Genomic DNA, 144,179 nt, shown 5'->3' with positions numbered 1-144,179 from the left:
ACACGCCCTGCGTTCGGTCAGCCATGCCTGAGTATTTCCGAACACTCCCTGAAAACGGTCATTTGACACCCAGAAACGCCCTCTTCCTGTCAATCACTCTGCGGCTGCCTGTGTGACTGAAAAGCATCGCTAGACCCTGTGTAAAACTACATCGTTCGTTGTAATAGTACGTTGCACGTGCACATTGCGCTGCATACGCATGCGCATAAGTGCCGAGTTTTTGACTGATCGCTGCACAGGGAACGAATGCAGCTAGCGATCAATTCGGAATGACTCCCATAGAACGCTGCAGGAAAAGGATGTTTCCCCCCTATCTACAGCGCAGAGACTTGCTGCAGATGCAGTGACATACCCACCAGCTGCACCTTTTTGGCAGGTACAGTCCCTTTTTTTTATGGTCTGTGCCATTTTTTGACTCTCCAGGCTTCCATTGAAAGTATAGGAAAAGGGGCGTGGCCACGTCACTGTACCCGTGGCCACGCCCCCTTTTCGAATGTGTATTAATGTTTATGTGTAAAGTGTTGGAGGGTATGATGCTGCAGATGCAGTGGGACTATTTTGGGGTGTGGGGCTGGAGCTGCAGCTCCATCGGTCTCATTGCTAATACTGCTCTGTGAAAACACAGCAGGCAAAGGGCAGAGCCTCCCATTGGATGTAACCTGTGTGGAAGGGCGTTTCTCGCCCAATCAGCTGTGGACTAGGTGTGATAGACCTGCCACTAACCCAATGAGAGCTTCTAGCCACGCCCAGCGTTAGAAACCCAGGCACAGAATCACAGGGCTATTATATAGGAGATTATTAAAGTAATGCAAAAAAATCCAGAATGAATACGATATGCCTAATATAAAAAGGTGTATCTAGTGCTTCACACAATAAGGGCGGAAGTGACGTTGCATCTTCGGACTCACAAGTATGGGCAAAACCGGTGTTAAAAACCAGAAGGATGAAGGGATCGATCATCCTGACGAAGCCTGATCACACAGGCGAAACGCGTCGATTGTGGAGCAACGGATTGGAAAAGCCTGCAAGCCGGACAGCCGTTGCGAACAGCTGATCTGTCTGCCGGCAGACACCAACATCCTCTGGACGATCTGAGACACAAGTCTCCAGCACGGGAAGACATCAATAAGGTTAGTGGGGAAGGAAGATTTCCTGCAATATACCCCACGGAGAACCTTCACATATCAGTCTATTTTCCCTTCATTAAAGGGACGTCCCCTTCCGCATAAGTACTATTTGATCATCTTTTACAAAGACTTGTATAAACGCACGGATTGGTATGCTAGTACAACAGAGGCATACAAACGGTGCACTTTGGGACATAAGCACAATAGGAATATAGACAGAGTAAAACGCTGAAGCGTATCTGCCTAAAGAATCATCAATTTATTCTATTTTCTTACTATCTTGTATTGTCATATATGTTTGTCGTGTATACCGGTATTAGGTTTTCTCTATATATATGAAAATTTTTATACATATGAATTTTTTATATATATACGAATTTAAAGTTTCAATTTTTTATCTTGAAAGCTCTATGAACCATTTTCGATAAATTAAAATATTTTTACAAAGTTATGTGTGCCTGAACTTTATATAGAGTAAGCGCGGGGGATCCTTCTTTTTCATACATTATTCACATATGGGGGGGGGGGCGGCACGGGCCGAGTGACCTCCCCCCCCCCCCCGATCCGCCTATGCTCATGCTGCTTATTTCACCAAAAAGTTTTTTCCTGTACATGTCAATATATTCATATTTATTTAATCTGTACCAATCCTGCTTCATGTGTCTCTATATATATATAAAATAAATAGGGCAAATTTTGGGGGTTTCTAGATATACACTGTAGGCAGCAGAGGTGTGACTATAGGGGTCATTCCGAGTTGATCGCATGCTGCCGATTTTCGCAGCGCTGCGATCAGGTAAAAAAATGGCAAAACTGCGCATATGTATGCACCGCAATGCGCACGCGCGTCGTACGGGTACAAACAGGATCGTTGCTGTGTAATGCTTCTGGCAACGATTCCATTCGCACAGTCGTTCGCATGGAGATTGACAGGAAGAGAGCGTTTATGAGTGTCAACTGACCGTTTTCTGGGAGTGGTAGGGAAAACGCAGGCGTGTCCAAGCGTTTGCAGGGCGGGTGTCTGCTGTCAATTCCGGCCAAGAACAGGCTGAAGTGATCGCAAGGGCTGAGTAAGTTCAGACCTATCTCAGAAACTGCAAAAAACTTTTTCGCCCTGCTCGGCTGCACATGCGATCGCACACTTGCAAAGCGAAAATACACTCCTCCGTGGGCAGCGACTATACGTTTGCAAGGCTGCACAAAGTAGCTAGCGAGCGATCAACTCGGAATGAGGGCCTATAGCTATTGTAGTGGGTGTGATGGCAACATACTTTGTTCTCTCCTCACGGTTCTGCACATAAGCTGTGAAACCATTGTTTGGGCATTTAGGAAGGGAGCAAGAGCCTACGGAGAGGATGGAGAAGATTTGCTGGCGCTCCCTAACCCTGAATGTTCTGTATGCCTGGTGATTGCAGATTACCCCACTGAGAGTTAATGTCACACATTACATAATCATATCAGTCAGTAATTATTTGAGTATTGTTATCTCTTTTCAGCAGCATTATATTTCTAGCAGTTCATCCAGTTACATATTGTGGAGATTAAAACAAAAATTAGGGTGCCGTATCGTGGGAATAATAAAAACATAGACAGCTAAACCCTCCTGCTTTACTGACACAAGTAATAAATGTGATAGCATTTTATAGATCAAGTAAAAGGAGTACTGGATATAAAATATTAATGCTTGCTGTGCAAAGGTTCTGCCTTTCCGTAAAAAAAAAAATCCATTTTGACTTTGCAGCGTGGTGTCAGTTGTCTTGTCATCTTCATACTGCACATACCATAACCCGCACACATAACGTGTCAGGTCCCATCACTGCAGCCTCAGGGCCGGGACTGCTCTGGAGCTGGGATACAAACACTGGTGTTTATCAAATATCATTAGTTAGGATAGCCATACACTGATAAAACTCCCCATCAGACAGACAGACAGACAGACAGACAGACCATTATCTGACATTGCCACACACTGGTGGTCATTCCGAGTTGTTCGCTCTGTAATTTTCTTCGCATCGCAGCGATTTTCCGCTAATTGCGCATGCGCAATGTTCGCACTGCGACTGCACCAAGTAAATTTGCTATGCAGTTAGGAATTTTACTCACGGCATTACGAGGTTTTTTCTTCGTTCTGGTGTTCGTAATGTGATTGACAGGAAGTGGGTGTTTCTGGGCGGAAACTGGCCATTTTATGGGAGTGTGTGAAAAAAACGCTACCGTTTCTGGGAAAAACGCGGGAGTGGCTGGAGAAACGGAGGAGTGTCTGGGCGAACGCTGGGTGTGTTTGTGACGTCAAACCAGGGCCCTCATTCCGAGTTGTTCGCTCGCAAGCTGATTTTAGCAGCATTGCACACGCTAAGCCGCCGCATACTGGGAGTGAATCTTAGCTTATCAAAATTGCGAACGAAAGATTCGCAATATTGCGAAAAGACTTCTCTGTGCAGTTTCTGAGTAGCTCGAGACTTACTCTTCCAGTGCGATCAGTTCAGTTCCTGGTTTAACGTCACAAACACACCCAGCGTTCGCCCAGACACTCCTCCGTTTCTCCAGCCACTCCCGCGTTTTTCCCAGATACGGCAGCGTTTTTTCACACACACCCATAAAACGGCCAGTTTCCGCCCAGAAACACCCACTTCCTGTCAATCACATTACGATCACCAGAACGGAGAAAAAAACCTCGTAATGCCGTGAGTAAAATACCTAACTGCATAGCAACTTTACTTGGCGCAGTCGCAGTGCGAACATTTCGCATGCGCAAATAGCGGAAAATCGCTGCGATGCGAAGAAAGTTACCGAGCGAACAACTCGGAATGAGGGCCTGGAAGAGTAAGTCTCGAGCTACTCAGAAACTGCACAGAGAAGTCTTTTCGCAATATTGCGAATCTTTCGTTCGCAATTTTGATAAGCTAAGATTCACTCCCAGTAGGCGGCGGCTTAGCGTGTGCAATGCTGCTAAAAGCAGCTTGCGAGCGAACAACTCGGAATGAGGGCCACTGATCACCAATTATTACATCAGTTGGGCATGCTGAAAGATTTCTCATACCTGACATAGAGAAAATTGGTGCTCGGTCACAGCTATACACTGTGCAACTATCGGCCTGATCAGCTGACCATTAGCTGATTGGACCTATAATGGCGCAGTGTATGTCCGCCTTTAGAGCTTGATGTTCAGTGTTTCCCCATTGATGGCGAACCAGGATTTGTAGAGGGAGGTCCAAATGCAATCTGCAAATATCCCACTCTGCGGAACATGGAATACAGTATAGATGACCTATAGCAGTGGCGTATCTATAATGGGTGCAGTGTGTGCAGTGCATACGGGCCCCTGGGTCCAAAGGGGGCCCACACCGCACACACTGCACCCATTTCTTCTATACTCACCTTTCTGATGTCTGGGCGTGGGCCCCCTCTTCTCCTATCCCGTCCCATAGCCGGCAGCAGCGCTGTTAGCGCTCTATCTGAGCACTAGAGACTCTGGCACAGTGTCAGAGTCTACAGCGTATGCGCAGGTCTCCGAAAAAAATGGCCGCCGTGCCATTTTTTCGGAGACTTGCGCATGTGCTGTAGACTCTGGCATGGTGCCAGAGTCTCTAGTGCTCAGACAGGGTGCTAACAGTACTGCTGCCGGCTACTGGATGGGAGAGGAGGGGGCCCACACCCGGAGACTGCACACGGGTCCCCTCCTCTCTAGATATGCCCCTGACCTATAGTTTAGGCTGTATCAAACATATTTAAATAATATAGTACTGCACTTTCTAAGCACACATTCTCCCACCTCATGGTAAGGCTCCTGTCTCTTCTTTCTGGTAGCTACTCTTTAGTCCAGTGCACTGAATGAGGGTACAGAACCACACACATAGGAAACTTGAAAGAAAAAGCTGCTACCACTGGGCATGCGCAGCTCTAGTAATCATATTATATACCAGGGGTGGCCAGACTTTTAGAGTCGGTGATCTACTCTGAAAGCTGAAAAGCTTTTGTGATCTACCTAGGGGGGATAATAGTGCGCGCCAAAAAAAGTGGGCGTGGCATAACAAAAAGTGGGTGTGGCGTAACAAAAAAAGGGACGTAGCCTTGCTGCACAGGGTGTAATGACTGTCTCGCACGAAATAACACATTGGCCCCCACAGGTAAAAACCTCAAACACATATGTCCCCACAGTGCCAGATACACATATGCCCCACAGTGCCAGATATGCCCCCACAGTGCCAGTTATGCCCCCCCAGTGCCAAGTGCCCACAGTGCTAGATATGCCCCCACAGTGTCACATATGACCCCACAGTGCCAGATACAGATATGCCCCCACAGTGCCATGTGCCCACAGTGCTAGATATGCCCCCACAGTGCCACATATGACCCCACAGTGCCAGATACAGATATGCCCCCACAGTGCTAGATATGCCCCCACAGTGCCACATATGACCCCACAGTGCCAGATACAGATATGCCCCCACAGTGCTAGATATGCCCCCACAGTGCCACATATGACCCCACAGTGCCAGATACAGATATGCCCCCACAGTGCTAGATATGCCCACAACAGTGCCACATATGAACCCACAGTGCCAGATATAGATATGCCCCCACAGTGCCAGATATGCCCCCACAGTGCCATGTGCCCACAGTGCCAGATATGCCCCCATAGTGCTGCTCACCGTTTTGCTGCTGTGTGAAGAGCGCAGCATGCGCCTCTCCTGCCTGCCGCCCTGCCCCTCAGTCTGGTCTCCGGTGGTGACGGCAGCGTATATATCTCAAATCAGGCGCCGGTCCGCAAGCTCTGATTGGCTAACAAATCGGCACCTGATTTGAGCTATACACTCCGCCGTCACTGCCGGAGACCAGACTGAGGGGCAGGGCGGCAGGCAGGAGAGGCGCGCGCTGCGCTCTCCTCGCCTCGTGTGGAGTACAGCGGCGGGTCGCGATTGACTGGTCGCATGTCCACGATCGATTGACTGTTTGGCCACCCCTGTTATATATTGGCATTGTTGTCATAATTTGCCACTTGCCAAGAGGAGGAGGGTTTCTGGGCAACCGGAAACCCCCCTGCATTTGCCTATGTGAAAGGATGGTGGTTTCCCAACCTTGATGTTAGTTCTCAGCCTCATACAATACAGCCAGCAACAGATACTGGAGGATGAACAAATAAAAGGGGAAAAACTTCACAGTGCTGTCAAGAAACCAAAGATCTCCATGTCATACAGTCCTCTGCTCCTGGTTTCCTTGATGTATTTATCCCAAAAACATGGAAGTTTTGCTACAGTATCAAAAATGTTATGTATATTTTTAAAGAATTCATAAAAGACACCGATGTATTCAGTAACAAACATTGGTGCTCCAAGGCCAAAATATCAATATTTTGCAACTGATGGTTTCCTGTCATTGACTGTAAAATGAATGATAACATAGATGTCAGGGCTTCAATGTTCCATCCCTAGAATGCACTCCTCCCTGTCAAGGTTGAGTGTGCAATTTGAGGAAAAACCAGTGCAGGCGGGGAGTGGTGTAACTACGCGGACTGCATGCATAGGTGTGCGTAGGGGGAGTGCAGGCTTGCACAACCCAGAGGCAGCTGCCATCTGTCAGTACAGACCATACTTGCCTACTTTTGAAAAAGCATTTCAGGGAGATTGTGAAGGTAACACCTATCAGTGCGGACGTGTACAGCTACATCTGAGAGGCGTGTCATAAACATGACTTACATCCAAATGTAAATGAGCCCCAAAGTTAGTAAGATCTACTTGTTGAAGAAAAGACTCTTATATTTTGCAGGATTTTTTTGTGTATTGTGTTTTACAAGAGGTTCCATATACTGTAAGTGGCCACAAGAAACCTTTAAAATGCATATAGCCATAGGGATCATTGTGCCTTATAACCAATACTGGGAAATGGCACTAATGTTCCCATTAGAATGTATGTATCTCTGATTTCTCTTTTTTTCAGGGAGATTGAGGGACTATTCAGGGAGTCAGGGAGATTGCTACTATTTCAGGGAGTCTCCTGCAGAATGAGGGAGGGTAGGCAACTATGGTACAGACCCAGCACTGACTGATATCACCATGTGCCTCATGGAGGGGCAGTTCAGCAGTGACATCGAAAGGCTCTCCAATACAGTGACTCCACATGATTGGCCAGCCCGAAAGAAGAGAGAGGTGAGCCATGTGGGGGCGTGGCTATGTCATGCACAACCCTCACAAACTCCCTGCGCATGCTTATGACTACAAGGAAACTACTGATCCATGCTGTCATTTTTTTTTACCTCATCCATAATCTGACTTAGCTGGGGCTGTGGACTGGCCGACTTTCCCATTTTCCCCACTATAATCGCTGGCCACTATAGTATAATCATCAGGAAAATACCCCTTTTCCTGGGTGCACACATCTCCCATTCCACCTAGCTACAACCTATTTTAACTGTAAAAAAAATGACTGTAGACATTCATGTATAATGATGAAAATGAAAAGTTGCTTCTATGTAATAATAATAATAAAAAAATAATCTACCTAGGGCCCTCATTCCGAGTTGTTCGCTCGTTCTTTTCCTTCGCATCGGTGCGATTTTCCGCTAACTGCGCATGCGCAATGTTCGCACTGCAGCTGCGCCAAGTAAATTTGCTAAGAAGTTTGGTATTTTACTCACGGCATTACAAGGTTTTTTCTTCGTTCTGCTGATCGTAGTGTGATTGACAGGAAGTGGGTATTTCTGGGCGGAAACTGGCCGTTTTATGGGAGTGTGTGAAAAAACGCTACCGTTTCTGGGAAAAACGCGGGAGTGGCTGGAGAAACGGGGGAGTGTCTGGGCAAACGCTGGGTGTGTTTGTGACGTCAAACCAGGAACGACAAGCACTGAACTGATCGCACTGGAAGAGTAAGTCTCGAGCTACTCAGAAACTGCAAAGTAAAATCTTTTCGCAATATTGCGAATACTTCGTTCGCAATTCTGCTAAGCTAAGATTCACTCCCAGAGGGCAGCGGCTTAGCGTGTGCATTGCTGCGAAAAGCGGCTAGCGAGCGAACAACTCGGAATGAGGGCCTATGTTCATAAAGTATGACTGTGCTGCCTGCATGCTGTGCGTGAAGTGACCGTATATGTTATTGTTGTTGACGTACAATGCAATCCGTCATCTTACTCATTTATCTGTTGTCAGGATGATTCATATTGGCGAACCATACAGGGATGTGCTAGTTAAGTTACCAATTCTCATTTTCAAACACAGCTGCAGATACATCTCAGAAATTAGAAGCTTGGTGGCTAGAACAGATTCATAGGTGGTAAATGCAGGAGCACCCTCCTGCCTGATTTCTATACTAAGCTGGCGGGTCTGAACATATACAGTATGCACCAGCATATACGAGTATATTAGAGATGTGCACAGGACACTTTTTCGGGTTTTGTGTTTTGGTTTTGGAACTGACTCTCCTTTCGTGTTTTGGATCTGGATTGGTTTTGCCAAAACCACCCTTTGAGGTTTTGATTTTGGATCTGTATTTTTTAAAACAAAAACATAAAAACTAGAGATAAGTATGTTCGGTTCTCAGAGAACCGAACCCTACTGGACTTCACGTCACGAGCCTGGATCCAAGTCAGACTCGAAAACCAGAATGAGGCAAAACGTCATCATCCCGCTGTCGGATTCTCGCGGGGTTTGGATTCCATATAAGGACCCGCGCGTCGCCGCCATTATCACTCCAGTCTTGGACAGTGTAGTGAGAGGACGTGTCTTTGTCAGTGTCTGTGTGGGCGAGAAGTGGGGGGTGATTCCAGTGCTGTCTTGTGCTGCTCAGTCCAGTGACCAGTCACAGTGGTGGTGTCCTCTGCTGCCATATATCCAGTATTACGGCCATATAATTCCCGTGATACTGGCATATAATTCCTGTGATACTGGTGTACAATTCCTGTGATACTGGCATATAATTCCTGTGATACTGGTGTACAATTCCTGTGATATTGCCGTATAATTCCAGTGATATTGCCGTAAAATTCCATGTGATACTGGAGTATAATTCCTGTGATACTGGAGTATAATTCCTGTGATACTGGTGTATAATTCCAGTGATATTGCCGTATAATTCCTGTGATACTGGCGTATAATTCCCGTGATACTGGCGTATAATTCCTGTGATACTAGCGTATATTTCCAGTGATATTGCCGTATAATTCCTGTGATACTTGCGTATAATTCCAGTGATATTGCCGTATAATTCCTGTGATACTTGCGTATAATTCCCGTGATACTGCTGTATAATTCCAGTGATATTGATTTATTATTCCAGTGGTACTGGCGTATAAATCCACTGTCCACTTAACCACGGACATGTGGACAAGTGGAACAGGGCAGACTAAGGACTATATGACTGTAACAGCCCACTGGGTAGATGTATGACCTCCCGCAGCAACAACATCAGTAGCAGCATCTCGTAAATGCCAACTCGTTCCTAGGCAGGCTACGCTATGTATCACCGCTTTCCGTAAGAGGCAGACCGCTGACAACCTCTTACAGAAACTGAGGGACATCATTGCACAATGGCTTACCCCAATTAGACTCTCCTGGGGATTAGTGATATCGGACAACGCCACCAATATTGTGCGTGCATTACATCTGGGCAAATTCCAGCACGTCCCATCAAACACTCCTGAACCTGCCCTGCCATCATCTGAGGCAAGAGGTGGTAACGAGGTGGAATTCAACACTCTATATACTTCAGAGGATGGAGGAGCAGCAAAAGGCCATTCAAGCTTATACATCCACCTACGATATAGGCAAAGGAGGGGGAATGCACCTGACTCAAGCGCAGTGGAGAATGATTTCCGTCTTGTGCAAGATTCTCCAACCCTTCGAACTTGCCACACATGAAGTCAGTTCAGACACTGCCAGCCTGAGTCAGGTCATTCCCCTCATCAGGCATTTGCAGAAGCAGCTGGAGAAATTGAAGGAGGAGCTAAGACGGAATGATTCCGCAAAGTATGTGGGACATGTGGATGGAGCCCTTCATTCGCTTTGCCAGTATTCAAGGGTGGTCAATCTGTTGAAATCAGATCACTACATTTTGGCCACCATGCTCGATCCTAGGTTTAAAGCCTGCGTTGTACTTCTCTTTCCGGCAGACACAAGTCTGCAGAGGTTCAAAGACCTGCTGGTGAGAAAATTGTCAACTCAAGCGGAACAACAGCTCCTCCTTCACTTTCTCCCGCAACTGGGGCTGCGAGGAAAAGGATAAGATTTCCAAGCCCACCCGCTGGCGGTGATGCAGGGCAGTCAGGAGCGAGTGCTGACATGTCTACTGTCACTGCATATGATTCTGTCACCATTGAAAGAATGGTGGAGGATTATATGAGTGACCGCATCCAGCTAGGCACGTCAGACAGTCCGTACGTATACTGGCAAGAAAAAGAGGCAATTTGGAGGCCCTTGCACAAACTGGCTTTATTTTACCCAAGTTGCCCCCCCCCCACCTCCAGTGTGTACTCCGAAAGAGTGTTTAGTGCAGCCGGTAACCTTGTCAGCGATCGGCGTTGGAGGTTACTTCCACAAAATGTGGAGAAGATAATGTTCATCAAAATGAATTATAAATTCCTCCGGGAGGACATTTACCAGCAATTGCCTCTAGTAAGTACACAGGGACCTGTGATGATGGATTCCAGTGGGGACGAATTAATACTCAGTGAGGAGGAGGATGTACACAGTGAAAGGGGTGAGGAATCGGAGGATGAGGATTGGGTCGACATCTTGACTCTGTAGTGTCACGATCCGGGTAACTGGTCACCATTATTTGCCCTTTAGGTGTTTCCTGAGACTGGCTCAGCGTTCTAAAGTGGGATCCCATTTGCATTGCCAGCATATGGTACACTGATCTCCCTACTTCATATGATCCCCCTGTCATTCTACAGCGCTGTCACAACAGCTTCACAAGTGGTAACATTAAGCATGGCGTCTCCTGTCCTCCGCCGCCATTAACATTGCTTCCTAAGTGTACTGTTTAAGAATGGCGCTTCTGGCCCTCCACGGCCTCTGCCGCCATTACCGTTACCTTCTATGTGGGAAATTCAGCCTGGCGTCTCCGGCCCTCTGCGGCCTCTGCCGCCATTACCGTTACCTCCTATGTGTGATGTTCAGCCTGGTGTCTCCGGCTCTCCGCGGCCTCTGCCGCCATTGCTGTGGGTTCTCATGTGGCATACTTAAAGATAGCCTCCGTTGTTCTCTGCGGCCCCCGCCGCCATTCCTGGGTCCGCATGAGGAAATACAAACATACTTTCTCTCCAAAGGCTAGCATGGGCGCAGCCATGTTTTTCAGTCACATGTGGTTGCCTCATCCTATCCGCTGCGCTCTCTGGACCCTGCTTAATCAGCCAGCCAATCCCTGCTTCCCAGCAGGTATAAGTATCCTGTTCCTGGGCTGGTAAGATGTCAGTGCTTTGGTTGTCAAACTCTGTGTTACATGTCTCCTCTGTTGTGGTTATTCAGCTATCATTCCAGGTATTCCAGCTCCTGAGTTCAGTTCCACTAGAGACTCGCACCAGCTACCATCTGGCGGTGCAGCCTGACTCTACAATTTACCAGCATTGGTTTCAGCAACTGGCACAATCCAGTACCGGCTTCCAGCTTCCAGTGGGGTTACGTCTTGCCAGTCACTATCAGTGTTCGATCACTGTATCGAAGTCACCATCGGTGTTCTATCATCGAACTCAAGCTACTATCGGTGTTCTATCACCGTATCCAAGTCTCCATCGGTGTTCTATCACCGTATCCAAGTCACCATCGGTGCCCTATCATCGAACTCAAGCTACTGTCAGTGTTCTATCACCATATCCAAGTTATCATCGGAGTCCTATCATCGAACTCAAGCTACCATCGGTGTTCTATCACCGTATCCAACTTACCATCAGTGTCTACCATCGATCTCAAGCCACCATTGTGTCAGATCATTAATTCCAAATCATCTATCATCAATCTCCAGTTTCACCAGTACTTTTGCAATTGACTTTCCTTTATACTGGTGTTAATCATTATTCAACAGTTCATGAGTATTCATCCAGTATGGCATTGCACCAGCATCTACAAGTGTATATTGTATCATTATCCAACACTGCTGAGCATCGTTGTCTATTGAACTGTGCTTAATAAATTCTCTTAACCTTTCACGAAGTTGTCTTGGTCACACCTTCGGGCATTTGTTCCAGTGGTTAACTGCATGTCTAAGAACCTAATACAGCCTGCTAAGTTCTTCCACACCTCAGCCCCTACAACTGAGGCTTCCTCCAGTCAGCCTCAGCCCTCAGTTGTGACATGTAGAGCCAGTTTGTGCAAGGAGAGATCGATTGTTTTTTTGGTGGGGGTCCAAACAAACCAGTAATTTCAGCCACAGTCGTGTGACAGACCCTGTCGCTGAAATGATTGGTTTGTTAAAGTGTGCATGTCCTGTTTATACAACATAAGGGTGGATGGGAGGGCCCAAGGACAATTCCATCTTGCACCTCTTTTTCTTCTTTGCATCGTGTGCAGAGGCGTATCTAGGGTGGGGCGAGCAGGGCACTTGCCCTGGGCTCCGTTACAGGTCAGTCAGAAGGGGGCGCAGCCGGCCAGGGGAGTGTACCCTGTGGAGTGTCCGTGCTGGACATGCCACCTGATTTCTGAAACAAGAGCTCGCCTCCACTGCTCTGCCACATCTCCGATCTGTTCCGTACAGGGGTGGGCGGGGAGTGGGGGACTGGGAAGCCACAACCGCAATGTCTTTGCTTGGCCAATAGGAGAAGGTAAGGGCGGGGATGGGAAGGTAGCCACCAGAGCCAGCAACAGTTGGTGGGCGGGATGTCCGCAGGCTCTGCACCGTTCTACTTTACCAGCAGTTCGCGCTGCCGCCGTCGCGGGACCCGGCTGGAGGGGGGGGGGAAGCAGTGGTCTTGTGGAGGTGATATCTCCAAGTGTGTGTGTGTGTGTGTGTGTGTGTGAGTGAGTCCGTGGCAGCGCTGACTGCAGGCCGGGGATCTTTGCTGATTGGATGTGCAGCAGCAGCTGACAGGTCACACCTCCCAGCACACGGCCCTTTCCTTTCGTCTCCTCATTGTTGGCTCCAGAAGTATACTGCCGCGGATCCCGACTCCCGCTCCTCCTCCACAGTGCCCACCATGCACGCCTGCACTGACTGGGAGACTTCTGCAAGCAGCGGAAAGCTAAATTCGGTAATGTTACATGCTGTCTCTCTGACCCTGCTGTCTCTCTCTCTCTCTGTTCCTTCTGTCTCCCTCTCTGTCCCTGCTTTCTCTCGCTGTCCCTGCTGTCTCTCTCTTTGTTCCTGCTGTCTCTCTATCTCTGTCCCTGCTGTCTCTTTCTCTCTGTCCCTGCTTTCTCTTTCTCTCTATCCCTGCTGTCTCTCTCTCTCTCTCTGTCTCTGCTGTGTCTCGCTGTCTCTCTCTCTCTCTGTCCCTGCTGTCTCTCTCTCTTCTTGCTGTCTCTCTCTCTTCTTGCTGTCTCTCACTTTCTGTCCCCGCTCTCTCTCTCTCTCTCACTCTGTCCCCGCTCTCTCTCTCTCACTCTGTCCCCGCTCTCTGTCTCTCTATCTCCCTGTTGTCTCTCTATCTCCCTGCTGTCTCTCTCTCTCTCCCTGCTGTCTCTCTCTCTCTCTCTCTCTCTTTGTCCCAGGGGCGGATCTAGACTTCTCCTATAGGGGGGGCGGTTTTAAAATTAATCCGGACTCCTCCCCCTTCCAGTCCACTAGGCCTTACCCTACATTTCCGCAGCCTAACACTAACCCCCACCACTGCAGCCTAACACTAACCTCCCCTATACTGCATAAACCTAGCACCCTCTAGCCCCTAGCAATCTTAAATGCTAATGTAATCATAAATTGGGGATTGCAACTAAAGCGCCTTATATGTGTTGTACCTGATGTAGTCAGAGTTACAGGGAGGAAATTTGTAAGAATTTTCTATACTATCAATTATTAATAGTATAGGATTGTTATATTGATATAGGATATTATTAAAAAAAATGTCTGTCTATGGGGGGTATTCAATTAGCTGCAGGGTTTACGCAAACAATTTCTGGCAAAAATCCCTGGAAAGGCTATTCAATTGAAAAGCCTTTTTCCTGCAACGAAAAATCAGGATTCACGCGTGGAAACCTATTGATTCTGCATAAACAATGTGTTTTTTTCCTCTGCGCAAACCCGATTTTGTGTTTTTTCCACTGACTTTACCTCGCAGCTCATAGTTTAGTCTGACTGCGTTGGCTCATGCACGGGGTGTTACCTGCTAATTGAATACCTCCATCGTGGTAATTAATCGCAGGATAAACTCTGTGGCTAATTACATTTCTCCTATAACTTTAATTAGTAGAAGGGTCAGGTCTATGATACATGATCAGACTTATGAGTGAGAGTGTGAGTGTAGAAGGACCAGGTTGCCGTGGCGGTGGCCATGATTGCTACAGTAGGCTAGTAGACAGGGAAAGAGAGACAATGGTGGGAGAGAGAAAGAGAGATGGGGGCGAAAGATATATAGGGGGGAGAGAGAGACACGTGGGGGTGAGTGAGAGAGCGAGACACGTGTGGGTGAGAGCGAGACACGTGTGGGTGAGAGAGCGAGACACGTGGGGGTGAGAGAGCAGGACACGTGGGGGTGAGAGAGCGAGACACGTGTGGGTGAGAGAGCGAGACACGTGTGGGTGAGAGAGCAGGACACGTGGGGGTGAGAGAGCAGGACACGTGGGGGTGAGAGAGCGAGACACAGAAATATATATCACATTAACAAAAACACAGTTTTAACTATATTTAAAAATTTTTAAAAAAAAACACATTGCAGAATATAACTAAGCAGAAGCTCTCTCTATATGAATAAGAAACTCTATGACATAAATTAACACCAGCTATGATAGTCTAAGGGACCATAGGATGAAGCCTATAGCATGTAGCACTGCATATACAAAGAAGCACAGCACAACCTGCAACCAGAGTAGTTTATGTAGAATAATATTAAGCAAAATCTGCACTTCACTGAACCACTGAACAGAGCCCTCATTGTGTTTTGACAGAAGTCACAGACCTTAGCTCCGCATCAGTTTAGGAGGTGATATGTCCGAATCAAGCAGTTTTAGTATACACTGTTGAGGCAGTGAAAGAACAGCCTGGACCACACAGTCCCATCCACCCAGCCCTCCTCTTCCTCCATCTGCCGGGACGGGTCCCCTGTCTCTCCTGCCCTGGCTCTCCCCAACACAGGCACAGCACACCCACCGCTCTCTCATCACCAGCCACTCATCTCCACGTCCATCACCTGTCAGGCCCTAGGTATGGAGTCGGCATCCGATCCATGCAGTTCCCGGTCTGGGGCTGTGCTCCGGGGTAGTCAGGCATGGCGACCAGGCGGCAGCAGCTCCTCCGCGGCGCACAGAGTGGTTGGGTGGTCCCAAACAGTGCCGCCTCCATCTCAGTTGCACTGCATGAATGTTGCCAGCGCGGCCACATCCCGGCCTCCGCACGCAGCTCCCCCAACCGGCTCTGCTGCCCGCAGGAACAACATATGTGTGGGGCTGGGTCGGCGTGTTACGGGGGGTGATCGCCCTCATCGCCCCCTGCTGGATCCGCCACTGCATTGTCCCTGCTGTCTGTCTCTCTTTCCCTGCTGTCTCTCTTTATCTCTGTCCCTGCTGTCTCTTTCACTCTATCCCCACTGTGTGTGTGTGTGTGTCCGCTGTCTCTCTCTCTCTGTCCCTGCTGTCTCTCTCTCTCTGCCCCCGTTGTCTCTCTGTTTATTATTATTATTATCCTTTATTTATATGGCGCCACAAGGGTTAAGCAGCACCCAATTACAGAGTACATAAACAAATAATCAAACAGGAAAACAGCAACTTACAGTTGATGACAGTATAGGACAAGTACAGTGTAAATAAACATAGTTACATCAGCAGATGACACTGGAATAAGTATCAGGTGGCAGAAGACTGATGGATTTGGTGCAGTTGAAGATTATTAAATTAAGAAAGGATAAGCACATGAGGGAAGAGGGCCCTGCTCGTGAGAGCTTACATTCTAAAGGGGAGGGGTAGACAGACAGGGGTGACACAGATGGGGTACATAGAGAGCGTAGAACAGAGGGTTAGGATGAGATTTGGCTGGGTTTGGTGAAGAAGTGGGTGTTTAGAGTCCCTCTGAAGTTTTGTAGAGAGGTGGAGAGTCTAAGGGGAAGAGGTAGGGAATTCCAGAGAAGTGGTGCAGCACGTGAAAAATCTTGGAGGTAGGAGTGGGAGAAAGTAATCCGTAGGCAGGAGAGTCGGCGTGCATTAGCAGAGCGAAGAGGACGGGTGGGAGTGTAAAGGGAGATAAGGTCAGAGATGTAGATGGGAGAGGAGTGGGTGAGGGCTTTGTAAGCGAGTGTGAGAAGCTTGAAATGGATTCTGAAAGGGAAGGGGAGCCAGTGAAGGTCTAGTAAGAGAGGAGAGGTTGACGTAGTGCGTTTGGTAAGGAAGATGAGCCGGGCAGCAGCATTGAGGATAGATTGGAGTGGAGAGAGGTATCTGTCAGGAATGCCAATCAGGAGCAGATTACAGTAGTCCAGTCTGGAGATGACCAGTGAGTGGATAAGAGTCTTAGTAGCATCCTTGGTCAGAAAGGGTCTGATCCTGGAAATATTTTTTAGATGAAAATGGCAGGTTTGTGAGAGGTTCTGAATGTGTGGTTTGAAGGAGAGGGAGGAGTCAAGGATTACTCCAAGACAGCGCACTTGGGGGCTAGAGGAGATAGTAGTGCTTTCAATAGATAATGAGATTGTAGAAGGTGAGGTTATGCGGGAGGGAGGGAAGATGATCAGCTCGGTCTTAGACATATTAAGTTTAAGAAAGCGCTGGGACATCCAGGAAGAGATAGCAGAGAGACAATTGGAGATACGAGTGAGGAGAGCAGGGGAGAGGTCTGGAGAGGAAAGATAGATTTGGGTGTCATCAGCATAGAGATGATATTGGAAACAGAGGCGTATCTAGGGTAGGGCGAGTGGGGCACGTGCCCTGGGCGCCTTGGCAGGCCCAGGAGAGGGGGGCGCCGCCGGCGTCCAGGGCATTATGCCCCACTCGCCCCTGTCAACCCTAAATGTGAGGGGAGGAGAGCGCAGCGTCTCTCCCTCACCGCCGCTGCCAGCACTAGCAGCGCTGCCAGTAGCGCTGCTGTGTCCGGTCTCCGGCGCTAGCCAATCAGAGCTTGCGGACCGGCTCCTGATTGGCTGCCGGTCCACGAGCTCTGATTGGCTAGCGAACCGGCGCCAGACAGCCGCCGGAGACCTGGAGCGGCGAGGGGAAGGAGAGGCGCTGCGCTGCACTCTCCTCCCCTCACATAGCAACAAGAAGCCACCGGCCGGTAAGTGACGGCGGTGGGGGGGTCCGGCGGCACGGGGGGCGGTCCGGCGGCACGGGGTGGCATGTATCTGGCACCAAGTGGGGCCTGGCACTGTGGGGCATGTATCTGGCACTGTCTGTGGGGCAATGTAACTGGCACTGTGGGGCATGTATCTGGCACTGTCTGTGGGGCAATGTAACTGGCACTGTGGGGCATGTAACTGGCACTGTGGGGCAATGTATCTGGCACTGTGGGGCATGTAACTGGCACCAAATGGGGCATGTAACTGGCACTGAGTGGGGCCTGGCACTGTGGGGCATATATCTGGCACTGTGGGGCAATGTATCTGGCACTGTGGGGCAAAGGCGTATCTAGGGTAGGGCGAGTGGGGCACGTGCCCTGGGCGCCTTGGCAGGCCCAGGAGAGGGGGGCGCCGCCGGCGTCCAGGGCATCATGCCCCACTCGCCCCTGTCAACCCTAAATGTGAGGGGAGGAGAGCGCAGCTTCTCTCCCTCCCCTCACCGCCGCTGCCAGCACTATCCCCTGTCTCCGGCGCTAGCCAATCAGAGCTTGCGGACCGGCTCCTGATTGGCTGCCAGTCCGCGAGCTCTGATTGGCTAGCGAACCGGCGCCAGACAGCCGCCGGAGACCTGGAGCGGCGAGGGGAAGGAGAGGCGCTGCGCTGCACTCTCCTCCCCTCACATAGCAACAAGAAGCCACCGGCCGGTAAGTGACGGCGGTGGGGGGGTCCGGCGGCACGGGGGGCGGTCCGGCGGCACGGGGTGGCATGTATCTGGCACCAAGTGGGGCCTGGCACTGTGGGGCATGTATCTGGCACTGTCTGTGGGGCAATGTAACTGGCACTGTGGGGCATGTATCTGGCACTGTCTGTGGGGCAATGTAACTGGCACTGTGGGGCATGTAACTGGCACTGTGGGGCAATGTATCTGGCACTGTGGGGCATGTAACTGGCACCAAATGGGGCATGTAACTGGCACTGAGTGGGGCCTGGCACTGTGGGGCATATACCTGGCACTGTTGGGCAATGTATCTGGCACTGGGGGGCATGTAACTGGCACAAAATGGGGCATGTAACTGGCACTGAGTGGGGCCTGGCACTGGCACTGTGGGCAATGTAACTGGCACTGTGGGGCAATGTAACTGGCACTGTGGGCCATTTTCAGTGGCCACACCCCTTCTGGTGTGTGGCCACGCCCATTTTTTTCCGCCACGCGCGCACATGATTCTTTTTGTATGTTTTTTTTTCGGGGGGGGGGGGGGGGGGCGCCATTTTCCATCTTGCCCTGGGCTCCGAAAACCCTAGTTACGCCTCTGATTGGAAACCAAAAGAACTAATGAGTTTACCTAGTGAGGACGTATAGAGAGAGAAGAGAAGAGGACCAAGGACAGAACCTTGGGGTACCCCTACAGTTAGTGGAAGTGAGGGGGAGTCATGAGAGGAGACAGAGACAGAACGGTCAGAAAGGCAGGAGGACACCCAAGAGAGGGCAGTGTCACGCAGACCAATGGAGTGAAGAATTTGCAGTAGTAGAGGATGGTCCACAGTGTCAAAAGAAGCAGAGAGATCAAGTAGAATTATAGAGTAGTGTCCCTTAGATTTAGCAGCATGGAGGTCATTGCATACTTTTGTAAGGGCAGTTTCAGTGGAGTGTTTCTATCCCTGCTCTCTCTCACTCTGTCCCCGCTCTCTCTCTCTCACTCTGTCCCCATTCTCTGTCTCACTCTGTCCCCGCTCTCTCTCTCACTCTGTCCCCGCTCTCTCTCTTTCACTCTGTCCCCGCTCTCTCTCTGTCCGTGCTGTCTGTCTGTCCCTCTCTCTCTGTCCCTGCTGTCTCTTTCTCTTTGTCCCTGCTGTCTTTCTCTCTGTCCCTGCTATCTCTCTTTCTCTCTGTCCCTGCTGTATCTCTCTCTCTCTCTCTCTGTGTCCCTGCTGTCTCTCTCTCTCTGTCTCCGCTGTCTCTCTCTCACTCTGTCCCCGCTTTCTCTCTCACTCTGTCCCTGCTCTCTCTCTCACTCTGTCCCCGCGCTCTCTCTGTCCCTGCTGTCTCTCTCTCTCTCTCTCTCTGTCCCTGCTGTCTCTCTCTCTCTCTGTCCCTGTTGTCTCTTTCTCTGTGTCTATTGAACTTTTCTTAATAAATTCTCTTAACCTTTTACGAAGTTGTCTTGGTCACGCCTTCGGGCATTTGTTCCAGTGGTTAACTGCATGTCTAAGAACCTAATACAGCCTGGTAAGTTCTTCCACACCTCAGCCCCTACAACTGAGGCTTCGTCCAGTCAACCTCAGCCCTCAGTTGTGACATGTAGAGCCAGTTTGTGCAAGGAGAGATCGATTGCTTCTTTTTTGGTGGGGGCCCAAACAAACCAGTCATTTCAGCCACAGTCGTGTGACAGACCCTGTCGCTGAAATGACTGGTTTGTTAAAGTGTGCATGTCCTGTTTATACAACACAAGGGTGGATGGGAGGGCCCAAGGACAATTCCATCTTGCACCTCTTTTTCTTCTTTGCATCGTGTGCAGAGGCGTATCTAGGGCGGGGCGAGCAGGGAACTTGCCCTGGGCTCCGTGACAGGTCAGTCAGAAGGGGGCGCAGCCGGCCAGGGGAGTGTACCCTGTGGAGTGTCCACGCTGGACATGCCACTGGATTTCTGAATGAAGAGCTCGCCTCCACTGCTCTGCCACATCTCCGATCTGTGCCGTACAGGGGTGGGCGGGGAGTGGGGGACTGGGAAGCCACAACAGCAATGTCTTTGCTTGGCCAATAGGAGAAGGAAAGGGCGGGGATGGGAAGGTAGCCACCAGAGCCAGCAACAGTTGGTGGGCGGGATGTCCGCAGGCTCTGCACCGTTCTACTTTACCAGCAGTTCGCGCTGCCGCCGCCGCGGGACCAGGCTGGAGGAGGGGGGAAGGCAGTGGTCTTGTGGGGGTGATATCTCCAAGTGTGTGTGTGTGAGTGAGTCCGTGGCAGCGCTGACTGCAGGCCGGGGATCTTTGCTGATTGGACGTGCAGCAGCAGCTGACAGGTCACACCTCCCAGCACACGGCCCTTTCCTTTCGTCTCCTCATTGTTGGCTCCAGAAGTATACTGCCGCAGATCCCGACTCCCGCTCCTCCTCCGCAGTGCCCTCCATGCACGCCTGCACTGACTGGGAGACTTCTGCAAGCAGCGGAACCCTAAATTCGGTAATGTTACATGCTGTCTCTCTGACCCTGCTGTCTCTTTCTCTCTGTTCCTTCTGTCTCCCTCTCTGTCCCTGCTTTCTCTCGCTGTCCCTGCTGTCTCTCTCTTTGTTCCTGCTGTCTCTCTATCTCTGTCCCTGCTGTCTATTTCTCTGTGTCCCTGCTGTCTTTTTCTCTCTATCCCCACTGTCTCTCTCTCTGTTTCCGCTGTCTCTCTCTCTCTCTCTGCTGTCTCTCTCTCTTCTTGCTGTCTCTCTCTCTCTGTCCCTGCTGTCTCTCTCTCCCTGCAGTCTCCCTCTCTCTCTCTCTTTGTCCCTGCTGTCTGTCTCTCTTTCCCTGCTGTCTCTCTTTATCTCTGTCCCTGCTGTCTCTTTCTCTCTATCCCCACTGTCTCTCTATGTGTGTCCCCGCTGTCTCTCTCTCCCTCTGTCCCTGCTGTTTCTCTCTCTCTGCCCCGCTGTCTCTTTGTTTCTGTCCCTGCTCTCTCTCACTCTGTTCCCGCTCTCTCTCTCTCTGTCCCCGCTCTCTCTCTGTCCGTGCTGTCTCTGTCTGTCCCTACTGTCTCTCTCTCTCTCTGTTCCTGCTGTCTCTTTCTCTCTCTCTTTGTCCCTGCTGTCTTTCCCTCTGTCCCTGCTGTTTCTCTTTCTCTCTGTCCCTGCTGTATCTCTCTCTGTGTCCCCACTGTCTCTCTCTGTGTGTCCCTGCTGTCTCTCTCTCTGTCCCTGCTGTCTCTCTCTCACTCTGTCCCCGCTCTCTCTCTCACTCTGTCCCCACTCTCTCTCTCTCACTCTGTCCCCACTCTCTCTCTGTCCCCTGCTGTCTCTCTCTCTGTCCCTGCTGTCTCTCTCTCTGTCCCTGCTGTCTCTCTCTCTTTGTCTCTGCTGTAGCTCTCTCTGTCCCTGCTGTCTCTCTCTCTGTCCCTGCTGTGTCTCTCTCTCTCTCTCTGCCCCTGCTGTCTCTCTCTCTGTCCCTGCTGTCTGTCTCTCTCTCTCTCTATCCCTGCTGTCTCTCTCTCTGTCCCTGCTGTCTCTCTCTCTCTTTGTCCCTGCTGTAGCTCTCTCTGTCCCTGCTCTCTCTCTCTCTCTGTCCCTGCTGTCTGTGTCTCTCTCTCTCTCTCTGTCCCTGCTGTCTCTCTCTATCTCTCTCTCTCTGTCCCTGCTGTCTGTCTCTCTCTCTCTCTCTGCCCCTGCTGTCTCTCTCTCTCTGTCCCTGCTGTCTCTCTCTCTCTCTCTCTCTGTCCCTGCTGTCTCTTACCCATCACCCATGCATGCCCTGCAGTGTCAGGGGAAGAACCTCGGTGGAGCTGCGGACCCACGCCGGAGAACAGAGGTCACCACACAGTCAGAGGGACTGCTGACAGCTGCCTGTTCCTGGCAGAGGAGAGTGATCCAGTCACAGAAGACTTACATTTCAGGGGAGTATATTTTTCATCCTGCTTTTTCAATGTATTTTTTCTCTGCTCTTTGCTCTGCTCCAGGTCACCCCACAGCCTGTCACCCCACTATCACTGACCCCACCTCACATCTGCTACTTACAGCCTGTCACCCCACAGCCGCTACTCCCCCTTCTCACAGCCTGTCACCACACTACCCCCCTTCTCACTCACAGCCTGTCGCCCCACACCCGCTATCGCCCTTCTCAATCACAGCCTGTCACCCCACTCCCGCTACACCTTCTCACTTACAGCCTGTCACCCCACACCCATTGTCACCACTAAACAGCCTGTCACCCCACACCTGCTACCCCCACTCACAGCTTGTCAACCCACACCAGTGACGTAGCTATAGAAGGTGCAAGGGATGCAAATGCTATGGCAGTGGCACTGTTGGGCAATGTGTATCTGGTAGTGGCATTGTGGGGCAATGTGTATCTGGCAGTGGCACTGTGGGGCAATGTGTATCTGGCAGTGGCATTGTGGGGCAATGTGTATCTGGCAGTGGCACTGTGGGGCAATGTGTATCTGGCAGTGGCACTGTGGGGCAATATGTATCTGGCAGTCGCACTGTGGGGCAATGTGTATCTGGCAATGTGTATCTGGCACTGTGGGGCAATGTGCATCTGGCACTGTGGGGCATCTGGCACTGTGGGGCAATGTGCATCTGGCACTGTGGGGCAATGTGCATCTGGCACTGTGGGGCAATGTGCATCTGGCACTGTGGGGCAATGTGCATCTGGCACTGTGGGGCAATGTGTAAAAAGGGGACTCTGCCTGCATACTGTGTAAAAAGGGGACTCTGCCTGCGTACTGTGTAAATAGGGGACTCTGCCTGCGTACTGTGTAAATAGGGGACTCTGCCTGCGTACTGTGTAAAAAAAAGGGGGACTCTGCCTGCGTACTGTGTAAATAGGGCACTCTGCCTGCGTACTGTGTAAAAATGGGACTCTGCTTGCGTACTGTGTAACTAAAAAGGGGAGTCTGCCTGTGTAGTGTAAAAAGGGGACTCTGCCTGCATACTGTGTAAATAGGGGACTCTACTGCCGTAATGTGCAAAAATTGAATGAAGGTGTGCTGAGAGACGACACAAGGGGTAGATGATAGTGTGCTGAGAGACGAGACAATGGGTAGGTGATAGTGTGCTGAGAGACGACACAAGAGAGAGGTGATCGTGTGCTGAGAGACGACACAAGGGGGAGGAGATAGTGTGCTGAGAGGCGACACAGCGGGTAGGTGATAGTCATGTTGGCACGCCCCATTTTCAGTGGTCACGTCCCTTCTGGTATGTGACCATTCCCGTTCTGGTGCGTGGCCACGCCCATTTTTCGGAGTGCGCCTTAGGCGCGCGCACATACTTTATTGTAGATTTTTTTTTTAAAATGTCATTTTTTTTTATTTTTTTTTGGGGGGGGGGGTGCCCTGGGCTCTGAATATTCTGGTTACGCCTTTGATCGTGTGCTGTTTGGGGCCTAGCTTTTTTACGTGCCATCCCGTCTGCCACTGCAGTGCCACTCCTAGATGGGCCAGGTGTTTGTGCCGCACATTTGTGTCGCTTAGCTTAGTCATACAGCCACCTCGGTGCAACCTTTTGACCTAAAAAACAGGATTTTAATACCTACCAGTAAATCCTTTTCTCCTAGTTCGTAGAGGATGCTGGGGTCCACTTCAGCACCATGGGGTATAGACTGTTCCGCAGGAGCCATGGGCACTTTAAGACTTTTCTAGAGTGTGAACTGGCTCCTCCCTCTATGCCCCTCCTCCAGACCTCAGTATAAGAACTGTGCCCAGGGAGACAGACATTTCGAGGAAAGGATTTACTTTAAAGTTAACGGTGAGATTTACACCAGCTCACACTTCAACCATGCCGCACAACATGGTATTCAACCAAATACATGCCAACAGCATGAACATTACAGCAAACGTGCTGAAAACATTTTCAACAAAATAACAACTGCAGGTAAAGTACGTACTGGGTTGGGTTCCCAGCATCCTCTACGGACTAGGAGAAAAGGATTTACCGGTAGGTATTAAAATCCTGTTTTCTCATACGTCCTAGAGGATGCTGGGGTCCACTTCAGTACCATGGGCTTATACCAAAGCTCCAGTACAGGCGGGAGAGTGTGGATGACCCTGCAGCACCGATTGACCAAACTGTAGGTCCTCATCGGCCAAGGTGTCAAACTTGTAAAACTTAGCAAACGTGTTTGCCCCTGACCAAGTAACTGCTCGGCAAAGTTGCAATGCCGAGACCCCCCCAGGCAGCCGCCCAGGATGGGCCCACCTTTCTATTAGAATGGGCATTCACCGAATTCGGTACCGGCAATCCTGCCGTGGAATGAACGTGCTGAATCGTACCACTGATCCAGCGTGCAATAGTCTGCTTAGAAGCAGGACACCCAATCTTGTTGGAAGCATACAGGACAAACAGAGTCTCTGTTTTCCGTATCCGAGCTGTTCTCGCGACATAAATTCTCAAAGCCCTGACCACATTCAGAAACTTTGAAGCAGCGAAAGTGCCATTAGCCACTGACACCAATAGGTTGGTCTATATGGAAAGAAGGAACCACCCTTGGAAGAAATTTCTGACGAGTTCTTAACTCTGCCCTATCTTCATGGAAAATCAAGTAAGGGTTCTTGTGAGACTGTCAGAGTCGGTTTAGTTTGTGTCCCCGGAGGGGGCGCTAGTGGGTCAGTGGAGGTAGGTGGAATGAAGTGAGGAGGCAGTATTGGGTTTCTGCGCATGTGCACAATGTAGATTTATTAATAACAGAAAGTCCAGATAATAATGCAGCAGAAAGTAAAACAAACGAATGCAATGGAAATGACAATGGTAACGGCAATGGTAATGGCAATGATATAATATGGTTTGAAACTGAAAGTCTATGGCAGAGTTTGTAATGCAGAAATGGAACCAGAGTAATTAAAACGTGGAGCCAGCAGAGGTGGAATAATGGTAGCAAACCTGGTAGCAATGCAGGAGACTGGATGGTAATGTTCACTGTGCTGTTGGAAGTGCACAATCAGCATGCAGGCTGAATCACAGGTGAGATGACGGAATGCACCTGGAGAGAGAGTCTCTACTGCTGTAGGCTGGAGCACACTGCAGGTGTAGAAGGTGTGAAGCCAGAAAGGTATTGCTGGTGCTGGTACTTGTAGTTCCACGGAAGTAATAGGTACTGAAGAATATCCAGGAACACGGAGGATCAGGAGAATATCCAGGAACACGGAGGAACAGGAGAACAGGTCCAGACACACGGGTCGCAGGAGTGACACAAAGTTCAGGACAACCTCTGATTCACCCTGCAGCTCCTGATATACCCCCTGACCGGCAGGTATTGGCTGGAGTGAGACGAGGAGGTGCGGCCAAGCTCCGGATTGGCTACCGCACTTACACTGGGGAAAACTGTCATGGCGGCGCCCATGACGCGGCCCGGCTGGGACGCGGCGCGCCCACACGCCCGTTGACTCCAGGGGCGCTCCCAGGCCTGAGATGGTATCCACGAGCAGGGCGACAGGTGACAGCAACATGCAGTGACCCCGGACGGAGTCCGCTCCGGCGGACAGACATAACAGCGGTAAGTCGATTCCTGACAGTACCCCCTCCCTTATGGGTGGGCACCGAACACCCACGTGGCTTGGAAGGATGAGACCTGTGGAAAACACGGACCAACCTGGGAGCGTGGACATCAGCAGAGTTCACCCAACTCCTCTCCTCAGGACCATAGCCCGACCAGTCGATGAGATATTGCAGACGACCATACCGGTGACGGGAGTCCAGGATCTTCTCTATCTCGAACTCTATGCCCCGCTGAGTTGGAATGCTGGGGCCAGCTGGAAGAGCTCTTTGGAAGCGATTTAGGACTAATGGTCTGAGGAGAGAGACATGGAAAGCATTAGGAATACGCAATGAAGAGGGTAACTTGAGCTTGTAAGCCACAGGATTTAGAACTCTTTCAATGGAGAAAGGACCAATGAAGCGTGGTGCAAACTTCATCGAAGGCACTTTAAGACGAAGATTCCGGGTTGACAGCCAGACTTTATCCCCAGGTTTCAAGCTGGGAACTGCACGTCTCTTGCGGTCGGCAAAGAATTTGTACCGGGCAGAAGCCTTTTTGAGTGAAGTATGAATCTTCCTCCAGATTGTTGAGAACTGACTGAGGACAGTAGTGGCAGCAGGAACATCGATGCTAGGAAGGTCTTGAAAATCAGGAACTCGTGGATGCTGCCCATAAACAGCGAAGAACGGAGTAGTTTCAGTAGCTGTGTGGTAGCGGAAATTGTGAGCGAATTCAGCCCACGGGAGCAAATCTACCCAGTCATCTTGGGAAGATGATATGTACAGTCTCAGGAAAGTTTCCAACTCCTGGTTTACCCTCTCTGTCTGCCCATTCGTCTGAGGATGATACGCTGACGAGAACTTGAGATGGACCTGCATGGCAGAACAGAGAGCTCTCCAAAACCTTGCCACAAACTGAACTCCACGGTCAGATATTATTTCAGTGGGTAGTCCATGTAAACGGAAAATCTCCCGTAGGAAGATTTGAGCCAGTTTTGGAGCGGAAGTCCTTGGAGTGGAACAAAATGAGCCATTTTGGTAAATCTGTCGACCACTACCCAGATGGTATTGAATCCTTGGGAGGAGGGAAGGTCAGAGATGAAATCCATAGACAGATGTGACCAAGGACGGCTGGGAATGGATAACGGCTGTAACTGACCTGCTGGAGACTGACGAGGAGTTTTGTGCTGCACACATTTAGGGCAAGACGCCACAAAGTCTTTGATGTCGACTTTCATCTTCGGCCACCAGTATGTTTCAGCGAGAAATTTAAAAGTCTTTAGGACACCAGGATGCCCAGTAAATTTAGACTGATGAGCCCAAGACAACAACTTAGGACGGAGTTCAGGAGCAACAAAAGTCTTACCAGGAGGCGGAGCTGGAGAAACTTGTGAAGAAGCAAAAGCAACAGGATCCAGGATGGAGCGTGGTACTGGATCGGATATCTCGTCCTCAGATTCCATGGATCGAGACAAGGCATCTGCTTTGGTATTCTGAGAACCTGGGCAAAAATGGAGCTTGAAATTAAAACGGGAGAAGAACATAGCCCATCGGGACTGGCGAGGATTAAGGCACTGAGCTGCCTTCAAGTAGAGCAGGTTTTTATGATCCGTATAGATATTAAATGGAAACTTCGCCCCTTCCAGGAGATACCTCCATTCCTCAAGGGCCAGTTTAATCGCCAGAAGCTCTTGATCTCCGATGGAATAATTAACTTCTGCAGGAAGAAATTTACGGGAAAAGAATCCACAGGGATGAATCTTCCCGTCAGCTCCCATCTGAGAGAGAACAGCTCCCACTCCTACTGTGGAAGCATCCACCTCCAACTCGAATGGCTTATTAATATCGGGCTGTAACAAAACTGGAGCGGTAACAAAAGCCATCTTGATTTTTTGAAACGCAGCCAGGGCATCTTCTGACCAGTTGGAATGATCTGCCCCTTTCCGAGTTAAGCTAGTAATAGGAGCAATGAGAGTTGAAAAGCCTCGGATGAATTTCCTATAATAATTGGCAAAGCCCAGGAATCGTTGAATGGACTTGAGAGTGTTCGGAATGGACCAATTGGCAATAGCTTCCAATTTTGCCGGGTCCATCTGGAGATCCGATCCAGAGATTATATACCCCAGGAAGGGTATGGAGGTAACCTCAAAGGTACACTTAGATAATTTGCCGTAAAGACAATTCTCACGAAGACGTCGGAGGACTTCACGGACTTGGAGACGATGAGAAGGGAGGTCTTGAGAGAAGATGAGGATATCGTCCAGGTAAACAACGAGATACTTGTACAGAACGTCACGGAAAATTTCATTAACAAAGCGTTGAAACACTGCTGGAGCATTGCTCAACCCGAATGGCATTACCAGGTACTCGTAATGGCCATCCCGAGTATTGAAAGCTGTCTTCCATTCGTCACCGCTGCGGATTCTGATGAGATTATAGGCACCGCGGAGATCTAACTTGGTGAAGATGCGGGCTCCTTTGACTCTATCAAATAACTCGGTAATAAGAGGTAACGGGTAGCTGTTCTTAACGGTAATATCATTAAGTCCCCGGTAGTCAATACATGGACGTAGTCCTCCATCTTTCTTTTTAACAAAAAAGAAACCTGCCCCAGCAGGTGATGATGAGGGACGGATGAATCCTTTCTGTAGGTTTTCTTTGATGTATTCGCTCATCGCTTCGGTTTCAGGAACAGATAACGGGTAGGTGCGCCCCCTAGGTGGTTTTTTGCCAGGAATGAGGTCGATGGGGCAATCCCACTCTCTATGGGGCGGCAGGACATCAGCGGCCTTCTCGCTGAAGACGTCAGCGAAATCTTGATAGGCCATAGGAAGAGTAGACTGGGTCTTGATTTCAGAAGTCTTGACAGGAACAACTTGGGCTAAACAGGACTGACGGCAATGTGAACCCCAAGCAGTTAGTTGTAAGGTAGCCCAATCAATCTGTGGGTTATGTAGCTGGAGCCAGGGCATACCTAACACAATCTCCTGAGTTGCCTGAGGAATAACTAGAAATTTTATTAACTCAGAATGCAGGAACCCAACCCCCAGTATCACTGGCCGGGTTTGTTGAGTGATATACCCCTTAGAAATACGACTACCATCAACTGCCGTGATGTAGACTGGATATGGAAGTTCATAGACCGGCAGATGAAACTTGTCTACCGCAGCTTGAGTGATGAAATTCCCCGCTGCACCACAGTCTACCAACGCAGTTGCAGATTGGAGTCCAGCCGCCGTCTCTAAGGTCACAGGAAGAATGAAATCTTGGGTTGAAGGAGCTTGCTTGAAAGATCCCAACTTGACTCCTCCCCTACAAGTCAGGATCTGGCGTTTCCCGAACGCACTGGACAAGAATTTATTTGGTGACCTACTGCCGCACAATACAGACACAGTCTCTCACGAAGTCTCCTTGACCGCTCCTCAGAGGTTAAGCGGGACCTATTAATTTGCATAGGCTCGTCAGAAGGTGGAGGCTGAAACTGTACAGGAGGTACCATTCTTGGTTTGCGACACTCAGCACGAGCACGCTCACTATTGCGTTCGCGGATGCGAGAGTCCAACTTGATACATAGGGAGATTAATTCTGGTAATTGCACAGGAATATCACGGGTTGCCAGTTCATCTTTTATCCGTTCCGAGAGTCCATGCCAGAAGGCTGCTACCAAGGCTTGGTTATTCCACTGAACCTCTGCGGCTAACGTCTGGAACTGGATGACGTATTGGCCCATACTGCGAGTCCCTTGACGGAGCTGGAGAAGATCTGCGGAGGCTGATGTTGCACGACCCGGTTCATCGAAGATGCGTCTGAAGATGGAAACAAACTCAGCATAGTTGTTCATCAACGGGTCGGCACGTTCCCATAGAGGAGACACCCAGCTCAGGGCTGATCCAGAGAGCAGTGAAATGATATAAGCAACCTTGGATCTTGGCGTGGGAAAATTATGAGGTAAAAGTTCAAACTGGACTTCACACTGGTTGAGGAACCCACGGCATAACTTCGGACTGCCATCATACCTGCTAGGCACAGGCAGGTGCAAACGAGATACAGGAGCAGATGCAGCCGGAGAAGAAGAACCCCCTACACTTGCATGTGCAGGGGTAACAGGAACTGGAGGTGCAGGCGCACTTAGCAGAGATTGTTGTAACGTATCAATCCGGGAGGACATCCCTTGCAGAAACTGGAAGATCTGCTGCTGCACAGCCTCTTGTCCATCCAAACGGGAGACCAGGTTTTGTAAGGCCCCTGACCCCACACTCTGACCACCGTCCGAGTCCATCGGTCCTGAACTTACTGTCAGAGTCGGTTTAGTTTGTGTCCCCGGAGGGGGCGCTAGTGGGTCAGTGGAGGTAGGTGGAATGAAGTGAGGAGGCAGTATTGGGTTTCTGCGCATGTGCACAATGTAGATTTATTAATAACAGAAAGTCCAGATAATAATGCAGCAGAAAGTAAAACAAACGAATGCAATGGAAATGACAATGGTAACGGCAATGGTAATGGCAATGATATAATATGGTTTGAAACTGAAAGTCTATGGCAGAGTTTGTAATGCAGAAATGGAACCAGAGTAATTAAAACGTGGAGCCAGCAGAGGTGGAATAATGGTAGCAAACCTGGTAGCAATGCAGGAGACTGGATGGTAATGTTCACTGTGCTGTTGGAAGTGCACAATCAGCATGCAGGCTGAATCACAGGTGAGATGACGGAATGCACCTGGAGAGAGAGTCTCTACTGCTGTAGGCTGGAGCACACTGCAGGTGTAGAAGGTGTGAAGCCAGAAAGGTATTGCTGGTGCTGGTACTTGTAGTTCCACGGAAGTAATAGGTACTGAAGAATATCCAGGAACACGGAGGATCAGGAGAATATCCAGGAACACGGAGGAACAGGAGAACAGGTCCAGACACACGGGTCGCAGGAGTGACACAAAGTTCAGGACAACCTCTGATTCACCCTGCAGCTCCTGATATACCCCCTGACCGGCAGGTATTGGCTGGAGTGAGACGAGGAGGTGCGGCCAAGCTCCGGATTGGCTACCGCACTTACACTGGGGAAAACTGTCATGGCGGCGCCCATGACGCGGCCCGGCTGGGACGCGGCGCGCCCACACGCCCGTTGACTCCAGGGGCGCTCCCAGGCCTGAGATGGTATCCACGAGCAGGGCGACAGGTGACAGCAACATGCAGTGACCCCGGACGGAGTCCGCTCCGGCGGACAGACATAACAGCGGTAAGTCGATTCCTGACAGAGACAAGGCCCCTAACTCAGACACCCTCCTTGCGGATGCCAAGGCCAACAGAATGACCACTTTTCAAGTGAGAAACTTCAACTCTTTCTCCTGGAGAGGTTCAAACCAATCCGATTGAAGGAACTGCAACACCACGTCAAGATCCCACAGGAGGCACAAAAGGAGGTTGGATGTGCAGAAACCCTTCACGAATGTCTGAACTTCTGGAAGGGAGACAATTTTTCCTGAAAGAAAACGGACAAGGCCGATATCTGGACCTTGATTGAACTCAACCGTAGGCCCACATCCTCACCCGCCTGGAGAAAATGGAGAAAACGTCCTAACTGAAACTGTTCCGTTGAGCCTTCTTGGATTCACATCAAGATACATATTTTCTCCACATACAGTGTAATGTTACTACTTTCCTGGCCTGAATAAGAGTGGGAATGACTTCTTTGGGAATACCCTTTTGGCTAGGATTCGGCGCTCAACAGCCATGCTGTCAAACGTAGCCGCGGTAAGCCTTGATACACGAATGGCCCCTGCTGCAGCAGGTCCTCGCGAAGAGGAAGAGGCCAAGGATCTTCTATGAGTAACTCCTGAAGATCTGGATACCGAGCCCTCCTTGGCCAGTCTGGGACAATGAGGATCGCTTGAAATCCTGTTCTTCTTATGATTTTGTGAACTTTTGGTATCAGTGGAAGTGGAGGGAAGACATACACCGACCAAAACACCCACTGGGTCACCAGTGCGTCCACTGCTATTGTTTGAGGGTCTCTCGACCTGGAACAATATCACCGAAGCTTCTTATTGAGAAGAGAGGCCATCATGTCTACTTGAGGAACTCCCCAAAGACATGTCACCTTCGCGAAGACTTCTTGGCGGAGGCCCTATTCTCCTGGATGGAGATCATGTCTGCTGAGGAAGTCTGCTTCCCAGTTATCCACTCCCGGAATGAAAATTGCTGACAGAGCTCTTGCATGTCTTTCTGTCCAGAGGAGAATCTATGTCACCTCTGGCATAACCGCTCTGTTTTTCGTTCCGCCCTGACAGGTTATGTACGCGACTGCTGTTACAATGTCCGACTGGATCTGTACAGGGTGATCTTGAAGAATATGCCCCGCTTGTAGAAGGCCACTGTAAGTGGCCTTCCACTCCAGAACGATTGTGTGAAGACAAGTTTCTTGACTAGACCATCTTCCTTGGAGGCATTCCCTTGTGTGACTGCTCCCCAGCCTTGGAGACTTGCATCCGTGTTCACCAGGATCCAGTCTTGACTCCCGAACCTGCGTCCCTCTAGGAGGTGAGAACTGTGTAGCCACCACCGGAGCTAGATTCTGGCTTTGGATGACAGGATTACCCTCTGATGCATGTGTAGATGGGATCCGGACCTCTTGTCCAATAGGTCCCACTGGAACACTCTGGCATGGAATCGGACAAACTGTATGGCCTTGTAGGCCGCTACCATCGTCCCCAACACCCGAATGCATTGATGAATCGACACTCTTGTTGGTTTCAGAATTTGTTTGACCATTCTCTGGATTTCCAGAGACTTTTCTAATGGAAGAAATACCCTCTGTACTTCTACAGATGTGTCCACTTACATCTTTGCTTTTTTACAAATTTGGCACAACATGCAAAACACGGCTAAGCTGTTTTTCACGAGTAGCGAGTGGATGAATTTAAAAAATGTTGTTTGCCATAATAGAATATGTATAAAGTAACATATTAAAGAATCAAATTAAGAAAAATCACAAGGCATGGCTAAATCTCTGAGTTTATAGCACTATCCCATACATGGCGGGATATAGCAAAGATGTATGTGGACACATCTGTATGTCCAGTATCATCCCCAGAAAGGACAATCTTGTCGTCAGTTCAAATAGTAACTTTGGAAAACTTATGATCCAACCGTGATGTTGAAGTACTGTCAGGGAGAGTGCCATGTTCTGCACCAGCTTTTCCCTGGTTCTCGCTTTTATCAAGAGATCTTCCAGGTCAGGAATTATATTGACTCCTTGTTGTCGAAGGAGGACCATCATCTCCTGCCATCACCATGGTGAAAACCCTCGATGCCGTGGAAGGGCCGAACGGCAACGCCTGAAATTGGTAATGACAATTCTGTATTGCGAATCTCAGATAAGCTTGATGTGGAGGATAAATGGGAACGTGTAAGTAGGCATCTTTTATGTCTACTGACACCATGAAGTCCCCCTCCTCCAGACTGGAAACCACTGCCCTCAGAGATTCCATCTTGAACTAGAACCTTTGCAGGTAGAGATTCAGAGTATACAGGTTTAGAATCGGTATGACCGAGCCGTCCGGCTTCGGAACCACGAATAGGGTTGCAATAAAATCCTTCTCCTTGTTGTAACAAGGGAACCAGGACAAACTTGATCCTGACACAATTTTTGTATTGCTGCTGCCACCACTTCCCTGTCTGGGATAGAAATGTCTTGAAACTCCAGTTTGTACCCATGGGACTCTATTTGTATGACCCACGGGTCTAGGCCAGATTGAACCCAGAACTGACTGAAGAGTTTCAGATGTGCTCCCACCTGAGCGGACTCTCGCAAGGGAGCCCCAGCGTCATGCTGAAGATTTGGCAGAAGCAGAGGTTGATTTCTGCTCCTGTGATCCTGGAGACACTGTGGACTTTATTTCCTTTTCCCCTTCCTTTTACCTACAAAGAAAGGGGGACCTTTACCCTTTTTTGGAATTTTTGGGCCGAAATGACTGCATCTGAGATCTTTTTCGCCGGCGCAGGAGCAATAGGCAAGAATGTCGACTTACCTGCGGTGGCCACAGAAGCTAAAGCATCCAGCCCATCTCCAAATAAGGACCTTAATACGGGAGAGCCTCCATATTCCTTTTGGAATCTGCGTCAGCATTCCATTGGCGAATCCACAACGCCCTCCGTGATGAGATTGCCATGGTAGCGGCTCTTGATCCCAAGAGACCAATATCTTTCATGGTTTCTAGCATGTACGCAGCAGTGTCTTTGATATGACCTAACATTAGGAGTATCTCATCTCTATCTATTGTGTCAATGCCTGACGACAAGTTTTCTGACCACTTTTCAATAGCACCACTCACCCACGCACAGGCAATGGTAGGCCTGAGTAGTGTCCCATTGGCCACATCAATAGATTACAACATAGTCTCAAACTTGCGGTCTGCCTGCTCCTTAAGTGAAGCCGTCCCAGGCGCAGGGAGACACACCTTTTTTCTTTAACCGTGACAGGGCACTGTCTAAAATGGGGGGTGACTCCCACCTTTTCCTGTCCTCTGCATGGAAAAAGCTATGCTGCTTGACTTTTTTAGGGAATCTGAAAATGTATTTTCGGGTTAAACCAGACTCCCTCCAAGAGACTGTTCAGCTCATGAGATGGAGGGAAAGTTACATTACTTCTTTAATAAAGTAAGCCTGCTCCTGTGGTAAAGGAGGGGGCCCCGCGACTTCTAATACCTTCTTTATAGCTAAAAACATGTTTTTAATGTTTTTCGCTAACTTAGGACCTATTCCCCTGGAATCACTATTGTCGACACAGGAATCAGCGTCCGTGTCGGTATCAGTTCATATTACTTGTGCAAATGTTTATGTGACCCAGAGGGGTCCCCTGTGGATGAAAGGCAGAACTATCAAAAATCACATCTTCAACAGATTATTTTCAGTTTTCTGCATGAGACTCAGACTTATCCAATCTCTTACTGATATGATTCAAACTATCACGTAAATCTTTCACCCAGTCAGGCTCTTGGTGTCACATTACAACTCTGTGTCCATAACATGGCTCCCACAGAGGAAGAACTCCCTGCCACAGAGATGTCACACACATGCACAATCACACCACAGACACTCCGGGGTTATAGGGGACAGACCCACAGCAAAATATGTCAGAGGTACACAGAAAGGGATTGCCAGTCCACAAATCAGCGCTTAAATAAAAAATCCCTGTGTCGTGTACTTTGTACACAGACTTTCCGCTCTATATATATTGTCAATAATAGGTTATAATACCACAATATATACTTTCCCCCCCCCTCCCCCCCACTTTTTTCACTCTGATACTAAAATCATAAGTTGAGAGGGGGATCAGCGTTTCTTCCCTTGCTTTTTGCTGGAAGAAAATGGCGCTGAACAGTGTGCTGGCTGCCTGAGGAAGTAGCCCCGCCCCCTGCAATGGTGCGTTTTTCCTCAGCAAACATGAGGTAATATTTATACTGGCGGGGGTGTAGGATTGTGCCATGGCCCAATATGCTACCTTTTTGCCAGTCAGAGTAGGTTTTCATGCTTTCCAGGGCGCCCCGCCCTGCACTCTGCTGTGCGCTGTGTATGGATAGCATGTCCGTGCAGCGTTCCCGCTCGCTGCACGGTACCTTGAGCCGTCACGATGACCGGAGGTCCCTCTTGCAGATCTCCGGTAATAATACTCACGCATCTTCTGACTTCTGGCTATGTAAGGGGGGTGACGGCGTGCTGTGGGAGTGAGCACATAGCCGCAGCTAGTGTTCAGTACCCTTCAGGAGCTAATGGTGTCCTGTCAGCAAGAAGAAGAGCCATGAAACTATTCAGGAAGTTGGTTCCTACTTCTTCCCCCTAAGTCCCACGAAGCAGGGAGACTGTTGCCAGCAGTCTCCCTGAAAATAAAAAACCTAACATAAAGTCTTTCAGTGAAACTCAGTAGAGCTCCACTGGAGTGCGACCAGTCTGCCTGGGCCCATTTTCTATACTGAGGTCTGGAGGAGGGGCATAGAGAGAGGAGCCAGTTTGGAAAAGAAAAGTCTTAAAGTGCCCATGGCTCCTGCGGAACCGTCTATACCCCATGGTACTGAAGTGGACCCCAGCATCTTATAGGACGTATGAGAAACAATATTGTGAGGTGTGAGGTGTTCAGAATAGACTGGAAATGAGTGGAAATGAATGTTACTGAGGTTAATAATACCGTAGGATCAAAATTACCCCCAAATTCTATGAGTTTTGCAGTTTTTATGTTTTTTTCAAAAATTATCCAGATCCAAGACCAAAACACGAAAGGGTGGTTTTGGCAAAACCAACCCAAAACTAAAATACGAGCGGAGCATTAGAACCAAAACACAAAACACGAAAAGTGCTTGCTGCACATCTCTAAAAATAACAGCTAAAATCACAGACTTTGGGGGTGTTTTTGTTCCTACAGTATTAATAACCACAATAACATTAATTTCCACTCATTTCCAGTCAATTTTGACCACCTCACTGCTCACAATATTGTTCACCAACATAGGCCAAAGCCTGGCTGGCTAAACTATGCAACAGAGCAGCGGCACAAACACACGGCAGTTATGTCAGTTTAAAAATGCTTTACAAATTAGTAATGTATTAGCAATAACCAGTGCCGTTTAATGTTTAAACATAGTGGGTGGACAGGCTATCATTTGAGCTCCTCCCCGGCTGGGGTGGACAGCAAGTCCATATAAGATCATATCCCACGATTGTTAAGATCAATGTAAGAGTCATATACTTTTTTTTAAATAAATTTTTATTAACTTTTATGAAGAAAACAGACTAACGAGTGATATTGCTGTCTGGGCGAATCTGGTGAGAGGGTCTTTTTCAGGATCATCCCACTATCCGTGGCCATTTTCAAATTTGTATGATACCTTAGAAAGAATTGCAAAGAGATTCTAATGCATACTTGAGCGCTCTCCAAACAACTATCAACATTTTCAACCACTGGTTCTCAACTGGCAGGAGGACTTGTTTTGGAGATTAGCAGCTGATTCTCCTTGAGGACTATTGTGTCTAAAGCAGATATTTATAGCACAATTTGGTTACTTTATTTTTTCTGATTTAGTTGGTGGATTGGCCAATGCACGGAAGCCTGCATACCGATTTTCAAGGTACCCCACCTTCATGCAGGTCCTACACTATCACAGAGTCTTAAAACCTGACCACTTCACTGCTGTTACACATATCATCTGCCTGCTAGATTTAATGTGTACCTGCCACAGACTTTATGGCTTTTAAAGGCACACTAGTCACCTATTGCACTGGCTCAAAGATGATTGTTAAGGAACAGCTGAGACAGGTTCAGGATAATAAAGTCCACACAGGGGTGCATGAGAAAGCTAGTGGCCACGGTTAATAAGAGCTAACCATAGATTAACCCCATCGTATACACACAGAGAAAAAAACCACAGCACTCACCACACCAGAAGCGGGGTACAGCTATGCACTTACCACTCACAGGGTGGGGTGCATGTAACACAGCACTCTCCACCACAGAAGCGGGGTACACAGCTGTACTTACCACTCACAGGGCGGGGTGCATGTAGCCCATGACCACATCGCTCTAATAAATACAAACAAAGAACCCAGCACTCACCAAAGTAAACTCACTTATCCTCAACAATTCAATAAATAAATGATGGGGGTTTAGTTGGTGGATTGGCCAATGCACGGAACCCTTGTACCAGCCTTCATTGCACCCCCAAATTACCACATCAGCTAGCGGTAACATCTGTGGACAAACCGGAGATCGGGAGATCACAACCGCGACTGTGGTGTCTGCATACGGCACATAGAGGTGTGGACTCATAGAGCTTGGAAGTCGGGTAAAACACTCAACACAGCAGGCGCCAGTGCAGCGCCATTCCCGCAGCCCGAGACCGCCTCGTCTGTCATTGGATTCTCCCGTGGTACAACAACCGGTGTGAGCTACACGTAAGGCTCCAGTGTGGAGCGATCATTTCTGCACAATAATATTTCCTTATAACGAGTGGCAGCTTATAGAGGAAATTCAATACACAGCAAGGGTGCAAATCACAGCTGGCAATTTGTTTTTTATTTCAATATATGGACTGAGTTTTATACATTTTTTATAAAAAAAAAAATTTTTATTCTCTGTGCACAGAGTTTACCTAGATCCACCTCCTTTAGATATGCAAAGATATTGTTAGCGATTTTCTTGACCGGTCTAATAGTTTATTTGAGAGTATATATATATATATACATATGTCTATTTTTCACGAAATAAAAAATATAGATTATATGAAATTATCAATTTGTTTTTATTTTGAACTTTTGAGCCATACCATATTATTTATAGCGCAAGAGGGGATTTGTTTAGTGGTTCCTACTGTAACTGTCTCTAAACAAAAACACAAAGTTTTCCAGTCAATACTGTATGGCTCACTTGTATAAGGAAGCGTGTTTCTCTCACAGAGATTCTCCAGTCTCCTTAGGGCTGTAACACACTACCCGGTTTTGGCCGGACGGCAAAAAGCCGGACAAAAGCTGTCCGGTTTTTTGCCGGCCGGCTGAGCCTTTCACATGCAACAGCTTTTAGCCGGTTTTAATGCTGTGTTTCTAAATTGGGATGAAGTAGGCATGTGCAGCAGCAGCAGCATTTCACAGTGTGTGTGTGACTGAGCAGCATTATCACATGGATCGCAAACGTATTATTGCGTTGTGGTTGTTATATCGTCGCCGACGAGCACAGAGGCATAAGCGGCTTTATTGGGTTCACCCAATAAACTTAAGAAGAGATGAATTGAATACATTCAACTCACTATTTGAAGACCTAAGAGCAGATGAGAATAAATTCTTCAATTATTTCCGCATGTCCTTGTCATCTTTTGACGAATTACATATGCGGCTGAGAGCCCATATTCAACATGAGAACACTACAATGCGAAATTGTATTCCACCTGTTCAAATGTTAGCAGTTGCACTGAGGTAAGTAAATCAAAGACATTTGAAAGTACAATGTTTTTATTTCACACTGAAAATGGACATATTTAAAGTATGAGCAATATTTGCAATTAACTTATATCCAAAACATTAGGTAACAAATGTAACAAACAGCCAACGGTGGAAATTAAATTGCATGTGTTATGCACCATGTGTGTGATTTGTAACAAATTTGGTAGAATCAGGGCTAGATTGGTATTTATAATGGGTGCAGTGATGAAAAGTCCACGGAACTGTATGAACCAGAAGACGGTGCAGGGGATGGAGTTTGAGAGGGACAACTTTGAGGGCTATTTATTGGAGGCATGTTTCCAAAATGTGGGTACAATTGAGATGTTAGCGGAGGTTGGGCTTGTTGCATAGGATTTTGGCCATAAGGTTGTTGTGGAGGCATTGCTTGCAATAGTGTTTGGTGCATTGGCATAGACTGATAAGGCAGGGGCGAAGGCTGCAAGGATCTCCGCTTCTGCTGATTTATATTAGAAATCAGTTGAAGAACCCCCATTTGGAACTGTAATATTTCATCTTCGTCTAATTTCTCTAAAGCAGGCATGATCCCCTGAAAGAAAGATATATGACGATTTGGCTTTTCAGGTTCCAGAGCCTTTAGCAGTTTTAATTCTACTTCATCTGGCTTACGGCGGCGTGTTTGTGGTCGAAAACCACCATGTGTGGCACTGGCTGCTGGTGTTGGTAGAGTCTCTGTTGTATTTTTGGGCTCATTTTCAGGAACTGAGTTTTCCCTCACAGCATCTTCAACTGGGTTATCTGGTATGACATCCTCCAGAGTGAAATTTTCTTCAGTATCCCGACACACATACAATTTTTTTAAGAATTGCATCTGGTCATGAAACACATATTTCCTATGCTTCACTGCCCCAGCTCCAGATCTCTTGCTTTCTTCTATTTTTTTGAAAGACTTTGCAAAGGAGTCTCGAATATTGCTCCATCTTCTCATGACTTCTTTACCTAGAACAATATAATTCAATAACAATATAAATGTTTTACATTTTGTAATGTTTACCAAAGACCTACTGACCAATTACTCATAGTTTGCATTTCTTCTTTTCAGATATCTGGCAAGTGGGTGCACTTTTACTGATCTACACTATAGTTATCGAATTGGAATTTCAACTGCAAATCAGATAATTAAAGAAGTTTGCCGAGCCATTTGGTCAGTCATGCAATCAGAATGCCTACCTACACCTACAAAAGAACACTGGCAATCGATAGCAGCTGATTTTGAGAAAAACGCAAACTTCCCACATTGCATAGGGGCATTAGATGGCAAACATATCCGACTAATTTGTCCATCCAGCAGCGGCTCAATGTACTTCAATTACAAAGATTACTATTCTGTAGTGTTAATGGCCATTGCAGACTCCAAATACCGCTTTGTCTACGTGAATATAGGAAGTTTTGGTAAAGACTGCGACTCTGCTATCTGGAAAAGATCTAGTCTGTAGAGGTCAATTATAACAAACACACACCAACTTCCAGACGAGAAATGTCTACCAGGAACAGAAAGTCCTAAAGTGCCATATGTGTTTGTAGGTGACGTAGCATTTGCACTTCATAAGCATCTACTCCGACCTTATGGTGGGCCAAACCTGACGCAAGACAAAAGAATTTTTAACTACCGCCTGAGTCGAGCCCGTAGATATGTGGAATGCTCATTTGGCATTCTAACTAATAAGTGGAGAATTTTCCATAGACCAATTAATGTCAATCCCGATTTTGCCGTTGACATTGTCAAGGCTTGTATAATTCTCCATAATTTTGTTAGGGCTAGAGATGGGTTTCAGATTGAGGACACTACATCAATAACAGGCTTGGAAGATTGGCAACGTGAACCCACAGCACGAGGAGGCATGACCGCAAACAACGTCAGACAAATATTTGCCAAATACTTTGTAACAGACATTGGAGCTGTGTCCCGGCAAATGTCAAAAATCTGACTGTAGTCATTTTCATTAAACTGTGCTAAAAATGTAAACACAACAGGAGATTTACGGTCAGCTGGGCCCCAGTCGTGTTTGGCACAGTCCTCCCGCACCTTGTTTGATGACGTTCACCTGTCACATCAATGACCCGTGGTGCTCCCCAGTTTTGGTTTTGGTTATGCACAATGTCAGCAACAAGTGATATGTGTGCAAACGGAGTATTGCATATATACCTTATATACCCGCAAAGTCACTGTTCTACATGTGCGTTTTTTTAGGCACAATTTGTGCGCACCTTAAAATTGTTTAAGTTGCCATACTAATGTTGCTCATCTGTGTTTTTTATATGTTGTGCTTTTGTTTAATAAATCCCGAAGATGTTGCGTTGTGCACCTAAACGTAGATGTGCTGCCTCATGTTACTTTGTGAATAAATTCCTTTGTGTTCCCAAAAGCGTCTGAGTGCCATCACTTCTACAATTGTTCACTTTTCAAGCCTAGTACATGCTGGACCAGGCCAGGATATCAGGGTAACTTGCGTGCTTCTGAGTACCAAACTACCTGTAAGTGTGTGTATGTATGTATATATATATATATATATATATATATATATATATACACACACACACACACAACGAAGGCTGGTGCCACTCAAGGGTCTGCACAGTTAGTCCGACAGACAGTAGATCTTGTAGATCAACGTTTCCATTTCATGTCTAAATCGGCCTCAGTTTCACATCCTGATGACGATTTAGTCATTAAATCAAAACGTTGATTTACAAGATCCACTGTCTGTTGTACTAACTGCAGAGACCCTTGAGTGGCACCCGAGTTCGTAGTGTATTTGTGAGGTATCTTACCTGGGTGAGCACCTGGCCGGTACGGACTTTAGTGGGAGTAACGGTGGATGTACATTGTGTGTGTGTGTGTGTGTGTGTGTGTGTGTGTGTGTGTGTGTGTGTGTGTCAGTGCCGTAACTAGGCATTTTAGCGCTGTGTGCAAGAAACGAAAGTGGCGCCCCCCCCCCCAATGTAAGATAGGGGCAGTGCGCGCCGTAGGGGTGCAAAAAAATTTATAGGGGCGTGGCTTAATGGGGAAGGGGCGTGGCCACAAAATAATAGTAATTCATACTACGGTGCACAGTAGTCTACATTATTCAAATTACGCTGCACAGTAGCGCCCCTTTTCTACATTACAATAGACAGCGTCCCCCTTTTTACACATTACAGCAGCCAGTCCCCCTTTTTACACATTGCGGCATCCAGGCCCCCTTTTTACACATTGCGGCTGCCAGTCCCCATTTTTACACATTGCGGCAGACGGGACCCCATTTTACACATTGCGGCAGACGGTACCCCATTTTACACATTGCGGCAGACGGGACCCCTTTTTACACATTGCGGAAGACGGTGTCCGAGAGAGAGAGAGAATATACTTACCTTCTCCCCGCTGACAGGCTCCTCGTGCAGCTTCCTCTCGGTGTAGGCTGTGTGAGATGAGAAGGAGGAGGAAGGAGGGGGAGCAGGGAGCCGCAGCAGCGCTATTTGATTGGTAGTAAGCGCCGCTGCAGCATCCCCCTCTCCTCCTATATTGGTTGCCTGGCGGTGCTGTGGATGCTGGGGAACCGCATCCCAGCATCCTTAGCAGCGCCGGGTAGCCAATACAGGAGGAGAGGGGGATGCTGCAGCCAGAGCCGGATTAAGGGGGGTGCCCCGGGGGTCAGTACCCCGGGCCCCCCTGTTTTAAGGGGCCCCCCGGCCGAAGCTCTGCACCGATCTACAGGTTGCCGGGGTAGGAGGGATCCACGCTGTGCATGCGGCTTCCTCCCCCTCCTCTCGGGCAGCACGGTCGGGGACTGAGTCAAGCAATCTCCAGCCTTCGCTGCTGCCAGGAGAGATGCTGCTGGTGGCAGAGCCTGGAGATTGCTTGACTCAGTCCCCGACCGTGCTGCCCGAGAGGAGGGGGGAGGGAGCCGCATGCACATCCGCACTCCTCCCCCGGCAGCGTGGATCCCTCATACCACGGCAGCCTGGTGTCTTCTCTTCTCCCCCTGCTGCAGCGCGGCTCCCATTGCCTGTGACCGCGGGAGGTGAGCAGCGGGGTGGAGGGGGGGGGTAACTGTAGGGGCTGGTGGTCCACTGGGGGGCCCTGCTGTCTTTGGTGCCCCGGGCCCCCCGAGGGCTTAATCCGGCCCTGGCTGCAGCGGCGCTTACTACCAATCAAATAGCGCTGCTGCGGCTCACTACTCCCCCTCCTTCCTCCTCCTTCTCTCCGCTGCCCGGCGCTGGTCCTCTTCTCCCTACACAGCGGGGCGCACGGCGCAGACTTCGGCGGCATGTAATGAGTCAATTTGACTCATTACATGCCGCTGGCCGTTGCGCCCTCAGGGCAACTGCGCTGTGTGCCAAGCCCCCTTGGCACACACATAGTTACGGCCCTGGTGTGTGTATATATATATATATATATATATATATATATATATATATATATATATATATATATGTGGGATGCGGTCAAGATACCGCCGACGGAATCCCAACTGCCACAATCCCAACATATTCTCCCTCCGTGGGTGTCCACGACACCCATAGAGGGATAATATAATAGTGTGCCGAGCGTAGCGAGGCACCGTGCCCGCAGTGTGGCGAGCGAAGCTAGCCCGCAAGGGGCTGCGTTCCGCTCGCCACCCCTGTCGGCATTGTGTTGTTGGGATTCCGGCGTCGGTAAGTCATCAGCGGCATTGTAATGAGTCACTACAAGCCGCCTGTGTGCGTGTGCTGCCGCCGGAGAGGAGCAGCTCCGGGGGCAGGGGAGGAGTAGGGGGACTCTGGAGCTGCAGCAGCGCAGTGTAATTGTTGGTGGCGCTGCTGCAGTTGTCCCTCTCCTTCTGCATTGTCTGGACGCCGCCGCTGTGAATGCTGGGATGCGCCTCCCTCATCCCAGCATTCACAGCGGCGGCGGCCAGCCAATGCGGAAGGAGAGGGACAGCTGCATGTGACGCTGCCACCAATTACATAGCGCTGCTATTTGTCTGTCTATCTATCTATCTAACTATCTATCTATCTATCTATCTCTCCTGTTTACCTAATGTATGAAAGGTGGACTGGCTGCCGTAATGTGGAAAAAGGGAAATCCTGAGTGCCAGAATGTGTGAAAAGGGGGACTGGCTGCCGTAATGTGCTAAAACAGGGATTGTCTTCCGTAATGTGTAAAAGGGGGGACTCTGGGGGTCATTACAAGTTGTTCGATCGCTAGGAAATTTTTGCAGCGCTGTGATCATGTTAAAACTTGGACAAACTGTGCATGCATATGCACTGCAATGCGCAGGCGCGTCCTACGGGTACAAAGAGGATCGGTGCTGGCCGATAGATTTAACGAAGAATCCATTCGCACAGTCGATCGCAAGGTGATTGCCAGGAAGAGGGTGTTTATGGTTGGCAACTGTCCGTTTTCTGGGAGTGTTTGCCAAAATGCAGGCGTGTCCAAGCGTTTGCAGGGCGGGTGTCTGACGTCAATTCCACGACCAAAAAGACTAAAGTGATCGCAGTGGCTGAGTAAGTCCAGAGCTACTCAGAAACTGCAAAAACTGGTTTGTGGCCACTCAGCTGCAAAGGCGTTCCCACACTTGCAAAGTGAAAATACACTCCCCCATAGGCGGCGACTCTATGATCGCAGCGCACCCAAAAGTTGCTAGCGAGCGATCAAATCCGAATGACCCCCCTCTGTCTGCCGTAATGTGTAAAAAGGGGAATCTATCAGCCGTACTGTGTAAAAGGGGCTCTACCTGGTGTAGTGGCGCTACTGTGCGGTGTAATTTAAATAATGGAGACTACTCTGCACCGTAGTATGAATTGGGATTCTTTTGTGGCCACACACCTTCCCCATGAAGCCATGACCCTATATTTTTTGGAACGGCTGCGGCGCACACTGCCCTTATATTACATAAGTGTGGGGTCCGCTGATGCTGTTTTTTGCACACAGCGCTAAAATGTCTAGTTACGGCACTGGTGCACAGTTGCTTGACACAGAAAACTACAACAAAAAAGTATTCCCAGTTTGGCCCAATAGAAAGTTGATTAGAAAAATGTACTGAGTCCGAAAAGAACACAAACATATGCATAGATATATAGACATATATATATATATATATATATATATATATATATATATATATATATATATATATATATATATATATATATATGACACAACTGTATTATAAATCGAAACAATAAATCAAATACTAACCAAACAGTTCTTTATCATTCTCAGCAAGCTCATTGAAATCAGCTTTCAAATCACAGCAAAGCTCGTGCCAAGCCTTTCTGGTGGCATTTCTGTCTTTATAAACTTCAAGAGTTTTATCCCACAAAACTGGTCTGATTTCTACCAAGGAAATCAGTCTCTCAGTGTCAATATCTAGCTCTGCCATTTTCTCCAAACTACGCCTGCAGTGAGTGCACTGATGTGGGCGGGTTGTACTGTGTTTTTAGCAATAAACCATGTGATGTATGGGCGGGGAAACACATCGTTCCCGGCGAATAGCTGCTGTGTGTGTAAGCACTCATTGACAGTGCTTATACACTGAATCAGACGGACGGCAGGAGCACGGGCCGGCAGCCGGACTATTCAGTGGTGAGTCCCGGCTGTTACCCGGCAGCCGGGCCGGCACCGTGCCGTGTGTAAGGACACATTGCGCTGCATGTGTCTTTACATCACGGCAGCGGTTAAAAGCCGGCCGTGTGTTTGCCGGGCGGCGATAGCCGCCTCGTGTGTTTTAGCACTTAGGCAGTATGCACACACTAATCAGGCTAGCAGCCCTATAAGGCTCTTGCACAGCTGAAAGCCCTGATTAGTCCTCTGTGAGGCCAAAGAGAGTCTCTCTCTCTCTCTCTCTCAGCAAAATAAAAACATTTTCCTAGAAGTTTACATTTTCTAAAACATGTAAGACAAGAACCTGGGACAAACATACCTGCTCTCAAACACTATTCCAGTGTTCTTGTCACAATATATATATATATAATATTTATAATCCAGGTGTGGATAATGTAGAAGCAAAGCCACACAGCACTGCTCTGTAGCATGTAGTAAAAAGCTATTTATTCTAGCATCATATATAACATGTGGCATGGTACAATATTTATCTCAGACAGCACCCCTTTGTTCCCAGCATCACAGTAGGCAGCCCCCCCCCCCCACGAAGACGAAAAGATCGGCAACTCTGCCCAGCACTAGCAACTGTCTGCACTCCTTCCTTCCACGTCGCTGGGACGTAGCAGCGGCCGGCACACTGGACCCCCACCTGTCAGGTCATCACTTCTCCCCAAACACGGAGAACACTCACCCCCATACAGCAGGGAGAAAGAGGTAGCCGACAGAGAACCAGAGACAGCGGCGCTTCGGAGAAGCAAAGCTGCTCTATGGGGACTTCTTCGGGATAGACCTTTTGCAGAAGGTCTGTCCGGCTTCCAACAGCGGGGGCCATGTCTGGGCAACTCTGCCCCCCTTTAATCCAGCTCTGCTATAAGCTCCAGCTTGGGAAGGGAGGACGTGGAGACGATCGCGTGGCTCAGTGTGGGGCGGGGAAGCGGGCATTACTCGCAGCTTTCCGTACTGCTGCGCTTACACGATATATGCTCCAGGGCTTTTGGGGGAAAGGCGGTGGAGATGATTACCATATGGTGTGGGGGTGGTCGAGGCGCGTGCACTGCTCGCGGCTTCCGCATCTGCTTGTAGTGGAAGCAGAGCTGACAGTCACTGTCTAATATAAATTTTGGTGGCGGCTGGTTGCGCCCCAGCTCATCCTAGTTACGGCTCTGGCAATAACCAAATAAACCAACTCACAAGTACTATCAATAGAAAAGAATCCCAACACAGAAATTTCCTGAGAATTGTGTGTAGAATATCATTGCTCTAAAGTAGTTACCAAACAACAAAGAAAAATAAACCGAAACCATGTGTAAAATAGCAACAGCAGACATTGATGCCCCCTACACAAGTGTACATGCCCCCAGCATATGCCTATTCTCAGTGCCCAGTCTGTACCTCCCTCCTGAGGGCCCTGGGTCAATGACGACTGGCACTCTGTACCCCTGTAGAGCCCTGCTCAATCAGCCATTTTGTTGAGCAGTTCCCCAAAATCTCCCCAATCACAAAATACAGCACATTCCGTACCTGTGTAATACAGTGCGGAATACTTGGGAAACACAGTTAAAGATTGATTAGGTTACAGTGCTGGTCGGATACAATGCCAGTCAGACACAGTGCGGGTTACAGTGCAGGTTGGATACAAAGCAGGTCAGATACAATTCAGGTTACAGTGTGGGTCAGATACAGTGCAGCTGGATACAGGGCAGGTTGGATACAGTATTGGTGGATTTCATTGCGGGTTGTATATAGTTCAAATCGCATACAGTGCAGGTCGGATTCAGTGCAGGTTACAGTATTGGGTTGGGTACAGTTTGCGTTGGCTACAGTGCAAGGTTGGATACAGTGCGAGATACAGTGCAGGTCACATACAATGCAGGATACAGTTTGGGTCAGATACAGTGCAGGTCAGAGTGCGGGTTGGATACCCTTGGGTTGGATACAGTGTAGGCTACAGTGCAGGTTGTATACAGTGCCTGTCGCATACAGTGAGGGTTGGCTACAGTGCAAGGTCAGATAAAGTGCGCGTCGGATATAGTGTGAGATACAGTGCAGGTCAGATACAGTACGGGTCGCATACACTGTGAGTTGTATATATTGTGGGTCAGATACAGTGTGGGCCGTATAAGGTGCAGGTTACAGCGCAAGTCAGATACAGTGCGCGTCGGATATAGTGTGAGATACAGTGCAGGTCAGATACAGTATGGGTCGCATACACTGTGAGTTGTATATATTGTGGGTCAGATACAGTGTAGGCCGTATAAGGTGCAGGTTACAGCGCAAGTCAGATACAGGGTGGGTTGGATACATCACAGGTCGGATACAGTGTGGGTTGGATCCAGCGCAGGTCAAATACAAAGTGGGTTGGATACAGTGAGGGTCAAGTACAATGTGGCTCGGATACAGTGTGGGTCAGATACAGCGTGGTGGTGGCAGTGCAGGTCAATTACAATGTGGGTCGGATACAGTGTGGGTCAGATACAGCATGGATTACAGTGCAGGTTGGATACAGTGCAGGTTAGATACACCAATAGTGCACTTACTGTGACAGAGGGTCCTCAGTGCAGGGTTGTCAGCGCTGTCTTCAGTGTGGTGGTGCCTGCAGTGTTGGCAGTGCAGGGGCGCCAGCGGTGTCCTTAGAGCAGTAGTGCCAGCAGTGCAGGGGTGTCAGCGGTGTCCTCAGTGCGGTGGTGCTGGCAGTATCGGCAGTGCAGGGGTGCCAGCAGTGTCCTCAATGATGTGGTGCCAGCAATGTTGGGAGTACAAGGGTGCCAGTGGTGTCCTTAGTGCGGTGGTGCCGACAGTGTCAGCTGTGCAGGGGTGCCAGCGGTGTCCTCAGTGCGGTGGTGCCAGCAGTGATGGCAGTGCGGTGGTGCCAGCAGTGTTGGCAGTGCACGGTTCCGGCAATGCGGGAGTGCCGGAGGTGTCCTCAGTGCAGGCATGCCAGCAGTGCCCTCAGTGAAGGGGTGCAGGCAATGCGGGAGTGCTGAATGTGGTGACGGCAGTGTAGGGGTACCAGCGGTGTCCTTATCGTGGTAGTGCAGGGGTGTCAGCGGTGTCATATGTGCGGTGGTGCAGGCAGTGTCGGTAGTGCAGGGGTGCCAGAGGTGTCCTCAGTGCAGCGGCAATGCAGGGGTGCCAACTGTGTCCTCAGTGCAGTGGTGCCAATGTCGGCAGTGCTGGGATGCCATCGGTATCCTCAGTGCAGTGGTGCTGGCAGTGTCGGCAGTGCAGGGGTGCCAGCGGTGTCCTCAGGACGGTGGTGCCAGCAGTGTTGGCAGCGCAGGGGTACCAGCGGTGTCCGCAGTGCCAGCAGTGTTGGCAGCACGGGGTGCCGGCAATACGAGAGTGCTGGAAGTGTCCTCAGTGCAGGAGTGCCGGCAGTGTCCTCAGTGCAGGGATGCCGGCAGTGTCAGCAATGCAGGAGTGCCAAATGTGTCCTCCGTGCAGGGGTGCCGGCAGTGTCAGCAATGCAGGATTGCCGGAGGTATCCTCAGTGCAGGGATGCCGGCAGTGTCAGCAGTGCAGGAGTACCGGAGGTGTCCTTAGTGCAGGGGTGCCAGCAGTGTCGGCAGTGCGGGAGGTGTCCCCAGTGCAGGAGTGCCGGCAGTGTCCCCAGTGCAGGGGTGCCGGCAGTGTGAGCAGTGCGGGGGTGTTGCCAGTGTGGAAGTGTCGGCAGTGTGGGCGACGGTGCTGTTAGCGCTGTGGGGGCATCCATCGTGGTTATTGTAGCCTATGCGGACATGCTGATTGGCTGAGAGGCATGACAGATGGCTCTCTCAGCCAATCAGCGGTCTTTCCTAGGTTACTATGGAGACCGGCATCTGAGGCAAAATCTCAGGATCCGACAGCGGGATCCTGAGGTTTTTCCTTGATTGGGGATCCGGGGCAGGCAGGGAGACCCAAGCTGTGGCCCGGATCGCCCCGGATCCCCTAGGTTCTCGCTCATACCTAATATAGATAGATAGATAGATAGATAGATAGATAGATAGATAGATAGATAGATAGATAGATAGATAGATAGATATCTGGCGTATCACGAATAAAAATAGCATTTTTCTTGATTTTAGTCATTTTTATATGATGATTTGCATCTGATTAACCATTTTGAACCCGCACATCACACAACAGAGTGTGAGCCTTTGCTGTGACATATGTGTTGGATTATTTTATACAGTACAGTATATGCATGATTATAAGGACTTTTAGGGGCAAATTTTATCAAACTAATTTGTCAGGAAATCCCCTGAAAACAATTTTTAGGAGACCTCAGCAAAAGCTAAGTGTCTCCTGGATGTAAGAAGGAGGGTCCGTGCAGATGTACAGTATCCCAGGGTTGGACTCACCCACATGAGTACAGGGGATATCTCCGGTGGGCCCCACTGCCTGGGGGCCCATCTCATACTATAGAGGTCATGTTCCAGAGCATGCACTCTAATTATACATTGCTACTCTATTAGAGGGACGGGCACCTGGTGGTGCAGGTTTGCCTCTATAGAAACCACTGTGCACAAAAACTCACCCTCCTGCTAACCCTTCACCAGGACATGGCTTTTTCAAAATAACTCTGTCCTGATACTCCAACAATAGTGAATGCATGTAAAAAACAAAATAGGTATGCATTGAGAGTTGGGGGATAATTATTGGGATACAGTCAAAATACAGACAGTCAGAAGACAGACACCGAGATCATGACGGTCAGAATCCTGACACATCCTGGGGGTAAGTATTGGGGTTGGGGGTTCCATCTCATTTTCCGGCACAGACTTTGGGGTATATATTTTGGGGTATACTTTGGGGCTCCAGGACAACTAAAGGGGCCCACCATATCACATCTGCGATAGATTGCCAAATTTCCTATTCAGGGTCAGGGAATCTGGAAAATCCAACATGTTGGAAATCCCCGATTCACCAATCCAACCATAAAATTATTGAAATCAGCGAGCCAGGGATTTTTCGCATGCTGAATTTCCCTGATTCCCATTGGGATCGCCAATAATCTGTCACTGCTGATCAGTAAATTTGTCAATATGATACGCTGGTCATGTTAATAAAGAAAAATAGTATAATATGTAAATACTCCCAGCATCACAAATGTGTAACTTTCTGTAGTGCCCTCAGTTCCTATTATGCCACACAGAAACCGCAGTTCATGCATGCCACAAGTACCCCCATGCTCATGATGTAGCTTTGTGTGGGGGCCCCTGAGTGGTCGTTGTTAATCTGGCGCTGTAAGGAAACCTGGTTTGTTTCGGATTCAAGTGCCATAGCTGAATTAATGGCTCTAAATTGAGTATAATATTTGACTTTACAGCCTACAGCTAAAACCAAGGGGTAAATTTACTAAGATTCGTGTTTTCCCGTTTGAGGTCAAAGTTCAATCACGAATGACATCGAAAGTGTAAATATGCAACTTTTTGAATTGATTACGACTAATTTACTAAGCTGCCGTATTCTGCATTTTCGGGTTTTCCGATGTCGATGTCATTCGTTTTTTTTGGCAGTGTTTTACGTGAGTGACTTGTAAAACACTGCCGACTTTAATACAATGAATCTCGGCCTGATCTGAGAGATCCGTGCTGGGCTTCATTGTGCACTTTGTTTAACAAAAAAATAAAGTTTAAATGTAAAAAAAAAAATTGCGTGGGGTCCCCCCTCCTAAGGCAAACCAGCCTCGGGCTCTTTGAGCCGATCCTGGTTGCAGAAATATGGGAAAAAAATGGACAGGGGTTCCCCCATATTTAAGCAACCAGCATCGGGCTCTGCGCCTGGTCCTAGTTCCAAAAATACGGGGGACAAAAAGAGTAGGGGTCCCCCGTATTTTTAAAACCAGCACCGGGCTCCACTAGCTGGATAGATAATGCCACAGCCGGGGGTCACTTTTATATAGTGCCCTGCGGCCGTGGCATCAAATATCCAACTAGTCACCCCTGGCCGGGGTACCCTGGGGGAGTGGGGACCCCTTCAATCAAGGGGTCCCCCCCCCAGCCACCCAAGGGCCAGGGGTGAAGCCCGAGGCTGTCCCCCCCATCCAATAGGCTGCGGATGGGGGGCTGATAGCCTTTGTGAAAAGTGATTGATATTGTTTTTAGTAGCAGTACTACAAGGCCCAGCAAGCCTCCCCGCAAGCTGGTACTTGGAGAACCACAAGTACCAGCATGCGGCGGAAAAACGGGCCCACTGGTACCTGTAGTAGTACTACTACTAAAAAAATACCCCAATAAAGACAACACACACACACCTTGAAAGTATAACTTTAATACATCCATCCACACCTCCATATACACATACTTACCTTATGTTCCCACGCAGGTCGGTCCTCTTCTCCAGTAGAATCCATGGTGTACCTGTAGAAAAAATTATACTCACATAATCCAGTGTTTTCGGCTCCTCGGTAACTCCTTTTGTAATCCACGTACTTGAAAAAATAAAAAAACGGATACCCGACCACGAACTGAAAGGGGACCCATGTTTTCACATGGGACCCCTTTCCCCGAATGCCAGAAACCCACTCTGACTGATGTCTAAGTGGGTTTCTTCAGCCAATCAGGGAGCGCCACGTTGTAGCACCCTCCTGATCGGCTGTGTGCTCCTGTACTGTCTGACAGGCGGCACACGGCAGTGTTACAATGTAGCGCCTATGCGCTCCATTGTAACCAATGGTGGGAACTTTCAGGTCAGCGGTTGACCGAAAGTGACCTCACCGCTGACCTGAAAGTTCCCACCATTGGTTACAATGGAGCGCATAGGCGCTACATTGTAACACTGCCGTGTGCCGCCTGTCAGTCAGTACAGCTCCTGGGCTGCGCAGAGACTGCACAAGATCTTTTCGTACAGCTCTGCTAGACATGCGATCGCACACTTGCAAAGCGAAAATACATTCCCCTATAGGCAGTGACTATCTGTTCGTAGCAGTGCAAAAAAACCTAGCAAGCGATCAGGTCTGAATTAGGCCCCATGTCAATGTGTCCATCATGCTGACACTGATGTAATGTTCTCATGGTCACAATCAAAAGGCTGCAGGAGAGATACATTGTGATGAGGCTGCTGGAGAGACATGGGGCAACAGCTGGAGAGACACAGCAGGAGGAGGCTGCTAGAAAGACACAAAGGGGAAAGGCCCTGGAGAGACACAGTGGGATGAGACTGTTGGCGAGACACAGGGGGGGATGGCCTGGGAAGACACAGTAGAATGAGACTGTTGGAAAGACACAAGGGTAAAGGCCCTGGAGAGACACAGTGGGATGAAACTGTTGGCGAGACACAGGGGGGGATGGCCTGGAAAAACACAGTAGGATGAGACCATTAGAGAGATACAGTGGATGAGGCTGCTGGAGAGACACAGTGGGATGAGACTGTTGGAAAGACACTGGGAAAAGGGCTGGAGAGACACAGTAGCATGAGACTGTTGGAGAGACATGGGGAAATGGGCTGTAGAGACACAGTAGGATGAGACTGTTGGAGAGACACGGGGGAAAGAGGCTGAGAGACACAGTGGGATGAGACTGTTGTAGGGACACGGAGAAAAAGGTTGGAGAGATACAGTAGGATGAGACTGTTGGAGAGGCACAGGGAAAGAGGCTGAGAGACAAAGTGGGTGAGGCTGCTGGAGAGACACAGTTGAATGAGACTGTTGAAGAGACATGGGGAAAGGGGCTGAAGAGACACAGTGGGATGAGACTGTTGGAATAACACAAGGGGAAAGGCCCTGGAGAGACACAGTGGGATGAAACTGTTGGAGAGACACAGGGGGGATGGCCTGGAAAGACACAGTAGGATGAGAATGTTGGAGGGACATGGAGAAATGGGCTGGAGAGACACAGTAGGATGAGACTGTTGGAGAGACATGGGGAAAGAGGCTGAGAGACACAGTGGGATGAGACTTGTAGGGACATGCGGAAAGGGGCTGGAGAGATACAGTAGGCTGAGACTGTTGAAGAGACACAGGAGAAAGAGGCTGAGAGACACAGTGGATGAGGCTGCTAGAGAGACACAGTTGAATAAGACTGTTAAAGAGACATGAGGAAAGGGTCTGGAGAGACATGGGAAAGGGGCTAGAGAGACACAGTAGGATGAGACCGTTAGGAAGTCATGGGGAAAGAGGCTGAGAGACACAGTGGGATGAGACTGTTGGAGAGACACAGGGGGGTATGGCCTGGGAAGACACAGTAGAATGAGACTGTTGGAAAGACACAAGGGTAAAGGCCCTGGAGAGACACAGTGGGATGAAACTGTTGGAGAGACACAGGGGGGGATGGCCTGGAAAAACACAGTAGGATGAGACAGTTAGAGAGACACAGTGGATGAGGCTGCTGGAGAGACACAGTGGGATGAGACTGTTGGAAAGACACTGGGAAAAGGGCTGGAGAGACACAGTAGTATGAGACTGTTGGAGAGACATGGGGAAATGGGCTGTAGAGACACAGTAGGATGAGACTGTTGGAGAGACATGGGGGAAAGAGGCTGAGACACACAGTGGGATGAGACTGTTGTAGGGACACGGAGAAAAAGGCTGGAGAATAACAGTAGGATGAGACTGTTGGAGAGGCACAGGGAAAGAGGCTGAGAGACACAGTGGGTGAGGCTGCTGGAGAGACACAGTTGAATGAGACTGTTGAAGACACAATGGGAAAGGCCCTGGAGAGACACAGTGGGATGAAACTGTTGGAGAGACACAGGGGGGGATGGCCTGGAAAGACACAGTAGGATGAGAATGTTGGAGAGACATGGGGAAATGGGCTGGAGAGACACAGTAGGATGAGACTGTTGGAGAGACATGGGAAAAGAGGCTGAGAGACACAGTGGGATGAGACTTGTAGGGACATGGGGAAAGGGGCTGGAGAGATACAGTAGGCTGAGACTGTTGAAGAGACACAGGCGAAAGAGGCTGAGAGACACAGTGGATGAGGCTGCTGGAGAGACACAGTTGAATAAGACTGTTAAAGAGACACGGGGAAAGGGTCTGGAGAGACACGGGAAAGGGGCTAGGGAGACACAGTAGGATGAGACCATTTGGAAGTCATGGGGAAAGAGGCTGAGAGACACAGTGGGATGAGACTGTTGGAGAGACACAGGGGGGGATGGCCTGGGAAGACACAGTAGGATGAGACTGTTAGAGAGACACAGTGGATGAGGCTGCTGGAGAGACACAGTGGGATGAGACTGTTGGAGAGACACTGGGAAAGTGGCTGGAGAGACACAGTAGGATGAGACTGTTGGGAAGTCATGGGAGAAAGAGGCTGAGAGACAGTGGGATAAGACTGTTGGAGAAACATGGGGAAATGGGTTGGAGAGACACAGTAGGATGAGACTGTTGGAGAGACACATGGGGAATGGGCTGGAGAGACACCGTGGTACAAGACTGTTGGAAAGACACAAGGCAAATGGGCTGGAAATTTGCCACAACTTTTAAGATTATAAGGAAAAGGCTGGGGCACAATAATCTTCATTAAGACACCAATTATAAATAAAACCCATTGTAAATGCTGATTTACATACAGGACTAAAAGCAACACTTTAAAAAGACATTTCATACACTTTAAATGGAGCCGCTGCGGCCGCTATACTTAATCCTCAACCTACGTACTTATTACACCATTAGCGTACAGAGTCCCGTACCATGTACGGACTTTGCGTACAAACGCCGCGCTGGCTGTACAAAGTACACTCAGTGCGTACACACCCAAAGATACACCGTGAACCCTTAGCAGCTATGCATGCGATAGTTATACACTTTAAACCTTAGCAGGGAAAGGAAAACACGACACCAGATTGAATTTAAAATGCCGGGTTCCGACACCACAACATATTATTACTGAAAGGGGGTTACAATAACAAAGCAATACAATACAAAGAATAATGGCTTTAGTCAATGGTACATACTTGTTTGGTTTTCGCCGTGCTACCCAGTCTGGTCCTCGGTCATCTAGATAGATAACTTTTAGAGTCTTGTGTGACCAGGCCTGCAGCTGGCTCCTTTTATACAATCTTCCAAGCCTTAATACAATGGATACTGTAATCTCTTTGTCCATTGGACACAGGGATGGTCATTTACAGTACAGGAGACGTCATAGGTTGTTTTGAATAGGTGGGCGATGTCTGTTCAAGATGCACTTGTGGGTGGTCTCCTCTGGGTTCCCGCCACATACCTAATGTACAGTAGATACAGTTTATATCTATATTCTGCTCCTGCACATAACTATTTGCAGGAACGTGGATCTTCTGCCAACCAACACCGGAATACTACCCTTAAAATACCCTACAGCTGAATACCAAACACCACCTTATAACCTTGTTCTGTCCCCTCCTATCCTGTAAAGGTGAATCCCTTTCTTCTGATACCATTTAAACTGTTGTAACTTGCTGGTGTGGTGCAGGGAGACTGGGGGTAATTCCAAGTTGATCGCAGCAGGATTTTTGATAGCAATTGGGCAAAACCATGTGCACTGCAGGGGAGGCAGATATAACATTTGGAGAGAGAGTTAGATTTGGGTGGGTTATTTTATTTCTGTGCAGGGTAAATACTGGCTGCTTTATTTTTACACTGCAAATTAGATTGCAGATTGAACACACCACACCCAAATCTAACTCTCTCTGCACATGTTATATCTGCCTCCCCTTCAGTGCACATGGTTTTGCCCAATTGCTAACAGAATTCCTGCTTCGATCAACTTGGAATTACCCCCACTATGCGTACATTGTGCACTATTTGGATTAATTATGTAATGTGTTTTGATAGCTTTTCCATGCGTCCACAAACTCTACCATAAATACTCATACCACGCGCTAATGCGCAGGACCGCGGGAGCGACCATATGCAAACTGCGAATATGCGCACGCACGGCAGAACAAGTACATGCACGGAGGCCATCTGTGTGTAGTTTGTACGTGATGTGTGTACTGCAATATTTTTCGACTTTGGCAGTCACCAATAACTGCCACTATCTAATCAATAAACAGAAAAATATCTATACAATATCTACAGAAGCTTGGATGGTCAGGGGAGAGTTGTAGGTGGGAAATATATGACCTAGTAGGATAGTAAAAAGCATGTATGTATGAATCCATGTCTGCTGGGCACGTATCATCGTGCCGTATATGTTATACATAAGCTTCGAGGTATTGCGAAGTATACATTAAATCCTTCTCATCCCGTATTAAGAGTCTGTAAATGGGCCAACAAACACTACCGGCTCTTTTCGGCTTCTTGTTCCAACAAATGGGGTGCACATTTAGTTGATGATACATGGAGGGGGAAACATATGTGAGTGCTAGTATATGTGGATATCACCTGTCGACTATGTGTGCCATTAGCTGGAGGTTGCAGAGATGAAGATAAGACACATATATAAAAATACATTCACATAAACATTTTGGGTAGGGCTGACGTCTTTTCCGGATGGATGTATCTGGGCAGAGGGGGAGACAAAAGAAAAACGGGTGAAAGAAACAGCCCATGAAATTCATTTGCAATCCTTATCATAACACTGTCTCTATGGATGGGTCGTAAATTAAATCTGCTGCTATAACAGCACCCTCGCTCCTTAGACTCATCAAATTTGTGCTGTGCTTGCGCCGCATTAGAATTTGAACACACTTAAATATCGACCCGATAATTATGACGACTCCCAGGATACAAAGGAGAAACTTCCCCACACTCATAATGACATTCTGAGCCCACTCTCCTAAACCTGAGAACCATTTGCGTGGGTTCAACCATGAGACCCAGCCGGTCAGTTCATTACTCACAGTCGCTAAGGTAAGGTTGTGCTTCCTCCTGAACTCCCACTTCAACTGCAAGATATCGTCCATCTTTTGATCGATGATCTCCGTTGGGTCATCAGTGCTGTTTGTAATATAAGTACAGCACTTCACACCATACTGAGTTGCCAGAGTAACACAGTACCCACCTGTCACGGCTGTGACATAATTAAAGACCATCCTGTACTGAATCAGTTCCTTCTTGTAAGCTTGTAACTACCTTCCCGTATACCTGAAGGTGTCGTCATACATCTCAGTGATATTTTCTATCAAGTTCGCTAGCGCATGGATATACCTATAATTTATAGTTCCTCTGGCAGTACGGGTAATGTCTAATGCGAGAAGGAACTGAATCCTGGTGGATTCATGGATCAAATCAGAGGCTGCGTGCTCTGCCCTATCTATGAGGTGTCTCTTGATGATGTGTTCATAGTGAGTATGAGTATAAGGAGCCTGAGCACTGCGGTGAACGTCTTTAATTTTATCATGGGTTATGGCCATGACCTCCGGTAGTACTCTCCCAATAATAACACAATCCCTCTGAGCTCAGGGCAAGCCACTTGTACGCCTTCCTCCCACATATGAAATAGGCATCATCTGGGAGAACATAGGGGACAAAATATAACATCACCATATTACAAATTTTCCAAGTAAAGAAACCAATCCCTAGTTCTCCCATCTGCTCAGTAAAAGTATCGGGCTGGATGATATGAGCACAATACCCTGACGATACTTTTCCAACCCACATGGTCTTGCTTCCACGAGTATACCTATACCGAAAATACCTCCCACTGTTGGCTATTTGGCGTACAAGTTCAGAGTCTATGGGTATCCTATCAGCTCTGTGTGAAAAGGTCATTGTCTGGTTATTCCACGTCACTTCCCAATTTCCCGGTTTTCGGTAATTGGCAATATTAAAACACAACAAGGACCTGTCTACATGATACTGGTGGAGCTTCAAACTAGGGGGCCTAGAGATATTGAATTTCTTGTCCACCGGTCTCCCACCCCGCAATTCGAGTACCTCATCTATTGCTAAAGGGTATGGTACTAATCCTGACTTACTCTGACTTTGAGGTACTTGTGAGCACACCCAGCATTCTGTCTGGTTTAAGACCTTACCCACTAGTGAGTGGTAATCCCTCAACGGATGGCGGTCCATGTCGATATTAAGGTTGGACTGACATCTCTGGATGCACCCATCCTCTACTATATTCTCACAATTCCTTCAAATACAATATTCATCAGACAATAACCCCTCACAGTGCCTCCGAGCTCCCTGACTACCAGAGCGCTTACTGATTCCAGCCTTTACTAGAGTGATGTGCTGCTCCGAGGTCCTACAAATTCATACTCGCCATCAAAACCCATTCCAGATCCCTGCTCGACCTCTCTGGGACCCTCACCAAAACAAACTGTCCTGATCAAAACCAGAATTACTAACAGAACCCGCAACGCAGTCTCTTGTGATCGATCCATTTCGTTAGGGGAAAGGAGGAAAATAAGGAGAAAAGAAAGGAAAATGCAGGGGGAGGTGAAAAAAGAAAATGGTGCGACAACCATTCTAGATCTTGTTACTCTCTGTGCTCAGATGTCCTTCAACAGTCCTGCCTCTCAACTTTCCCGGAACAAACACTCCAGTGATACGAGGTTCTCTACACTCTGCTCTTTGTCACGAGTTCTCTCCGGGTCAGCGACCTTCTTGCAGTGGGACGAGTGGACCCAAGTCTCTCTTTTGGCGACCTTCAATGCTGTCGTGCTGGTTAATAAGACTTGGTATGGTCCTTCCCACCTGTCTATGAGGCAACCTGAGCGTAAGAAATTTTGAATCATCACATAATCCCCAGGATCAATGTCATGACAATTACTGTTCGGCAGGTCAGGAATCACCAGTTTTAAATTTCTTTGTTAATTTCTCAGCTGCTGGTTCATCCCAACCAAATATTTCACAGTCACTTCATTATTACATTTCAAATCATCCTGGGGGTCTATCATTACATGAGGTTGTCGACCAAAAAGAATTTCAAAGGGTGATAAGTTAAGGGGAGACCTGGGAGTGGTTCTGATGCTGTACAACACTAGTGGCAAAGCTTCTGGCCACGACAATCCAGTTTCAGCCATTCATTTTCTCAGCTTGTTCTTAATAGTGCTGTTCACTCTCTCTACCTTTGCACTTGCCTGTGGACGGTACGGAGTATGCAGCTTGCTATTAATTCCCATCAGTTTGCACATAACCTGAAAGACTTCAGCTGTAAAATTGGTACCCCTGTCACTTTCAATTATTCTAGGGATACCATATCTACACACAAATTCCTGCACAATTTTCTTTGCAGTGAACGTAGCAGTATTTGTGGCAGCAGGGAACGCTTCTACCCAGTTGGAAAATACATCAATACAAACTAACACATATTTCAAATTCCTACAGGGTGGTAACTGTATGAAGTCGATTTGTATTACCTGAAAAGGTCCGTCTGTAGGAGGGATATGGGATGGCTCTGTTGGTATTGTCTTTCCAATTTTCTTTCTCAAGCAAGTAAAGCATGTCATTGTTCTCTTACCTGCATGAGAAGAGAATCCTGGCGCACACCAGTAGGCTCTTACCAATTTGCACATACCCTCTTTGCCCAGATGAGTCAGACCGTGTGCCGCCTCAGCTAGGCTTGGAAGATATGCTCTGGGAGCCACCGGCTTACCGTGTCCACCTGTCCACAGTCCTGAGGACTCCTGGCCATACCCCTTTGCCCTTCAGACTGCCTTTTCCTGTAGGGAACACAAATTTTGCATTTCAATTAATTGTTGTGTGTTGATCGTGTCAAATGTCATCAGTGATGTGATGTTCGTTTGTATGGGGGTGCTTGCTGCTGATTTAGCAGCTTCATCTGCCCGGCTGTTACCAAGCGAAATTGGGTCTTGGTTGTGTGTGCTTTGCACTTGATAACAGCCACTCTGTTTGGTTCCTGTATTGCTGTCAAAAGCCTTTTGATGTGGGACGCATGCGCTACAGGTGTGCCAGCTGCCGTCATGAAATTTCTTAGGCGCCATAGGGCCCCGAAATCATGCACTACTCCAAAGGCATACCTAGAATCTGTGTATATATTAGCTGACTTACCCTTGGCCAATTCACACGCTCTGGTTAGGGCGACCAACTCAGCAACTTGTGCTGAGTGCGGTGGGCCCAGGGGTTCAGCTTCTATGATACCTTTGTCATCTACAACTGCATATCCAGTGCACAAGTCTCCCGATTATGTCTGTCTGTGGCAACTACCGTCAGTGTAGAAGGTAAAGTCTACTCCTTCCAGTGGGTTGTCACTGATGTCAGGTCTCGCTGTGAAAGTCCGATTCAGGTTTTCCATACAATTATGCGTATCAGTATCTGCACTAAATCCTCCTTCACCAACATTCTCATCCTCCACCCTTTGGGCCTGTCCAGGCACACTTGGCAAGTAAGTTGCAGGATTTAGTGAGCTGCATCTCTTAATGGTGATGTTTACCGGGGCCATCAGTGATAATTCCCACTTTGTAAACCGAGCAGATGAGACATGTCTGGTTTGGGCTGAGTTTAGTAAGGCTGATACTGCATGAGGTGTATGAATGGTCAGGTCATGTCCTAACACTACGTCCTCGCTTTTACTTACCAGCAAAGCTATCGCTGCAACACTTCGCAAGCAAGTGCGGAGAGACCGCGCTACAGTGTCCAACTGTGCACTGTAGTAAGCTACCGGTCTGCTGGCATCACCATGTCTCTGAGTTAAAACCCCTGCCGCGCATCCTGCACTTTCTGTACCATACAATTCAAAGGGCTTCTCATAATCTGGCATACCTAATGCAGGTGCCTGTGATAGGCACTGCTTGAGTCTCTCAAATGCCAGTTCGGACTCATCTGTGTGCGAGAGCCGTTCTGGTTTGCTCGAAGAGACCATTTCTTGCAAAGGTAAAGCCAGTATAGAGAACCCTGGAATCCAGTTTTGACAGTACCCACACATTCCAAGGAAAGTGCGGATCTGTTGCTGCGTTTGTGGCAGAGTCATGTCGTGAATCGCCTGTATTCTATCAGCAGTGAGGTGTCTAAGTCCTTAAGTCTAACAATGTCCCAAATATTTGACCCTGGTCCAGCACAACTGCAACTTATCCTTTGAAACCTTGTGTCCCATTTGGGAAAGATGAAACAGAAGCGGTTTCGTGTCTTTCAAGGACGATTCGAGTGAGTCAGAACACAACAATAAGTCATCAACATACTGTATTAGTACTGATCCACTCTCAGGTTGAAAGGATTGTAAACAGTCATGCAAAGCCTGGGAGAAAATACTTGGGCTGTCAATGAAACCTTGGAGGAGATGAGTCCAGGTGTACTGTACTCCCCTGTATGTAAAGGCAAAAAGGTACTGGCTGTCAGGGTGAAGAGGGACAGAAAAGAAAGCAGAACAGAGGTCAATGACAGTGAAGAATTTTGCAGTACAGGGAATTTGCATGAGGATGACAGCTGGATTGGGCACTACGGGGAATTGGCTCTCAACTATCTTGTTTATCTCCCTTAGATCCTGCACTAGTCTGTAACCCCTCCTCCCACTCTTTTTCACAGGGAAGATGGGACTATTGGCGGTGCTGGACGTCCTGACTAGGATGCCCTGCTGTAGCAGCCGCTCTATGACAGGGTACACTCCTAACTCTACCTCTGGCTTCAGAGGATACGGAGGGATTTTTGGTGCTATCCTACCATCTTTTACTTGTACTACTACTGGAGCTACATTCGCCATCAATCCAGTGTCTTGTCCATCTTTGGTCCAAAGGGAACCCGGTATTTGTGAGATAATTTCCTCTACCTTTGATGGACACTTGTCTATAACAGTAGAATGCGACATTAGCCATTGAGGGGTGTCTAATATATCTTGCACTTCTTGAGCGTGGTTCTCAGGTATATCCAAGAAGACACCCTCAGGAGTACAATATATGACACACCGCATTTTACACAATAAATCTCTGCCGAGTAGATTAGTCGGAGCCGATGCAGCCAGCAGAAAAGAATGTTTGGTTTGAAAGGGCCCTATCGTAATCTCTGCAGGTTTACTCAAAGGGTACTGTTGCACCGTTCCTGTTACTCCCATTGCCCGAATCATTTTTCCCGTGGTCTTTATACCTGATGTGGAATTCAACACTGACCTGGCCGCCCCTGTATCTACAAGAAATGGTAATGGTACACCAGCTACATCAACCGTGACCTCAGGTTCACTACCAAGGCTAGCAATCAATTTCACTGGCTGCAGACTACAGGTGTGGCCCAACCCCTATTGTGTATTGGTACCCTCCCGCAGCGCATTGGCAGCTACAATATGTGAGGGGGGTAGCTGAGAATTTTCAGAGGTCTGCCAATCTCTCCTTGGTGGGTACCTCCTTGTTTCCCCTGCATGTGGCTCATAATTTCTCCTAGCTGGTCCCTGATCCCGATTATGGGAATTGTAGTGTGATTTGTATTCTGGTCTAGGGGGTCAGTATACGTTATGTGTACCTTTACTCCTACATTCCCTCGAGTAATGTCCTACCTTCTGACAATTATAACATATTACTACACGTGGCTTACCATCAGGGGTCTGGGGTTTTGGCTGATGTGGTTTTGTTGCAAGAGCATTTATACTCACTGTCATCAGCTTATCCCCCTGAGACTCTCTGTGCTTACTGATGTTCCGGTCGTGCTCGATAGCGGACTCTCTCAATGCAGCCACCGAGATACCTCTCCAGTTAGGTAGAGAGGTTTGTACCTTTGTTCTTAATGCCTCCTTTAACACGTCCATTAATACAGTAACAGCTACCTCCCTGTGATGTGCATTATCTTTTATGTCCTCGATCCCAGTGTATCTAGACATTTCCTGCAGTGCCCGATGGAAATATTCGGATGCCGTTTCACCTTCCTTTTGTCTTATGGAAAAAAATGTATTCCATTTGACAACAGTAGGGAAATACACTCCTAGTTGCAGATTGATTTGTTTTACGTTCTCCTGATTGTATTAATCAGTGAGAGGTACTTCTGCATCTAACTTACTGTCTGCTATAAATTTTGTGATGTCAATATTTGAGGGTAAACACACTCGTAGCACTGTTCGCCAATCTTTATTTGTAGGCTCATGGGTGTTACCTAACTCCTTAATGAATCTCTGGCATCCGACTAGATCTTTCCTGGGATCAGGAAATTCAGACATAATTGACCTTAACTCTGCCCAGGACAATGCATGGCAATGTTGCTGATGGGAGTTACTCCCTTATTGTCAGTTTTCCTGTTGGGGACTGCAATTACCCTGACAGGATTTAATTCAATTACATCCTTCTGGTTTGATTCTACAATGTGGGGAGCTATTGTTTCTGCATAATGTATGGTACCATACTTACCTGTGGACACGACCTCACTTATCCCTCTGCTAGGGGGCCTTGCTACAACTCTTGATGGTTGGGCCGTGCCCACTTGAGTATCTTGTATGGTGGATGCTAGAGAGAGTGCCAATATCGTGCTGGGCTCATCTTCCTGCTCACAATCCTGGGGAAAATTTAAAATGGGATACAGCTGGCAAGGTTTAGCGTTAGTACATTTATCAATCACATTCCTATCTTGTACTAATGCACCATTGCTTGTAGCCACTTTCTCCCCAACAATATATGGTGGTGGTGGTGCGGTCGCCATTGTTTTCCCGCTAGGTTTGGAACCTGCTGCACGAGCTTATTCCCTTTGCATCTCCCCCTCTTGCTGCCATAAATTTAAACAATCTGTATGTCTAATCCTTTGTTTTCTGGATTTTATCAGACATATCCTCATCCTTAAGTTCTGCAATACCTCCGGTTCAAAGCTGCCCACCTTAGGGAATGGTGCCCTATCTTTATCAGTCATACGTACCCATTCGTCACAATAAACTTCAGCTTGTGGACCATATTTCCCACACATAATAAACCTCACTGACCCCTTGGACCGAGGCTCTTCAGCCTGAACCCTGGCTAAACGTCCCTTAGTTGAGCAACTGGCTCCCATAATTGTGGGCCTTTTCCCACAAACACCAAAACACTCAATATAAGGTGACGGTGAAAGTTCTTAGAGCGCTTTCACCCACTCTCGCCCACGTTGGCCAGTACTACCATACACTGTTGATAGCGAAGACAATGTACCCAACTTAGGGCCCCTATTGACCTATATTTACTGGAAGTTTTTAGGAATAACTTACCCTTTCCAGTAAAGTATCTGTCGTTGGAGATTTTCCTGAGAGAGACCAGCAAAAACTCCCTATGCACTTTTTATACACAAATCACGCTTGCGTATGCTGTATACAGTGCTAATGATACCAGGATTTTATGCAAAAACCTCGTAAAAGGGATATCAAGTTGCGCTATATATCGCACCCACAAATGCGCGGTCCAATCGCACAGCGTATAGGTACTTGTTACTTATCTGCCGTACGACCACTGGAATCGAATCACAAACTGCGAAACCTCAGCCGGAGCGTATCAAAAAACGATATGGGTCACAATTCACAATTATCTACCATGCTCCTGTGTAAGTCTCCTCACGACTTACGTATTTCAAATCCTATACTAACGTGAGTCAGCCGCCTCACGCCACCAAGCCTCCACTCACTTGGTGTACCGAACGACGGAATCCCGAATTCCGGGGTTCGAATCCACTCACTCCTTCGTTCGCTCACTCAAATACACTTTGTTTTTCTGTACAGAAAATTTTAATTCATTCAGATTGGCAGCTTTACCCCCAGAGGCAATACAGTTTAAACAAAAGTTTTATACTAATCTGCTTTAGAAACCGGGTCGTTTTGTGCTATTGTAGCATGGCTACTGTCCCACCTTTGAACTAAATGACACTATTGTGCTATTTGTACTTAACACCCGCACTCTTACGCACATTGCGTAAACACGCGACCGTGCGTGTCTTTTACGCTGCGTGCGCAGTCCTGTTCTTTGTCCGAGACACGTGTACAAAACCCTGCGTCCGCAATAAAACAAATCACACAGCTCTATAAATGTGAACAATACTAATTACTATTGCCCACTAGACACAACTTGTTCTGTATAAACTTTTATGCAGACCTGCGTTTGTGTCTTTTACACTTACTTCCTTAAAAAAATGTTATTTTAGTTTTAACTATATAGCAACAAATGTATCCGGTTTCACACTGATCTAAATGAATCTAGCAATAATCAATAATTTAAATGATATGATTCAGATTGGATAGCTATCATGCAGAATATACACTGATATAAATATACACATAATTATAATAATATTATATATATGTACCATTCACTGGTCTCCTATGAGACACCTTACCTCTTATTTGCATATCAAAGCTATTTGGTTTTCACTGCTAAAAAAAAAAAAAAAAAGCACTTACACAGGTTAATTTGGATTTCAATGGCTATCCTCCCTAGTAAGCAGATTCTACAAGTCTTGGAAGGAAAAAAAAACAAAACCAACTCTTTCTTTCCTTTTTCTGTCTGTGTGCAACCCCCCACTTGATGTAAAGTAATTACGCATAGACAAGAAGGACAGAAAAAAAAACTTATCTCATCATTTACTCTCACTAGGTCCAACTGAAACTATTTGTAAGTGACTATGGCATGGGTTAAATAAATGCATTGGTAAATCATAAATGGTGCTTGATGTGATAAGGGAAACTGATTGTTCTGAGCAGACTGAAAATCAGCTATTTAGAAAATGACCTTCCTAAAATGGCCACTGCTCCTCCCCCTTCCACATCCATGAGGTTTACACAAGATGGTGGACAGGCCATGTGGTTAGTCCAAAATGGAGGACAGACCATGCGGCTTCCTTTGTCGCAAAGAAATCACACATTATACAAACACCAGAAGTTATTTCAGGCCTGAGTTTAAAAAAAAACAACTATATCAAGGCTATGCAGCAAATTTTAAATGTACTTTTAAATCTACTTATCTACAGATAAACAATACAATCTAAATCAAACACAATATGACTTATTTGAACTTTGTTTTGCAACAACGTGAGAGGGTATGCAAAGTATCTGTGTCTTTTGTGTACGCTTTTTTGGCGCAAAAAATTTCACAGATTTTTTTAAATAGCTTTTTTTCCTGCATTTTACGGGTTCTACCAGCACCTCTGCAGACCATGCAGAGCAGACGTCATCTAATCAGCACACAAGTAGGGTTTTCAGTGTATCCATCGACCAAGAAAAGGTTACATAGGATACCTTCTTTCCACCCTTTGCTGATAGATTAAGTCTGCTGTGACCTGTTAGGCTGTGAGTATGTGGTAATCGGATGATGCCCCCAATTGTAAATGCTGATTTACATACAGGACTAAAAGCAACACTTTAAAAAGACATCTCATACACTTTAAATGGAGCCGCTGCGGCCGCTATACTTAATCCTCAACCTACGTACTTATTACACCATTAGCGTACAGAGTCCCGTACCGTGTACGGACTTTGCGTACAAACGCTGCGCTGGCTGTACAAAGTACACACCCAAAGATACACCGTGAACCCTTAGCAGCTATGCATGCGATAGTAATACACTTTAAACCTTAGCAGGGAAAGGAAAACACGACACCAGATTGAATTTAAAATGCCGGGTTCCGACACCACAACATATTATTACTGAAAGGGGGTTACAATAACAAAGCAATATAATACAAAGAATAATGGCTACATTCAATGGTACATACTTGTTTGGTTTTCGCCGCGCTACCCAGTCTGGTCCTCGGTCATCTAGATAGATAACATTTAGAGTCTAGTGTGACCAGGCCTGCAGCTGGCTCCTTTTATACAATATTCCAAAACTTAACACAATGGATACTGTAATCTCTTTGTCCATTGGACACAGGGATGGTCATTTACAGGACAGGAGAGGTCATAGGTTGGTTTGAATAGGTGGGCGATGTCTGTTCCAGATGCACTTGTGGGTGGTCTCCTCTGGGTACCCGCCGCATACCAAATGTACAGTAAATACAGTTTATATCTATATTCTGCTCCTGCACATAACTATTCGCAGGAACGTGCGATCTTCTGCCAACCAACACCGGATTATTACCCTTAAAATACCCTACAGCTGGATACCAAACACCACCTTATAACCTTGTTCTGTCCCCTCCTATCCTGTAAAGGAGAATCCCTTTGTTCTGATACCATTTAAACTGTTGTAACTTGCTGGTGTGGTGCAGGGAAAGAAAAATAAGATTTTACTTACCGATAAATCTATTTCTCGTAGTCCGTAGTGGATGCTGGGGACTCCGTCAGGACCATGGGGAATAGCGGCTCCGCAGGAGACAGGGCACAAAAGCAAGCTTTTAGGATCACATGGTGTGTACTGGCTCCTCCCCCTATGACCCTCCTCCAAGCCTCAGTTAGGTACTGTGCCCGGACGAGCGTACACAATAAGGAAGGATCTTGAATCCCGGGTAAGACCCAAACCAGCCACACCAATCACACCGTACAACTTGTGATCTGAACCCAGTTAACAGTATGATAACAATGAAGTAGCCTCTAAAAAAGATGGCTCACAACAATAATAACCCGATTTTTGTAACAATAACTATGTACAAGTAATGCAGACAATCCGCACTTGGGATGGGCGCCCAGCATCCACTACGGACTACGAGAAATAGATTTATCGGTAAGTAAAATCTTATTTTCTCTAACGTCCTAGTGGATGCTGGGGACTCCGTCAGGACCATGGGGATTATACCAAAGCTCCCAAACGGGCGGGAGAGTGCGGATGACTCTGCAGCACCGAATGAGAGAACTCCAGGTCCTCCTCAGCCAGGGTATCAAATTTGTAGAATTTTACAAACGTGTTCCCCCCTGACCACGTAGCTGCTCGGCAAAATTTTAAAGCCGAGACCCCCTCGGGCATCCGCCCAAGATGAGCCCACCTTCCTTGTGGAATGGGCATTGACAGATTTTGGCTGTGGCAGGCCTGCCACAGACTGTGCAAGCTGAATTGTACTACAAATCCAACGAGCAATAGTCTGCTTAGAAGCAGGAGCACCCATCTTTTGGGGTGCATACAATATAAACAGCAAGTCAGACTTTCTGACTCCAGCCGTCCTGGATATATATATATATATATATATATATATATATATATATATATATATATATATATATATATATCTATCTATTTTTAGGGCCCCGACAACGTCTAGCAACTTGGAGTCCTCCAAGTCCCTAGTAGCCGCAGGCACCACAATATGTTGTTTCAGGCGAAACGCTGACACCACCTTAGGAAGAAACTGGGGACGAGTCCGCAGTTCTGCCCTGTCCGAATGGAAAACAAATATGAGCTTTTTTTAAGACAAAGCCCCCAATTCTGACAATCGCCTGGCCGAGGCCAGGGCCACAACATGGTCCCTCTCCATGTGAGATATTTCAAATCCACAGATTTGATCGGTTCAAACCAATATGATTTGAGGAATCCCAACACTACGTTGAGATCCCACGGTGCCACTGGAGGCACACAAGGGGCTGTATATGCAATACTCCCTTGACAAACGTCTGGACTTCAGGAATTGAAGCCAATTTTTTCTGGAAGAAAATCTACAGGGCCGAAACTTGAACCTTAATGGACCCCAATTTGAGGCTCATAGACACTGCTGTTTTCAGGAAGTGCAGAAATCGACCTAGTTGAAATTCTTTCGTGGGGCCTTCCTGGCCTCACCCACGCAACATATTTTCACATGTGGTGATAACGTTGTGCGGTCACCTCCTTCCTGGCTTTGACCAGGGTAGGTATGATCTCTTCCGGAATGCCTTTTCCCTTAGGATCCGGCGTTCAACCGCCATGCCGTCAAACGCAGCCGCGGCAAGTCTTGGAACAGACAAGGTCCCTGCTGGAGCAGGTCCTTTCTTAGAGGCAGATGCCACGGTTCCTCTTGGAACAGACATGGTTCTTGCTGAAAGCAAATCCCATCTTAGCTCCCGAGGCCATTAGTCCTCTGTGAGCATCTCTTGAAGTTCCGGGTACCAAGTCCCTCTTGGCCAATCCGGAGCCACGAGTATAGTTCTTACTCCTCTACGTCTTATAATTCTCAATACCTTGGTTATGAGAAGCAGAAGAGGGAACACATACACCGACTGTTACACCCACGGTGTTACCAGGACGTCCACAGCTATCGCCTGAAGGTCTCGTGACCTGGCGCAATACCTGTCCCGTTTTTTGTTCGGGCGGGACGCCATCATTTCCACCTTTGGTCTTTCCCAACGGTTCACAATCATGCGGAAAACTTCCCGATGAAGTTCCCACTCTCCCGGGTGGAGGTCGTGCCTGCTGAGGAAGTCTGCTTCCCAGTCGTCCACTCCCGGAATGAACACTGCTGACAGTGCTATCACATGATTTTCCGTCTAGCGAAAAATCCTTGCAGTTTTGACCACTGCCCTCCTGCTTCTTGTGCCGCCCTATCTGTTTACGTGGGTGACTGCCGTGATGTTATCCCACTGGATCAATACCGGCTGACCTTGAAGCAGAGGCCTTGCTAAGCTTATAGCATTACAAATTTGCTCTTAGCTCCAGTATATTTATGTGGAGAGAATTCTCCAGACTTGATCACACTCCCTGGAAATTTTTTCCCTGTGTGACTGCTCCCCAGCCTCTCAGGCTGGCCTCCGTGGTTACCAGCATCCAATCCTGAATGCCGAATCTGCGGCCCTCTAGAAGATGAGCACTCTGTAATCACCACAGGAGAGACACCCTTGTCCTTGGATATAGGGTTATCCGCTGATGCATCTGAAGATGCGATCCGGACCATTTGTCCAGCAGATCCCACTGAAGAGTTCTTGCGTGAAATCTGCCGAATGGAAGCGCTTCGTAATAAGCCACCATTTTTACCAGGACTCTTGTGCAATGATGCACTGACACTTTTCCTGGTTTTAGGAGGATCCCGATTAGCTCGGATAACTCCCTGGCTTTCTCCTCTGGGAGAAACACCCTTTTCCTGGACTGTGTCCAGAATCATCCCTAGGACCAGCAGACGTGTCGTCGGAACAACTGCGGTTTTGGAATATTTAGAATCCACCCGTGCTGTCGTAGAACTACTTGAGATAGTGCTACTCCGACCTCCAACTGTTCTCTGGACCTTGTTCTTATCAGGAGGTCGTCCATTTTCTTTGAAGACGAATCCTCATTTCGGTCATTACCTTGGTAAAGACCCGGGGTGCCTTGGACACTCCAACGGCATCGTCTGAAACTGATAGTGACAGTTCTGTACCACGAACCTGAGGTACCCTTGGTGAGAAAAGCAAATTTTGGGACATGGAGGTAAGCATCCCTGATGTCCCGGGACACCATATAGTCCCCTTGTTCCCAGTTCGCTATCACTGCTCTGAGTGACTCCATCTGGATTTGAACCCTTGTAAGTGTTCAAATTTTTCAGATTTAGAATCGGTCTCACCTAGCCTTCTGGCTTCAGTACCACCCTATAGTGTGGAACAATACCCCTTTCCTTGTTGTAGGAGGGGTAATTTTATTATCACCTGCTGGGAATACAGCTTGTGAATTGTTTTCAATACTGCCTCCCTGTCGGAGGGAGACATTGGTACAGCAGACTACAGGAACCTGCGAGGGGGGAAACGCCTCGACATTCCAATCTGTGCCCCTTTGATACTACTTGTAGGATCCAGGGGTCCTGTACGGTCCCAGCGTCATGCTGAGAACTTAGTAGAAGCGGTGGAGGGCTTCTGTTACTGGGAATGGGCTGCCTGCTGCAGTCTTCTTCCCTTTCCTCTATCCCTGGGCAGATATCTTATAGGGACGAAAAGACTGAGGCTGAAAAGACGGTGTCTTTTTCTGCAGAGATGTGACTTAGGGTAAAAAACGGTGGATCTTCCAGCAGTTGCCGTGGCCACCAGGTCCCATGGACCGACCCCAAATAACTCCTCCCCTTTTATACGGCAATACATCTTTGTGCCGTTTGGAATCTGCATCCCCTGACCACTGTCGTGTCCATAAACATCTTCTTGCAGATATGGACATCGCATTTACTCTTGATGCCAGAGTGCAAATATCCCTCTGCGCATCTCGCATATATAGAAATGCATCCTTTAAATGCTCTATAGTCAATAAAATACTGTCCCTGTCAAGGGTATCAATATTTTTAGTCAGGGAATCCGACCAAGCCACCTCAGCTCTGCACATCCAGGCTGAGGCGATCGCTGGTCACAGTATAACACCAGCATGTGTGTGTATACTTTTTAGGATATTTTTCAGCCTCTTATCAGCTGGCTCCTTAAGTACGGCCCTATCTGTAGATGGTACCGCCACTTGTTCTGATAAGCATGCGAGCGCCTTATCCACCCTGAGGGGTGTTTCCCAACGCGCCTTAACTTCTGGCGGGAAAGGGTATACCGCCAATAATTTTCTATCGGGGGAAACCCACGCATCATCACACACTTCATTTAATTTATCTGATTCAGGAAAAACTACAGGTAGTTTTTTCACCTCACACATAATACCCTTCTTTGTGGTACTTGGAGTATCAGAAATATGTAACACCTCCTTCATTGCCCTTAACGTGTGGCCCTAAAGGAAAATACGTTTGTTTCTTCACCGTCGACACTGAAATCAGTGTCCGTGTCTGGGTCTATGTCGACCGACTGAGGTAAATGGGCGTTTTTACAAGCCCCTGACGGTGTCTGAGACGCCTGGACCGGTACTAATTTGTTCGCCGGCCGTCTCATGTCGTCAACCCACTTGCAGCGTGTTGACATTATCACGTAATTCCATAAGTAAGCCATCCATTCCGGTGTCGACTCCCTAGAGAGTGACATCACCATTACAGGCAATTTGCTCCGCCTCCTCACCAACATTTTCCTCATACATGTCGACACACACGTACCGACATACAGCACACACATAGGGAATGCTCTGATAGAGGACAGGACCCACTAGCCCTTTGGGGAGACAGAGGGAGAGTTTGCCAGCACACACCAAAATGCTATAATTATACAGGGACAACCCTTATATAAGTGTTCCTCCCATATAGCATTTAATATATATGTATATCGCCAAATCAGTGCCCCCCCTCTCTGTTTTAACCCTGTTTCTGTAGTGCAGTGCAGGGGAGAGCCTGGGAGCCTTCCCCTCAGCCTTTCTGTGAGGGAAAATGGCGCTGTGTGCTGAGGAGAATAGGCCCCGCCCCCTTTTCGGCGGGCTTCTTCTCCGGAGATTGTGAAGTCTGGCAGGGGTTAAATACATCCATATAGCCTCAAGGGCTATATGTGATGTATTTTTCGCCATACAGGTATTCTACATTGCTGCCAGGGCGCCCCCCCCCCCCCGCGCCCTGCACCCTCCGTGATCGCTGTGTGAAGTGTGCTGACAGACAATGGCGCACAGCTGCAGTGCTGTGCGCTACCTGAGGAAGACTGAAAAGTCTTCTGCCGCCTGGTTCCGGACCTCTTCAATCTTCAGCATCTGCAAGGGGGTCGGCGGCGCGGCTCCGGGACGAACCCCAGGGCGAGACCTGTGTTCCGACTCCCTCTGAAGCTAATGGTGTCCAGTAGCCTAAGAATCCAATCCATCCTGCACGCAGGTGAGTTGAAATTCTCTCCCCTAAGTCCCTCGATGCAGTGAGCCTGTTGCCAGCAGGACTCACTGAAAATAAAGAACCTAAAAACTTTTTCTAAGCAACTCTTTAAGAGAGCCACCTAGATTGCACCCTTCTCGGACGGGCACAAAAACCTAACAGAGGCTTGGAGGAGGGTCATAGGGGGAGGAGCCAGTACACACCATGTGATCCTAAAAGCTTGCTTTTGTGCCCTGTCTCCTGCGGAGCCGCTATTCCCCATGGTCCTGACGGAGTCCCCAGCATCCACTAGGACGTTAGAGAAAAGAGAACAATGGTGCGCTTCAAATATTGTATGAGGTTATAATATATTTAGTGTCTGCTTTTACTCAATACTGCAATCAGTAAACAAAGAGTCCGCTTTGATTTAAATATAATCTTTTACTACTATTAATGACAAACAAAAACACTTAAAAATCAGAAATCAGTATGTTCCACACACTCTAAATAGGAAGCAATTAATATCCTCTGGCACTGTAAAGATTAGCAGCAACAGTGTATTTATACCATTATAAGCAACAATGTAATTCATATAACACTAAACAGACCCATCCAATCTGTTACATCAAAGTGTGTCAAGACTGTAACAAATGCTGACAGATTATATCACAAGTCTCTCAAATCCTCCTGCTACTGGCGTCCCAGTGCAGAGGAATGCTGCTGTATATTTACCCGAACCTGCGGGAATGTCCAGTAATACGATGCAAGCAACCAGAGAGATACTCGTTCTTTGCAGCTTACAGTCAAAGCGCCTACCGCCGGTACTTATATACAGATAGGGAGATGACGTCATCTCCCTATCTGTATCCACACACTGACGGAAGCATTCATACAAGTGCTGTCCCAAGCGGCTACACCTGAGACGCTGGCCGGAGCTCCCTCTGTCCGCTTGTCAGAACTGAGAGTGCGCTATCTCTAGCGGTTACACTTCAAGCGGCAATTTGGAGCAATACAGACCTACCCGCCCGCCAGGACTGAAATTAACAACTATATAAGTACCGGCGGTAGGCGCTTTGACTGTAAGCTGCAAAGAACGAGTATCTCTCTGGTTGCTTGTATCGTATTACTGTACATTCCCGCAGGTTCGGGTAAATATTAGAGATGAGCGGGTTCGGTTCCTCGGAACCCGAACCCGCCCGAACTTCATGTTTTTTTACACGGGTCCGAGCGACTCGGATCTTCCCGCCTTGCTCGGTTAACCCGAGCGCGCCCGAACGTCATCATCCCGCTGTCGGATTCTCGCGAGGCTCGGATTCTATCGCGAGACTCGGATTCTATATAAGGAGCCGCGCGTCGCCGCCATTTTCACACGTGCATTGAGATTCATAGGGAGAGGACGTGGCTGGCGTCCTCTCCGTTTATAGAGAAGAGAGTGAGACAGTAGAGAGAGACACAGTAGTAATTTTGGGGAGCATTAGGAGGAGTACTAGTTACTTGCTGAAGTGATAGATAGTGTGACTGTATATTATCTGACTTGTGGGGGAGACACTGACAGTGGGGAGCAGTTAGAGTCTGAGAGCAGGACTCAGGAGTACATATAACGTACAGTGCACACTTTTGCTGCCAGAGTGCCACACTGCCATTGTGACCACACTGACCACCAGTATAATATATATTGTGATTGTCTGCTTAGGAGTACTACTTGCAAGTTGCTGATAGTGTGACCAGTGACCTGACCACCAGTCACCACCGGTTTAATATATATATATTTGTATATAATATATATATATAATATTGTATACCACCTACCCGTGGTTTTTTTTTTTCTTTCTTCTTTATACATACTACTATAGTAGCTTACTGTAGCAGTCTGCGGTGCTGCTGAGCTGACTGTGTCCAGCAGGTCCGTCATCAGTCATTACATAATAAATATATATACCTGTCCGGCTGCAGTACTAGTGATATTATATATATATATATATTGATTTCATCTCATTATCATCCAGTCTATATTAACAGCAGACACAGTACGGTAGTCCACGGCTGTAGCTACCTCTGTGTCGGCAGTCGCTGGTCCATCCATAATTGTATACCACCTACCCGTGGTTTTTTTTTTCTTTCTTCTTTATACATACTACTATAGTAGCTTACTGTAGCAGTCTGCGGTGCTGCTGAGCTGACAGTGTCCAGCAGGTCCGTCATCAGTCATTACATAATAAATATATATACCTGTCCGGCTGCAGTACTAGTGATAATATATATATATATATTGATTTCATCTCATTATCAATCATCCAGTCTATATTAGCAGCAGACACAGTACGGTAGTCCACGGCTGTAGCTACCTCTGTGTCGGCAGTCGCTCGTCCATCCATAAGTATACTAGTATCCATCCATCTCCATTGTTTACCTGAGGTGCCTTTTAGTTGTGCCTATTAAAATATGGAGAACAAAAATGTTGAGGTTCCAAAATTAGGGAAAGATCAAGATCCACTTCCACCTCGTGCTGAAGCTGCTGCCACTAGTCATGGCCGAGACGATGAAATGCCAGCAACGTCGTCTGCCAAGGCCGATGCCCAATGTCATAGTACAGAGCATGTAAAATCCAAAACACCAAATATCAGTAAAAAAAGGACTCCAAAATCTAAAATAAAATTGTCGGAGGAGAAGCGTAAACTTGCCAATATGCCATTTACCACACGGAGTGGCAAGGAACGGCTGAGGCCCTGGCCTATGTTCATGGCTAGTGGTTCAGCTTCACATGAGGATGGAAGCACTCAGCCTCTCGCTAGAAAACTGAAAAGACTCAAGCTGGCAAAAGCACCGCAAATAACTGTGCGTTCTTCGAAATCCCAAATCCACAAGGAGAGTCCAATTGTGTCGGTTGCGATGCCTGACCTTCCCAACACTGGACGTGAAGAGCATGCGCCTTCCACCATTTGCACGCCCCCTGCAAGTGCTGGAAGGAGCACCCGCAGTCCAGTTCCTGATAGTCAGATTGAAGATGTCAGTGTTGAAGTACACCAGGATGAGGAGGATATGGGTGTTGCTGGCGCTGGGGAGGAAATTGACAAGGAGGATTCTGATGGTGAGGTGGTTTGTTTAAGTCAGGCACCCGGGGAGACACCTGTTGTCCGTGGGAGGAATAGGGCCGTTGACATGCCAGGTGAAAATACCAAAAAAATCAGCTCTTCGGTGTGGAAGTATTTCACCAGAAATGCGGACAACATTTGTCAAGCCGTGTGTTGCCTTTGTCAAGCTGTAATAAGTAGGGGTAAGGACGTTAACCACCTCGGAACATCCTCCCTTATACGTCACCTGCAGCGCATTCATAATAAGTCAGTGACAAGTTCAAAAACTTTGGGCGACAGCGGAAGCAGTCCACTGACCAGTAAATCCCTTCCTCTTGTAACCAAGCTCACGCAAACCACCCCACCAACTCCCTCAGTGTCAATTTCCTCCTTCCCCAGGAATGCCAATAGTCCTGCAGGCCATGTCACTGGCAATTCTGACGAGTCCTCTCCTGCCTGGGATTCCTCCGATGCATCCTTGCGTGTAACGCCTACTGCTGCTGGCGCTGCTGTTGTTGCTGCTGGGAGTCGATGGTCATCCCAGAGGGGAAGTCGTAAGCCCACTTTTACTACTTCCACCAAGCAATTGACTGTCCAACAGTCCTTTGCGAGGAAGATGAAATATCACAGCAGTCATCCTGTTGCAAAGCGGATAACTGAGGCCTTGACAACTATGTTGGTGTTAGACGTGCGTCCGGTATCCGCCGTTAGTTCACAGGGAACTAGACAATTTCTTGAGGTAGTGTGCCCCCGTTACCAAATACCATCTAGGTTCCACTTCTCTAGGCAGGCGATACCGAGAATGTACACGGACGTCAGAAAAAGACTCACCAGTGTCCTAAAAAATGCAGTTGTACCCAATGTCCACTTAACCACGGACATGTGGACAAGTGGAGCAGGGCAGGGTCAGGACTATATGACTGTGACAGCCCACTGGGTAGATGTATGGACTCCCGCCGCAAGAACAGCAGCGGCGGCACCAGTAGCAGCATCTCACAAACGCCAACTCTTTCCTAGGCAGGCTACGCTTTGTATCACCGGTTTCCAGAATACGCACACAGCTGAAAACCTCTTACGGCAACTGAGGAAGATCATCGCGGAATGGCTTACCCCAATTGGACTCTCCTGTGGATTTGTGGCATCGGACAACGCCAGCAATATTGTGTGTGCATTAAATATGGGCAAATTCCAGCACGTCCCATGTTTTGCACATACCTTGAATTTGGTGGTGCAGAATTTTTTAAAAAACGACAGGGGCGTGCAAGAGATGCTGTCGGTGGCCAGAAGAATTGCGGGACACTTTCGGCGTACAGGCACCACGTACAGAAGACTGGAGCACCACCAAAAACGCCTGAACCTGCCCTGCCATCATCTGAAGCAAGAAGTGGTAACGAGGTGGAATTCAACCCTATATATGCTTCAGAGGTTGGAGGAGCAGCAAAAGGCCATTCAAGCCTATACAATTGAGCACGATATAGGAGGTGGGATGTACCTGTCTCAAGCGCAGTGGAGAATGATTTCAACGTTGTGCAAGGTTCTGCAACCTTTTGAACTTGCCACACGTGAAGTCAGTTCAGACACTGCCAGCCTGAGTCAGGTCATTCCCCTCATCAGGCTTTTGCAGAAGAAGCTGGAGGCATTGAAGGAGGAGCTAAAAGGGAACGCTAGGCATGTGGGACTTGTGGATGGAGCCCTTAATTCGCTTAACAAGGATTCACGGGTGGTCAATCTGTTGAAATCAGAGCACTACATTTTGGCCACCGTGCTCGATCCTAGATTTAAAACCTACCTTGGATCTCTCTTTCCGGCAGACACAAGTCTGCTGGGGTTCAAAGACCTGCTGGTGACAAAATTGTCAAGTCAAGCGGAACGTGACCTGTCAACATCTCCTCCTTCACATTCTCCCGCAACTGGGGGTGCGAGGAAAAGGCTCAGAATTCCGAGCCCACCCGCTGGCGGTGATGCAGGGCAGTCTGGAGCGACTGCTGATGCTGACATCTGGTCCGGACTGAAGGACCTGACAACGATTACGGACATGTCGTCTACTGTCACTGCATATGATTCTCTCACCATTGAAAGAATGGTGGAGGATTATATGAGTGACCGCATCCAAGTAGGCACGTCAGACAGTCCGTACTTATACTGGCAGGAAAAAGAGGCAATTTGGAGGCCCTTGCACAAACTGGCTTTATTCTACCTAAGTTGCCCTCCCACAAGTGTGTACTCCGAAAGAGTGTTTAGTGCCGCCGCTCACCTTGTCAGCAATCGGCGTACGAGGTTACTTCCAGAAAATGTGGAGAAGATGATGTTCATTAAAATGAATTATAATCAATTCCTCCGTGGAGACATTGACCAGCAGCAATTGCCTCCACAAAGTACACAGGGAGCGGAGATGGTGGATTCCAGTGGGGACGAATTGATAATCTGTGAGGAGCGGGATGTACACGGTGATATATCGGAGGATGATGATGAGGTGGACATCTTGCCTCTGTAGAGCCAGTTTGTGCAAGGAGAGATTAATTGCTTCTTTTTCGGTGGGGGTCCAAACCAACCCGTCATTTCAGTCACAGTCGTGTGGCAGACCCTGTCACTGAAATGATGGGTTGGTTAAAGTGTGCATGTCCTGTTTATACAACATAAGGGTGGGTGGGAGGGCCCAAGGACAATTCCATCTTGCACCTCTTTTTTCTTTAATTTTTCTTTGCGTCATGTGCTGTTTGGGGAGTGTTTTTTGGAAGGGCCATCCTGCGTGACACTGCAGTGCCACTCCTAGATGGGCCAGGTGTTTGTGTCGGCCACTAGGGTCGCTTATCTTACTCACACAGCTACCTCATTGCGCCTCTTTTTTTCTTTGCGTCATGTGCTGTTTGGGGAGTGTTTTTTGGAAGGGCCATCCTGCGTGACACTGCAGTGCCACTCCTAGATGGGCCCGGTGTTTGTGTCGGCCACTAGGGTCGCTTATCTTACTCACACAGCTACCTCATTGCGCCTCTTTTTTTCTTTGCGTCATGTGCTGTTTGGGGAGTGTTTTTTGGAAGGGCCATCCTGCGTGACACTGCAGTGCCACTCCTAGATGGGCCAGGTGTTTGTGTCGGCCACTAGGGTCGCTTATCTTACTCACACAGCTACCTCATTGCGCCTCTTTTTTTCTTTGCGTCATGTGCTGTTTGGGGAGTGTTTTTTGGAAGGGCCATCCTGCGTGACACTGCAGTGCCACTCCTAGATGGGCCCGGTGTTTGTGTCGGCCACTAGGGTCGCTTATCTTACTCACACAGCTACCTCGGTGCAAATTTTAGGACTAAAAATAATATTGTGAGGTGTGAGGTATTCAGAATAGACTGAAAATGAGTGGAAATTATGGTTTTTGAGGTTAATAATACTTTGGGATCAAAATGACCCCCAAATTCTATGATTTAAGCTGTTTTTTAGGGTTTTTTGAAAAAAACACCCGAATCCTAAACACACCCGAATCCGACAAAAAAAATTCGGTGAGGTTTTGCCAAAACGCGGTCGAACCCAAAACACGGCCGCGGAACCGAACCCAAAACCAAAACACAAAACCCGAAAAATTTCAAGTGCACATCTCTAGTAAATATACAGCAGCATTCCTCTGCACTGGGACGCCAGTAGCAGGAGGATTTGAGAGACTTGTGATATAATCTGTCAGCATTTGTTACAGTCTTGACACACTTTGATGTAACAGATTGGATGGGTCTGTTTAGTGATATATGAATTACATTGTTGCTATTAATGGTATAAATACAGTGTTGCTGCTAATCTTTACAGTGCCAGAGGATATTAATTGCTTCCTATTTAGAGTGTGTGGAACATACTGATTTCTGATTTTTTAAGTGTTTTAAGTGTTTTTGTTTGTCATTAATAGTAGTAAAAGATTATATTTAAATCAAAGCGGACTCTTTGTTTACTGATTGCAGTATTGAGTAAAAGCAGACACTAAATATATTATATTATAACCTCATACAATATTTGAAGCGCACCATTGTTCTCTTTTTCTTTGTCTTAAATTCATTTAGGATTTAGCTAATCCTTTTAATGTGTGCAGCTGATGTCTAATTGAATAGAAATGGTTAATTTGCGCCGGGAGTTGGGGTGTGAAAAACACCTCTTTTTGTCTGGTGTGGTGCAGGGAGACTATGTGTACATTGTGCACTATTTGCATTAATTATGTAATGTGTTTTGATAGCTTTTCCATGCGTCCACAAACTCTACCATAAATACTCATACCACAAGCTAATGCGCAGGACCACGGGAGCGACCATACGCAAACTGCGAATATGTGCACGCACGGCAGAACAAGTACACGCACGGAGGCCATCTGTGTGTAACAAACAATCGGAGGATAGATCAAAGGCGATAACAAGAATAAAGATATTTATGTGGTATGGAGTCCTTCTCAGAATTGCCACTCTTTTGATCGTCTCACAAATTCCAGATATTAAACATGTAAAAAAGAAAAAATGCACAAACATAGGTGGTATTGCATAATACAAATGATTTAAACAGCCCGTGAATGTCCTGAAAGGGAAACCCTAAGGTGCCAGACCGAATTTGATAGAAGATGAGGATAGTATCTCGACACCACTTCACTATGTTTGTGGACGTACCGAAACTCACATCAAAATTGGCAGGAACAGGTGTGTAAAGGTATCTTTTTAATACTATGTCCCACGTGATATAAAGCAGAGAGGAGACTGCTGCGGATAACGTACCCCACTCACTTATAAAGGGGGTTTGGTCCCACGTATCAAGGTATCTTTAAACCAGGATCAGAAATGACGGCCAAGATAATTCAACAGGTTTATTCATAAAAAAGTCCATAAAATGACAATCTGATACTTTTCTATAATACTTCCACTGTCCAGTTTGTACATTAACATGCAGGTCAGGTATAATAGACAAAAAACTGATGTAATTCAGTTTTACACCAGTACTGTCATGCTGGGCACACTTCTAAAGTGGTATCCCATGAAAAGGACAGTGTGTCAGATAAAAAGTAGTAAAACTCACTGCCTGGTAGCACCAACGGCGTTTCGACCACTTGGGTCTTTTTCAAGGTGTGAGTCCAGGCAGTGAAGGCACAGATATTTATACTACCAAACAGGAAATGGTATTACACTGAGGCATGATGGGTTACAATTTTCAAAGAACTTGCAAATTAGAAACAAAAACACTCGGTGCATTTCTGCACCAGTGAAATAGCGCCACCATAATGCATACCAAACTCATATCTAGACATGAAAAGTGACCTTTTAATTATCCAGCTAACAGCAGTCCGAATCACGAACGCCTTGCGTTTCATCATGCATTCCACCTAACCGGAAGTGGAACGCCATGCGTTCCACGTTGCATTCCATTTACCGGAAGTTGAGTTAAGGCACTTCCGTGTAACGGTTTATGATCCCCAATCCTCCCAAAAGTCTTTTCACTAGTCAGACTTAAACCTCACCACAATCTATTCTCTATTGGTTGTTCATATATAAATTACTTTTTTTGGACTAAATGTATGGTATTTTCAAGAAAGCTTGCGTTCCACATACCCGGAAGTGGAAAATACAGTATTCTGTAAAATAATCCACTATCCCAGAAGTATCCTCCGGTGCTTAATTTGTATTTTATCAACATAATTTTTATCAGGAGTGCAAAGGAGCAATCAATAGTATTCGTACCCTCTTATTTTGAAATAATAATTAATACAATTAAAGAAATTGTCTTCATAATACCCAGAATAATGAAGTGAATGCATAATTACATGCATCCAAGAAACCAGAAATATCCCTACTGTTATGATTCCAGTACTCTTGACCGGAGGAGATCTCATGGCAATGGTCAGAGTACTGGAAGGGAATGCTGGTTATGGGAGCGGGAATAGAAAATAGCCCCTGGCGCCCTAACTCCGTTGTCTCGCCCGTGCTGTCAGAAATCCCCTGCGAGACTATGGTTGCTTGAGCCCATGGCAGCCGCGTTTGAAGGGCGGATTAAGTCTGCCCAACTCCGATGCCCCCTCAGGTCTTAATGGGAGACAAAGGGAAATCTGAGACAGGGTGATAACAAGGGGCCCTCTGACTAAACAACCAGGCCAGGGGCTACAAGCTAACTGACAAAACCTAAAGTATGTGCGGAAACCCGCCAGGGAAAAGGACAACCAAAATCCACTTGTCCAATACTCCTACCCGGCACCGCCGGATACCAGAGTGGACCTGTGGAAGCGGAACCCTCCGCAAAATGCACCAAAACATAAATAATAAATAATAAATAATAAAGCGGACAAGCCGCAACACACGGCAAGGCCGTGACTCACGAACACCACTGGATGTTATAAGGTGATTAGTCAGGACTCCAGGAATTAGATGACAAACTTCCGAGTTCAGAGCTTCCAATACTGGAATGACCGGATACAGCAAGACTGGAACAGACTCTCAGCAAACAAAGACAGCATGCAGGAAGCTATTACCGGCATCTGTGAGAAGCCCTGGGAGTGTATTTAACCAGGAGTCCTCCAATCAGCTGCCAAAAGGCTGATTAGAATAAATGCCGTGCAGCTGCCTTGCTACCCGGCCAGAGAGCAGGAGAAAACATTAACCCTTAAAGCCTAGCAACGGGGAACACGGTCCGCCAGTGGCGTCCCCGTTGCTAGGGTCCGTGCGGCTCAGCGCGCCCGGCGTCCAGCGTTGCCAGGTAGCCGGCGGCTGTTCGCGTACGGCGTCCCTGGTTGCTAGGCGCCGGGCTGCACCGACGAGCGGACCCCGGCGCCTAACAGTACCCCCCCCTTGAGGAGGGGTCAAGGAACCCCTAAAGCCAGGCTTCCAAGGAAACTCCCGAAAAAATGCCCTCTTGAGCCTTGGGGCATGAAGATCCTTATCCAGGACCCAGGACCTTTCCTCTGGACCATAACCTCTCCAGTGAACCAGAAAATAGAGCCGGCCCCTGGACAACTTGGAATCGAGAACCTTCTCCACCAGGAACTCCTGTTGCCCCTGTACATCCACTGGAGATCTTCCCTGAGAGATCTTCCGAGGAAATTTATTGGAAGAAATGTATGGCTTCAACAGGGAGCAATGAAACGTATTACCAATCCGAAGAGATTTTGGTAAACGTAACCGGAAAGCAACTGGGTTAACTTTTTTAATGATATGAAATGGTCCAATAAATTTGGGTCCCAACCTAGCTGAAGATTGTCGAAGTCTAATGTTACGAGTCGACAACCATACCCTATCTCCCACCTTAAAACTGCAAGGACGTCGGAGTCGGTCAGAAAAATTTTTCTCTCGAAAGGCCGCTTTTCTGAGAGCAAGGTGCACTTTTTTCCAAATGGCTCTGAGATGGGAGGTTAAGGTTAGCGAGGAAACTGAGGAATGTTGAAAAAAAGAATTAGCTCTGGGGTGAAAACCAAAAACTGAAAAGAATGGAGACACGTTGGTGGAGGAATGACAAGAATTATTGTAAGCAAACTCCGCCAATGGAAGAAACTCGGACCAATCATTCTGGAGTTTAGCTGAATACAAACGCAAATACTGTTGCAATGATTGGTTAACTCGCTCGGTTTGCCCGTTGGACTGTGGGTGGTAACCAGATGTTAATGATAATCTTATCTTTAATGAAGCACAGAAACACTTCCAGAATTGTGCAATGAATTGTGGACCCCGATCAGAAACAATATCAGTGGGCAACCCATGAAGTCTGAAAACATGGCGGAGAAACAACACTGCCAATCCTTGGGCAGATGGCAGTCGGGGAAGGGCAATGAAATGAGCCATCTTGCTAAAACGGTCTACTACCACTCAAATGACTCTGCATCCAGCTGAAAGGGGAAGGTCCACCACAAAATCCATGGAAATATGAGACCATGGCCTGAGAGGGACATTCAAGGGCATAAGTTGCCCGATAGGCAAGGAACGGGGAACCTTATGCTGTGCACAAACCTGACATGAAGAAACAAACTCCTTAACGTCTTTAGAAAGACCAGGCCACCATACTGAGCGGGAGACTAACTCCAATGTCTTAGAGATCCCCGGATGCCCGGAAACTTTGTTATCATGGAACTCAGTCAAAACAGTAGCTCTCAAGAACTCAGGGACGTAAAGACGACCAGCAGGAGTATTTCCAGGAGCTTGGTGTTGAAGCTGTTTTAACTGGGTAAATAAATCTTGTGTGAGGCCTGCCCAAATGACTGAAGATGGAAGTATGGGAGTAACAGGACTGTTATCATGAACCGGAAGAAAACTGCGTGACAGAGCATCTGCCTTGGTATTCTTGGAACCTGGCCTGAAAGTTATAATAAATTTGAAACGAGTAAAGAACAAAGCCCAACGAGCCTGCCGGGCATTCAGCCGCTTAGCTGATTCGATGTATTGCAGATTCTTATGGTCAGTCAATACTGAAATGGTATGTGTTGCTCCCTCAAGCCAATGCCTCCACTCCTCGAAAGCCCATTTAATAGCCAGTAACTCCCGGTTACCAACATCGTAGTTGGATTCAGCGGATGAGAATTTCCTGGACATAAAGGCACAAGGATGTAGTTCCAGAGTGTCCGGATCCTTCTGAGATAGGATAGCCCCCACTCCAACCTCCGAGGCATCAACCTCAACAATGAAGGGCAATTCTGGGTTGGGATGTCTGAGGACTGGAGCTGAGACAAAAGCTTGTTTCAAGGCCTGAAAGGATAACTCGGCTTCATGTGACCAGTTGGTAGGATCCGCTCCCTTCTTAGTCAGTGCAACAATGGGAGCAACCAGGTCGGAAAAAGAATGAATAAATCTTCTATAATAATTCGCAAACCCTAAAAAGCGCTGAATTGCTTTTAAGTTGGTGGGTTGCGCCCAGCTAAGGATGGCTTGGAGCTTCTTAGGTTCCATGCAGAATCCCCGAGGGGAAATAATGTACCCTAAAAAGGATACCTCCGTGACATGAAACTCACACTTCTCCAGCTTGGCATATAGATGATTTTCACGTAATTTTTGAAGAACCTGACGCACCTGGGTAACATGTTGTTCAATTGATTCAGAATAGATCAGGATGTCGTCTAAGTAAACGACCACGAATCTTCCTAGAAAATCACGGAGCACATTGTTAATGAGATCCTGGAATACTGCCGGAGCGTTAGACAAGCCGAACGGCATCACCAGATACTCGTAGTGACCCGACTGAGTACTGAAAGCCGTCTTCCACTCATCTCCCGACTTGATTCGGATGAGGTTATACGCTCCCCTCAGGTCAATTTTAGAAAAAATCACAGCCGAACGCAGCTGATCAAAGAGGACAGAAATCAGCGGCAGAGGGTAAGTATTTTTAACTGAGATCTTATTCAGGGCTCTAAAGTCAATGCAAGGTCTGAGTGATCCGTCTTTTTTCTCCACAAAGAAGAAGCCTGCACTTAAAGGGGATTTAGATGGCCTGATAAATCCTTTCCCTAGGCTCTCCTTAACATACTCATTCATGGCCGCAGTTTCTGGCCCGGATAATGCATATAACCTTCCCTTTGGCAATGTGGCACCAGGAATTAGCTCAATAGCACAATCATAAGGCCGATGGGGAGGCAGAATGTCTGCATTGCCCTTGGAAAACACATCAACAAAGTCCTGGTATTCCACGGGAATGAGTTCGGGAATGGCAGCAGCTATTCTGACGGGAAACGTAATACATTCCTTATTACAGATGGTACCCCATTGTGAAATCTCCCCTGACTGCCAATCAATGGTGGGATTATGAAAGGCCAGCCAAGGGTGACCCAGAACCACTGGAACTGCTGGGCAATGGGTAAGGAAAAACTCGATCTTTTCGGAATGAAGAGCTCCTACCGTAAGTAGTACAGGGGGTGTACAGAGGGAAATAACCCCATTGGACAAGGGACTCCCATCTAAACCATGCATGGTGATACACCTACCCAAGGCTAACTGAGGAATACCTAAGGCCTTGGCCCACGTTAAGTCCATAAAGTTCCCTGCAGCTCCACTGTCAACAAAAGCCGACACCGAGGAACAGAGGCTGCCAAAGGAAACTTTAGCTGGGACTAAAAGGGAGTTCGTCGAGGAGATAAGCTGCAGACCAAAGTGAACCCCCTCACAATTCACTTGGTCGAGGCGTTTTCCTGACTTGATCGGACAATTACGGGCAAAATGTCCCTTACCCCCACAGTACAAACAAAGACCAGAGTTTTGCCTTCTGGCTCTTTCTTCTGGAGACAGCCGGGAGAGACCCATCTGCATGGGCTTCTCTACGTCCTTAGGAATGGAAAATACACATGGAGTAGACCTGACAGGTGCTCCTTTTTCAGCCCTCCGCTCTCTGAGACGACGATCAATCTTAATAGAAAGCTCCATGAGTTTATCGAGAGTCTCAGGAGCGGGATACTGAAGGAGACTGTCTTTTATAGACTCTGATAAGCCGAGGCGAAACTGACTGCGCAGGGCTGGGTCATTCCAGCCACAGTCGTTCGACCAACGGCGAAACTCTGTACAAAAAACTTCTGCAGGATTTCTACCTTGTCTGAGAGTGCGTAACTGACTCTCAGCGGATGCTTCTCTATCAGGGTCATCATACAAAAGCCCTAAAGACCCAAAAAAGGCGTCTACTGATGACAACGCCGGATCCTCTACTTTTAAACCGAATGCCCAGGTCTGAGGATCTCGCTGGAGCAAAGAAATAATAATTCCGACCCGCTGAGATTCAGTACCTGAGGAGATCGGTCTTAACCGAAAATAAAGTTTACAGGATTCTTTAAAATTAAAAAACTCCTTCCTATCACCAGAAAAACGGTCAGGCAAGTGCATTTTTGGTTCAGGGACTACCCTCGGGGAAGTTCGTAAAAGATCTTCCTGCGACTTCACCCGAAGGGAAAGATCCTGAAACATCTGAGTAAGTTCTTGAATCTGGCTGACTAGGAGCTGACCAGGATTTGGCCCTAAACCTGTGGGATTCATGAGGCCGATAACTCTTACAAAACTGAATAAGGAAAAAATTAAACCCAGTTTAATTTTAGGTTTTGGTATGGCCGGTAATAATGTTATGATTCCAGTACTCCTGACCGGAGGAGATCTCATGGCAATGGTCAGAGTACTGGAAGGGAATGCTGGTTATGGGAGCGGGAATAGAAAATAGCCCCTGGCGCCCTAACTCCGTTGTCTCGCCCGTGCTGTCAGAAATCCCCTGCGAGACTATGGTTGCTTGAGCCCATGGCAGCCGCGTTTGAAGGGCGGATTAAGTCTGCCCAACTCCGATGCCCCCTCAGGTCTTAATGGGAGACAAAGGGAAATCCGAGACAGGGTGATAACAAGGGGCCCTCTGACTAAACAACCAGGCCAGGGGCTACAAGCTAACTGACAAAACCTAAAGTATGTGCGGAAACCCGCCAGGGAAAAGGACAACCAAAATCCACTTGTCCAATACTCCTACCCGGCACCGCCGGATACCAGAGTGGACCTGTGGAAGCGGAACCCTCCGCAAAATGCACCAAAACATAAATAATAAATAATAAAGCGGACAAGCCGCAACACACGGCAAGGCCGTGACTCACGAACACCACTGGATGTTATAAGGTGATTAGTCAGGACTCCAGGAATTAGATGACAAACTTCCGAGTTCAGAGCTTCCAATACTGGAATGACCGGATACAGCAAGACTGGAACAGACTCTCAGCAAACAAAGACAGCATGCAGGAAGCTATTACCGGCGTCTGTGAGAAGCCCTGGGAGTGTATTTAACCAGGAGTCCTCCAATCAGCTGCCAAAAGGCTGATTAGAATAAATGCCGTGCAGCTGCCTTGCTACCCGGCCAGAGAGCAGGAGAAAACATTAACCCTTAAAGCCTAGCAACGGGGAACACGGTCCGCCAGTGGCGTCCCCGTTGCTAGGGTCCGTGCGGCTCAGCGCGCCCGGCGTCCAGCGTTGCCAGGGAGCCGGCGGCTGTTCGCGTACGGCGTCCCTGGTTGCTAGGCGCCGGGCCGCACCGACGAGCGGACCCCGGCGCCTAACACCTACTTAAATGAACTACTTAAGTTCAAAATCGGAATTTAGACCCAGAGGAATGAGGGTATTTAATTTGAATATCCAATGCATCTCTGCCTTGGCCAAATTACCTTCTATATCTCTATCTCTCCAGTTGGACCTTACTTGCTGAATTCCCAAAAAGAGAACTATTTATGACGTGGAGCATTTATGTATCTTTAAAAAATGTTCAGATAATGTGTGGGTTGTCACGCCCTTTTTGATGTTACGTAGGTGCTCTGCTAAACGAGTTTTCAGAGCTCTTCCTGTGCGTCCTACATACAGTAGACCAGGGACGTGCGGTGAGCTAAATGGCTCAGGAGGCACTGGCTAACCCCAGAGCCAGATTTGCATGCAATATATGAGCCAAAGGGTACATCTGGGCATTATACACAGGTGCAGCATTTTAAACTCCTGGAAATTTGGTGAGTTTTGATTAGAGATGTGTGGAAAGGAAACACAGGTGAGGCATTGCCTCACCTGCCATAGACTTTTAACTCCAGAGTTTGGGCTATAAAAATTATTAGAATAATGCAAACAAGATATTTCAAACAAATTATCAGTATTTTTCATATATTTTATTCAGGATATAGAGAGGAGACAGATCTCCAGTGGTATGCCAGTCCCACTCTCCCGGCGCTTATATATATAAAATAATTATTCTATATATGAATACAACCAGTGTAGGCAAACAGCAGCGTATGTTTTGAGACTTGGTTAGAGTCTCTAGCATAAACTAAACAAAAAAAGATCTATAAAACATCGCGCTTTAAAAGGTATAGTGTGAATTATCAATGTAACAATATTCAGTCAAAACTCTGGTTTAAACATAGGTATGACAGGAAAGGCTCTGCCTCACCTGCCTCACCCCACCGCACGTCACTGCAGTAGACCACATTCACATTTGATCAGATAAACAACATTAGTTGTATGGCATGTTATAAAATCTCTGATTTCATAATGGGTGTCATTTACTGTGAATTAGGTAATTTTTGATGTTTCCGATGGTATGGTTCTGCAAGGTAAACATGTTCCGCACCTGTGAAAACCTTTAGTGCGTATGGGATTGAAAGAGTCAAATGGTATTGCACTTCTAACTAGATGATTTTTAGATTATTACTTTTTCTGTAAATAAACCTTGGTTTCTCGGGGATTATCTCCTTCAAAATCGGATCTCTTAGCAGGAGATGCCAGTGATTTTTGATAATGCGTTCTTGTTTCTTATAATCGGCCCCAAAGCCTGATATAAAGGCCCATTCGGTGTTACTATTAGATGTTTCCAATTTGTTTCTAGTTTTTTGTAATAGTTTTTTACGTTCTATCTTGGATACTTCATTTTCAGCTTTTTCCACAGTTTATTTTTTATATCCCTTGGAGATGAATTTTCTTTTCATCACTTCTTTTTGTTCTTCATAATTTTGATGTTCGCTGCAGTTTCTCTTGAGCCTTAAAAACTGCCCTTTTGGGATTCCCCTTAGCCAATACGGATGATGTTGGCTAGAAAAGGGAATTAAACTATTGCAATCAGTTGGTTTGGTATAACCTTTAGTATGAATATTGTTATCCTTGATATAGATTGTGAGATCTAAAACAGTAATCTGTTCTTGATTTATGGAGAAGGTGAGTTTTATATTTAACTCATTGGAGTTCAAGTTGGTGCAGAATGTGTCTAGATCTTGACGATCTCCTTTCCATATAAAAATTATATCATCGATATATCGATGCCATGTCACCAAGTCCGCGCCGGCTTGCATGTTGTTCCAAACTGCATACGCCTCCCACCATGACATGAAGAGGTTTGCATAGCTCGGCGCGAACTTGGTGCCCATGGCTGTACCAACTTTCTGGAGGAAATAATCCCCGTTAAAGAAAAAATAATTGCTCTCCAGAATGAATTGGATGCTGTCCAAAATGAATTCAATCTTATCTGAAATCATGTCTGTTCTCTCTAAATGCCACCTTACAGCCTTCAAACCATCTTGATGGCTGATGATTGTATAGAGTGAGGTAACATCAGCCGTTACCAAAAAGGAACCACTTTCCCATCTTATCTCTTTTTTTTTCTTTTTTTTCTTTCGTAATGCCATCTGTGTGTAGTTTGTACGTGATGTGTGTACTGCAATATTTTTTCGACTTTGACACCATATTACCTCTGTTGTATGATGACATTGGTTATATCCCTGCATCTTCTTCCAGGGGGAGGATCAATTTTTTTCAGAGGTTCCTTGTTGCAGAGAAACCATTATATAGGTAAGAAAAAACTCAAGCAGGAACATGGCAAGAAAATAAGGATTTGATAAGCGCAGAATGCAAATATTGTTCAGTCCATCAGCATTGAATACAGAAGATGCTCATGCTAACATGGACACAGCATTGCACAAGCAGTGGGAATTCAGTGTTTGGTCTATGGTTTTATCATGGATGGATCCAAAGTCATTTTGTTCATCAGTGTTCCCTTACATTTGGAAAACATCAGCACCATGCTGCAATGAGAAACCATGCTAGGAAGGATAGCTCCTCTCTAACACAGAGTATAGACAGTACCGGTCTGCTCCCACCATTATTTCTTCTGAAAAATCTAATTTCCAACAACAGTCTTTTTGCTTGGGTTTTTCTTGTTTAAAAATTTGCTTGCAGATGTTACCTATGGCTTCTTTAAATGTTTCCTATTTTACTTTAACCAAGTTGAAATGCTATCCTAAAGTTGTCACTTCGATAACAAGAGTTATGGTAGACTTACCATTGTTAACTCTGTTTCTCCAAGCTCTACAGGATTTACATTGGGTGGTAGGTGGCGTCAGAGGATCAGGCACCAAACGGTAAAACATTTGGGCTTCCAGTATGCTTCGGTCCAGCCTCCCTATAACCCCACCTCCTGGCCCAGGGAACTCAGTTTGTTACACAACCCACGGCAGGAGCAAGATTAGAGCAAGAAGTAAGACCTATTCAGAAAAAGAGAAAAACACACACAATTCCGTACCAGACGGAAGAAAAAGATTAGTAAGTGTAGAGATTCTCAAATCAGGTGCATCAGGGTGGGTTCCCTGTGGATACTGTGGACCTCGGAGAAAAAGAGTAAACAATGGTAACTCTTATTTTCTCCTTCAGGGTCCACAGTAGATCCACAGGATTTACATTTGGTTATCCCAAAGCAGCATTTAAGAGAGGGGACACACCTGATTGACAGGAGAATCCTATGCATGAACGCAACATCCTGAGAGGCAAAGGTATTAAAGGCATAGTGTCTGACAAATGTATTTATGGATGACCATGTGGCTGCCTTACAGAGTTGTTCAGCTGAGGCACCATGGCGGCTGCCCATGAAGGACTGACTGAACTGGTAGAATGGGCAGAGACATTATCCGGGATAAGGAGATTGGCTTGTGGAGTAGGTTTCTGAAATAGTCATCCGAAGCCATCTAGCCAATGTTTGCTTATTGGCAGGCCATCCTCTCTTGTTGAATCCATATAGGACAAAGACAGAGTCTGTTCTTTTGATGGCACTGGTTAGATCCTTAGTGCATGAACTGCGTCCAATGATGCATCTCCCAAAGAGCGATCCGGCAATTGAAAGGCCGGAAAATACTATTTAATATAGTTAAGATGGAACTTTGAGACCACCTTAAGAAGATATTTAGACTTATTTACTTATTTATTAACAGTTTCTTATATAGCGCAGCAAATTTCGTTGCGCTTTACAATTTGAAATAATAACAAACTGGGTGATAACAGTCATAGAGATAGGAAGGCCCTGCTCGTAAGCTTACAATCTATAGACTTGGTTCAGAGAACCGATCTGCCTGGATGGAATACCAGAAATGGAGGGTGACACAAAAGTGCCCCTAAATCAGGAGAAGGTGTGCCCGTGAGACACCACTTCTTGCACCCAGGTATCTATGGTGGACTGCTGCCAGACCTGTGCAAAGAAGAAGTCGGCCTCCCACCCTGGGGTCCCCCAGGTGGAGGCCAGTGCCACCAGGCAGGATACTGGGTGTTATCCATGCCTCTTGTATAATTTCCATCAAGTGATCTGAGTTTGGAAATTCAGCTTTTACTGTTTTTGGACGCTTAAAGATTGGAGCCTTAAACTATCTTCCATTGACAATATGGATTTTACTGCACAAATTAACTCAGGTATATCCACTAAGGTGCAGTGCTTCTCTTCTCTTGAGGTAGACTCAGAGACAGAGGATTCAGCTTCATCATCTGAAGTATCCTCGGATTCTGAAAACTGCGTAAATTGGGAGGGTAGCACCCCATGTCTATCCATTTTCAAATCCCTGGGCCTGTCTGCCTGTAACATTTGCTGAAAGGCAGCCAAGGTCTGAGCCAAATCTTGGACTTAGTGTGACAGCACATTCATCCATGAGGGTTGCTGCATAAATGCAGAAGGGTTTTGTGGGTACCCCACACCTGGAGATATAGCTGGAACAACCAAGCGCTCCGTTACATTAGATAGAACCTGTGCAAAAGATGCCCAAAGGGGTTCTTGTGCTTGTACAGATTCCTGGCCTAAGGCCAGTTGGTCAACATGTTTAAGATTTGCGAACCTATGACAGTTTGCACACAATCCATCCTGCACAAAGTCCTGAGGGCCTAACCCTACTTTACAGAACAAACATGATATTATTGTAAGGGCAGGTGATGCATCGTTAGCCTCGTGAGGACAATATTATTCAATCAACAGTGTAACAATTGCAGCAATGTGACAGCCTTCACTTATGTATAATTAAAGTGAAGTACAATCAGAACCTACCCTGTTTGCACCAGCATTGAGGGTATGAAACATGAAAAAGATAGAGATTGACAGAAAAAGAGTTTAAAGTCAGACAGCAGCACTAGCAAACAGTCACACACAATGCATGAATATACATTTGCAAAATGGGCACATTTTCAACTACACACTACCCTAAGGTAGGTATTAAAACTGTATTACCTAGTTCCAGAGATCGGGATACAGGGAGACTAGTGTATCTTGACGCACAGCGAATAATACAGCAATATATGTACACTGTCGCTTATTTGCATTAGACAGTTATTCAACTACGCAATACCACCGAGGTAGGTAGGAAACCAGTACAGTATCACCTGCCTCCGGAGAGCTGGATACAGGTAGACTAGAACTTCACTTCCTTATTCGATAATGCCACTAGAGAAAGGCTATCAGTAACAGATGCACCAGCGAACACAGCCGCACAGCGACTCTGGTGTTCCAGTGTACTAAGGCCCTCATTCCGAGTTGATCGCTCGCTAGCTGCTTTTAGCAACAGTGCAAATGCTAAGCCTCCGCCCTCTGGGAGTGTATCTTAGCTTAGCAGAAGTGCAACCGAAAGGTTCGCAGAACTGCTCCAAAATATTTTCATGCGGTTTCAGAGTAGCTGCAGACCTACTCCTACCTTGCGATCACTGCAGACTATTTAGTTCCTGTTTTGACGTCACATACACGCCCTGCGTTCGGCCAGCAACTCCCCCGTTTCCCCAGGCATGCCTGCGTTATCATCTGACACACCTGCGTTTTTTAGCACACTCCCGGAAAATGGTCAGTTACCTCCCAGAAACGCCCCATTCATGTCAATCACTCACCGATCAGCCGAGCAACTGAAAAGAGTCGCTCGACCTTGTGTAAAACTGCATAGTTTTCTGTGAAAGTACGTCGCGCGTGCGCACGGCGCCCCATACGCATGCGCAGAAAAGCCGATTTTTAGCCTGATCGCTGCGCTGCGAACAAAAGCAGCTAGCAATCAATTCGGAATGAGGGCCTAAGTCTCATTGCATCTCAGACGGAAGCAGGTAAATGCAGTTGATGGCGGGAAACATGGAGGAGACTGGCCATGAACTGGGGGGAGTGACCAGGAGAGGGTCTTACTCCCACTGCTGACATCCACCCCCGGGTACTGCGGCCTCATTAAACCCCAGAGCCTATGATACCTGAGGTGGACGTCTGCGTCAGCGACTGTTCGGTAGTCTCCAACCCGAGACAGTAAGACTGCGTAAAATGCGTCTTAAACCGCTAATGGTTTAAGACGCCTTACCTTCTACCCGCGATCTGGCAGCAGCCTGGGATTGTCAGTGTGGACCTGCTAGTACGTCCAGCTGGTACCCCCCCATAACACCAGCGTCTACATGAGGTTAACTGTTGCTGTGACACTGGCAGGAAGTTGTTGGAGTGACCTTTGCAAAATGTGTTTAAGACACATAGCAAAGCCGCTCAAAAAAAAAATGGCTATATAAAATAAGAAAAAAGCTTGTGGCTGTAAAAACATACAGCTGCAGCACCAAATAAAAAACGGAGTTCCCAGGAGGCGTGGTTAAAGGGAAGCTGGGCTGAAGCAAAAGCAAATCACTATAGAGAGTAAAACCAATCCTAAAAAGTTTTATAAATATATAAACAGTAAAAGGTTAAAGAAGGAGAATGTAGGCCCATTAAAAGATGAATTGGGAGCTTTGATAAAAGTGACAAATTAAAAGCGGAAATATTGAACAATTTTTTTCCCTCATTATTCACCAGGGAGGATGAGCCGGTCACAGTAGTGCATAACGACAGTGAAGGTAATGACTCTTGATGCTTGTTTAAGTGAGGAAGTAGTCCCGGAGAGACTAAGCAACGTAAAGATTAATAAATCACCAGGCCCAGACGGTTTTCATCCAAGGGTTATTATGGAGCTTATGTCACATCTAGCAAAACCCTTATACTTGATTTTCCATAGTTCAGTTAGATCAGGCATGGTACCAAAGGATTGGCGCATAGCTGAGGTAGTGCCTTTATTTAAAAAGGGAACTAAAAATAATCCTGGAAACTATAGACCAGTTAGTTTAACCTCTATAGTGGGTAAAATATTGGAAGGCATTTTGAGGGATAGCATAGAGGATCACCTGCAGGCTACTAAGTTTATTAGCAAAAGTCAGCATGGGTTTGTAAGGGACAGAACATGTCAAACCAACTTAATTCGCTTCTACGAGGAAGTGAGCGAGAATCTTGACCAGGGAAAAGCAGTGGACATGGGCCCTCATTCCGAGTTGTTTGCTCGCTAGTTGTTTTTAGCAGCCGTGCAAACGCTAAGCCGCCGCCCTCTGGGAGTGTATTTTAGCTTAGCAGAAGTGCGAACAAAAGGATCGCAGAGCGGCTACAAATTAATTTTGTGCAGTGTCAGAGTAGCTCCAGACCTACTCAGCGCTAGCGATCACTTCAGACTATTCAGTTCCTGTTTTGACGTCACGAACACGCCCTGCGTTCGGCCAGCTATACCTGCGTTTCCCCAACCACGCCTGCATTTTTATCTGGCACGCCTGAGTTTTTCCACACGCTCCCTGAAAACGGTGAGTTGACACCCAGAAACGCCCTCTTCCTTTCAATCACTCTGCGGCCAGCAGTGCGACTGAAATGCTTCGCTAGACCTTGTGTGAAATTACATCGTTCGTTGTAATAGTACGATGCGCGTGTGCATTGCGGCGTATACGCATGCGCAGAAGAGCCGTTTTTTTGCCTGATCACTGCGCTGCTACCGAAAACTGCTAGCAAACAACTCGGAATGACCCCCATGGTGTATTTAGATTTTGCAAAAAACTTCGATACAGTGCCTCATAGGAGACTGATCAACAAATTAAGGTAACTTGGCCTAGGGTATACTATTTGTACATGGATAAGTAATTGGCTGGATAACAGAGTACAACGAGTAGTGGTCAATGGGATGTTCTCCAGCTGGGCACCAGTAGTCAGCAGAATACCCCAAGGGTCCATTCTTGGCCCACTGCTGTTCACTATATTTATCAATGATCTAGGAATAGGCCTGGAAAGCACAGTGTCAATCTTTGCGGATGATACTAAACTGTGTAAGGCAATTAATTCAGAAACCGATGTGGAGTCTCTATAGAATGACTTAGTTAAACTGGAAACCTGGGCATCTAAATGGAGAATGAGGTTTAATATAGAAAAATGCAAAGCTATGCATTTTGGGACAAAAAATACACTTGCATCCTACACTCTAGATGAAGATAATATAGGGATAACTATGGTGGAAAAAGCTTTGATGGTGCTCATAGATAATAGGCTTAATAACAGTACACAATGTCAAACTGCAGCAAAGAAGGCAAGTAAAGTGCTTGCGTGCATTAAACGGGGCATTGAAATAAGGGATGAGTATGTAATCCTGCCGCTGTACAAATCATTGGTATGTCCGCACTTGGAATATTGTGTTCAGTTCTGGGCACCATATTATAAAAAGGATATCGCGGAACTAGAAAGAGTTAAAAGACGAGCTACTAAATTGATTAAAGGGTTAGAGCCGTTGGAGTACGAGGAAAGGCTTACTAGGTTAAATATGTATACACTAGAAAAGAGGCATCTAAGAGGAGACATTATTAATATCTTCAAATATGTAAAGGGTCATTACAAGGAGCTAGCAGCGGATTTGTTTATTAAAAGAACTCTGTATAGGACACGTGGGCACTCGCTGAGGATGGAGGAGAGACAATTCCGTACACAATGTAGGAAAGAGTTCTTCATGGTAAGGGCAATAAAGATTTGGAACTCCCTGCCGGAGAAGGTAATAATGGCAGACTCTGTAAATGCATTTAAAAATGGATTGGACAAAGTTCTAACTGGAAAATGTATCCAGGGCTATAGCATTTATCATCTGACATGAAATTATCTGGGAGTGGTAAGAATAATAGCTGTCAATTGGTACTAAACCATTACTTCAGCAGCCGCATTATAACATGAACAGATTAACACAGAATACAGGTTGAACCCGATGGCCATTTTGCCTTTTCTCAACCCCACTGACTATGTAACTATGTAAGCAGGCTGCAAGCCAAAAAGTTTAACCGTATGGCAGAGGCGTTTTAAGAGAGGAGGGGCCCGTGTGCAGCCTCCGTCGGGGGCCCCCTCCACTATGGCAGCAAGTAGACTCTGGCATAATGTCAGAGTCTACCGCGCATGCGCAGGTCTCCCGGAACATGGTGCCCGCAACTTTTTCATGGGGACATCTCCAGTGCTTAGGCGCAACTCACTCGGAAATGGCCGCTGCACCCACTTTCCGAGTGGTTTATGCCCGCACTGGAGGGCCGCCGATGGAGTCGTAAGTATAATATATGGGTGCGGTGTGGGCCCCCCTGGACCCAGGAGCCCATGTGCACCGCACACACTGCACCCATTATAGAAACGCCTATACCGTTTGGTGCCCGATCCTCTGACGCCACCTACAACCCAATGTAAATCCTGTGGATCTACTGTGGACCCTGAAGGAGAAACAGACTTTATATCTGGCTTTTTTCCACCAAAGAGCATAGTGAAGGTGGACAGAGTGGGACACAGTAGACAGTACAGTCCCTCCCTATCCCCCCTCCCGGACAGGGAGGGGGGGGTAGGGAGGGACAGCGCAGGGAGCTAAGAGGGGGTGGGGAGGGACATAGCAGTGAACAGAGAGGGGTGCAGGGTGGGACAGAGCACTGGTCAGAGTTTAAGCAGGGTGGGACAGCAGCGGACAAAGAAGGGGGCGGGGTGAGACAGGGCAGTGGACAGAAAGGGGGGTGGGCTGGGACACAGCAGAAAACAGAGGTGGCATGGGCCACAGCAGTGGGACAACTGTGGTCACACAGATCCCTTTACAAGTCTCTCAATAAATTAGAAACTAGACAGAGGATTACAGAAATGTAAAAATATTTTCATTTAAAAGAAAGACCATAGTAAAATTATTTTTATTGCAGCCAGCATCCCTCCCCACTAGGTACAGGCGGATCCACTTGAGTCTATTTTTCCTACAGTAAGCGTTGGGTTCATAGGCGGATCCAGGGGGGGGGGGGGCACTCGGGCCCATGCCCCCCCCCCCTCCCCCTGTCGTTTCTGACTTCTTTTTATTTTTCAAAAGGAGAATAGCAGCAGCTACTGTTATTTCCGTCAGATTTGATAAAAGAGCCGGCAGGAACTAGGACCCGCCGCGGCTCTAACAGCAAGTCCATGTGGTAACCAATGGGGAGGCTGGAGCTGCACCGCAACCTACCTCCCCCACTGCCAGCCAGCCAGAGTCCAGCCCAGGCGCAGTGTTCAAATGCCAGCATCGTGTAAGACTGTTACTTATGATAGCGCAGAAGGCTTCATTAGCCCTCAATGCACCGCACAGTTTCCCAGTGTTTCCTCCTCCACTTCCTTTACCACCATGCTAGGTGCAGTCACACTCAGCTCAGCTTTGAGAAGGCGGCCCATGTGATTGTGACAGGGCTGTCCTGCAGATGTCTTATGCTGTGTGATTGTGACAGGGCTGTCCTGCAGAAGTCTTATGTTGCTTGTTGGAGATCCAGCTGGCTGCTTCTGCTAATCAAAGATGGACAGTTCGTGTCCTGCAGTCTGAGTCTCAGAGCAGTGCCCAAAACAAGGTAAGCTGCACGTGCCACCACCAACTAAAAACTATAATAATTATATTGTGCTGGGGTGCCTTCCAGGCTCCCATAACTAATGGAACAGGTGACCAACATTTCAAGGCCCAATCAGCCTTTTCATCAGGGTGAAACATTGGCAATAAACCAGGACGCACTCCTACAGCCAATCATTACCTGATGGCGTATTCCGTGAGGCCACGCCCCCTGTGATACCACACCCCTTATTTGGGAGCATGCGTGCCTTAGGTGCATGTAAATGTAACTTACCGTTCCCCTATCATGGTGCCCCCTTTCATTTTCTTCTGGATCCGCCCCTGGTTGGGTTCTCTGCAACGGGGAAACTGAAGAAATTGATTCTCCTAGGCATATGATCATTTCAGATGTTATTCACTATTCATGTAGGAGGTTACATAGGAGGAATAGAACCAATGTCCTCATCATACAACATAGTTAATTTGAGCGTTATTTAGAATTGGTACCTTAATGAAGATTATTGTGCCCCAGCTTTTTCCTTCTAATTTTAAAAGCTGTGGAAAATCTCCATCCCCTTTGCCCCTGTGTCTCTCCAGCAGTCTCGCCCCACTGTTTCTCTCCAGCAGCCTTGGCTCCCTCCTCCCCCTGTCTCTCCATAACTGTCTGGGAGATCATCAGCGGCAATGTATCCTGTATCTACAGTTTTGACCCCCTTTTTCAAAGGTGCTAGACGCAGCGAAACGCGTCAGGTGTACAGACCGCATTGGGAACCGCACTCAGCAACCTCCTTCAATTGGATGCCCGTTTATGGAAGTCATTTATCGGCATTTTGGACACTACCATCTAGGGCAGGGGTGGGCAATTATTTAAGCTGGGGGGCCACCGAACAGTTTCTAATGAATATCGGAGGGCCGCTCCCCCCCCCCTTTCCCCGCAGCCACAAATAAACATACAATGTATAAAAACCACTATAAGCCAGTATTTAAAAAAAATCCCAACAGAAAACAAAACAGTGCTGAAAACAAATACATCACCCAGTATTATGCTGTTATTGATAATATTAGCAGCATGATAGGGGCAGTATGTGCCACACCCAGCCATCTTAATTTATTATAAATTACCTCCCCTCTCCCCCACCCGTCGACCGAGTCTCCCCGATTTGTGAGGCACAGAACTGACTACTACTGCAGTCAGTGAGAGCATCGGAGACAGCCAGTCACTGGTTCAGCCTGTTCTCCTTTGGCGCTACCCTTGCACCTCGTCCGGCTCCATTAAAACCCCATGCGAGAATTACCTGAGGAGCTGCAGAAGCTACAGGCAGCCAGCCCAGCAGCCAGTCTCCCACTCTCACGTTAGGACTACGCAGCTGCCTCAACCGCGGCAGACACAACCTCAGTGGCAAACGCAGGATTTTGAAAGGGGGGTTTCCAAATACTTATACCACTTTTACACCACCAGCTAGTAACACGGGTTATTGCACATGAGCGCGCATAACCCGTGTTGCTTGCTGGTGTAAAAGGGTTGAGTTGGAATAGTCCGGGTCGAGTGACCCGGACATAACGTGCGTGAATACCACTACCTCCGCCATATCGTAGTTTCATACATTTACCCCATAGTGTGGTAAATAAAAGATATCCGTGCTCCCCTTTCTCAGTGGAACATGTCAAAAAAACGAACACACACACCCAGTGGAACATGACACAAACACACACCACCCCACCCCCAAAGTAAGTGAAACATGAAGCAGACTCCCAGGGAAACATAGACACCCCCCCCCCCCTGTGAACCAGGACAGACGCACACCCTCCCCCCACAGTTAAACGATACACGCAGATTCCCAGTGAAACATGACACACTCTCCCCCCACCCAGTAAAACATGACAAACACAGGCCCCCATGTGAAACATGACACCCCACTCCCCGCCAGTGAGACATGACAGACCCCAGTGAAACATACACCCCCCCTCTACCAATGAAACACGACAGACCCTCAGTAACCCCCCCATGAAACACACACACCCTCCCCACCAGTGAAACATGACAGACCCCCTCCCCACGAGTGAAGCACACACACTCCCCACTTGTGAAACATGATAGACCCCGAGTAAAACACACACACCCCCAGTGAAACATGACAGACCCCCTCCCCACGAGTGACACACACACACTCCCTCCCCACTTGTGAAACAAGACAGACCCCCAGTAAAACACACACACTCCTTCCCCCAGTGAAACATGACACAGATGACCCCCAGTGAAACACAAACACACACCATCCTCCCCTGCGTTAGACATTTCACACACACACACACACACACACACACACAGTTAAACAAACAGCATTAGCACAGAGCCTCACCTGGCCAGCAGGAAAAGAAAGCCACCCGCACCTGACACACACCACGGACATTTGTTCACCGGCACATGGTCCGGCCAGCTCTCTTGCAAAGCACCACTGGGAGATCTGCCTGGGAGGAGCTGCATGCTGCTTCTGCAGCTAGCTCCCCCTACTGTACGTTCAGCCAGCCTCTCTGCAATAGGAGGCATTGCTGCTGGATGCTGCCGTCAGCCTCAGACCGGCTGACGTGAGGCATCACGTGACTCGACCGCGAGACCCGCGCCCAGGATTTCCTCAGCGGCGCCGGCAGCAGGTTTGGAGGTGCTGCAGCGCAATCACAAACAGCTCAGCCTGTCGGGCCACTTGTGATTGCGCGCTGGTGGGAGGTAGCGGGCCGGGCAGGATCGGTTTGCGGGCCGCATCCGGCCCGCGGGCCGTATGTTGCCCACCCCTAATCTAGGGTCACAGCTCTGGCTACAATTTATTCCAGGACACTAAGTCCTCCAGTGACTCAGGTATTACCTCTTTGAATTAAGAACTATCCAAACCGAGACTTTCTGCAAAGTGGTGTACAGGGAGGTGCTATAAAGGGAACGGATCTTTGAACTGTGCTGGCTACAGATACCCAGTTAGTGTGGTCATTTTTTATAAATTCTTCGAATATTGCTTCATATAATATTTGGAAGCCTAATTTTATGCAATAAATTTGTTTTTTATTCAATTATGCAGATGTGACATTTCATCAACATAAGCGCTACTATATGCATTGTTTGTTTGTAAGTCCAGGAAAGTGGTGGCTTTTCAGTCTCATGAACGCATCCAGGAGCTTGGTCATCTGCTGTACAGTCCAGACCTGGCCATCTGCAACTTCCTCGTGTTCCAACAAATTAAGCACGAGATGCGTGGGATTCGTTTTGAGTCACCAGAGGCTGCAGAGGAGAACTTCATCCACTGGTCCAGCTGCTTCAAAAAAGTACTGTTCACTGATTCTGATTCTGATTCTTTGTAAGTATAATCATTTTTGAGCATCTGGAAACTTATTGCACAGCCCTCGTATTCACTAAACTACAGTATATTACTGGGAGGCTTATAATTTGGATAAAAAAAAGTAGATGAGGGAATACTAGGTACAGAGACTAAATTAGGGAGACCAATCCCGGGATCCGGATCGGCGGGATCCCGTGATTTAGGCCCAAAAATGGCTGGAATTTAATCCCGGGATTGTAAACTCCAATCCCAGGGATTGAGGGATCAGCGCTGAGCGTCCTCAGGATGCTCAGACGCTGCCCGGCTTCCTCCTATTGGCTCTCGCAGCGCAGCGCGATGTGCAGCTAGAGGTCACGCTGCGCCGCCATACGCTGCTGAAAGCTGCCGGGAGAGAGGAGAAGATGTATCCCACCCGTCCGCCTGTGGTGTATGGTGAGTGTTTTGTGCGGGGCGGGGAGAGGGGGGCGGCCACATAGAGAAACGCCAGTCCCGGAACTGACCATTTTTCAATCCCGATATCCGGGATTGAAAAAATGGCCCGGGATTGGCTTCCCTAGACTAAATATATATATTTAATAATGCTGTGTAATCCTGTCAACTAACCAGCACTACTTAAAATTCTCTTAAAAAGTATTTTTATTATACTTTATAGCAATGAGTTTTCTAGACTGTAAACTCTCACGAGCAGGGCCCTCTTTACCCAATGCCTCACGTCTGCACCTCCTTTGTTTATCTTAAATATGTTATTATGTTTAACTCCTATTTTGTGATATTTTTATGCTTTTATGTTTTATTTATACTTTCTGGATTTTTACAAATGTCTTTGCTATGTCTTAAGGCCCATACACACTGGGCGATTTTGAGCTGAAAGTAGCTCACTTTTGGTGTGTTGAGCTGCTTTCAGCTCAAAACCGCCCAGTGTGTATGCCCCGGCGATGAGCGTTGATGCGCGCCCCCACTTCATCGCCGGCAGCCGCCGTTCAACTGCTGGTGTAACCAGCAGATGAACAGCAGGGTGGACGGCTTTCCATAGCGTCCTGCTATGGATAGCCGTTCACCCCCGCTGATATCGCTGGGCAGCAGGGGAAATAGCTCAGTGTGTATGGACCTTTACTGTAGCTGCATGATTTATACCTTTAATTTGCACGTGTATGACTAGTTGTTTTTTTATTATGTTTAATTTGTTTTTATATGCCTATCCTCCAGCGTAGTTGGTGGCACCTTGCAAATAACCGATAATGATGATCATTTATGTGGATTGCATTGTAACACAATAAATTAATTTATTCTAACACAGGCAATGCGTCTAAATGGTTCTACAACATCTTTCCAACAACCATCTGTTTGTTTAGCTGGAAAAGTGCATTTCTGACGGATACATTTCATAAATACTGTATATTACTTTTTGCTGCAGGAATTTATATGGTTCCAGAAAACATGTGTGCGCTGTTTAATTGGCCTCCTGTAGGATCCTTGGCTTTGCCAACTGCTAACGGCAATTTATTATAAATGATTTTCTGTCATTGCTCCTTCAACAATTCCAAGAAAGAAAGAGGCTCAGACCATTATGTGGCTCTCAAGAAGCGGTTGCTGCCTTCCTATTGCTGAGGAATGACTTTCATTAGCTCCCATGCTACATTATACTGACCTCTCTAGGTCTTCCCTCTTGGAAGGGGATGCTTCCTCTGTAGAGGTAAGTGCCGTCCTGAGCCCAGTTCTGTCAGGCTGAAGAGAGGAATCAGAATTTAGGATGGATTCAGAGGTGGATGCAATACCCGTCGTTGCTGCATGATTGGGCCTGATTCATACACTACGCCGATGTCTTCACAATCGAGCGATCATCGGTAAACTGCCCATGCGTCACTGCCGCAATGAGCACACGCAGCGATTGATTCGCGATTATGCTTGCAGAGAGGACTCATTAGCAGGTGATTGGCCGTTTTGTGTGAGGTAACGGGGAGCGGCGGCAAAAACGTGGGAATGTTGGGACCGTTTTCTGGGTGTGTATCAGCCACCGACTGCAATCCTGTACGCAGGAATCATGTCTCTGGTGTCTTAGTTGCGGCGCCCATTCTGCGTGACCATAGATTTACTCGCAGAGTCAATGTTTTCCGGATCTGCGCCGATGCTGAGAATCTGTACGCAGCAGCTGTGAAGGCTCGGTGGGCGTCTCTATTCAAATCCCAGCGGCTGTTCAATTAGCAGATTTTCACACATCCCCTGAGGTGAAAATTGCATCCGCAGCAGCATTAGTGTGCAGCTATGAATCAGGAACGGTGTACACAGTGGATCTGGATCTGCGTTTAGTTACCTCCCACAAATGATGACTATCTGTCACTCACATTGTGAATAAATCTTTGTTGTGTCTGCCATAGATAATCAATCGACTCACGGTGCGAACATTTTTGAAAGTAGCCTATTTTTTGCATAACCAGAACTGGATTAGGTAAAAAGGGACGTACAGGGATGAGCACTACAAGCTCCAGAAATATGCCAGAGTTTGCAGCAGGGAGCTGATCTGGTCAGGCATTCTGGGGTCTGGAACGTTACGGTTTGTACCTAATCCCAACTAAGGGGGTAATTCCAAGTTGATCGCAGCAGGAATTTTTTAGCAGTTGGGCAAAACCATGTGCACTGCAGGGGGGGCAGATATAACATGTGTAGAGAGAGTAAGATTTGGGTGGGTTATTTTGTTTCTGTGCAGGGTAAATACTGGCTGCTTTATTTTGACACTGCAATTTAGATTGCAGATTGAACACACCACACCCAAATCTAACTCTCTCTGCACATGTTATATCTGCCTCCCCTGCAGTGCACATGGTTTTGCCCAACTGCTAACAAAAATCCTGCTGTGATCAACTCAGAATTACCCCCTAAATCAACTTCATGATCCTTGTTATCACCAACATGTCTTAGTCTGCCTCGCCTTCATATAAGCTGTTAGTGCAGTTGGCTTACGTTTCTAGTCACAAATATAAGATGCATCTGAATCTGCAGATGCATTTTTTGGTGCACGTATGAAAAGCAAATGTTACGCTAATCCCATGAATGTACAGTAAATGCAACTCTGCAGGTATGACTTCTAAACTTCCCCTACTCAATTTCCTTTTGTGTATGTTTAACGCACCTTGGGGTTAATTCAGACCTGTTCGCTTGCTAGGTTTTTTTTGCAGTCCTGCGTTCGCATAATCGCCGCCCATAGGGAAGTGTATTTTAGCTGTGCAAGTGTGTGAACGCATGTGTAGCAGAGCTGTACAGATCTTGTGCAGTCTCTGAGTAGCCCAGGACTTACTCAGCCACTGCGATCACATCAGCCTGTCCGGGACCGGAACTGACGTCAAGAACCCTCCCTGCAAACGCATGGACACGCCTGCGTTTTTCCAAAGACTCCCAGAAAATGGTCAGTTGACACCCACAAACGCCTTCTTCCTGTCAGTCTCCTTGCGAACACCCGTGCAAATGGATTCTTCGCACAAACCCATCGCTGAGCGGCGATCCGCTTTGTACAGGTGCGACGCGCCTGCGCATTGCGGTGCATACGCATGCACAGTTCTGACCTGATTGCCTGCTGTACGAAAACGCAGCCTAGCAATCAGGTCTGAATTACCCCCCTTTTCTCTATCGTCCTAGTGGATGCTGGGGTTCCTGAAAGGACCATGGGGAATAGCGGCTCCGCAGGAGACAGGGCACAAAAAGTAAAGCTTTACGATCAGGTGGTGTGTACTGGCTCCTCCCCCTATGACCCTCCTCCAAGCCTCAGTTAGATTTTTGTGCCCGGCCGAGAAGGGTGCAATCTAGGTGGCTCTCCTAAAGAGCTGCTTAGAAAAGTTTAGCTTAGGTTTTTTATTTTACAGTGAGTCCTGCTGGCAACAGGATCACTGCAACGAGGGACTTAGGGGAGAAGAAGTGAACTCACCTGCGTGCAGGATGGATTGGCTTCTTTGGCTACTGGACATTAGCTCCAGAGGGACGATCACAGGTACAGCCTGGATGGTCACCGGAGCCTCGCCGCCGGCCCCCTTGCAGATGCTGAAACGAGAAGAAGGTCCAGAATCGGCGGCAGAAGACTCCTCAGTCTTCTTAAGGTAGCGCACAGCACTGCAGCTGTGCGCCATTTCCTCTCAGCACACTTCACACGGCAGTCACTGAGGGTGCAGGGCGCTGGGAGGGGGGCGCCCTGGGAGGCAATGTAAACCTATTTTTTGGCAAAAAATACCTCACATATAGCCTCCGGGGGCTATATGGAGATATTTAACCCCTGTCAGAATCCGTTAAAGAGCGGGAGACGAGCCCGCCGAAAAAGGGGCGGGGCCTATCTCCTCAGCACACAGCGCCATTTTCCTCACACAGCTCCGCTGGTCAGGAAGGCTCCCAGGCTCTCCCCTGCACTGCACTACAGAAACAGGGTAAAACAAGAGAGGGGGGGCAAAATTGTGGCAAAAATATATATATTAAAGCAGCTATACAGGGAGCACTTATTATAAGGCTATCCCTGTCATATATAGCGCTTTTGGTGTGTGCTGGCAAACTCTCCCTCTGTCTCCCCAAAGGGCTAGTGGGGTCCTGTCTTCTTTAAGAGCATTCCCTGTGTGTCTGCTGTGTGTCGGTACGTGTGTGTCGACATGTATGAGGACGATATTGGTGTGGAGGCGGAGCAATTGCCAAATATGGGGATGTCACCCCCTAGGGAGTCGACACCAGAATGGATGGCTTTATTTATGGAATTACGGGATAGTGTCAACACGCTAAAGCAGTCGTTTGACGACATGAGACGGCCGGACAATCAATTAGCACCTGTCCAGGCGCCTCAAACACCGTCAGGGGCTGTAAAACGCCCGTTACCTCAGTCGGTCGACACGGACCCAGACACAGGCACTGATTCCAGTGGCGACGGTGACGAATCAACCGTATTTTCCAGTAGGGCCACACGTTATATGATTTTGGCAATGAAGGAGGCGTTACATATTGCTGATACTACAGGTACCACAAAACAGGGTATTATGTGGGGTGTGAAAAAACTACCTATAGTTTTTCCTGAATCAGATGAATTAAATGAGGTGTGTGATGAAGCGTGGGTTGCCCCCGATAAAAAACTGCTAATTTCAAAGAAGTTATTGGCTTTATACCCTTTCCCGCAAGAGGTTAGGGCGCGCTGGGAAACACCTCCTAGGGTGGACAAGGCGCTCACACGCTTATCAAAACAAGTGGCGTTACCCTCTCCTGAGACGGCCGCACTTAAAGATCCAGCAGATAGGAGGATGGAAAATATCCAAAAAAGTATATACACACATACAGGTGTTATACTACGACCAGCTATAGCGACAGCCTGGATGTGCAGTGCTGGGGTAGCTTGGTCAGAGTCCCTGATTGAAAATATTGATACCCTGGATAGGGACAATGTTTTACTGTCTTTAGAGCAAATAAAGGATGCATTTCTTTATATGCGTGATGCACAGAGGGATATTTGCACACTGCCATCACGGGTAAGTGCTATGTCCATTTCGGCCAGAAGAAGTTTATGGACGCGACAGTGGTCAGGTGATGCGGACTCAAAACGGCATATGGAAGTTTTGCCGTATAAAGGGGAGGAGTTATTTGGTGTTGGTCTATCGGATTTGGTGGCCACGGCTACAGCCGGGAAATCCACCTTTTTACCTCAAGTCACTCCCCAACAGAAAAAGACACCGACTTTTCAACCGCAGCCCTTTCGTTCCTTTAAAAACAAGAGAACAAAGGGATATTCATATCTGCCACGAGGCAGAGGAAGGGGGAAGAGACTGCAACAGGCAGCTCCTTCCCAGGAACAGAAGCCCTCCCCCGCTTCTACAAAAGCCTCAGCTTGACGCTGGGGCTTCTCAAGCGGACTCGGGGGCGGTGGGCGGTCGTCTCAAGAATTTCAGCGCGCAGTGGGCTCACTCGCAGGTAGATCCCTGGATCCTGCAGATAATATCTCAGGGGTACAGGTTGGAACTAGAGACGGATCCACCTCGCCGTTTCCTGAAGTCTGCTTTACCAACGTCCCCCTCCGACAGGGTGACGGTCTTGGAAGCCATTCACAAGCTGTACTCTCAGCAGGTGATTGTCAAGGTACCTCTTTTACAACAAGGAAAGGGGTATTATTCCACTCTATTTGTGGTACCGAAGCCGGATGGCTCGGTAAGACCTATTCTAAATCTGAAATCCTTGAACCTGTACATAAAAAAGTTCAAGTTCAAGATGGAGTCACTCAGAGCAGTGATAGCGAACCTGGAAGAAGGGGACTTTATGGTATCCTTGGACATCAAGGATGCGTATCTCCACGTTCCAATTTACCCCTCACACCAGGGGTACCTCAGGTTCGTCGTACAGAACTGTCACTATCAGTTTCAGACGCTGCCGTTTGGATTGTCCACGGCACCTCGGGTCTTTACCAAGGTAATGGCCGAGATGATGATTCTTCTTCGAAGAAAAGGCGTATTAATTATCCCATACTTGGACGATCTCCTAATAAGGGCAAGGTCCAGAGAACAGCTAGAGATGGGATTAGCACTGTCTCAAGAAGTGCTAAAGCAGCACGGGTGGATTCTGAATATTCCAAAATCCCAGTTAATTCCGACAACACGTCTACAGTTCCTAGGGATGATTCTGGACACGGTTCAGAAAAAGGTTTTTCTCCCGGAGGAAAAAGCCAAGGAGTTATCCGAACTTGTCAGGAACCTCCTAAAACCAGGAAAGGTGTCTGTACATCAATGCACAAGAGTCCTGGGAAAAATGGTGGCTTCTTACGAAGCAATTCCATTCGGCAGATTCCACGCAAGAATTTTCCAGAGGGATCTGCTGGACAAATGGTCAGGGTCGCATCTTCAGATGCACCAGCGGATAACCCTGTCTCCAAGGACAAGGGTATCTCTTCTGTGGTGGTTGCAGAGTGCTCATCTATTGGAGGGCCGCAGATTCGGCATACAGGATTGGATCCTGGTGACCACGGACGCCAGCCTGAGAGGCTGGGGAGCAGTCACACAAGGAAGAAACTTCCAGGGCGTGTGGTCGAGCCTGGAAACGTCTCTTCACATAAACATTCTGGAACTAAGAGCAATCTACAATGCTCTAAGCCAGGCAGAACCTCTGCTTCAAGGAAAACCGGTGTTGATCCAGTCGGACAACATCACAGCAGTCGCCCATGTAAACAGACAGGGCGGCACAAGAAGCAGGAGTGCAATGGCAGAAGCTGCAAGGATTCTTCGCTGGGCAGAGAATCATGTGATAGCACTGTCAGCAGTGTTCATCCCGGGAGTGGACAACTGGGAAGCAGACTTCCTCAGCAGACACGACCTTCACCCAGGAGAGTGGGGACTTCATCCAGAAGTTTTCCACATGCTTGTAACCCGTTGGGAAAGACCAATGGTGGACATGATGGCGTCTCGCCTCAACAAAAAACTGGACAGGTATTGCGCCAGGTCAAGAGACCCGCAGGCAATAGCTGTGGACGCGCTGGTAACGCCTTGGGTGTACCAGTCGGTGTATGTGTTTCCTCCTCTGCCTCTCATACCAAAAGTATTGAGAATTATACGGCAAAGAGGCGTAAGAACGATACTAGTGGTTCCGGATTGGCCAAGAAGGACTTGGTACCCGGAACTTCAAGAGATGATCACGGAGGATCCGTGGCCTCTACCTCTGAGAAGGGACTTGCTTCAGCAGGGTCCCTGTCTGTTTCAAGACTTACCGCGACTGCGTTTGACGGCATGGCGGTTGAACGCCGGATCCTAAAGGAAAAAGGCATGCCGGAAGAAGTCATTCCTACCTTGATTAAAGCAAGGAAGGAAGTAACCGCGCAACATTATCACCGCATTTGGCGAAAATATGTTGCGTGGTGCGAGGATCGGAGTGCTCCGACGGAGGAATTTCAACTGGGTCGATTCCTACATTTCCTGCAATCAGGATTGTCTATGGGTCTCAAATTGGGATCTATTAAGGTTCAAATTTCGGCCCTGTCGATTTTCTTCCAGAAAGAATTGGCTTCAGTTCCTGAAGTCCAGACCTTTGTTAAGGGAGTACTGCATATACAGCCCCCTGTGGTGCCTCCAGTGGCACCGTGGGATCTCAATGTTGTTTTGGACTTTCTCAAATCTCATTGGTTTGAACCACTAAAAAATGTGGATTTGAAATATCTCACATGGAAAGTAACCATGCTATTGGCCCTGGCTTCGGCCAGGAGAGTGTCAGAACTGGCAGCTTTATCTTACAAAAGCCCATATCTGATTTTCCATTCGGACAGGGCAGAACTGCGGACTCGTCCACATTTTCTCCCTAAGGTGGTGTCAGCATTTCATCTGAACCAGCCTATTGTAGTGCCTGCGGCTACAAGCGACTTGGAGGACTCCAAGTTGTTGGACGTTGTCAGAGCTTTAAAAATATACATTTCAAGGACAGCTGGAGTCAGGAAATCTGACTCACTGTTTATACTATATGCTCCCAACAAGTTGGGCGCTCCTGCGTCTAAGCAGACTATTGCTCGCTGGATTTGTAGTACGATTCAGCTTGCACATTCTGTGGCAGGCCTGCCACAGCCAAAATCGGTAAAAGCCCACTCCACAAGGAAGGTGGGTTCTTCTTGGGCGGCTGCCCGAGGGGTCTCGGCATTACAACTCTGCCGAGCGGCTACGTGGTCGGGGGAGAACACGTTTGTAAAATTCTACAAATTTGATACCCTGGCTAAGGAGGACCTGGAGTTCTCTCATTCGGTGCTGCAGAGTCATCCGCACTCTCCCGCCCGTTTGGGAGCTTTGGTATAATCCCCATGGTCCTTTCAGGAACCCCAGCATCCACTAGGACGATAGAGAAAATAAGAATTTACTTACCGATAATTCTATTTCTCGGAGTCCGTAGTGGATGCTGGGCGCCCATCCCAAGTGCGGATTATCTGCAATAATTGTACATAGTTATTGTTACCTAAATCGGGTTATTGTTGTAGGGAGCCATCTTTCAGAGGCTCCTCTGTTATCATACTGTTAACTGGGTTTAGATCACAGGTTGTACGGTGTGATTGGTGTGGCTGGTATGAGTCTTACCCGGGATTCATAAATCCTTCCTTATTGTGTACGCTCGTCCGGGCACAGTATCCTAACTGAGGCTTGGAGGAGGGTCATAGGGGGAGGAGCCAGTACACACCACCTGATCGTAAAGCTTTACTTTTTGTGCCCCGTCTCCTGCGGAGCCGCTATTCCCCATGGTCCTTTCAGGAACCCCAGCATCCACTACGGACTCCGAGAAATAGAATTATCGGTAAGTAAATTCTTATTATTCCCTCCCAGTAAGATGTTACTAAGAATGAACTTTAACAATGCAAATATCACTGCTCCTTGCAAATACTTATTAGTTAATAAAATATCTGTATTATTTTCCTGAAACAGATTGTGAATTGGTCATTGCCCAAGTGTTTAATTGACTACGGAAAGGAAGTCCAATTTACTTGGTAATCAAACAAAGGCTGGAAAGGAGACCTCTGATTTTACTTTGTACAAATTGCTTTGGTTGTGACGATTAGGCTCAGCTCATAATAAATGTGTGACGGAGCATCTATTTGCCGACACAGTAATCATCATTTCCTCCGGCTCTGTAGGCAACAAATTCTGAAACATCTGACCTAAACATTGCTCCGAGGGAACACACAGAACTGTGATCAGAGAAAGGGACGCCGCAGGTTTAGCAGATAAATGGGTGAGAGAAGGAAAATCTTTTATTCTTTACTTCCATGATAAGCTGCTTTATCTTCCATCTCGCCATATAGTATAATTATCTTTTCCCCCTCACTATTTACAGTAATACCGTGTTCACACTGACTTTTAGCGGGTTGCACCTGGGACTCGTGCACAAGACCTTCCCAGGAGCAACCCGCTTGAGACCCCGTTCAGACTGGCGGCCCTGACACGGCAATATGCCGTGTCGATGACGTCACTGTGTCACATGCGGGGGCGGCGCTTGGAGATCAGATGATCTATAAGCGCCGCCTGCTCCAATAGTGTTGAAGTGTCCCGGGTCGCATCGACCCGGGAACACTTCACACCGTTCACACTTGCGCCTGACCCGGTATTGACCCGGGAATAACCCTTCTTTATTCCCGGGTTGACTTGAAATACCGGGTCAGACGAACCGGGAATTTGTCCTGGACCTGTTCACACTGCACATAAATCCGGATTACTGTGCGTTCACGTGCAATAACCCGAATTTTTCAAGGCAGTGTGAACGTGGTATAAATTAAAAAATGGACAAATGCAGATAACAATAAACTGTAACCATACTAAGTTCCATACTAATATAATGGATCCAGATGAATGTTACCGACGGACACAATACCGACGTCATTATCTCGACAGCCAATGACAGACTGTCAAAATACCAACATTCATTATGCCGACTTGTTCAAAGTGCCGCCATAGTCAGAATACAGACATTCGAACTGCCTCATATTGATTGACTTCATTACAGCGAGAGTGCACCCCCACTTAGTGGAGACTGTCTATATATATATATATATATATATATATATATATATATATATATATATATATATATATATATACGCACACCAATGTTGCCGGCACTCAGATTGCCCCATGGGCTGCCTTGCTCTGGTGCCTTCCACTAGGGTGTTACCCCCCATATCCAAACAGCAAATAAACGAGACGGCACTCAGAGACTTGTACTTCAACGTGACTTTAGTGAAAACACAGCATATCAACGTTTCGGGGCCCCCGAAACGTTGATATGCTGTGTTTTCACTAAAGTCACGTTGAAGTACAAGTCTCTGAGTGCCGCCTCGTTTATTTGCTGTTTATATATATATATATATATATATATATATATATATATATATATATATATATATATATATATATATATATATATATATACCAGAAAGAGTTACTGTGGGGGCCAGATGTAATGAAGTCCGAGTTCGGCTGGGATTCCGCACATCAAGCCAACTCAGACTTCATTACATCTGGCCCCTGGTATTTTATACCCCATTCACACCAAAATGCAGAGTCCAGGATTTGGAACACGGTTCCAATTAAGGTCAGACCCTGTTCACACTGAGGCTCCAATCCAGGGTTATTCCTGGGTCAGCACCATTTACATTGCACACGGTTGCAGTGGTAAATGTTCTGCCGGAGTTTGGAGATGACATAATCTCCATGTATCTGGGATCCGGCTCTTCCTACACTTTAAACAGACCCTGGTCGGACCGTTCACACTGGCTCCATACACTAATTGTTCCTGTGTCCAACCCAGGTAGCTATTGGGGTTGGATTCCCAGGTCACTAGAAACAGTTTTTTTTTCTGGGGAATCTATCACATCGAGTCTGACCTGGGTTAACTTGGCAATAACCTGGGTCAAATCGGTGGTGTGAAAGGGGTATTAATGCTGTAAAACCTGTAATATTATGTACAGTACTATGCATCAGAGCTAGAATAAAATTATCAATATACTGTACTAGCAATTATATATATAATCTATTGTATCCCTGGATAGAGACACATGTGGAGGCTAGCTAGCTGTTATTCTACCTACTACTATTGTGGATAAATTATTTATTTATTTATTAACAGTTTCTTATATAGCGCTGCATATTCCGTTGCGCTTTACAATTAAAACAACAGTAATAGAACAGATTATGGGCCTGATTCATATTTGTACTCAACACCAATGGTGTGGGGTCTGGGCATTGCAGGACAGGTCTTGCAATGTTGCATGCAGCCCCGTCAGGTCCAGTATGATGGGCATGCTGCAACGTTTGGGCCCCCGTTTTGATGGCATGTTGGGTCCACTTCCTGGACCCAGGTGTCCAGATCCTACGGCCAGCCTAAGCAAGCTTCAGCTTACGCAAGCTGGCCAGTGCCTGAAACCATCGTTGCAATGGTGATCTGAGGCTGTATCTTCAAACACAGCACTCGGATCCTTGTATGCACTAAGCCACCCCCTGTCACTGCCCAGGAACGCTCACTACCACTGGCGTATCTATAATGGGTGCAGACTGTGTTGTACACGGGCCCCTGGGTCCAGAGGGGGCCCACACTGCACCCATTTCTTCTATACTCACCTTTCCAGCATCCATCGGCAACTGTGTGTGGGCCCCCTATGGTTACCTCTAGTGGCTAACCCTAACCCCCTCACACAGCCTAGCCCCCAACCCTCCCTCTAGTGGCTAACCCTAACCTCCTCCCGCAGCCTAGCCCCCAACCCTCCCTCTAGTGGCTAACCCCAACCTCCCAACCGCAGCCTAACCTCCAGTCCTCCTACTAGTGGCTAACACTAACCTCTTCCCGCAGCCTAACACCCAACCCTCCCCCTAGAGGCTAACTTCCCCACCGCAGCCAAACTTCTACACCCTCTCCCCCCCCCCCCCCCCCCCCCCCACTAGGGGCTAACCCTAACCCCCTCCTGCAGCATAATACCCAACTCTCCCCATAGTGGCTAACCTCCCCACTGCAGCCAAACCCCCAACCCTCCTGATAGTGGCTAAACCTGACCTCCTCCCGCAGCCTAACATCCAACCCTGCTACTAGTGGCTAACCTCCCAACTGTAGCCTAACCTCCAACCCTCCTACTAGCAGCTAACCCTAACCTTCTTCCGAAGCCTAACCATCTAACTTCCTTCTGCAGTCTAACCCCCAACCCTCCGCCTAATGCCTAACCCTTCCCACAGCCTAATTCCCAACCCAAACCCCTAATGCCTAACCCTTCCTTCCCACAGCGTAACCCCCAACCCTCCTCCTGGTGGCTAATACTAAACTCCCCACCGCAGCTTAACTCCCAACCCTCCCACTAGTGGCAAACCCCAACCTCCCCACCAGCCTAACCCTAACACTCCCCCTAATGCCTAACCCCCAACCCTCCCCTTAATGGCTACCTCTAACCTCCCCACCGCAGCCTAACTCCCAACTCTCTCCCTAGTGGCTAACCCCTAACCTCCCCACTGCAGCCTAACCCCCAGCCCTCTCCCTAGTGGCTAACCCCTAACCTCCCCACTGCAGCCTAACCCCCAGCCCTCTCCCTAGTGGCTAACCCCTAACCTCCCCACTGCAGTCAACCCCCAACCCTCCTCTTAGTGGCTACCATTAACCTCCACACTGCAGTCTAACCCCCAACCCTCTGCTGTCAGTCTGTGCAGCATGTCGACATTTCATGTTGATATTCTGCAGATGCCAACATGTTCCATGTTGATATTGCAACTTTTGTAAATGTCAACATTATGACTACATCCCTTTCATTCTATTTATGGAGGATTGTATATCAGTCACTAGGTAAGTGGTTAGTGGGTGTGATAGTGGACTTACATTAGCTGCTGCATGGTCACTGACAATATCTCCATCAATACTGTGTAACTAAGTAGACAGCTGAAGTACAGTATTGTAGAATGCAACACATTCAACTGATCTATCCTTATATTTGCTATAGCACTGGCATCTGCTGCTCTGCCATGGGCAGCATTCCTCCCAGGCACTTGGGAAGCTTTAGAGGAAACATCTGCTCATTTGGTTTACATACAGCACTGAAATCTTTTCATGCATTTCTAGCTAATACGCCAGAGAGATAAACTCACAGCTTTCTCCAGTCTTCCAGGAAGCTTTCAGTACACGATCACCCATAATACACGTGCAAAGTATGGAATAATATGTGAGTAAAGCACGCGATTCCCTGTTCTGCGTGTTCTTCTACGGCAAAGCATTAGCACCGCTGTGGCTTCAGCAAAGCCCATGGGCAGCTTTCCATAAGGTAATTGCTGCTGTCCTTTAATCATTTACTTAACATTGAGTGGTATCTGTATATGCACATTAATAATACACAGGCTCTTAGGAGGTGTTTATAGAATATATGGATATAGAGAGTGAGGCAGAGCATGTCACCCATCCATACCACCTAGGCTCAGCCCTACTACTATAAATATTTAACATCTATGAAGTATAAGTAGCTAGGAAACAAATCTACCTACATGGAGCAAATGTGTGTGGTGTACATCTAGCAGTGAACTTGGGATTTATAGAACCTGTTTCTGAACCGAAGCAACATTTACCTAGAGAGTAATCTCTGGTAATGACAGAGGGGGAGATGTATCAAATCTTACAGAGAGATAAAGTGGATAAGTTGCTTATATCAACCAATCAGGCTATACAATGACTGAGAGATGACTGGTTGCTATGGGCAACTTCCCCACTGTATCTCTTTCAAAGACTTGATACATCTCCCCCTAAGAGATGCTATATTCAGTACATGTTATTCAGGAACACGGCTGAGCAAATCTCCCGGGCTTTGAACAATATTTTATAAAGAGAATTAAATTCAGAAACAAATAACGCCAAGGATAGCAGCTTTTATCACTAGTGGATGTCATCAGTATATCTTTACCAAAATTGAGATTTGAAGGGAAAATAAAAATAACAAAAGCAATAAGTGCAGGAGACAATTTGCTGGTTATAATCAGATCAATGGGAAACCACACATACAGTAGCTGTCATTTCCAAGCAATAGGATCCGGGTACATAGGCGTGCGCACAGGCACCCCCTAATGTCCGGCACCCCCCACACGCCACGCCTGCTGCAGCAGCACAGTGGTGATTGCAGCGGCCTGCCATCGAGCCCACCTTGCTGCTCATTTCTGCTGTCACTGTGACTCACTTCCCTCCCCGCTGCGGCCGCCGCCAGGGCAGGACGATATACAGTAAGGGCTAAAGCACACTACCCGGCTTTTGCCGGCCGGGAAAAAGCCGGCCGGCTTTTTCCCGTGCCGGCATTGTAGTTACCAGTGTGAGGGCTAGGGTCCCTTCACACTGCACGGCCCGGCTGCCGGGTTGCAGCCGGGTCTCATCACTGGAAGGTCCGGCGGCCGCCGGGCCGTCTTTGCAGCCAGTGAACCGTGTGTGTGAAGGGGAGCTTTCACACACAACGTTTTTTTCTGAAGCCGTGTCTGATGCTGCGCATGCGCACAGCATTACACGCGGCTGAAAGCCGTCCTGTGTGCGAGACTCTGCCGGTTTCTCCCGGATGGCAAAAAGCCGGACAAAGTTTGTCCGGCTTTTTGCCATCCGGGAGAAACCGGCCAGTGTGTTACAGCCCGAAGCTTATCCGCGCCCGGCGGCCGCACAGGGAGGACTGACGTCATCCTCCCGGCTCTCACCACGCACCCACTGCAATCTCTCTTCTGTCGGCCATGCCCTCCTCCCGCACTGCGGTCTCAGGTTTCGACCGGAGGACACATTCAGCAGAGAAAGTAACTGAGAAAGTAAGTCACCACTCAGAGTGCTGCAGGGGAAAGAGAGGGGGCAAGGCCAGCCAGGGGTAATAAAATGATGTACTGTATATACTTCCAGTACATCCATGAAGTGACATTAGTTACCCCCCAAAAAAATGAGATCTGTGGATGCACTCAAGAAAAGAAAGGTTATATGTTTATATTTTATACCGTGTGGCGTAATGTGAATTTGGCTCATACCGTGTGGCATAATGTAGATTTGGCTCATACCGTGTGGCGTAATGTAGATTTGGCTCATACCGTGTGGCGTAATGTAGATTTGGCTCATACTGTGTGGGGTAATGTGAATTTCGGCTCATACTATGTGGAGTAATGTGAATTTGGCTCACTCTGTGTGGCGTAATGTGCATTTGGCTCATTCTGTGTGGCGTAATGTGAATTTCGGATCACATAGTGTGGCGTAATGTGAATTTGGCTTATACTGTGTGGCATTACTATTCCAAATAGATGGTGACATTGACCCAGTGCATTATGGTAAAAGTCCTCTCCACGAAAGGAATCTAGATGCTACCGTGGGGATGGGAAGGGGGGATATTGGAATGCATATGCACCTAGGCCCACCACTCTCTAGTTCTGCCACTGGGTCAGGGATAGGTTTGGGAAGTGTAAGCAGTGACAGGGTGCAGCGGCAGCTAGGACTCAGGAATATGCCGTCGCGGACAGTCAGTACCAGCCGATGGTCACACCATTATGTTTCATTTTATTTCTCCGTGGGTGTATTATATCTACTTTATTATTAGGAACTAGGGAGAAATTAGATTAAGCCATGTGATTTTACTGAATGTAAAAAGGAGAGAGCTGAAATCTGGATCTTAATGGAACCCAGACGTAAGCCCTTATCCACACCAGCCTGCGGGAAACGTTAGAAATCGACCCAAGTGGAATTCTGCAGGTGGATACGTGCGTTCCTCGCACCAGGAGACACATCTTTTCCAGATATGATGATAGTGTTTTGACGTAACAGGTTTCCTGGCCTGAACCATGGTAGCAATAACCTTTTTGGAAAGGCCCTTGTGAGCTAGGATGTTTTGCTCAACCTCCATGCCGTCAAACGCAGCTACCGTAAGTCCAGATAGACGAACGGTCCTTGTTGAAGAAGATCTCTTCGTAGTGGTAGAGGCCAAGGGTCTTTGACGGACATGTCCAGAAGATCCGCGTATCACGCCCTCCAGGGCCAATCCGGGGCAATTAGAATTGCCTGGACTCCCTGATTTATGATACGCCTGAGCACCCTTAGAAGCAACGGAATCAGAGGAAACAGGTAGACCAGCCGGTAAGACCAAGGCGACGTCAGTGCATCTACTGCCCTCGCCTGAGGGTCCCTGGTTCGTGAGCAATACCAGTGAATCTTCTTGTTGAGACGAGAAGCCATCATGTCTATCTGTGGGCAGCCCCAACGGTGGATGATCTGCTGGAACACCTGCTGGTGGAGACCCCACTCCCCTGGGTGTATGTCGTGACAACTCAGGAAGTCCGCTTCCCAGGTGTCTACTCCCGGAATGAAGATTGCGGACATTGCTCTTGCATTTCTTTCTGCCCAGAGGAGTATCCTTGACACCTCTCGCATGCAGGCTCTGCTTTTTGCGCCTCCTTGCCGATTGATGTATACCACTTCTGTGGCGTTGTCCGACTGTACTTGGATCGCGTGATCCTCGAGCAGAGGAGAGGCCTGAAGTAGAGCATTGGAGATCCCCCGAAGTTCCAGAATGTTAATCGGAAGGAAGCTTTCGTGGGCTGACCATCTGCCCTGGAACGGTGCCCTTTGGGTGACAGCTCCCCATCCTCTTAGACTCGCAACCGTCATGAGCAGGGTCCAATCCTGAATCACAAAACTCCGGCACTCCAGGAGATTGGAGGACTGCAGCCACCACAGGAGGGATATCCTGGCCTGAGGTGACAGCCGTATCATCCGGTGCATCTGAAGATGTGATCCGGACCATTTGCTCAGTAGATCCAGCTGAAAAGTTCCGGCATGGAACCTCCCATATTGAATTGCCTCGTATGAGGCAACCATCTTGCCCAACAATCGTATGCAAAAATGGATGGACACTCAAGTAGGTTGGAGCACCATGCGGACCATCTCCGTTAGTGTTCTCGCCTTGTCCTCTGGCAGGAACACCTTCTTGGCCACAGTACCCAGCAACATCCCCAGGAACAGGAGCAGCTGAGACGGCTCCAGGTGGCACTTCTGTAAGTTGTGGATCCACCCATGGTGCGACAGGAATTGGATACAGTGGTCGATACGGAGCAACAAAAGCTCCCTGGATCTTGCTTTTATCAGAAGATCGTCCAGGTAAGGGACAATATTGACTCCCTGAACCCGGAGCTGGAACATCATCTCCGCCATCACCTTTGTGAACACCCTCGTAGCTGTGGACAGGCCAAAGGGCAGTGCCTGGAATTGGTAGTGATTGTCCAGTAGGGCAAACATCAAGTACGCCTGATGAGGCGGCCAAATCAGAACATGGAGGTAGGCGTCCTTGATATCCAATGAAACCAGGAATTCCTTTTCTTCCAGACCCGCAATCACTGCTCTCAGGGATTCCATTTTGAACTTGAACACCCTCAAGTAAGGATTCAAGGATTTTAGAATCAAAATGGGTCTGACCGAACCGTCAGGTTTCAGTACCACGAACAGGTTTGAGTAAAACCCCTTAATGCGTAGTGGTATTGGTACTGGAACAATGATGTGGGACTGGACCAACTTTAGGATGCCCTGTTGCAACGTAACTTGTATATCCACTAAAGCTGGTAAGCTTGATTTAAATGTTCAACTTCCATGCCGTCAAACGTAGCCGCGGTAAGTCCTGATAGACGAACGGGCCCTGTTGCAGAAGATCCTCGCGAAGAGGTAGAGGCCAAAGATCTTCAAGGAGCATCTCCATAAGGTCCTCGTACCAGGCTCTTCTTGGCCAGTCCAGAACAATGAGTATTGCTTGAACCTTTTCCCTTTTTAATCTTTTTAGAATCCTTGGGATCAGAGGAAGTGGAGGAAACACGTACACCATCTGATAGACCCATGGAGTCGTCAGAGCGTCTACCGCTACTGCCTGTGGTTTTCTCAACCTGGAATAATACCGCTTGAGCTTCTTGTTGAGATGAGAGGCCATCATATCGATCTGTGGATATCCCAATTGACGTGTCAAGCACCTGAACACTTCCGGGTGAAGGCCCCACTCCCCTGGGGTGTAGGTCGTGTCTGCTGAGGAAGTCTGCTTCCCAGTTTTCTACTCCCAGAATGAAGGCCGCTGACAACGCCACAGCATTTTTTTCTGCCCAGAGGAGAATTCTTGACACCTCTGACACTGCGGCTCTGCTTTTCGTTCTGCCCTGTTGGTTTATGTACGTCACTGCCGTCACATTGTCCGACTGGACCTGAATGGCCCGATCTTGTAAAAGATAGGAGGCCTGCAGAAGTGCATTGTATATGGCCTTGAGTTCCAGAATGCTGATTGGAAGGATGACTTCCTGACTTGACCATCTTCCTTGAAGCTGCATTCCCTGGGTGACTACTCCCCAACCTCTGAGGCTTGTGTCTGTGGTTAACAGAATCCAGTTCTGAATTCCGAACCTCTGTAGCCACCATAGAAGGGAGATCCTGGCTTTTGGGAGATCCTGGCTTTTGGCGACAGACACTCTGGTGCATGTGAAGATGCGATCCAGACCACTTGTCCAACAGATCGAGCTGGAAGGGTCTTGCGTGAAACCTTCCGTATTGAAGCGCCTCGTAAGAGGCCACCATTTCCCCCAGAAGGCGAATGCATACATGCACCGATACCCGCTTGGCTTCAGGACATCCCGGACCATCGACTGGATCACCAATGCCTTTTCCAATGGAAGGAACACCTTCTGCGACTCCGTGTCCAGTATCATTCCCAGGAATGGGAGCCTCCGTGTTGGCTCTAGGTGAGATTTCAGAAGGTTCAGAATCCACCCGTGATCCTGGAGAACCAATGCTGTCCAGCAACCTCTCCCTGGATGGCGCCTTTATCAGAAGATCGTCCAGGTACGGAATTACAGGGGTCATTCCGAGTTGATCGTAGCTGTGCTAAATTTAGCACAGCTACGATCATGAACTCAGACATGCGGGGGGACGCCCAGTACAGGGCTAGTCCACCCCGCATGTCAGTGCCGCCTTCCCCCCCCCCCGCAGAAATGCAAAGGCATCACACAGCGGCGATGCTATTGCACTTCAAGAGTAGCTCCCGGCCAGCGCAGCTTTAGCGTGCTGGCCGGGAGCTACTCTTCGCTCCCCGGCCCGCAGTGGTTGCGTGTGACGTCGCGCAGCCGCCGCGGGCCACTCCCCGCACGGTCCGGCCACGCATTGGCCGGACTGCGCCCCCCTCCCGACCATCGACCGCCTCTGCCTGTCAATCAGGCAGAGGCGATCGTACCGCATCGACGGGCAGCCATGTGCCGGTGCACTGCAGCGCCGGCACAGTTCTGACCCAATCACTACGCTGCGAAAAACTTCAGCATGCGATCGGGTCAGAATGACCCCCTATGTTCATTCCCTGTTTGCGGAGTAGAAACATCATCTCCGCCATCACCTCGGTGAACACCCTCGGTGCCGTGGAGAAACCAAACGGCAGGGCCTGGAACTGGTAGTGACAGTCCTGCAGTGCAAACCATAGATAAGTCTGATGAGGCGGCCAGATCGGAATGTGAAGGTACGCATCCTTGATATCCAGAGACACTAGGAATTCTCCCTCCTCCAGACCTGAGATCACCGCTCTCAGAGACTCTACCTTGAACTTGTACACTCTTAAGTACGGGTTCAAGGACTTGAGGTTCAGAATCGGCCTTACCGAACCGTCCGGTTTTGGTACTACAAACAAGATGGCATAGTACCCCTTGTTTTGCAGATGAGGTGGAACTGGAACAATGACTTGAGTCTGTACCAGTTTTTGGATGGCATGCTGTAAAGTTATACTTGCCTCTTGTGAAACTGGTATGCCTGATTTGAAGAATCTGTGCGGTGGGAGCTCTTTGAACTCCAGTCTGTAGCCCTGGGAAAGAAGATCTATGACCCAGGGTTCCTGGCACGACCTTGACCAGATGTGACTGAAGAATTTTAGTCAGGCACCCACCTGACAGTCTCACAGGCATCGCGGTCCACCGTCATGCTGAAGGCTTTGAGGAAGCAGAGCTCGAGCCCTGTTCCTGAGCATCTGCAGTTGCTGGTTTGCGTGGTTTACCTCTTGCACATCTGGAGGCTGTAGAAGCACCTCTGGACTGGCCCTTAAACTTGGCCGTCCGAAACGACTGTAAATTTGTAGCTGAATAACCGTCCTTGCTGGGGGAGCATCGGAAGGAAGATAAGTAAACTTATCTTTGGAGCTCCATTTGTAGCTTGGAGATCCATTTGTCTAGTTCGTCTCCAAATAAGGCCTCTCTTGTAAATGGTAGACCTTCCACGCCTTTCCTGGAGTCCATGTCAGCAGTCCACTGGCGTAGCCACAAACCCCTGTGTGCTGACACTGCCATAGCAGTGGTGCGTGCATTAAGAAAGCCTATCTCTTTTATGGCTTCCACCAAAAAGTTCGCAGAGTCCTGTATATGCTGCAGGAGTAAAACAACATCCCCCCTAGACAAGGAATCCAACCCCTCAATTAGGTTACCTGACCATTTAGCAATGGCTTTTGTGATCCACGCATATGCAATAGTGGGTCTCTGGGCCACCCCAGCAGCTGTGTACAATGATTTGAATGTAGTCTTCATTTTATGATCAGCCATGTCTTTTAGGGAGGCTGCACCAAGAACAGGCAATACAATTTTACGTGACAGCCTAGAGACTGATGCGTCCACTATCGGTGGATTTTCCCATTTATTCCTATCCTCTAGAGGAAAAGGAAAAGATGAGAGCAACCTTTTAGAGCTTTGAAATTTCTTATCAGGATTAACCCACGGTTCTTCAAACAGGGTATTCAATTTCTCTGACAGAGGAAAAGTGACTGAGGACTTCTTTTTTACATTAAAATAAGATTCCTCACACTCCTCTGTCACCTTATCAGGAATCTGCAGAACATCCCTGATTGTCTCAGGAAATAGAGGCTCTTATAGAGGCTGAGTAGCATCCCCCCCTCCAAATCCACCTCACCCTCTTCCATGTCTGACCAGTCAGAGTCAGGGATATGGGTCAGAGATCGTTTTTGCGGGCAAATGGGAGGGGATTGAGACGCTGGTTTGGGGACTGAGTCTCTGTTCATAAACTCATCCACAGTTTGTCTTTAGTTTTGCTTCCCTTTCTCATTGCGGGACAATTTAGTAGAAATATTGGAGATAATTCCGGTACAGCCCTGCTATTTTGGGAAGGTGCACTGCCCTGAGTACCCAGTAGTGAGCCCCCTGGTGAAGAGGAACACTCCGCTGTACAAGAAACACACTCTTTGCCTGACATAATGTAAATGTGACAGCAGACACGCACAGGAAAAGGGTAAGCACAATTAACCCACAAAGAGCCCTTCAGGGAGACACAGAGTAATTTGGAGTCAGCTCCCACAGCGCCCTTATCGCTAATGCCAAGCTTTGTCGAGTCGCAGACTAAATACTCTGATAGGGGACTTAGTACACTAATAATCGCTCCCCCCCTACTATGACCCCCTGGTACCGCTGAGGTAAACTGGAGTCACTCTGTAGGAGCTGCGCTTCCCTGTCAGTCAGCGTCTGTGTTCACTGCAGAGGTAAAATGGCACTGGTGAGCTGCTGGATCCACTCATAGTGAAGGCCCTGCCCCCTCAATGGCGCGCGGTCTTCCCGCTTTTTTTATACTGGCTTAGGTAATCTGTTGCTTAAAATGGATAGAAACCCGTTTTAAGGCTGTGTTTGCCAATGTGGGTACTGTGTACAGTGTTCTGAGACGCAGCTGTGTATTGTGCCTGGAAATGCATTCCACCCCGGTTAGAAGCCGTGCATCTCCGTACCCTCATGTCGCCATAATGGCCGGCAACCCACTAGTCGGGATGCCGGCTTAGTACTCACCACTCTTCAGTCTTCTGGCTCTGTTAGGGGTGGTGGCGTGCTGCGGGAATGTACGCTCGCCGTGATGGAGCTTGCAAATAGTTTCCTCAGGAGCTCAGTGTCCTGTCAGCGGGAAACAAGACCATTAACCCCCCACCCCCCAAGTCCCACGAAGCAGGCAGGCTGGTGCCAACCAGCCCTGCCTGAATATAACAAACATATAAAATAAATGCAGAAAACTTTTCAGGAGCTTCCTTCAGCGTGACCAGCTCCTCCGGGCACATTTTCTAAACTGAGTCTGGTTAGGAGGGGCATAGAGGGAGGACCCAGCCCACACTATCAAATTCTTAAAGTGCACATGGCTCCTAGTGGACCCGTCTATACCCCATGGTACTAAATGGAACCCCAGTATCCTCTAGGGCGTAAGAGAAAAATAAATTTAAGAAAACTCTCTGGAGCTCAGAGATGTGCATACTCTCCTGAGGGCACTTTTTTCTAAACTGCCTGTGGAAGGGGGCATAGAGGGTTGGAGCCAGCACACCCAGTGAAGAAAATTCAAAGTGCACAGGCTCCTTTGGACCCCGTCTACCCCCCCCCCCCCCCCCTTCCCCTATCGTACTAGATTCCCCAATATCCCTTATGGATGCTAGAGAAAAAATGTAGACCTAAAAGTTGCACATGCATGCACAATTCCCAAACACACGCAGTGTCATATGGAATTGGCTGGATAATCACATTTGCCTATGAATATTCTGCCCTGCCTGGAAATTGGGTAGTAGCAGTCAGTAAAGTGTCCACCAAATAGCTCTATCATGCACCCGTCTTTTAAGTCAATCACAGACTAATGGGGACTGACACGTTTCATCTCACCCTGAAGACTTTTCTATAATCCATAGATTGCTTACATTTCATTTAGACATTTGTAAAGATTCTATTTTTTCATATTCCCAATTTTGTTTAAAACTAAGCAGCACCACTTTACAAATACGTATTGACTAAACAACTAGAGTTCCAAATAAGAATCAAGATATATTTTACTCTTTGTGTTAATGATGTTTTAACAATTTTTTTTTTTTTGACAGAAAATAGAATAAGACTATTTATAGTTTAATAAAGTGATTTGGCGGCTTCTACAGCATCAAGTTCTCCTGAGTTTAAAAAAAGGAATTATTTAATTCTTAATGATATTTTAATATCAGTAACAATTTGTACATAATAGATTGGCAATTAAAATAAAATACATTGTTAATGCTAAACTGGAGCACGGGGCGTGATTGAACCACAGATCACAAAGCTGAGTGATTTATCCATTTACCCTGGACTTCAGCTAAAATACTTTGGAACTCTGGAGGTAAGCGAATTAAGTGCTGTAATTAGTTATGCTGTATGAATCAGAGCGAGGCGATTGGTCGGCTACACTCGCTCTGTATAGATACTGCATGACAATAGTCTTGCGTTTAATGTAATATAGATAAGAAGCTGACTAGTGCTAGCGTGGGTTATACCATCCGTTATATATAAAGAGGAAAGTGCCCCTATTTTCTCCAGTATTCGGTTCCCTTCTCCCTGGTTTATTCTACAGAAATTTTAATTAAAATATTTTTCTCAAAAAAATAAAAAAAAAGATTTATAAAATACTTCTGTCTCAAGCAGCTAAAAACCTTGGACCTTTTTCAGTATTAAATGCGATTAGACTTTTCAGTTTTATTTTAGCATGTTCTTTACTGAATATGCTTGTTTTTCCGCAAACCACGTATATGTTTATGTCTGAAGTCGTGCTGCGACTAGGGGGCTGAGACTGGGGTTGAATAGGGCGCAAGTACAGTGAGGGCATTTTTGTGGGGGTGTAGGCTCAAGTTAAGATAAATGAGGGCACCAAAAGGTCTCTAACGCAGCCTCCTGAAGAAGTCTGACAGCTCTGACCCTGGTGCAAGCGTAAACGTTCATAGTGATAACTGCGAAGTAGCTAATGATGACTGCATCCCATTGGTTGCAACTATGGAAAACACGCCCATTTATTCAAATTTAGTAAAGTTGTGTTTAAAAAAGTAAGTCTACAGTGCAACCCTCATTTCTCAGGAATAGAGACAGATTCATCAACAAGTGGTATAGGGAAAGCCATAGTAGTCATAACTTTAGAACTTCAATATTTTAAAATTTTGTAATTTCTGTACTGTCAGTGAAGCTTTCAGCCGCAATCCAGCCTCATATCAGCAAGGTACAACAAGGGGAGGGAACCGCAGTACGAGATTTGCATTTAAGAGACTAAATAAGTTGCAGAGATGGAATTTTTTAATAAAACATAAATGTAAATTGGGATTACAGACCTCATTCAGGTTGGATAGCAACTAGTGATGCAACCGCAAAAATGACTAAGATGATGCAGGCGCATGATGGAGTTTGTATGTGTTCCCCATGTTGCATGGGTTTGTGTCAGATACTCCAGTTTCTGGCACACCCCAAAAACATACTGGTAAATGAGAAGAAGAAGTAATAATCATCATCACTGGACTGACAGACCACAGATAAGTAACAGTCAGTATTCTGTTATTTAATACCACAAATAACTCTGTGGTCAGTGCGCACAGTAGAGGCGCAGACTCAGAAATGTCTTGTTGGGCGGTGACAGAGAGGTAGCTCAGCAAATGCATATGGAGATGTCCCGTCTAATGGGTCACAGGCGTGTCATGATGGTGGTTGTGATCTCGGACGCATAATCTGTCATTTTGGAGGCCATGATGGGCAATCGGCACCTAGCATGAGGATGGTGCATATTTTGATTGTGCGACCGATGGGTGCGGATGCACCAAGTGGTATTGGAATGTCTAAAGGTGCTCCAGGAGAACGATTCAGTGCTTGTATATTGTGGCGCACGGCACCAGGGAAGAGCTGTACACCAGGGAAGAGCTGTACACCAAGGTAGAGCTGTACACCAAGGTAGAGCTGTACACCAAGGTAGAGCTGTACACCGGGGAAGAGCTGTACACCAGGGAAGAGCTATACGCCAGGGAAAAGCTATACGCCAGGGAAGAGCTGTACGCCAGGGAAGAGCTGTACGCCAGGGAAGAGCTATACGCCAGGGAAGAGCTGTACACCAGGGAAGAGCTATACACCAGGGAAGAGCTATACACCAGGGAAGAGCTATACACCTAGGAAGAGCTGTACACCAGGGAAGAGCTGTACACCAGGGAAGAGCTATACACCAGGGAAGAGCTATACACCAGGGAAGAGCTGTACACCAGGGAAGAGATATACACCAAGGAAGAGCTATACACCAGGGAAGAGCTGTACACCATGGAAGCGATTGTGGCAAATGACGACCACACGTTGTTTAGTTTTTAGGATTAGGGAGTGGGGGGTATTGAAAAATGTGAATGGTCATGTATATATAAAAAATGAGGTACATGTAAAGCAATACTCTCTACATTAAAAATAAGGTTTGACTGGAACCTTCAAAGGCAATAAAGCAGCGTGTAGCTCAGAAACAATGGATTTTTTATTTTTTTTACAAACATTTGAGCCTGTTTTGCTGTTCATATTGGTCCTGATTCAGGAAATCAGGAAAAGTCACAATGTACCAATGTTTGTCCACCTCTTCTTAAGGTTGCTCAAGCCATGTACTGTATGTAATTTCTTAACCAGGGTTCTATTTGAGCATATGAAGAATGACGCCTGTTCTGCATAGGTAGCATATATAATTTCCCTACTTTCTAGCATGGTCATTACGCCTGTGGGAGAGGAAAGAGCCATTGCTAGAGAATGTTACAGAGTCCCAAGCGTTTACCGCTAACACTAAGGGGTATATTTACTAAGCTCCCGAATTTGACCGATTTGGTGTTTTTTCTTCAAAGTGTCATCTCGGGAATTTACTAAACCAAAATCTCGGCAGTGATGAGGGCATTCGTATTTTTTTGGAAGTCAAAGAAAAAAAATACGAATTAATATACCATCGATCAAATGCGCCTGTTATTTTATACAACTCGGTAATTTACTAAAAATTGTAATTCACAAACACTGCCGGCAATAGCCAAACACTGCCGTGAAAAAATACAAATCGTAAAAAAAAGCAGATTTAAAATAGAACTGCTTTTTTTTACCGTGTTCTGATAAACATGCACGGATCTCACTGATCCGTGCATGCCTATCAGTGGGAAGGGGTGTGAAAGGGTTAAAAATCAGAAAAAAAAATGCGTGGGGTCCCCCCTCCTAAGCATAACCAGCCTCGGGCTCTTTGAGCCGGTCCTGGTTGTAAAAATATGGGGAAAAAATTGACAGGGGTTCCCCCATATTTGAACAACCAGCACCAGGCTCTGCGCTTGGTCCTGGTGCCAAAAATACGGGGGACAAAAAGTGTAGGGGTCCCCCGTATTTTTAACACCAGCACCGGGCTCCACTAGTCAGAAAGATAATGTCAAAGCCGGGGGACACTTTTATATAGGTCCCTGCGGCCCTGGCATTAAATCACTAACTAGTCACCCCTGGCCGGGGAACCCTGTAGGAGTGGGGACCCCTTAAATCAAGGGGTCCCCCCCCTCCAGCCACCCAAGGGCCAGGGGTGAAGCCCGAGGCTGTCCCCCCCATCCAAGGGCGGAGGATGGGGGGCTGATAGCCAAGTGTAAAAATAAGAATATTGTTTTTTGTAGCAGTACTACAAGTCCCAGCAAGCCTTCCCCGCAAGCTGGTACTTGGAGAACCACAAGTACCAGCATGCGGTGGAAAAACGGGCCCGCTGGTACCTGTAGTACTACTACAAAAAAATACCCAACAAAAAACAGAACATACACACCGTGACAGTAAAACTTTATTACATACATGCACACCTACATACACACATACTTACCTATGTTCATACGAGGCTCTGTCCACTTCTCCATGTAGAATCCACGCGGTACCTGTGAATAAAATTATACTCTCACAATCCAGGGTAGCTTCTGGCCTCTTCTACTTGTAATCCACGTACTTAGCAAAAAAACAAACCGAAAAACCCGTACCACGCACTGAAAGGAGTCCCATGTTTACACATGGGACCCCTTTTCCCCGACTGCCGGGACCCCCCCGTGACTCCTGTCAAAGAGGGTCCCTTCAGCCAATCAGGGAGCGCTCCATTGTATCCAATGGTGGGAACTTTGCGGTCAGCGGTTGACCGCGAGTAACCTCAACCGCTGACCGCAAAGTTCCCACCATTAGATACAATGGAGCGCCTATGCGCTACATTGTATCTCTGCCGTGCGCTGCCTGTCAGCTCAGGAGCGCACAGCCAATCAGGAGAGTGCACAATGAAGACCTGCACGGATCTCACAGATCCGGCCGAGATTCATTGTGTTAATGTCGGCAGTGTTTTACTATTCACTCCCGTAAAACACTGGCCGAAATTACGAATGACATCGACATCGGAAAAAACGAAAATGCAGAATACGACAGCATAGTAAATGTGGAGTAAAAAATTCAACAAGTTACAAATTCATACATTCGATGTCATTCGTGTTTGAACTTTAACCTCATTCAGAAAAATACGAATTTTAGTAAATATACCCCTAAGTGTTTGATGAATCCAGTCAGGTCTCATCTGCTCCTGAATGCCTATCTACACATATATGCCAGAGCACCATGATCATTTCCAATAGTCAGTATGCTATCCAATTCCGCATCTCAGCTTCTGAGCTGGAATAGTCTAACTTCGCAGCATTCCTGGGTTTGGGACCAGTGGTACTTTTATCAAACATAGGGGGGAATGTATTATAGCGCACGGATAACACTTCCTGATTTGCTTCATTATCGAGGCGAAGCAGGAAGCCACAACGACAACATGTATCAACAGGCCAAGTGCTAAAAGGGTGTCCAGCCTGCGTTGGTTATAAAAACACATAACTAGTATTACATCCATGCAGCGGGTGTGTATTCATAGGGGATTCCCGTATATAAATAGCTGTTATAAAGGAATGAATGAATAATAGATGGGATGTAGTCAGGATCCTGCTGGTCACAATGCCAACGAATGATGAATATTAGCGGCAGGGTTAGGCACTGGTGGGTGAGGTGGGTCAGGGTGAGGTGGGGTGGGTCAGGGTGAGGCGGGGTGGGTTATGTTTAGGGTCAAATTACACCATGCAATCTATCTGCATCTGGTCATCAGGAATCGGCTGCCGGGATGCCAACTGGTGGAGTTTCGATACCAACCCGTATAACCCCAACGTGAAACAAGTATGTAGTGAAAAATATATCCAAATCATGAACTACATCAGAATTGACTATAGGACATATTTTTGATGAAATAAAACAAAATCTAGTCAAATGAAATCAACAAAGCACAGTATGCAAACAGTGTAACTTTAGTAAGGTGCACAAGGTGAAACAAAACAAAGTACAAAGAAAAATGTGTGATGGTTAATAAATAGTGTGTGTGTAGTGGGGGGGGGGTCTAAAAATACAGGATGACTATAAGTAAATAAATAAAACACTAGAAATAGGAAAGTAATAAAGAAAATAGGATTTTAATACCTACCGGCAAATCCTTTTCTCTTAGTCCGTAGAGGATGCTGGGGACTCCAAAAGGACCATGGGGTATAGATGGGATCCACAGGAGACATGGGCACTTTAAGACTTTGAATGGGTGTGAACTGGCTCCTCCCTCTATGCCCCTCCTCCAGACTCCAGTTATAGAACTGTGCCCAGGGAGACGGACATTTCGAGGAAAGAATTTATTGTTTAAAAACGGTGAGCGTCATACCAGCTCACACCTCAAACATGCTGCAGAACGTGGCATTCAGTAGAACACCAGCCGACGGCATGAAAAATATACAGCCATATGCTGACCGAAAATGTAACACAACCTGTGTGTAAACACAACCAATAATAGCATACCGCATGCCACGGCATGATTAACGTCAGCAACAGACTGACTGAAAAGAAGCACAACATGAGTGTAACCATAACCAATAACTGCAGATACAGTACGCACTGGGACGGGCGCCCAGCATCCTCTACGGACTAAGAGAAAAGGATTTACCGGTAGGTATTAAAATCCTATTCTCTCATACGTCCTAGAGGATGCTGGGGACTCCAAAAGGACCATGGGGTCTATACCAAAGCTCTAGAACGGGTGGGAGAGTGCGAATGACTCTGCAGCACCGATTGCCCAAACAAGAGGGCCTCAACAGCCAGGGTGTCAAACTTGTAGAATATTTGCAAAATTGTTTGAACCCAACTAAGCAGCTGCTCTGCAAGGCTATAAAACCGAGACCCCTCGGGCAGCCGCCCAGGATGAGCCCACCTTCTTGGTAGAATGGGCCTTAACTGATTTCGGTAACGGCAATCCAGCCGTAAAACGAGCAAGCTTAATCGTATTACAGATCCAGCGTACAATAGTCTGCTTGGAAGCAGGAACCCCAATCTTGTTGGGAGCATATAGGATAAACAGATCCTCCGTTTTCCTGATCTGAGCCAATCTGGCAACACAAAATTTCAAAATTCAGACCACATCGAGATACTCCGATGTCGCCCAGGCGTCAGTAGCCACCGGCACCACAATAGGTTGGTTCAAGTGAAACCGATGAAACCACTTTTGGCAGAAACTGCTGCCGAGTTCTTAACTCTGCTCTATCTTCATGGAAGATTAAACAGGGCTCTTGTGAGACCAAGCCGCCAACTCAGACACTCGCCTTGCGGATGCCAAGGTCAACCGCATGAATACTTTCCAAGTGAGGAATTTCAACTTAACCATACTGAAAAGTTCAACCAAAGAAATTGCAGGAACTGCAACCCCACGTAAAGATCCCATGGCGTCACAGAGGCACAAAGGAAGGATGGATGTGTAAGACTCCTTTTACGAAAGTTTGAAACTCTGGAAAGGAGGCCAATTGTTTTTTTTTTTGGAAGAAAACCGATAAGGCTGAAATCTGAACCTTAATCGAGTCCAACCTAAGATCGCATCCACACGATCTTGTAAGAAAAGAAGGGAGAAAACAATCCAACTGGAATTCCTCCGTAGGAACCCTCTTGGATTCACACCAAGACACAAAATTTTCCCCAAATATGGTGGTAATGTTTTGACGTTACTTCTTTTCTGACTGAAGAAGAGTAGGGATGACTTCACTGGGAATACCCTTTCGGGCTGGGATCCGACGTTCAATCTCCAAGTCGTCAATGGAAACCGCGGTAAGACTTGGAACACACACGGGCTGCTATAACAGATCCTCTCGCAGAGGAAGAGGTCAGGGATCTCCTATGAGTAATTGCTAAAGATCCGGATACCAGCCCTCCTTGACCAGTCTGGAACAATGAGGATCACCTGAACCTTTGTTCTTCTTATAATCTTTAACATTTTTGGAAAGAGTGGAAATGGAGGGAACACATAGACCGAACGAAACACCCACGGTGGCACTAGGGCGTCCACCGCTATCGCTTGAGGGACCCTCGACCTGTAACAATATTTCTGAAGTTTCTTGTCGAGGCGAGATGCCATCTTGTCTATTTGCGGAATTCTCCAAAGACTTATCACTTCTGTGAAAACCGCTTGATGAAGACTCAACCCTCCTGAACGGAGAACGTGTCCGCCGAGGAAGTCTGCTTCTCAGTCCACTCTTGGAACGAACATCGCTGATAGAGCGCGTAAATGTTTTTGTTGCCTAGCGGAAAATCTCTCTGGCTTCTGCCATTTCTTCTCCGGTTTTTGTCTGTAGAAAACCGTTATAAACGGCCCTTAACTCTAGACCGTTAATGAGGCGACAAGTATCCTAATATGACACTTGTCCTCAGTGAGAATTGCGCAGCTACCACAGGAGCGAGATACTGGTCTTGAAACCATGATTATCCCAGGTGGGAACCGGACCACTTGTCCAACAGGTCCCGCTAAACACTCAGGCCTGCAACCTGCCCACTGAATGGCCTCGTAGGCCCCAACCATGTTTTTCAGCAACTGAATGTATTGACGGATTGACACCGTTGCAGGTCTGCCAGACTCTGAAATCCTAGAGCTTCCACCTTTTTTTTTTTTTGGAAGCAAATAAACTCTTCTCAGTACTGCCTCTAATAATATTGCCCAAGCCGATCACCGCGTCGTTGGGACCAACAGGGATTCTGGCAAGTCCTGTTGTTGAAGAACTGTCACGGAGAAAACAACGTTTTGCACCATTTGGCTTCATGATCTCTCCATAATTCGGAGAGCGATCCAGTGCAGAATAATTATGACTCCTTACTATCGAAGGAAACCCATCATACTGGTGAAATGGTAAGAACAATTCTGAATCGTAAACCTCAGGTAAGCCTAATGCGGAAGAAACTATAATTAGACCTCCTTACTCCTCTTTCAGAGTGGAAAACCCTGCCATGAGAGATTCCCTCATGGAGTTTAAGTAGGAATATTGGGATTTGTCTGACCGAGCCGTCCGGCCTCGGGAGCACGAAAAAGCTTGAATAACAGCTTCTTCTTTTTTTTTTTATGACCGGAACAGCAGGACAATGACCTGATCAGGGGCGGATTGGGAAACAAAAGTGGCCCTGGAAAAATTTCCAAAAGTGGCCTCATGTGGGCGGCACCAAATGAACTGTAGGTGGAGCCAATACCAAAGTAGGCGGGATTAATACTTCAAAATATAACGTACATGGAGTTACACCAACAAAAAAACAACAAAATTACCCCTCACACCCCACCCATAAAATTACACCTCACACCTGACATAAAATTACACCTCCCCCCCGAAACATAAAATTACACCTCTCCCCAGACATAAAATTACACCTCACACCCCTCCCCAGACATAAAATTACACCTCACACCACCCAGACATAAAATGACACCTCACACACCCCAACATAAAATTACACCTCACCCCCACCCCCGACATAAAATTACACCTCACACCCCCCCCCCCGACATAAAAATACACCCGACACCCCCCGACATAAAATTACACCTCACACCACGCCCTCAGCCAAAAAATTACACCTCACACCCCGACCCCCGTCATAAATTACACCACACACCCCACCAGACATAAAATGATGCCTCCCCCGAAACATAAAATTACACCTCTCCCCCAGACATAAAATTACACCTCACACCCGTCCCCAGACATAAAATTACACCTCACATCCCCCCCCCCCGACATAAAATTACACCTCTCCCAGACGTAAAAATTGCACCTCACACCCCACCCAACAAAATTACACCTCTCCCCAGATATTAAATTACAGCTCACACCAACCCCACCCACGACATAAAATTACACCTCACCCCCCCCCCATACATAAAATTGCACCTCACACCCCCCGACATAAAATTACACCTCCATAAAAATACACCACACACCCATAAAATTACACCTCACACCCCCCAGACAAAATTACAACTCACCCCCCCCGATATAAAATTACACCTCACACCCCCCGACATAAAATTACACCTCATACCCCCCGACATAAAATTACACCTTGCACCCCCAGCCATAAAATTACACCTCAATCCCCACCCCCAGACATAAAATTACACCTCACACCCTGACATAAAAATACACCTCACACACCCCCAGACATAAAATAATGCCTCCCCCCGAGACATAAAATCACACTCACACCCCTCCCCGGACATAAAATGATGCCTCCCCCCCCGAGACATAAAATTACGCCTCACACCAGTGCCGTAACTAGACATTTTTGCGCTGTGTGCAAGAAGCAGCATCGGCGCCCCCCCCCCCCCCCCTCATATTAAAAATTGGGCCGGTGCGCGCTGTAGGCGTGCGACAAAAAATAAGATTTTACTTACCGGTAAATCTATTTCTCGTAGTCCATAGTGGATGCTGGGGACTCCGTAAGGACCATGGGGATAGACGGGCTCCGCAGGAGACATGGGCACTTTAAAAAACAATTTAGGTTCTGGTGTGCACTGGCTTCTCCCTCTATGCCCCTCCTCCAGACCTCAGTTAGAGAAACTGTGCCCAGAAGAGCTGACAGTACAAGGAAAGGATTTTGGTAACCCAGGGCAAGATTCATACCAGCCACACCAATCACACCGTATAACATGTGATAACAACCAGTTAACAGTATGGCAAAAAACAGAGCATCAGGTCCAACCCTGATGCAACCATAACTTAACCCTTATTGAAGCAATAACTATATACAAGTATTGCAGAAGAAGTCCGCACTTGGGACGGGCGCCCAGCATCCACTATGGACTACGAGAAATAGATTTACCGGTAAGTAAAATCTAATTTTCTCTAACGTCCTAGTGGATGCTGGGGACTCCGTAAGGACCATGGGGATTATACCAAAGCTCCCAAACGGGCGGGAGAGTGCGGATGACTCTGCAGCACCGATTGAGCAAACACAAGGTCCTCCTCAGCCAGGGTATCAAACTTGTAGAACTTTGCAAAAGTGTTTGAACCTGACCAAGTAGCTGCTCGGCAAAGCTGTAATGCCGAGACCCCTCGGGCAGCCGCCCAAGAAGAGCCCACCTTCATAGTGGAATGGGCCTTAACTGATTTTGGCAGCGGCAATCCAGCCGCAGAATGAGCCTGCTGAATCGTGTTACAGATCCAGCGAGCAATAGTTTGCTTTGAAGCAGGAGCACCAAGCTTGTTGGAAGCATACAGGATAAACAAAGACTCTGTTTTCCTGTCCCTAGCCGTTCTGGCTACATAAACCTTCAAAGCCCTGACCACATCAAGTAACTCGGAATCCTCCAAGTCAGTAGTAGCCACAGGCACCACAATAGGTTGGTTTATATGAAAGGATGAAACCACTTTCGGTAGGAATTGTGAACGGGTCCGCAATTCTGCTCTATCCGCATGGAAAACCAGATAGGGGCTTTTATGTGACAAAGCCGCCAACTCTGACACACGCCTAGCCGAAGCCAAGGCTAATAGCATGACCACCTTCCACGTGAGATATTTCAACTCCACCGTTTTGAGTGGTTCAAACCAGTGGGATTTCAGGAAACTCAACACCACGTTAAGATCCCAAGGTGCCACTGGAGGCACAAAAGGGGGCTGAATATGCAGCACTCCCTTTACAAACGTCTGAACTTCAGGCAGAGAAGCCAACTCTTTTTGAAAGAAAATGGATAGAGCCGAAATCTGCACCTTAATGGAACCCAATTTTAGTCCCAAGTTCACTCCGGACTGTAGGAAGTGAAGGAAACGGCCCAGCTGGAATTCCTCCGTAGGAGCATTCTGGCCTCACACCAAGCAACATATTTTCGCCATATACGGTGATAATGTTGAGCTGTCACGTCCTTCCTAGCCTTTATCAGCGTAGGAATGACCTCATCCGGAATGCCTTTCTCTGCTAGGATCCGGCGTTCAACTGCCATGCCGTCAAACGCAGCCGCGGTAAGTCTTGGAACAGACAGGGCCCCTGTTGCAACAAGTCCTGTCTTAGAGGAAGAGGCCACGGGTCCTCTGTGAGCATTTCTTGCAGATCTGGATACCAAGTCCTTCGTGGCCAATCTGGAACAATGAGTATTGTTCTCACTCCTCTTTTTCTTATTATCCTCAGCACCTTGGGTATGAGAGGAAGAGGAGGAAATACATAGACCGACTGGAACACCCACGGTGTCACCAGGGCGTTTACAGCTATCGCCTGAGGGTCTCTTGACCAGGCGCAATACCTCTGTAGCTTTTTGTTGAGGCGGGATGCCATCATGTACACCTGTGGCAGTTCCCACCGACTTGTAATCTGTGCGAAGACTTCCTGATGAAGTCCCCACTCTCCCGGGTGTAGGTCGTGTCTGCTGAGGAAGTCTGCTTCCCAGTTGTCCACTCCCGGGATGAACACTGCTGACAGTGCGCTTACGTGATACTCCGCCCAGCGAAGAATCTTGGTGGCTTCCGCCATCGCCACTCTGCTCCTTGTGCCGCCTTGACGGTTTACATGAGCTACTGCGGTGATATTGTCTGACTGAATCAGAACTGGTTGGTCGCGAAGCAGGGTCTCCGCTTGAAGTAGGGCGTTGTATATGGCCCTTAGTTCCAGGATGTTGATGTGAAGGCAAGTCTCTTGACTTGACCACAGACCTTGGAAATTTCTTCCCTGTGTGACCGCACCCCAACCTCGGAGGCTTGCGTCCGTGGTCACCAGGACCCAGTCCCGAATGCCGAATCTGCGGCCCTCGAGAAGGTGAGCGCTCTGTAGCCACCACAGCAGTGACACCCTGGCCCTGGGGGATAGGGTGATTAACCGATGCATCTGAAGATGTGATCCGGACCACTTGTCCAGTATGTCCCATTGAAAGGTCCTCGCATGGAACCTGCCGAAGGGAATGGCCTTGTATGATGCCACCATCTTTCCCAGGACCCGAGTGCAGTGATGCACTGACACCTGTTTTGGTTTTAATAGGTTCCTGACCAGTGTCATGAGTTCCTGAGCTTTCTCCATCGGGAGATAAACCCTTTTCTGGTCTGTGTCTAGAATCATGCCCAGGAAAGGCAGACGAGTCGTAGGAACCAACTGTGACTTTGGAATATTTAGAATCCAGCCGTGTTGCCATAACACTTCCAGAGAAAGTGCTACGCTGATCAGCAACTGCTCTCTTGATCTCGCTTTTATGAGATCGTCCAAGTATGGGATAATTGTGACTCCTTGCTTCCGCAGGAGTACCATCATTTCCGCCATTACCTTGGTAAATATTCTCGGTGCCGTGGAGAGACCAAACGGCAACGTCTGAAATTGGTAATGACAATCCTGTACCACAAATCTGAGGTACGCCTGATGAGGTGGATAAATGGGGACATGAAGGTATGCATCCTTTATGTCCAGAGACACCATAAAATCCCCCCTTCCAGGCTTGCGATGACCGCTCGCAGCGATTCCATCTTGAACTTGAACCTTTTCAGGTATATGTTCAGGGATTTTAAATTCAATATGGGTCTGACCGAACCGTCCGGTTTCGGGACTACAAACATGGTCGAATAATAACCACTTCCTTGTTGAAGGAGGGGAACCTTGACCACCACCTATTGAAGATACAATTTGTGAATTGCAGTTAACACTATTTCCCTCTCGTGGGGGGAAGCTGGCAGGGCCGATTTGAGGTAACGGTGAGGTGGCATTTCCTCGAATTTCAGCTTGTATCCCTGAGACACAATCTCTATTGCCCAGGGATCCAACTGGGAGTGAACCCACCTGTGGCTGAAACTTCGAAGACGCGCCCCCACCGGGCCTAGCCCCGCTTGTGAAGCCCCAGCGTCATGCGGCGGATTTTGTAGAGGCCGGGGAGGACTTCTGTTCCTGGGAGCTAGCTGCGTTGTGCAGCTTCTTTCCTCTGCCCCTGCCTCTGACAAGAAAGAATGCACCTCGGACGTTCTTGTTTTTCTGTGATCGAAAGGACTGCATTTGATAATACGGTGCTCTCTTAGGCTGTGAGGAAACATATGGCAAAAAAATTGACTTTCCAGCAGTAGCTGTGGAGACCAGGTCCGAAAGACCCTCCCCAAACAATTCCTCACCCTTGTAAGGTAAAACCTCCATATGCCTTTTTGAGTCGGCATCACCTGTCCATTGCCGAGTCCACAGGACCCTTCTGGCAGAAATTGACATAGCATTTATTCTAGAACCCAGTAGATTTATGTCTCTTTGAGCATCTCTCATATAAAGGACAGCGTCTTTAATATGCCCCAGGGTCAATAAAACAGTATCCCTATCTAGGGTATCCAACTCCTCTGATAAGGTATCAGTCCATGCCGCTACTGCACTACAGACCCAGGCCGACGCGATTGCCGGTCTGAGCAAGGTACCTGAATGTGTATAAATGGACTTCAGGGTACCCTCCTGTCTGCAGCAGCATCCTTGAGGGTAGCCGTATCCTGGGACGGCAGGGCTACCTTTTTGGATAAGCGTGTTAAAGTTTTGTCCACTCTAGGGGAGGATTCCCATCGTAACCTGTCCGTTGGCGGGAAAGGATACGCCATAAGAATCCGTTTGGAAATCTGCATTTTTTTATCTGGAGATTCCCAAGCTTTTTGCTATAATCATATATCGGAGTGATTTAGCCAACTTTGGCTGTAACTTTGCATCATCGTCATCGACACTGGAGTCAGAATCCATGTCGGTATCTGTGTCAACAATTTGGGATAGTGGGCGCTTCTGAGACCCTGACGGCCTCTGCGACATAGGATCAGGCACGGGTTGGGACCCTGACTGTCCTGAGGCTTCAGCTTTATTTAACCTCTTATGCAAGGAATTAACATTATAATTTAAAACCTTCCACATATCCATCCAATCAGGTGTCGGCGCCGTCGGCGGAGACACCACATTCACTTGCTCCCGCTCTGCTTCCCCATAGCCTTCCTCATCAGACATGTCGACACAAGCGTACCGACAAACCACACATGCAGGGAATGCCCTTTTTGAAGACAGTATGAGTATGCCAACACACACCCCAGCGCTATAACCCAGGAATAACACAGCAACTTAATGTTAAGCGGAGCTGTGAAGAAAAAATGGCGCTGGTGAGTGCTGAGGAAGAAGCCCCGCCCCCTCGACGGCGGGCTTCTGAGCCGCTTAAATATGCATTTTCTTGGTCGGGGGCTCATACATATATACAGTGCCCAACTGTATATATGTTTACTTTTGCCAAAAAGAGGATCCAAATGCTGCCCAGGGTGCCCCCCCCCCCCTGCACCCTTACAGTGACCGGAGTATGTGAGGTGTGTGGGAGCAATGGCGCACAGCTGCAGTGCTGTGCGTTACCTCAGTGAAGAACGGAGTCTTCTGCCACCGATTTGAAGTCTTCTTGCTTCTCATACTCACCCGGCTTCTGTCTTCCGGCTCTGCGAGGGGGACGGCCGCGCGGCTCTGGGATCGGACGGCGAGGGTGAGATCCTGCGTACGATCCCTCTGGAGCTAATGGTGTCCAGTAGCCTAAGAAGCAGGACCTAGCTTCAGAGAGTAGGGCTGCTTCTCTCCCCTCTGTCCCACGATGCAGGGAGTCTGTTGCCAGCAGAGCTCCTTGAAAATAAAAAACCTAACAAAATACTTTCTCTCAGCGAACTCAGGAGAGCTCACTGAGAAGCACCCAGCTCGTCTGGGCACAGTATCAAACTGAGGTCTGGAGGAGGGGCATAGAGGGAGGAGCCAGTGCACACCAGAACCTAAATTCTTTCTTAAAGTGCCCATGTCTCCTGCGGAGCCCGTCTATCCCCATGGTCCTTACGGAGTCCCCAGCATCCACCAGGACGTTAGAGAAATATAGGGGCATAAGAGTGAGAGCTTGGGGCTGAGGGCGATAGATGGCAGATGCTCTGCTGCAGACAAAGCGCACAGGTGAGCGGAAGGAGCGGCCGTCAGCGGACCACATGAGAGAATAGGCGGCCAGTCAGGTTGTCTATAGATGGTGCACCCACAGGGCAAATGTGCACACCTAGTTACGTCCCTGGTCATTGTGGAGAGCAGTGAGTAAAGTAGAGTGTAAGTAAAGGTGTAGGGAACAGTGAGGGTATTAAGCAGTGAGGGTGGGTGTAGGGAGCAGTGAGGGTGGGTGAATGCAGGGAGCAGTGAGTGACTGAAGCAGAGAGAGTGGGTATAGGGAGCAGCGAGGAAGGGTGTAAGGAGCTGTGAGTGAGGAAAGTAGAGAGAGTGGGTATAGGGAGCAGTGAGGGTGGGTGTTGGGAGCAGTGAGGGTGAGTGCAGGGAGCAGTGACGGTGAGTGCAGGGAGCAGTGACGGTGAGTGCAGGGAGCAGTGAGGGTGAGTGTAGGGAGCAGTGAGGGTGAGTGTAGGGAGCAGTGAAGGTGTAGGGAGCAGTGAGGGTGAGTGTAGGGAGCAGAGAGAGTGGGTGTAGGGAGCAGTGATTGTGAGTGTAGGAAGCAGTGAGGGTGGGAGAGTGAGGGGAGCAGAGAGAGTGGGTGTAGATAGCATGTAGGGAACAGTGAGGGACATCAGTGTGGAGCCGCTGCCAGTTGTAACCTCCCCCTCCTCTGTAACTCACCCCTTCAGTCCGCTCCGGCGCTGCAGATCTTCCTCCGACAGTGGTGCACGCAAGAAGGGGGGGGGGGGTTTCTGAGTATCCGGAACAACCCCTGAAGACCCAGTTTTTTTATTTGAGAGACGGAGACAGCTGTGTCTCCGTCTCAGCAGAAGCCGCGACCGCGGTGCAGCTAACAGAGAGCTCCTTAGCTCTGCTCCGGCTCCTGAAGTTATGTGTACTATAGGAAGCGGAGGGGGGGAGAGCTCTGGTGCCTGACAGGAAATCTGACCGCTTCGGCCCGCTCCTGCGCTGCAGATCTTCCTCCGGCTCATAAAGTCATGTGTAAGCCGCTGCCCAGCGCTCCGGAGCTCTGAAATAGGAAGCGGAGGGGGGGGGGACAGCTCCGGTGCCTGACAGGAAATCTGACAGCCAAGCTGATAGAAAAGGACAGGCGAGCTGCGGCCAAGAGGGTAGGCAGCGGTGGGCAGATGGATTCAAGCGAGCACGGGTGGGGGCCGCCACGGCTGCTTTGCGCTGGATGCGGGCGACTGCGGCGGGGGGACGACGACAGAGTGTGCCAGTTGCGCCTGTGGGCAGTGCACACTCCGCACATATGTAGTTACGGCCCTGCCTCACACCCCTCCCCAGACATAAAATTATGCCTCCCCCCCCCTCCCCGAGACATAAAATTACACCACACACCCCTCCCCAGACATAAAAGTACACCTCACACCCCCCAGACATAAAACTACACCTCACACCCCCCCGACATAAAATAATACCTCACACCCCTCCCCAGACATAAAATGATGCCTCCCCCCCCCCCCCCCGAGACATAAAATTACACCTCACACCCCTCCCCAGACATAAAAGTACACCTCACACCACCCAGACATAAAACTACACTTCACACCCCCCCCCGCATAAAATAATACCCCCCCCCCCCCCCCCCCGACATAAAGCTACACCTCACACCCCCCCGGCATAAAATAATACCTCACCCCCCCCCCCCCCCCGACATAAAATTACACCTCACACCCCCCGCCGACATTGAATTACACATCCCCCAGACGTAAATTTGCACCTCACACCCCACCCCCCGACATAAAATTACACCTCCCCCAGACATAAAATTGCAGCTCACACCCACCCCACCCCCAACCATAAAAGTACACCTCGCACCCCTCCAAACATAAAATTGCACCTCACCCCCCCCCCAGACATAAAAGTGCACCTCACCCCCTCATGACATGAGGCACCTCACCTCATGAGAGGAACATGCATTTAGGGAATCACTCTTCTGCAGTACATGAAGCCTCACCTCTCTTACTCCAGAATGTGAACCCACTGCGGCCGCACCTTCCCTTCCCGCACGGTCTGCGCTGATGACGTCTGAGACGTTTGGTGCGCGGACCTCCTCTTCAGGTCAGGTGGGTGGGGGTGGAGCCGCTCACTGGCAGCTGCAGTGCCCACACAGTCACTTGATGCAGGAGGGGGAGAGGGGGCAGCATAAACTTCTGACGTGCGGGGGGTGGGAGTTGCCGGGCCAGCTCTCCTGACACAGGAATAAGCTGCTGGGGTGGGTAGGGGTGGCAACATGAACTGGTGACGTGCGGAGGAGGGGGGGGGGGGGGGGGGCCCAGCACTTCTGACACACAGCTCTCGCTAGCGGCCCGCGGCCACACACACAAATAAGCTGCTGGCGGGGGGGGGGCCGTGGCCGCACACAGGCATAAACTGTTAAGGGGAAGGGGGGGGGGGGCAGCATAAGATGGTGATTTGCGGGGCCCGCTCTCCTGACAGCGGCAGCATGAAGTGGTGACGTGCGGGGGGGGGGAGGGGGGTCGGGGCGGCCCAGCACTTCTGACACACAGCTCTCGCTAGCGGCCCGCGGCCACACACACAAATAAGCTGCTGGCGGGGGGGGGGCGGGTTCAGCATTGACTGGTGACGTGCGGGGGGGGTGGGGGTGGGGGGGCCGTGGCCGCACACAGGCATAAACTGTTAAGGGGAAGGGGGGGGGGGGCAGCATAAGATGGTGATTTGCGGGGCCCGCTCTCCTGACAGCGGCCGCAGACAGTATTACATTATGCAGGTATTGTGCCTGGTGACGCAGAGGGGGCGGGGCAGCGTAGGACAGGCGGCCCCACGGCCCAATCGCCCCCCCCTGGGGAAACTCCCGGTGACTTCTATGGCCAATCCGGCCCTGGACCTGATCCTGACACAACTCTTGTATTGCGTCACATACTACCTCCCTGTCATGAGGAGGATCGGTAAGGTCAATTTGAAAAAAATCGGTGAGGGGAACTTCTGAAAACTCCCGTATGTCCCCCTAGGGACTCTATCCTTAACTCACCGGTCCATGTCCTTTCCAGGACTGACTGAAGAGTTTTAGACGTGGTCCCACCGGTGTGAGCCCCCGCAAGCTAGACCCAACGTCCTGCGGTAGACGTGGCAGAAACCAACGGATGATTTCTGCTCCGGTGAACCTGAAAAGGCAGCTGACCTCTTACCTTTTTTTTTTTTACCTTCCTTTACCTGCAAAGAAAGGGGAATCCTTATCTATTCAGTCGAAATGACTGCATCCTACAACAATGCGTCACCACCCGTTGTGAGGGAACATAGGGCAAGAAGGTAGACTTACCCGTGGCACCTGCCGAGCGCATATTAACAAGGCCATCACCAAACCAGGCTTCACCTTCATGGGTAAGAGACTCCACTTCTTTTCGGAGTCAGCATTTGCATCCCTTTGGTGAATCCACAACGCCCTCCTAGCCGAGACCGCCATGAAAGTGGCCCGCGCAGCCAAGAGTCCCATCCCTTGTAGTCGATATGACCCAACTTAAGGAGTATCACATCTCTCCCCAAGGTAATTATATCAGATGACAAAGTAACAGATAATTTCTGAATACAAGCACTCCCCCCTGCGCATGCAATGCAAGTATAATCAAAGCATATAATTAAACTATCACTTAGCTTCCTGTAAACGATCCTTTGTGACAGGGCCCCGTGCAGAACAGGGGTTGACTCTCACTTTATTCTATCCACGGCGGGAAAAGAATAAACACTCGGGACTCCTCGTGATGATTTGAAACCATCTTGTCACGGCTGACCTAGAATTATTCCACAGAGCGACCAGCACATGAGAAGGAAAAGTTTACTTCAGCATTCATTATAATTTTTTTGTATAAATATACACATTTAAATACACATATACACACATATATCTATATATACATATCTTATATATATATATATATATATATATATATATATATACACATATATTTTTGTCAGGAACAGCAGGGTCCCTAGTGACATTAATACGTTCTTAATGTGTATGAAACATGTACTGAATGCAGATGTTGTGGATCTAATCAGGAAACATTATGGTCGACATAAGACATAGTATTCGTGTCGACAACAGGGAGTAGTAACTGGGCAAAATAAAATTTTGCGACCCCGAGGGGTCTGAGGGAAATATATATATTATTAATATTACGCCCCCACAAATATTACTATGTCTGTGCTCGAGCCACAGATCAATGCAACCGTACCATACATATATATATACATATACACAGGTATAGCTTTTTGAAATGCATCACATTATCATGTTAATTTATACCCATTCAGATTAGTTGGTGCTGACAGGGTCACCCACACACGCCTGTGTCTCCCATATAGTTTTTTCTTTTGGAAAAGCATACAACTACTGACATGTTGACACTTACTTTCATGAATCAAGTACCATCAGGAGTCGGCGATGCCGACAGAGGGATTCCCATAGCTGTTTGTAGCAGTGTTCTAAACACTGACTATAAGGGGTAGATCCC

At 47.8% G+C, this 144,179-nt stretch overlaps 1 long non-coding RNA gene across 1 annotated transcript; it reads right to left on the bottom strand.

Annotated features, from left to right (window-relative positions):
* Positions 1 to 38,592: 38,592 nt before the first annotated feature.
* On the bottom strand, positions 38,593 to 141,748 carry LOC135050544 (uncharacterized). Its single transcript, XR_010241653.1, has 2 exons — positions 141,665 to 141,748; positions 38,593 to 39,558 (listed from the first exon to the last, which is right to left on the bottom strand). It is a non-coding gene; the product is annotated as an uncharacterized LOC135050544 (long non-coding RNA).
* Positions 141,749 to 144,179: the final 2,431 nt, after the last annotated feature.

This window comes from Pseudophryne corroboree, chromosome 2, assembly GCF_028390025.1.
Source record: "Pseudophryne corroboree isolate aPseCor3 chromosome 2, aPseCor3.hap2, whole genome shotgun sequence".
NCBI classification, from domain to species: Eukaryota; Metazoa; Chordata; class Amphibia; order Anura; family Myobatrachidae; genus Pseudophryne; species Pseudophryne corroboree.
Note: the sequence above shows the minus strand (reverse complement) of the source record. Positions and strands in the feature narration are given on the sequence as shown.